The sequence below is a fragment of the Notolepis coatsorum genome (assembly GCF_963971535.1).
Source record: "Notolepis coatsorum genome assembly, chromosome: 19".
Classification (NCBI taxonomy): Eukaryota; Metazoa; Chordata; class Actinopteri; order Aulopiformes; family Paralepididae; genus Notolepis; species Notolepis coatsorum.
Genome location: NC_140183.1, coordinates 63,618,766 through 63,754,946, shown reverse-complemented (window position 1 = coordinate 63,754,946; position 136,181 = coordinate 63,618,766). Strand labels below are relative to the sequence as shown.

The 136,181-nt window shown below is 44.7% G+C and overlaps 4 protein-coding genes across 4 annotated transcripts in view; 2 read left to right on the top strand and 2 right to left on the bottom strand.

Annotated features, from left to right (window-relative positions):
• Window positions 1-14,587: 14,587 nt before the first annotated feature.
• On the bottom strand, window positions 14,588-18,194 carry rbm12ba (RNA binding motif protein 12Ba). Its single transcript, XM_084337055.1, has 2 exons — window positions 18,070-18,194; window positions 14,588-17,880 (listed from the first exon to the last, which is right to left on the bottom strand). The coding sequence occupies exon 2, from the start codon at window positions 17,855-17,857 to the stop codon at window positions 15,809-15,811; it is 2,049 nt and encodes a 682-aa protein (XP_084193181.1). The 5' UTR covers window positions 17,858-17,880; window positions 18,070-18,194; the 3' UTR covers window positions 14,588-15,808.
• A 215-nt stretch (window positions 18,195-18,409) lies between these two features.
• On the top strand, window positions 18,410-77,277 carry tmem67 (transmembrane protein 67; the record flags this gene model as incomplete). The annotated part of the gene is made up of 28 exons (XM_084336678.1): window positions 18,410-18,602; window positions 19,144-19,232; window positions 19,346-19,439; window positions 21,913-22,006; window positions 26,413-26,482; window positions 34,818-34,892; window positions 35,066-35,122; window positions 37,712-37,866; window positions 38,449-38,557; window positions 39,739-39,828; window positions 43,028-43,093; window positions 45,599-45,755; window positions 49,510-49,630; window positions 50,847-50,952; window positions 52,419-52,475; window positions 52,578-52,676; window positions 52,774-52,872; window positions 53,345-53,431; window positions 53,796-53,895; window positions 54,569-54,708; window positions 56,164-56,304; window positions 60,120-60,200; window positions 74,169-74,285; window positions 75,631-75,747; window positions 75,870-75,977; window positions 76,540-76,642; window positions 76,723-76,865; window positions 76,987-77,277. The coding sequence occupies 28 exons, from the start codon at window positions 18,410-18,412 to the stop codon at window positions 77,065-77,067; spliced, it is 2,949 nt and encodes a 982-aa protein (XP_084192804.1). The 3' UTR covers window positions 77,068-77,277.
• A 3,755-nt stretch (window positions 77,278-81,032) lies between these two features.
• Window positions 81,033-94,974, top strand: pdp1 (pyruvate dehydrogenase phosphatase catalytic subunit 1). Its single transcript, XM_084335653.1, has 9 exons — window positions 81,033-81,111; window positions 82,436-82,741; window positions 83,040-83,207; window positions 85,641-85,852; window positions 86,228-86,309; window positions 90,543-90,637; window positions 91,091-91,259; window positions 92,694-92,912; window positions 93,282-94,974. Exons 2-9 carry the CDS (start codon window positions 82,490-82,492, stop codon window positions 93,660-93,662), a joined length of 1,578 nt encoding a protein of 525 aa, XP_084191779.1. The 5' UTR covers window positions 81,033-81,111; window positions 82,436-82,489; the 3' UTR covers window positions 93,663-94,974.
• Window positions 94,975-131,334: 36,360 nt separating this feature from the next.
• Window positions 131,335-136,181, bottom strand: part of cdh17 (cadherin 17, LI cadherin (liver-intestine)) — a gene marked incomplete at its 5' end in the record, with an annotated part of 23,741 nt that continues 18,894 nt past the window's right edge. The window contains 1 exon segment of the mRNA XM_084336676.1: window positions 131,335-131,447. Coding sequence (XP_084192802.1) covers window positions 131,356-131,447 — 92 coding nt within the window. The 3' untranslated portion in view covers window positions 131,335-131,355.

Sequence of the window (136,181 nt, the reverse complement as noted above, 5' to 3'; positions counted from 1 at the left end):
GGACCGAATTTGGATGAGCACCAGTTTCCATTTCCGGTTTGCTGTTTGGGCGATCCGCCGATCGGCCACCAGATGGCGCTCTTGAACCGTTGGAGAGTTGAGAGGAGATCAACAGGAGATCTCAAGTCTCCACGGGTGAAATATGATTGCCATCACAGATTTTTGAAATATTGATCTCAATGACATGTTACGGCGTCATTGGCAGATTACGCATGGCGGAGAATGACGTGTTAACTCGTCCTTGGCGATTAAAGGGTTTTTAATTGAATTAACTTAAACTAGAAAAGTAAATACAAACTAAATTAACAATGTAACTTACAGTTTACAGTTTCCTTCTGAAGCACAACGAAATGTCTCATACTTCCAGTCGGGACCATTGGTTCCACAGCTCAAGCAAACCCCCACCAATTGGTACAGGGCTTGTATTTTGGTTTTGCACTCCTCTGTCTTTGTTATGCTATTGGTGTCCTATTATTATGCAAAGCTTGGTGATAGATAAGTGCCGGGTACTTGGCGCACGGCGCGACGAGTCGAGTGAAAGTTGTGAACGCATTTTTGTGTGCGCGCGCATGCACATCCGTGCGCGTACTTCTGCTCAGAAAACTGCTGGGTCGGCGTGGGACCACCACTGCACCACTGTGCACAACACCTCTTACACACACACACACACACACACACACACACACACACACACACACACACACACACACACACACACACACACACACACACACACATACACACACACACACACACACCTCTCTCACACACAACACCACTGTAATTTATATTTTTGCAACAGGATTTTAAGTAATTTAAGTAATGCAACAGGAGGAGAATAATTAGAATACACTTTTTGCAGTGTAATATTTAGTTTGACAAGGTGTGGATGATTAGGATAAACCCCCATTACCACAACTTCCTTATAGGCCTTATCTCGTCCTTTATTCAGACGTTATTTTGCAGTCGGCAATCAAATAGAAGGATCCAGCAGCGCCCTCTGGCGGCCTACTTGCTCTCTGACGGTCCACGATCAAGGAATGTTAAAGGGAATTTCACCCATTTTAATCATTCACAACATGCCTGTGCCCCGGGATGGCAAACATATACAGTACGTACACCACTGTCACCTAAAGTTAGAAATATGAAAAAGAGAACTCTTGAACTGTGAAGAGTTGCTCCATAATTGACCATATTCAACAATATTGATAATATTGTTATATTGGCTTGGAGTTGGTCATTGTGCTGGTCAGGTCAGGCTAGCTCTGCCTTCCCTTCCAAATTAGACTGTTCACCAGTGAGGCGGCCTACAGAACTTTGAGTGAAGTTCAAGTTTCAAGTTCTGTTTTATTTGTCATGTATAAAGTACATGTACATTACAGTGAAATGCTTGGTTCTGTATGAGCCCCCTGAGAATGTGTTTCATACAGTAAAAAAAATAAGTAAAAGAGGAATAAGTCCCAACACTATACAATATACAACATACAAACTAAAGTACAACCGAAGTACAACCTAAGTACAATGAAGTAAAAATGCAGACAATGAGGTACAAAATGCAGACAATGAGGTACAAAAACGTTGAGGTATGGATGTAGTGCAAATCTTTTTAATAAATAGATACATATGATGTAGTGTTCTATAGTGTCTCTAAAGTGAGTGTTAAGGTGAGTGTTTGTTTAAAGTGAGTGTGTGCAATGAGTTTGAAGTGTAAACACTGGGACAGGTAAAGGAAGTTTGCTATGAATATATTAAGTTTTGCTCTGGTGGAGAGTGTAAGTCTGTCCACTGCATTGCTCTGTGCAAAGCTATCTCACCTCTTATCAAGTTTTCCAATTGAATCTTTCCTGACAACCTATTGAATGCTTGTTGTGTAAACTATGGTCCAGCTGACTCACCAGTACTGTATAGTGTTACTCTGTTGCACACACTGGTGTTACATGTTACTGACATCACACTGGTGTTACATGTTACTGACATCACACACTGGTGTTGCATGTTACTGACATCACACTGGTGTTACATGTTACTGACATCACACTGGTGTTACATGTTACTGACATCACACACTGGTGTTACATGTTACTGACATCACACACTGGTGTTACATGTTACTGACATCACACACTGGTGTTACATGTTACTGACATCACACTGGTGTTGCATTTTATTGACATCACACACTGGTGTTACATGTTACTGACATCACACACTGGTGTTACATGTTACTGACATCACACACTGGTGTTACATGTTACTGACATCACACTGGTGTTGCATTTTATTGACATCACACACTGGTGTTACATGTTACTGACATCACACACTGGTGTTACATGTTACTGACATCACACTGGTGTTACATGTTACTGACATCACACACTGGTGTTACATGTTACTGACATCACACACTGGTGTTACATGTTACTGATGACATCACACACTGGTGTTACATGTTACTGACATCACACACTGGTGTTGCATGTTACTGACATCACACTGGTGTTACATGTTACTGACATCATACTGGTGTTACATGTTACTGACATCACACACTGGTGTTACATGTTACTGACATCACACACTGGTGTTACATGTTACTGACATCACACACTGGTGTTACATGTTACTGACATCACACTGGTGTTTACTGACATCACACACTGGTGTTGCATGTTACTGACATCACACACTGGTGTTACATGTTACTGACATCACACACTGGTGTTACATGTTACTGACATCACACACTGGTCCCTTCAAATTACCCTTCAAATTACAGGGTAGCAAACTTGTCCCCATTATAAAGCCTGATAATATTCCCACAAAGGATAAACGCTCAATGAAGAAACCCAATCCCCTTGCCACACATCTATTCTACTCATCATCTTCGTTTTATGTCCCTATTTTCCCACTACAGTGAGGTTGGACGGGGCAATGACTCCACGCCACTGGGGCGCGGTTTTGTGCCATGTCTTCATGTATCTCCAGATCCCTCATCATATCATTCTCCACACATCCCCTCCACGTCTGCTTTGGTCTCCCTCTCGGCCTCCGCCCATCGACAATCATCTCCTCCACCCCTCAACATCCCCCCCTCCTCCGATCCAAACCACCCGAGACGTCCATATCTCACCTTGAAATCAATTTCCCTGACACCACAGATCTCATCCACCTCGGCACTGGTCCTCCCGTCCTGCCATCTGACTCCCGCCACATACCTCAACATCTTCCGATCACAGCTTCTTAACACCACCATCACCCTTTTTGTCATTGCCCACGTTTCTGAACCATACAGGAGAACTGATCTCACACATGCTTCATATATCCCTCCTCTGATCTTTACATCTATGTTTCGATTCAACAGTAGCCTACTAATTTCACGCCACATCCTCCACACCGCCGCCCTTTCCACTCCCGCCTCACAGTCCATCACATCTCCCAGATAGCGAAACTGCTTCACCTCCTCCAGCACCTCCCCTCCCATCACTAGACCACCATCTCAAACCACCTCCTCCTCTTCCCTCACACGTGGGGCATCTAAAATCCCTCACTCGCCTCAGATTGACCAAACCTGAACATCTTTGGTGACACCATTTGTCACATTCTCTACACAGCAGTTTACTCCCACTCCTCTTCCACAGACTCCACATGGGTATCTTCCTGACTGACCTCCTTCACTCCGTTATCATTACCTACTCATAGTGGTTGTAGCTGAGGGGTACAATTCCCTGACTGTATTGTTAGATATGATATTTAATACCACTACCTCATGTACTTTAACTTCTGGCCACCCAGTACAAGATATAAGTATGATGAACACTTTCCCACCTGATGAAACGAACCAACACAAATGTACCAAATCGAATATTTAATACAGCAAAGGGTGTATACAACATTCACTTAATTACATTTATGATTTGAAATATTGAATATGCACTTTTATGGCAAATGAGTATTCGTAGGTAAATCAACATTGAATGTCCAATCTCTGGTTGCGCAGGGAGTAAGTATACAACCTGGAATATTTAGGAAACGATAGCGATGGTACTTAAATGATTATAGCTGGATACACTAAGGGGGGGGGGGTCCCACTGGTTGTAAGACAGTAGGAGGGGGGGGTTAGAGAAGCCGCTGGCGGTATCCCATCTGGCCGACGGTGTCTTGGGAGAATCCAAAGTCTTAGACACGGTCCACAACAGAGAGACGTGGTGCGACCTCACGTGTAGAGCGCCGCCTCACCTGGAGTCCTCTCCGGGGGGTAATTCCAACACTCGACAGTGTTGGCCTTTATCCATGGAATAATCAAAGCACACAAAGCATAATCCAAGAGCCGTGGAAGGCTCGCCGTCGTCGGGTAGAGTAATCCAATATACAGGTCCAGTCGCTCTTGACCCGGAGCTCCTCGGATGCAATCACCACTAGGGGTCTGACCAGCCTGGATAAGCGTCCAGATAACGTCAGGAACGATGGGGGTACTGATAACTGTAGAACTCGAACCGAACGATGCACCATACATAAATAGACTATTATTAGCTTAATAGAATACGTCCAACTCGACGGTATGGTGCCAAACTATGACCATTCAACTATTAATCTACACGATATCTCAATGCCTATTCTGGGCCAAGTAGGCCCTACTACACCGCACGTGCATCGTGGGGAGGCTTTTGCGTCTGTCACTCTGTTGGAGGGTAAAGAACTGGACTAAAAGAAAGTTCTACTTTACGAGCGCCATATATATATGCGCTATGAACAAATAGTACCACACGTATTTCGCCCGACATATTACTGCGCGGAACCGGGGGTTTGCCTCGACATGTTAGGCGGCACGATTGAACTTGGACCTAGGGGTATGGCAACCTGGCGCCAGGTTCTCGTCCAATGGTAGAATGAAACTATTATGGGCTGTTTAGTAGAAACGGGGATATTCAATGCATATTGTACAAGGAATATACAGGGGATATCAAACGATATACAAATACAATTAAATATATATATATAAATAAATATACATATTCGGTTTAATCTGATCCTTCACAACAGCCGCCCCCTAATTAGTCCCACCTAATTAGCTAAGCAGAGACAGATTAACCGCACTGTCTTCCACTCAAGGTCCGCTGTAAGGTCAGTCAACTCACAAAGTCATAGGGTCATGGTCATCATCGATAGTATCTGGGAGTCGGGGCAGTTCTATGAGCCTCGCCACGGGCCGTGTGTAGGTGCGCCCTTGGACGAGTACTTCAGCTGCTCGGACCTTGCCATCGGCACCGGTGATCACTTTGCTTACGCGGCCAGCCGGCCACATAGCTCTGGGGAGTGACTGGTCAACTATCATGACGACTGTTCCTTCTGTCAAGTTGTCTCTCTCTTTTACCCACTTCTGGCGGGTCTGTAGAGACGGTAGGTAGTGAAGTAGGAAGCTGCTCCAAAACTTGTCAGCTAGTACTTGGCTGTACCTCCACAGTCTTCGGCCGTTCGCTTCTTCGGGCCTGTACATTGTCTGGGGTAGCGCGGGGTCCAGCCGCACCATTAGGAGTGTGTTGGGGGTGACTGGGTCGACATCTGCTACATCACTGGAGACGTAACCGAGGGGCTTTGAGTTCAATACTCCCTCGATCTCCGTGAGGACTGTCATTAGGACTTCCTCTGCCACAGTCTGGGCTCCGAGTACGGCATACAGGGCTGTCTTTATAGAACGTACTTCTCGTTCCCAGGTTCCACCGAAGTGGGGTGCGTTCGGGGGATTAAACTGGAAGTCAATCTGGGCTGGAGCGAGGTGGGTCTTAAGTTCTGGGCCCATAGCTTGGAAGCTCTCTCTCAGCTCTCTTTCTCCGCCTTTGAAGTTGGTCCCGTGATCAGACAACAATGTAGACGGTTGTCCTTTCCGTGATATGAATCTCCGGAAGGCCATAAGGAATGAGTCTGTGCTCATGGTCGGAAGGAGCTCGATATGTATCGCTCTGGTGGTCATGCATTTGAATACAATACCCCACCGCTTCTCGGTGCCTCTTCCTCTCTTTATATACAACGGGCCAAAGCAGTCCATGCCTGTGGAGTGGAATGGCTTGTCGCCGATTCGGAGGCGACAGGGGGGTAAGTCAGCAATCCGTGGTATGCTGGGCTGCGCGCGCCACTTACGGCAGTCTAGACAGGTTCGCTGGAAGCGCCGTACTGCTTCTCTCCCTTGCAATATCCAATAACCACGTCTGATCTCCGCGAAGACTCTCTCTGCTCCTGCGTGGTGCACATCCTCGTCGTATTTCTTTATGATCAGCTCTGTGACCTTGTGTCGGCTGTTCAAGACGATCGGGTGCTTAATGTCATCTGGTAGATCGGGGGCTCTCCGCAGGCGACCACCCACTCTGATGAGATTATGTGCGTCACTCTCTGGTGCCAGGTGAATCAGTCTGCTGTCTGATGGGACGGGGTTTCCTCCCTGTAGACAGTCTAGCTCATCGGGGAACGAGTCTCTCTGGGCTCGTTGTAGTAGAAGAAGTTCTGCTTCTTCGTAGTCAGCTGCTGACATGTCAGTGGTGGACTGAATCTCTGGGTGGTGCCGCAGGAATGTTCTTTGTTGCGCACTCTCTAGGGTAATGCAGTCATCTATGTTCGGGTCTGTGGAGGCGACCGTGCTCAGTCCACAGAACATAGGCTTCTTGTTCTCAGCCTCCTCGCTACTTGCTTCCCTCGGGGTGGGCGTAGGCCAATCTCCTTCCGGGAGCTGGAGGAATGCTGGTCCGTCACTGTAGATGTTGCGACGGGTTAGGTCATCCAGGGACATTCCCCGGGTGATGACGTCAGCTGGGTTGTGTTTGGTATCCACATACCTCCAGCTTGCTTCTTCTGTTAATTCCTGAATCTCGGTGACTCTGACTCCCACGAAGACTTTGTATCTGCATGAATCAGACTTAATCCATGTGAGTACTGTCGTGGAATCTGACCACAAGATTGTTCTATGCACCGGAATGGTGAGTTCACGTTGGATTAACGTGGCTAGATGCGCTCCTGCGAGGGCTGCGCAGAGCTCTAGACGTGGGATAGATTGTTGCTTACGTGGGGCTATCCTTGAGCGGGCCAGTATGAAAGCAGTGTGTATCTCTCCTCCCATCTCTTGGGCACGCAAATAAGCAACCGATCCGTAGGCTACTTCGGAGGCATCGCTGAAGACGTGTAGCTCAATCTCGCATGTCTCTGGCCTCACTGTGGATGGGAAGTAGCTGCGGCGTATATTGACACCTGGGAGTGAGCGGAGTTCCGTCTCCCACTCTCTCCATGTTGAGGCAAGGTGTGCGGGTATTGGGTCGTCCCAGCCCTGGTCCTTGTCCCATAGTGCTCGTACAATCATCTTTGCCCTGGTGGTGTAGGGTAGAATACATCCCAGCGGGTCATATTGTCTGGCGAGTGTTCTGTACACACTCCGTCTGGTGGTCGGTATCGCCGCCGACCTTCCTTGCTCTGGAGCCAAGGGTTTGTGTCTATAGTGGAGCGAGTCTGTTTTGAAGCGCCAGACTAATCCTAGTGTCATTTCTTGGGCTTCTCCTGGGATTGTCGCCATCCAGGTCTCGCTGCTGGCAGCCTTGTCTGCGGAGGAAAGGCTGCGCAATACGTGCGGGTCACTGCTGGCCCACTGCCTGAGATCAAAGCCTCCTTTGATTAGGGAGGCGCGTAACTTAATTAGGAGAGCCTCGGCTTCTTCTTGAGTCGAGACGCTTTGTAGACAGTTGTCTACGTAGAAACTGTTCTTCACACTGTGTTGGACCTCTTCATCTGCTGCTGGGTCCTCTGTGACGTGTTTCTGTAGTGCAAATGTAGCACAGCACGGGCTGCATGTGGTTCCGAAGGGGAGTACTTCCCACTGGTAGATGGATGGGTTCTCATCTCCGATCTTCTCTCTCCATAGGAACCGTAGCAGAGGCTTGTCCTCCTCTACTAGTCTCACTTGCAAGAACATCCCTTTGATATCCCCGCTTATAGCCACCTTGTCCTGGCGGAAGCGCAGTAGCACGCCTAGTAGGGGTGGGACGATACATCGATCCAGATCGATACATCGATGTAATTATCAACAATCGAATCGGATCGATGCGATGTAATAAGATCGATTCATATCGATACTCTTATTTTGAAAATCCTGTGGCGAGTCTCATATCCGCCCAAGAACAACAGCAGTAGCTCCGTGTGTGTAGATGTTACAGCATAGCATTCTCCCTTTCTGTGTGTGTGTGTGTGCGCGCGTCTTTGGAAAGACCAGAGGAGTTTGATGTTTAAATGTTATTTAAACATAAACAATATAATACATAATAAATGTAGGCCTATACATGATCATGCAACATCAACAAATTGTTGTAGGAACGGTTTGGGAGAGGGAGGTTGTGAGTTTTGAGTTCCAAAAAATTTAGCTTAAAGTTTAAAGCTCAATATATAAAAACGTGGCACTTTACAGTGAACAGGAGGTCTATTTGTATTAAAAACAATAGATTGATTTTCCTTTAAATGTCTGGAAGAGCTCAAAAATACAAATGTCAAATTATATTTTCATTACCTTTTTTTTGTTGATCTAAATGTTACTGATTGTGTTAAATGGGCATATGATATCATCTCATATCGATCGCAGGCACCTGAATCTAATCGTATCGTATTGTATCGTGAGAGACTTTGTGATATCGGCAAATATCGTATCGTTGTCCAAAGAATCGATATCGTATCGTATCATGATGAAACTGGTGATTCCCACCCCTAACGCCTAGTAGGGAGGGGCCGAGTGTGGGGCCGGGCAAGAGCTCTTTATTCAGATTTTGGGATCCGATCTGGTAGCTGCAGTTAAACACAATGCGATCCTTGCCATTGTGATGGACCTTGTGATGCGGCACGTACCATGATTCGGTCGTCTGATCGGCCTCTTTAATGTCAATCTTTGTTACGTGTCCCGCTGTGATTAGCTTCTCAATCTCAGCTCGGTACACACTCTGTTGAGCGGGGTCTTTGGCTAGGCGCCGCTCTGTGTTCAGTAGATAGCGCTCCGTGGCGTCTTTCTTTGCGTGAAAGGGGGGCATTCCCTCTCGCCTCAGGAGTGGAGTTGCGTATCTCATCACTCCGCCGACTGTGACTCTCTTTGTCCCCTGCTCGAGTAGGTGGATGGCGTAAATGTCTTCTTTAGAGCGAATGTCTTTCTTTTCGTTCTTAAAGGGCATTGTCTCTAGGGTCCATAGCCTCTCGACATGCTGCAGGAGAGTGGTGTCTTCTTCTGTCGTTCTGGAGTGGAAGCAGCTAGTTGCTGCGGTTCGGTTGAGAGATTTAGCGAGGGGGCCTTGTAATGTCCATCCTAGGCGGGTCTCGACTGCTGCAGGACAGCCTCGGGGACCTGTATGGACCCGGTCAATCGGGACTATGAGTTCTGCATGGTCGGAGCCTATCAACAGGGTCGGGGTAGCGCCGTCTATGAGCGGGATAGGTAATTGGCGCAGGTGCACATATTTATCCATCAACTTGGTGACAGGGTAGGTGTACTGCGAGAGTCCTATTTCTTGGCTGGTGAAAGCATTTGTGATCTTGTACCGTCGCTCTGGCTGCCCGTTGGCTGCGATAGTGAAGGAGACATTCTCGCCCTTTATCGTCTTTAAATCTCTTCTTATTGTCCGAATCGTCATTTCGTTCTTGCTCCCCCGCAGTCCCAGCTGAGTCGCAGCGGAGGCGAGCAGAAGGGTCTTCTCTGACCCGTCATCAAGGACGGCGTAAGTGTCCATGACTTTATCCTGGTAGCTCAATGTCACACGGACTACCTTTAAGAGCACTTGAGCTCCGTTGCTGCTGGCGGGGTCAATGTACATGACACTTGCCTTGGTGCCGCTCCGTGGTGCGGGTATAGGGCGTCTTCCGTTACTATCGTGTAGTATATCTAGATGGGCTCCATCGCACCGGCTGCACCTTTTCTTTAGGCGGCATTCGGCTGCCATGTGGGGCCGCGCACATCGATAACAGCGCCGGTTGGACTTTATCCATTGGCTCACTTCTTCTGCATTCATCTTTGTGAATGAGTCACATTGTGACAGCCAGTGTTCTTTCTCACAGTAGGGACACGCTATCTTCCACTTCTCCTTTCTCGAGGGGGTGCTGTGACTCTTACTGCTCGGTACTGACTCTGATTGGTGCATGACAGTCACCGATCTTCTTCCATCACTTATTCTCCTGGGTCCCTCTCTGGAGCTTGGCGTGCTCCGCCCGAAGGTGTCCAGTCGTAAGCTGCTGACCTCTCTCGCCAGGAAGTCGGCCAGATCAAGGAGGGATGGCTCGGGGCCGTCGGGATCTCGGTAGTCCCTCTGCCGCCGAAAGCGCTCCTGTCTTGCGGGTGGCAGCTTCTCCAAAATCCTCTCAACGTTAGAGTTGGCGTACAGCTCATGCCTGCCCTTCTCCCGTTGAGCTCCCAGCATCCCCACCAGGGACTGCACTTTGATTGACAGGTCGTCTAGTGAGCGATTGTCTGTGGCTGGGGGTAGGCGGTCAATATGCCTTATCTCCTGGATTACGTAATCCCATATACGTCCATATCTTTGATCCAGCGCTGCAAGGGCCGCTGTGTATGGGGTCGAGGAGGTAGCATAGGCTAGCGCTATATTGTGCGCTCGCGGTACTTTCAGGTGCTTCAATAATATTGTATACTTGTGGCGTTCATCAGCGACATCCACCATCATTGTCTCTAAGCACATCCGGAGCTCCGTGTACTGTGCTCGACTCTCATAGGCGAAGTCTGGGAATGACGGCGTGGCGTTGTATGACGCCGTGGATGGCGGATACATCGGCGAGCGTTGGGGGAGAGACCTCCTGGGCGAGTCCCCTCTTGCGCCTCGCTGTGGGCTGGTACTGGCAGGGTACCATGGCCCGCTGGTCCAGGTACTGTTCCTCGGGGCTGGTCGTGCGTCGTGCTCACCCGTAAATAGAGTCGGGGGTCTGTAGCGCAGCGCCGCGGGGGTATAGCCTGGACTGTATGGGACCTCCTGGTCCGGTGGAGTACTGTGCTGTCGTCGGGCTTGGTTCTCCTCTTCTCCCTCTTCTTCTTCTATCAAATCTTCCAGATCTTGTAATCGTTTATTTAGCTTCTCCGCAGTGTAGGCCGCTCCTTCCTTGTAGCTGGGTCTCGCTTGGACCGGTATGGGAAGGGGGTCTGCGGGGGGTCTAGACTCGGTCTGTTGGTCAAGTTCAGGGTCGCTTGCTCGTTGCGGTGACGCTGCTCTTGACTGCTGTCTCGACGAGTTCCTTGAGCCCCTGGCGGAGGGAGAGGGAGTTGTCCTTTTGATCAGCTGCTCTATTAGTTGCGCTTGTAGTCTGTCGCGCTCTGCGTCTCTTTGGGCACCGGCAGCGGTGCGCTGGGCATCGGCCCGGTCTCTTGCCATATTCTCTTCCATCTGGAAGCGTCTCATCTCCAGACTTGTGCGCTGTTCTTCGCTCCGTTGCTGTGCTTGGAGGTGTTCGCGCTCGCTGGTCGCCTGGGCTTGGAGACGTTCGCGCTCGCTAAGCGTCTGTGCTTGGAGCCGATCGCGTTCGGTAGAGGCCGTCAGGCTGACGAGGAACGCCTGTTGTAGTATCCTCTCCGCTTCGCTGGGGGAAGGCGGTAGTGGAGGTGAGCCGCTCCTGCGTGAACCGCTCCTGGGGGTACTCGTTGGGGAGTCCTGGAGCTCTAGTTCCTCTGCGCTCTCCTCTTCTTCCTCCGTGCAGAGTTCTCTCTCTGTAGGGTTGTCTTCCTCCCGGGGCGTGTCGGGGACTACTTCTTTAGTAGTGACGGGGGGTAAAGGCATGTCAATTCCCTCCTGGTCCCCACCGTGGGCTTGGTCAGTTACATTAGGACCTACTAGGGCCTCTGTGGTCGGGGAAACCTGGTCGTTAAGGTCAGACATAATTTTACTTTCTACTTTTACCACGTTTACCGTTTGTCGAAGGCTAGGTAGTTGACTGACAGTGTAAGCCTCTAAGTACTGAGGTGTCTGTCGTCTGCGCCGCGGGCGTTCTAGGTTAGGAGGATCGTTTCGTGGAGTGTTCATCATAGGCCATTTCGATATTAATAACACTATATTAATATTACACTAGTTACCATCCGGCTCGAAGGACCAATTGTAGCTGAGGGGTACAATTCCCTGACTGTATTGTTAGATATGATATTTAATACCACTACCTCATGTACTTTAACTTCTGGCCACCCAGTACAAGATATAAGTATGATGAACACTTTCCCACCTGATGAAACGAACCAACACAAATGTACCAAATCGAATATTTAATACAGCAAAGGGTGTATACAACATTCACTTAATTACATTTATGATTTGAAATATTGAATATGCACTTTTATGGCAAATGAGTATTCGTAGGTAAATCAACATTGAATGTCCAATCTCTGGTTGCGCAGGGAGTAAGTATACAACCTGGAATATTTAGGAAACGATAGCGATGGTACTTAAATGATTATAGCTGGATACACTAAGGGGGGGGGGGGGTCCCGCTGGTTGTAAGACAGTAGGAGGGGGGGGTTAGAGAAGCCGCTGGCGGTATCCCATCTGGCCGACGGTGTCTTGGGAGAATCCAAAGTCTTAGACACAGTGCCCACAGAACCTCGGGCCGCAGACGAATACAGCTGGACCCTCTGTGGAACGGTATCTGCCGGTCCACAACGGAGAGACGTGGTGCGACCTCACGTGTAGAGCGCCGCCTCACCTGGAGTCCTCTCCGGGGGGTAATTCCAACACTCGACAGTGTTGGCCTTTATCCATGGAATAATCAAAGCACACAAAGCATAATCCAAGAGCCGTGGAAGGCTCGCCGTCGTCGGGTAGAGTAATCCAATATACAGGTCCAGTCGCTCTTGACCCGGAGCTCCTCGGATGCAATCACCACTAGGGGTCTGACCAGCCTGGATAAGCGTCCAGATAACGTCAGGAACGATGGGGGTACTGATAACTGTAGAACTCGAACCGAACGATGCACCATACATAAATAGACTATTATTAGCTTAATAGAATACGTCCAACTCGACGGTATGGTGCCAAACTATGACCATTCAACTATTAATCTACACGATATCTCAATGCCTATTCTGGGCCAAGTAGGCCCTACTACACCGCACGTGCATCGTGGGGAGGCTTTTGCGTCTGTCACTCTGTTGGAGGGTAAAGAACTGGACTAAAAGAAAGTTCTACTTTACGAGCGCCATATATATATGCGCTATGAACAAATAGTACCACACGTATTTCGCCCGACATATTACTGCGCGGAACCGGGGGTTTGCCTCGACATGTTAGGCGGCACGATTGAACTTGGACCTAGGGGTATGGCAACCTGGCGCCAGGTTCTCGTCCAATGGTAGAATGAAACTATTATGGGCTGTTTAGTAGAAACGGGGATATTCAATGCATATTGTACAAGGAATATACAGGGGATATCAAACGATATACAAATACAATTAAATATATATATATAAATAAATATACATATTCGGTTTAATCTGATCCTTCACAACAGTGGTCAAATAATATATATGTGTGGGTGTAGGAAGAAATGGTTAAAATGTGAGCTCCAGGTATTGACAATGCTAATGCTACAGTACATAACTTACCACATGGCCACCACGTCAAGTTAGGCCCACGAACACTCGGGAAGGCTCAGCGGTTAGTTCCAGCGTCCCAGAACCACCCCCCTCCAATGCCCTCCATGCTAGCTTCCAGCCTTCCACCTTTCCATGATATCCACAAGCTGAACCTCCCTATGTTATCCTATGTCAACAATATAACAATTCCTGATACCAATATCACACATGAAACAGCAACAATGGGCAACAAACTTAATAAAGCACGTTCTGAATCCAGGGGGAAAATTATAGAATTTCTGAGACTTACGGTTCAAATGGTACAGGCCAAAATATAAAAGTGTGTTGTTATAGTGTCACCATCTGGCCAAACGGCACCGTATTCAAAGTGGGTCCTTAGCAAGACACCCATTGATCAGATGGATGATTCTCGAGATACCCTTCCGCTGAAAGAAGGTGTGGGTTTTTTGGCACACATCCCAAGTTTTTCCTTGGGGTCATATTAGCCTATAACAGTTGAGTTATCCTCTTCTAAATGGTATATGGTGAATTTATATAGCACTTTACAATTTTTGTTCCTCACATTTTACCCATTCACACACCATGCAGGGTGCCAACCTGCTCATCGGGAGCAGTTAGGGGTTAAGTGTCTTGCTCAAGGACACTTCGACACGTGCGGTGCAGTAGGTGTGTCTGTGTGTGTTTGCGAATGGGGTGAAATATGGTGGGAGGGAGTAGGAAATGGTCTGAATTTCACACTTCTGACTGTTGATATAAACATAAATGGGGGGATCGCAAATACATGAAATTAACCATTTTCATTTAAAATGTTTATTGCAATAATAAAGGCCAACATATACCCCGAATATAACAGGAGCAAGGCAATCATTACACATAAAAGTAAAAACAATCAAATAGAAATTAATCATTATTATTCAAATAATTGAATACAAACAAATAATAAAAAAATATATATATATTTTTGTACATCTATTTTATTTCTATAATTTAGATGGCAAATTTGGTGTTTCTACCTCTTTTTCCTACGCAGAGTTGGACGATGTTCCATTGTGTTTAGCAGGCTGTGACGTACAGGTATATATATAGACAGCCACAGGCCAACTCTCTGCATATATATATATATATATTTCTTTTTATTTATTTTTTATATAATAATGTGGCTAATCATAATGTATCATTCATGAACATTGATTTTTGGAGAAAGAAATTAACAAAAATAATTGTTTTAAATACTAAATATCAGAAATATAACATTTATAAACATAAAACTTTTAAACTAAAGATAAACTTTAGTTCCTCATTTGGAAATATTTCTGTGTCCCAGACAGCAAAGCAGCCAAAGTCTGTGTCAGAATATGTCAGCAAAGCAGCCACAGTGTCTCAACAGGAAGCTTAGCAAATAGATTCCCTTTCTTATTCAGCACCTCATTGACCTGAGGTACTGTATATTGAATGTAGATGAACGAATGGCTCCTCTTAATACTGGAATATGATGTAGAGGGTAACTTGCCTCCTCCGCCGCCATCATCGTGTAGCAGCCTACCTGGCAGCACACATACAATGGCTGAAAGTCTCAGGAGACAAGGATCGATATCGACCATCAATCCACAGAGCCCAAATCAGGTCTCCGACATCAAGGCCACCTAATTATTCCTCCCCCATTAATTGGCTGACATCAATCCCCGTCTCCTGAGCCGTTCAGCCATTGTGTAGTGTGATGTGTGCCTGGTGCCAGTGTATGGCAGCCATTGAGCTTGCATAGTCCAAGGTTGGATGCTACCAGTGGTGGTGAAGGAGGCAATTTCCACCCTACATTGAAAAGCGCTATATAAATGCAATCATTCCTTCATAAGCTCCAGTTGTACGATATCAGATTGTTCCCAAAGACTTCTACCAAAGTGCACAACGTAGAGTTATTGTCATACAAATCCACCGGACCTCCTTTTCGGAGCAATGAATGCACTTTGTCTCTAATGGGTAGTGTACAAAACAAGCTTTTTCATTTTTTTATGTTTACTATAAATTGACAAAATGAAAACGACTGCTGAACATGATCAGCTCATACAGAATGAAAATAAAGATGGTAAAAAAGAACACATTCTCAATTAACACATTCTCTTAAGAAAAGTCAGTGTCTTTCAATATGAATCTTATATCCAAACACTACACTACACTACTACCATGACACAAGCTGGTCATGGTAAAGAAGATACTCTGAATTCATATTTTTTTTTTATGGCTCCGTTGAAGGCATCTGAATCCAGAGCTGTCTTTTCTAACATCCTCATGGTTTTCCTTCAAGAGGTCTCTCATCTGCTGCACATTTATGCAGCCGAGAATCATTTCTATCCCCAGGAAGGTGTGACCGCGTAGTTTTTCCCAAATGAGTTTAGCCCCCCTCTCGGAATCAAACTGAACCACAGCCTCGCCAATACCATTGCCATATTCGTCACGCAATACAAATATCTCACCTTCCTCTGGTTTAGACAGAAAGTTGAAAGTTGAAACTTGAGACATGCAGATAAGGCGTTTTATTTGATTCATCCGCACGTCTCCGGGCAAGTTTCTAATGTATAGGCATGTCTGAGCTGTTGGTCCCGCGTCTGGCTCGTCTCTCCTCCGCTTGTTCATTCCGCGTTGAACGTGGTCGTCATACGAAGTGGTCAAGATGGCCTCCATCCTCTCCTCAGTGACGGCCGACACGTTAATGGCACGGGAAGCTACATGGCAGCCGTTGAGATTTATAGCATAAACATAATCCTCCGCTTTGTCAAATTTCACAAATGCTGTGTCCGTCCTTTGGCAATTTTCATTAAATAGATGTAGTATGTTTTTGTTCGAAACAATTGGACAGCCAAACAATTCTTTTATCTCCATCTTCGTGATCGTTGTTGGTAGATTTTGGACCATGATGCAGTACTCCACGGTGGGTGATGAGCCGAATGTTGTGGTGCGGTCAGGTCTAAGCTTCTTTTGGGGATGTGAATGCAAGTGGTCCTTAGGGCGCGTCGCGACCCATGGCTGAAATCTCTGTTTGAGTGTTGTTTGACGTCTCAGGGGTCCATGATAGGGGATCTGCTGGGGTTCATAATGTGGTTCTGGGGACACCGGCGTGTCGTCGATTTCTTTGTGCGCATCGTATGCATAGCTTGCACACTCCTCGACCGCGGCGGTCCACATCGTCTCTGTTGCTCTGCAGACATCGACAAAGACGGAGCCCAGTCGCCGTTGGTTGAAGGGGAGAGCGAGGCATCCATCCCGGATGTTTGCAAACTTCACAAGGCAGCAACGAAATGATCCCAACTTCACGTTCACTATTACCTCGTGAACTTGCAGCCCCTTGAAGAAATGGCAGATATCCTCTTTAGTGACGGACGCTGGCAGACCAAACAGTTTGACGTAGCTCTCGTCTGCTGCCCTGCACTCTTCAACCACCGCAGCTGCACTTTCTTCATTATCTTGCCTTTGCTGGTTCGACTGCAATTTCTCAATTAGAGACTCAAGTAAAGACAAAACACAGACAAAAGACGTATCATGTGATGGTGCAATTGGTGGCAGCGGATTTGCAGTTGGAGGTGGCAGAGGCCTTTCATCTGGAATCAGTGGTGATCTTGGATCTGTAGTTGGATGTGGCAGAGGCCTTTCATCTGGAATCAGTGGTGATCTTGGATCTGTAGCTCGAGGTAGAAGAGGCCTTTCATCTGGAATCAGTGGTGATCTTGGATCTGTAGCTCGAGGTAGAAGAGGCCTTTCATCTGGAATCAGTGGTGATCTTGGATCTGTAGTTCGAGGTGGCAGAGGCCTTTCATCTGGAATCAGTGGTGATCTTGGATCTGTAGCTCGAGGTAGAAGAGGCCTTTCATCTGGAATCAGTGGTGATCTTGGATCTGTAGTTCGAGGTGGCAGAGGCCTTTCATCTGGAATCAGTCGTGATCTTGGATCTGTAGCTCGAGGTAGAAGAGGCCTTTCATCTGGAATCGGCCGTGATGGTTTTTTCTTCTTCTGTTGTAACCTTGACTTTGTTTTTTTGTACAGCTCGACCATGCTGCTTATGTAGAGAGTAACTTTGGATCCCTTGAGAAAATGTCCTGACCGCCGCATGGCAAGCCAGCCATCTCTTTCATTGGTTAACACAATGAATGCTTCTCTCAGATGTCCTCCTACTATTAACACTCGACCATCTGGAATGTGAAGGTCGTCAAAAAATATTCGTATGTCTTCAGATTTTGCCTTCTCGTCTAGACCCTCTAACCGCAGTACAATGGACATTTTAACTCTGGCCCAGAACAGATCTGAAAATAAAATAAGAACATGATATGTGACTAAAAACATCCATACGACAATCTTTTACACACCACCAGCTAAACCAAACATGGTGTGCAGGATGTGCAAAATGCAGAAGAATGTGTGGGTGAAGAAATGTTGGCATAAGTACATGAGAAGAAGACAGATATTGACAAATGCATGTTCAAATTACTCACCAAATCATGAACTTAAACCACGTGTTTTGTTAATGTTGTTGTAGCTGTGGAAACATATCCAAACTTTGTACTTCAATACTGCGACGGCAGAGAGGGAAAGAACAATCGCATCTTTCTGGTTTGGAAGGGCGGGGGAGAGAGAAGTGTCTGTACATAATTTATCTGATTACTGACGCAGCACGCAGCCAGTAGGATTATGGGTACGTAACTGGTACCGTACGTAACAGGAAGTCTGCTGTTGTTTAGAGAAGCATGCAGCTGCAGAGCAGAGTGAAGCACTTTCAGACCGTCACCCAGACTGCTCTGCGGCTCTGCAGCTGCATACTATTGGTTGTTTACCATGGCGACGGCACTTGTTAAAATCTTCAGACTGGCATTAACGTTACTTATTTTATCAAATTCCAATCCACTTCACGCTCAACAATTTATTATTTCGTTTCAGCGTCCTTCAGACTGCGGCGTGGAACAGTTCTTTGACATCTCAAGTCTATCGTGTGTAAAGTGCGGTCCAAATCAACGGACGAGTATCACAGGTGGGTCAACATTAAATCGCTGGCTAACGTAGCTAACTACCCATGCATGAGGCAGCGATGTTGTGCATAGCGCCAACACGTTTGATTGTTAACGGATTTAAGTTGCAGCTAGCCAAAAGTGCAATATCTTCTAGTTGGCTAACGTTGGAAGCTGATCCATGATGGCAGTGTGGTGAATGAATGAATGAAAACGTTATTTAACAGATTGCAGAATGGGTACAATACAGTACAGCTCAATACACACAATTGTTAAGGTGATGCAGACCAGAGAAAGACGGTTGTCTTGTTTACATCAGGGTCCCCCATTTCCAATTCAGAGTGTACATTGGAGGTGGTTCGGTGGGTGGGTGGGGATGGGGAACGAACACTGTACAACTGTACAAGCAAAACTGTACATTGGAATATTGCCAACATAGTGGTGACTGTCATTAGCTCTATAATGAAAACATAAATAAAGCTAGTAACTAAATATTACACTCAACTTCATTACGTGTTTTGTGTGGCTATTCACCTTGCTCTGTGGCTTTCACTCGTTCTCCAGGACTGAGCTGTGATTGCCAAACTGGATTTCGTCTTCTCACCAACAATGGGGCATCCATCACTTGTCAGCAGTGCCCCTCTGATAAGCCCGTATGTACATGTTAGCCTTCAGACAATGGCTTTTGTACGAGCTATCTACACAATTCCTCAGTAATATAATATCTACCACAGTTTTGTTGATACGTTTACTGTCCCCTATGCAGGCAGTAACAGAAGATGGGTTTGGGTGTATTCTCTGCCCACCAGGCAGTCTGAATGACGGGGGAGCGTGTCAGTGCCCGCCAGGGAGTATTCTAGGTGAGTCACTAATTGGAAGTCTGATGCATTGCAGACAGAGCTGGCCGGCCCGTGACCTATTTGGTGCCCCTTGCATTGCAACCAATTCCACCACCAATCATATATATTAACCCTCTATCTGCCACAGATTATTCTGATCTTAATCCACTCTCTGCCACCACTATAAGTCTATGGAGATGTTCCCCTTCTTTGCAGGGCTATAACTTTTTTAATTGTATTGCTAAATTGACATGACTATGGCCCATTCAACGTCAAGTATCTATAGTTTAGGATGTAGCAACGTTCTACTTTTTCATTCACATATTCATACTAAAATACGGTCTAAAGTATAAATATGTTTTTATCGTTTTCCGCAGCATTCTGCAGAATGCAAGTTATAGCTCTAAATACATATATATTAGATCATCAAATGTAGTTTGATACCGATTGACGTCAGATAAAAAATTTCAATTGTACAAGGTCCTACACGTCATGCCTCACCATCTGCTGGTGACCGGAGGGGGGGGGGGGGGGGGTTTATAAGTCCATGGCCGACGTTAAATCATTTATTTAGTATGGGCGATATATATATCAGAGCAGATTATACGTTTAATAATAATCAAACACGCTGAAACTCACCGAAGCTTCCTCGTAGCGTTGGGCGATCAGCGTCGAGCAGAAAGTTCGCTATTATGGGATGTTGATGATGATGATGCGATCCATGTCCAGGTTGTATAATGCTATATACGTCCAAATCATGTTGTTTATCGAGTTATTGGCAACGGATCGCTATCCAGTGTCGAGCTGGAGTCCCGCTAGCGATAGCGTCATTGGCAGATTACGCATGGCGAGCAATGACGTGGTAACACGTTCTTGGCGAGAAAAGGGTTATACATATATCATGAATATCATCATCCATGAATTATATCAGGATATTTTATTACGAGTGCATGCGGTCTCTTCTTCCTACCTAAACCAGAGTCGAAGTATGAACAAGAGCCCAGAATACAGTTTTCTCATCAGTTATACAGAAAATCAAAGCATAGACGAAAACCAGGCCTCCCCCTTATCCTAGAGATCAGAGGCAAAGCGGCAAACCCCCTGCCATCGTTATTGGTTTACACTACAGTTAATGGTCTACCATTTCAGTTAAGGGATGTCCTGTGCGCACTCGGAGTACATGCAGCGTTACGGAGGTAAAATCTAATTCTGTTACAGTAGAACTGGGGATGGGGAAATTTTTTTGTTCATTAGGAGGGCAACATGACATAGCTAAGTTCATTAGGAGGACAACCTGACACAGTATATCTCTGTTAAAAGGAAAACATATACATAGGTAAGTTAATAAAGGAGAACTACAGAAAACAACCATTAGGGTTATGACCATCTCCCGAACATTGAAAATACATTATGGCCTCTATCAGAACATTCATTATATTTCCTATACATGGTACATGCTGTTTGCTATAGGCCTTGTTGTGGATTATTTTAAATGAGCCAAGACAGTGAGCTGTAGAAATTCGGATGAGTCAAGTTGTAAAAAAGAACATCACAGAAAAGTCCTTGGTTTACAATCAGAGACAAGTGTACGCAAGCGTCTGCCAAGAAAAGTGAGAAAGAGCTCTGGTCAGACTTGCAATTAATATACCTGCTGGGAATGACATTAAAACAAAGATGAGAAAATTAAAACAAAAGATGGGTTTAGGGATTTTGTCGTGTCGGACACAAGACTGGAGACAAGACTAACAAGAAAAGAACAATATGTGATTCTTTTTGGACGTGTCATATCTAAGTCAAGCTGCCCTGGGCCTTGGCCGTTGTTTTAAGAACACTGTTAAGACTATCACCCTAGTGTCTGAGCTGTATACTAGTTAACTATATTAACTAGTCAAGGATATACAGAGAATAAGTATTTAAACAGCTATGAACATGCCCAGTAAGCTGTACAAATTATGTAATGGGATGAAACATATATATTTTCTACCACAGCCTACATATAAGACTTAACCAATAATGAAAATGCAAAGGCTTACAACTAAACTATTAAAGGGGAACAACACTCAAATTACAGTTATTTCCATTGCCTAAGAAAGTTCAATCTATACTTGTGAACATGAGCTATTCTCTTCCAAAGCCAGACACCAGCGAAGTAAGAATCAACTTGTGATGTCATCGAATATAAAGATTCAAGATTAGTTATTGTCGTGTGCACAGTTAAACAGACAGTTTGCCATACAATGAAAATCTTAGTTTGCTAGTCCGCCCTTCACACACAATCACACGGATCACACAATACTTAACAAAAAATGAACAACTTCAATACATGCGAAAGGCCTGGAGCTGCTCCATTGACCCACAGAACATTAACATAGTTATCTTTATTATATCCAAATTAGCTTTATTCTATGGCAGTGGTCTCGGTTCTGAAACAGAAACGTGACTTCCTGTTTGATGTTCTACGTTTCCTGTCTGAATATGAGCCGTCTGTTTGCAGTGGAGAGGGACATCCGGGGGAACCTTCTAGACGAGGCCCAGTGTGCGGTGTGCAACGGAGCTGACCCCACCCTCTCGGTAGCCAACGGAGACAGGTAACAACGATATCCTAGCAACCTATACTAGAAACACGCTGACAACCTCGGCCACTGGATTCAGATTTATGACCTGTCTGAGTGTGTAACTATTCAGTCTAGTGAAAAGGATGTTTCTTTCAGCGAGTTGATATCTGTGATTTTGGAGCACTGGTGAGTGGCTGCCCCAACTCCCATTGACCATATTCACACAGAAAACAGTGTGGAAAGGAATCCCAACCTGAGCATGACGTAGTATATATCCACACCTGTCTGTATTTACCTGCACACAGTCCTTTTACATATCTGTAGATACTATATCTATATCTGTACATATCCTACTCTTACTAGTTACTCTGCTGGCCAATATTACTACTACCATACTGTTTTTATACCTGTATTACTGTACATATTATACTACAACTGTGTACATACATCTGCTTAGCACTACACTCTGTCTATTGCTGTTGCACTTGGATGAGTTTGGATGCCAAACGTATTTTCGTTGTACTGCACTTGTGCTGTATAATGACAATACAGAATGTAATCTAAACATAAGCAAAATGGCCGCTGTGTGAATATGGCGATACCCCCACCAACCCCTCTTTGCTGCCACCCTAATTCTGTCCTTGCACCTTCCCTGTCCTCTGTCCCTCATAGACCCCTTTTGTTGTTTGTAGGCAAAAACTCTGCTTCTGAAACCAAACCGCACGCGCATCTTTTGGGGAGAGACTCTGCGACCCGTGCAAGTGCTCATCCAGAATGTCCCTGGAGTCTCAAGCCCAAAAGATGCACGAGTGGTTTGGTTTCGGAAGTAGAGTTTTGCCTACAGGATGTGGTTGACGGGGGGAAAAGGGGTCTTACATGAGCCAGTATTAACCTGCAAGACCACTGTTGGGGATTCCGACCGTGCTCAGATCCTCTTTGAAAGAGGGGGATCCGGGGCGGCTAAGTGGCGCAGTGGGCAAGGCGCTCGCCACTAACGCAGGAGATGCTGGGTTCGAGCCCAGCTCTCGGCGTTGCTACCAGCTTGGCTGGTCGTTCATACTAACACAATTGGCAGTGTTAGGGGTGGGAAAGCTGGTGGGTGGGGATTGGACGTTGTGGACAGCGACTCCTACAGGTCGGTTGGTGCGCCTGTGCAGCAGAATCGGGAAGCATCGGGGGCAGCGTGAGCCTACCACGCGCTACTCCTTGCCACTGAGAGATCGCGCTGTACAGGTGAAAAGATGCGACAGCTGCCTCCTCGTGTACCGGAGGGGACACGTGATGCAAGGCTTGGTCCTCACTGCAGCCGACCAGTGGGAGGCATAGTCTAGCAACGTTCGAGACGGGAGGGGAGAATTGAAGGGAGAATTGGCGAGGCGTAATTGGGATGGGAGAAAAATAGAAAAATAAGGAGAAAGTGGATCCAAAAAAAAGAAAGAGGGGGATCCGTCGCAACAAAGTATTTAGTTCTATTCAGATGTGGATTTCTTTTATAGTTTAATGATACATAATGAATATGAATAACAGAGCAGTTGATGCATAAAAAACAAAAGACAACAGAATATATTCTCGAGCCAGTGAGTCCCTAAGACGAAATTCCACACAGTTGCTTGTTGGGTCCAGCAGTTCGCCTCAAGAAGCTCCCGTCTATGGCGGCCGGGTAGCGCAGCGGACTAAGCATCTGTCTACCACCGCATAGACACTGGTAGCGAATCCAGCTGTCAGCGGTGCCTCCAGCTTGGCCGGCCGTCATACTGACACAATTGGCAGTGTCAGCGTAAGGGAAGCCGGTGGGTGGTAATCTGGTGACGGTCGTTGTAAACAGCGACTCCTACAGGTCGGTTGGGGCGCCTGCACAGCGAGGAAGGGATCTGGGTGAGGTAGTGTGCCCTCCCACGCGTTACACTCACCCAATGAGAGTCCTCGCTGCCAGGTGAAAAGAGGCTGCTGGCTGTCTCCTATGTATCGGAGGAAGCATGTGATAGACTTCAGGGCTCCCTAGACCGGCAAGTAGGGGGCAAATGCGCGCAATGACCAGGAAGGGGAGGGGGGAATTGGCATAACGACTAAATTGGGATGGGAGGAAAATACAAGAAAAATAGGAGGAGAAAAAAGTGGATTAAAAAAAATATATAAGCTCCCGTCTGTCCAGAGAGTCTGTCATATATAGCTAATTATACAACGGCATGCAAATTTCTCGATTCTGATTGGCTGAAACAGTCCATTTACACGTATTTATTGGGAACAATCCACGGTCCTGGGCTCACTCCGCCGGCTCACTCCGGGAGAAAACAAGATGGCGGACAATAATCTTTAATAAATGGATATGTTGATAGCATCATAACGACTAAATATGAAGCGATTCTGTCAAGGCGAATGTCTTAGTCCTTTAAACAATGTTGGATGATGTAATTGATGGGTCATGAGTCATTTTAGAACAAAAGAAAAATCGTGGATTGATTGATTGATTATTTGCAATTTTATTTTAAATTTCTACTTCCTTCCCACTGACTGCAGCGTTCACTCTCACACTGTCCGACGCTGGCGTACCCACAAACACACACACACACACACACACACACACACACACACACTCCTGTCTGCAACAGCGGGGGAGTCAGACTGAGAGAGAAGCAGCGCTGTTTTAAGTGAGCATGGTCTATTGAATTGATTGATTGGTTGATTGCTAATTTTATTACTGTACGCCTGGTTTCCAACTGGTTAAGTTTAGGCTAAAAAAAATAGGGCGAAGAGAACTTTTTTTTCTTATAGGGCAAAGAAAACGTTTTAATTTGTTTTACCTACTTTCTATAGAAGCATCTAAGAATGAAGTTCTATAGAAAGTAGGTCTGCATCCCCTTAACAATTGTGTGTATTGAGCCGTACTGTATTGTACCCATTCTGCATCTGGTAATACAATTTTCAATCAATCAATCAATCATTCCAATAACCACTAACTTCATAATTAAAAACTAAAGAAAAGTTGGATGTGTTAGTTGGTTGGATGTCTTAGTTGTAGTTACTCAGCTGATAGAGTTATACCCTTCTTGCTGTCTTGTCGCACAGAACTTGTAAGTCGCTTTGGATAAAAGCGTCAGCTAAATGACTAAATGTAAATGTAAAGGCAGTTGGATGTGTTAGTTGGTTCGATGTCTTAGTTGAAAGGCAGTTGGATGTGTTAGTTGGTTGGATGCCTTAGTTGAAAGGCAGTTGGATGTGTTAGTTTGCCAATAACACACAGTTGGATGTGTTAGTTGGTTGGATGCACTTCAAGCTGCTTCCACATGGAGGCAACTTCTCTCAATCATTCCAATAATACACAGTTGGATGTGTTAGTTGGTTGGATGCACTTCAAGCTGCTTCCACATGGAGGCAACTTGTCTTTTTTGTAGTTGTGGGAACTACTTTTTCTGGCGGATGGTTTTTTCAATAAATCTTCGATTAATGTGTGTTTATTGTATAGCAATAAGGTTGGATGAATGTGGCAGTTGTATAAAAGCATTACACCACTTGCAGTCGTGATTTGTGAACAATAAACCATGCCTAGGGGGGTCTAACGACCACCCCTAGGCATGGTTTATTGTTCACAAACCACTCCTGCGCGTGATGTAATGCTTAAACGTAGGAGTTCCTGGCCCTCCCTCGACAGAGAGAGAGAGATAACTCTCAAGGTCGGCCTACAAATGGAATGCCGGTTACCATGGAACCTCAACAGTTGATATGGCCTATTGTAGACACTGTTTCATAGTTCAGTTTAGTGCAGTAATTTTTTATTTCGGGTTTTGGACACATAACAATGGTCATTCCATAAATCGGCAACGTTTTACCAGCTGCTATTGCAGCATTGTCCGAAAAGGGTTAGGGAGAAGCACTAGGCTTGTCGGGACCTACTTATGTTTATTTTTTTTTATTTATTTTTTTTACATTTACATACATACATAGTACATACATTTAGATAGAATACAATAGATAGAATTATAGACAGCTAGATAGATAGATATATAGATATTTTACGGTCTTCAGCAGGTTTTTGAACTGGGACAACAGAATTTGCATTGCGGATGTCCACGGGGAGGGAGTTCCAGAGGGTGGGCGCAGCCACCCAAAAGCCCTGTCCCCGAAGGTCCGCAACTTGTGGGATGGTAAGCAAGCCTGTGTCAGACGAGCGGAGATTCCGGGAGGGGGTGTAGGTGTGGAGAAGGTCGGATAGGTATTGAGGGGGCGGTGGTGTGTAGGGATTTATGTCAGCAGGAGGATTTTGAAGGTGACATGAGATTTTACAGGAAGCCAGTGGAGGTGAATGAGGGTGGGGGTGATGTGCTGCCAGGGTTTGTCATTAGTCAACCTCTTTTGCATGAAGTTGAATGACTAGGTTCCTTGACTCCATGTTTCCTTTGTGTATGCAAGGGCGTTAAATAGTTGTTACATTTGTCTTTCAGGTGTGAGAGATGTCAGGCTTCCTTCATTAACACCTCCTCCTCCTGTGTGTGTGGCCCTAGCAACATCCAGGTGAGTTCATCCTACGTACGGTTCTACACTAAGGCCCAGTCCACACGATCACAGGTATTTTTGACACAGAGGTTAAAAAAAAATAAACCTCTGTATACACGGGTGGTTTAAAAAAATTTAAATACCTGCGTACTGACGCAACTACAAAATCTGCATGTAGTACAATGCCAAAGCAATAGGTGGCGATGTAAGTTCAAACATGAAGGCCATTTCAACCAATCAGAAGGGTTTAGCGTTCATACCGGAAACTGAACTGAAGCCTGGAACACCCTCCTTGCTCACAGCCGAACATTCTACAATTTGCAGCAAAAACAAAGTGCAATAAACAAAAAAGGATACATTCACTGTGTGTTCTGCCTCATTTGTTGATTAAACAAAACCAACATCAACACAATTTACCACCAAGAGCGGAGAGTTTAGTCTCGCAAAAAGATCGCTGATTTTGTTAGCTTACATGCTAATGTGATTGCGATTTGCCATTATAATAGTTAGCATTGCGGCTAGCGTACATTAGCGTAGTAACGTTACACATGGGAGACTATCTTGCTGGACACAAACATTGTTGATATAGCAGTCTGGTTAATGTTGTTATATCGCTCGCTATTGGTTGTACTAGTAACGTTAACGCTAGTAGAATGAATGGATGAAAACTTTATTTAACAGATTGCAGAATGGGTACAATACAGTACAGCTCAATACACACAATTTTAACACTTTGAGTGCCAACGACGAGAAATCGCGTTGTTTGCCGCCATGCGTTGAGTGCCAACAACGAGAAATCTCGTTATTTAATCGTTATTGCTTTTATTAGCCATATCCATAAATTTTTCATCAATCCAGCCTCACGTTATCATTGGGACTGTATGAGCTCGAACAGGGCAAATACCGCCCCCTATCGTCTCCCGGATGGTAATGCACCCATTGGAATGGACTCAATGGAAATGCATGGGGGGAAAAAAACCCGGAATCCACATTTTACTTCTCAGGCAGGTATCCCGAGACGATTGCATTCATTGTGGACCCTCAGAGCAGCGTGGAATATGTGTTTCAAGGTTGGATCGTTGGATCAATAAACGCAATCGATATTTGGAATGGCGATCAGGAATTGGAATAATCTTTTTGCAGAACATCTGATGTGAGGTAAGGAATCTATTTTACCAGTCTTGGGGTAATCGGATGTTTTTTTCACATATTCCACAACGTGTCCCCTATGTGTGTATGTGTGTATATGACGTTAGCGCTGACCAGGTCATAGATAATCGATTTTTCAGCCCGCTTCTCTAGCATTGTTACTCAGCTGATAAGAGTTGTGCCCTTCCTGATGACTTGTCGTACAGAACTTGTAAGTCTCTTTTGATAAAAGCGTCAGCTAAATGACTAAATGTAAATGTAATGTAAATGTAGCGTGCATAAGTACACATATACTATCGATAATCTAGCGTTTATTTGAAAACGATTCATAAATCAGCAGAAAAATGACAACGTGTTGTGTGTATTCCAGTAAATGGCGATTTCCACAGAATCTTTTTTTTTTCTAGTAATTTCCAAAAACGTCCGTTTTTCAAAATGGTATAAAACGGAAATGTACTGATGAAAAAACAATCCGTTTCATACATGTTGACTGCAAGCAAGTCATTGATAAGCGACGGGTGTATTAGACACATAGCCATAATATAGAATATAGAAATAGCTCCGCGAAAATCATGAAATATCGGAAAATCAGTCCAAAAAGGCTGGCATTCAAGCGATAAATCGTGCGCCCCCTGCTGGCACTCAATGTGTTAACCCTTTCAGTGCCACGGACGACATATCTCGTTTTATCAGCCCCCCCGTTGAGTGCCCACGACGACAAATATCGTTTTATTGTTTTATTAGCGATCTGAATTCATATTTCATCAACCGAGTCTCCCGTTGGTACACCAGCCCCTACAGGAGCTCAGAATGGAAAAAAGCGCCCCCTATCGTCTATCCCTGTGTAACTGCAGGTCAGTCGCTTAGACTGACCTGGGATCTGTAGATATGTAGAGGCGGAGCCAGCTGGCTCCTTGAGCTGGCAATCTGTCTGATCAACATGGAAGTCATCGCGGGACGGGAATCAGCCTGGAATATATATTCACAGCAGCCAATAATCAATCAATCAATAAGCGTGATCGATATTTGGAATGGCGATCAGGAATTGGAATAATATTTTTGGAGAACATCTTATCTGAGGTAAGGAATCTATTTTACCAGTCTTGGGATAATCAGAGTTGTATTCGCTGAGATCTCATAAGAGAATAGTACACATATACTATCGATAATCTAGCGTTTATTTGAAAACGATTGATAAATAGGCTGAAAAATGACCGTTTTGTGTATTCTAGAATATTCCAGTAAATGTTTTTTTTTTTCCTTCGTCCCAATTGCCTGAATACTTTCTACAACGGAGTTCGGCGATTTGCGAATCTGATTGGCCAGTGTCATTTCTGGTCATGTGACATGTACGCCCAATCGTGGGACCGCAAGTTTCTACACAGGTTAGGCTTAGGCGCTCGTTCGAAGTCGGTTAAGGTTAGAGTTTGTCTTAGAGCATGGCGATAGAACGCCTGCCCTGATTCCGACGGTTAAGCTTAGGCACTCTTTCGAAGTTGGTTAAGGTTAGAGTTTGTCTTAGAGCATGGCGATATAACGCCAGGTGCTTTGCAGGCTGTTCGACGCGGAAATGGGTAAAGACGCAGCTCGTCACGCTATTGGGCGCACATGTCACATGACCAGAAACGTCGGTGGCCAATCAGATTCGCAAATCGCCGAACTCCGTTGTAGAAAATATAGACTCGTCCCAATTAGTCGTTGTGCCAATTCCCCCCCCTCCCGTACCTGACTGCTGTATGCATGTTCTCCTACGAGTCGGTACAAGGGCGTCCCGAGTCGATCGCACGCTTCCTCCGAGACGTGCGCTGACAGCCAGTGACGTCTTTTCACTTGGCAGTGAGGACTCTCATTGGTGAAGTGTAACGCGTGGGAGGGCACGCTATCTCCACCAAGTCCTGCCCCGCTTAGCAAGCACCGAGACCTGACCTGTAGGTGTCGCTGTCCACAACGCCAGATTCCCACCCGCCAGCTTCCCCACCCCCTAATACTGCCAATTGTATTAGTGTGAACGGCCAGCCAAGCTGGTGGCAACGCCGAGAGCTGGGCTCGAACCCAGCATCTCCTGCGTTGGTGACGAGCGCAATCTCCGCTACGCCACCTGACCGCCCCAGTAAATGTCTTTTATCATGGAATCTTTATATTTTCCTTGAAAACGAGGGCTTTTCAAAATGCTATAAAACGAAAATGAACCGATAAAAAAACAATCCGTGGGGCGCCCTTGTGGCGCGTACCATAGTGCCACGTGCACCTACGCGGCCGACCCGGGTTCGATCCCAGCACCCGACGTTATTTGTCGCATGTCCTCCCCACCTCTCCTCCCGTTCGCCCTCTCCTCTGTCGGTCCTGCATGACCATGAAAAAGCTGTAAAAATGCTAAAATATAATAATAAAAAAAAAAAATCCGCTTCGACAATGTTGACTGCAAACGAGTCATTGATAAGCGACGGGCAGATTAGACACATAGCCATAATTTAAAACATAGATTAGGAGTTTTTAACGCTAACATTGAAGTGGATGGTGGCATTCAACGGGTAAATCAAGGTTAATCAAGGGCTCTGAAAGTGTTAAGGGGATGCAGGCCAGAAAAAGACAGCTCTGCCGTAAACACTGGAAATAATCTCGGTTACTATGTCCACACGCAACCACTGCAACCGGGATGCGCCCAAAACCACCCTGGACTCCGGTTGTAAAAGAACACTGTTGCAGTGTTCCAAAAACCCAGATGCGTGTGGACGAACAGTGCAACTGCACACATTAAATCACAGTTACATAAAACCCTGCGTTCGTGTGGACAGGGCCTCAGTGTACCCCCCCAAATATACACCTCACATGATTCATATGTAAATTAATCCATAACTGATAACACTACGCTGAAAATCACGGAAAACCTGTAGAAGAAGGTGTTAAAGGTGCTAGAGATAACATTTTAACGTAATTCTTTTTAAATAATACATCCACAGAGCTTTTTAGAAAGGTGCAGAATAAAAGTATAACTTTTCCTCTAAAGAAATGATTGATTAATGAATTTATTATAAAAAAAAAAATGCTGGCGTGTCCAAAATGAATGTTGTTGTTTACATGTTGCGTGCATGTATCCCCTCCCTACTTCCCATTTACCCACGTGGAATGCACCCGATTGGATAAATGACATGCCGGTGGTCGAGTGCGGCATCTAGTGGCTGAATGCTCTCTATACGCAGTGGTTCTCAACTGGTGTAGCCTCGGGACCCAACATTTTCCTTAGTCATTATGTCGCGACCCAATTCTTTTTTAACCACTCTGATTTATTTCAATTTATTTTGTTGCAGTAATACACAATCTTTCATGCACTGTTAAAAACATGCAACTAGGGCTAAAAACCCAATGAAATAAAATAATAATAAATAATGTATGCTACTTCTCTTACCAGGCTTCTTAGCTTAACATAACAGACCTACGTTTTGGGGAACTAATGGGATAACTGGGGTAAGGGGTTGCAACTAAAGTGCAACTAGGGCTAAAAACACAATGAAATAAAATAATAATAAATAATATATGCTTCTTAGCAGACTTCTTAGCTTAACATAACAGACCTAAGTTTGGGGAACTAATGGGATAACTGGGGATGCAACTAGGGCTAAAAACCCAATGAAATAAAATTCTAATAATAATAAATAATATATGCTTCTTAGCAGACTTCTTCCCAGGGAATTAATGGGGTAACTGGGGATGTTGTTTGCTCCTGACAAGAGTCTCAAAGTCTGGGGTGATGGTAGACAAAGCAACTCTGAGGTTGTGCTCAATGTCCAATCTGTTCCTCTGCTTTGTCTTCAGCTGGACCAGAGCTGAGAAGCCACTTTCACAAAGATAGGTAGTGCTAAAAAAGAAAATTGCAAAACATTTGTATTTATTTAAAAAAAAAATATATATACACACACATCCACGACCCACTCAAAATGGCCCCGCGACCCACCAGTTGAGAAACACTGATCTATAGGACCTTTTTGAATTTGTGTTCGTTAGTGCACACAAGTCAGTGGCGCAGTTCAGATTTTCCCTTTTGATCGTGACTTATTCAGGTTAAAGGAAAACTCCAACATTTTGGGAAATTAGCTTATTTAACATCTTCCCTGGAGTTAGACAAGAAGATGCATACCTTTTTTTGTCTCTCTGCATGCATTAGGCTTAGGGAACGCCCGCACCGTTAGCGTAGCTTAGCTTCATCACTGGAAGTGGGTCAGACCTTTACCCTGAAGTTCCCTACAGTCACGAAATACACTCCAAATACAACTCCAAAACGTTCCTGTAAACATGTTGTGACCTGTGTATTTACCACGTGGAGAAATAAAAAATAATTTAATTCGACATTTACGTTTTCTAAGCAAATATACTCTGAACTATTTTTTGCCAAACCACTCCTCTCTGGGCTCAGTGATTTCACGTCACTAGTGCTACTTTCTAACGTGAGGCCAGTGTTTGTTTACATTTTCATTTCATTCAAAGGATCTGAACCGATTGAAGTTATTATGGATACCATGACTGTGGTAAGTTTTAAGGGGCTAGTGTTACACAATAAATGAGTTATAATAATACCACAAGTGTGGATTCACTCGCCCAAACCCTGTAGCCGTGCATCGCAGTCACGAAAGGGGCTAACTAGGTTGATATTCCAGCAACATTCTATTGTCCTATTCATCAATCTCACAATATTCGCTAACGTTAGACAGATGGAATACAGCCTTCCATCTAAAAACATAAATGAAAACTTACCACAGTCATGGTATCCATAATAACTTCAATCGGTTTGGATCCTTTGAATGAAATGAAAATGTAAACAAACACTGGCCTCACGTTAGAAAGTAGCACTGGTGACGTGAAATCACTGAGCCCAGAGACAGGAGTGGTTCGGCAAAAAATAGTTCCGAGTATATCTGCTTAGAAAACGTAAATGTCGAATTCAATAATTTTTTATTTCTCCACGTGGTAAATACACAGGTCACAACATGTTTACAGGAACGTTTTGGAGTTGTATTTGGAGTGTATTTTGTGACTGTAGGGGACTAGGGAACTTCAGGGTAAAGGTCTGACCCACTTCCAGTGATGAAGCTAAGCTACGCTAACGGTGCGTGCGTTCCTTAAGCCTAATGCATGCAGAGAGACAAAAAAGGTATGTATCTTCTTGTCTAACTCCAGGGAAGATGTTAAATAAGCTAATTTCCCAAAATGTTGGAGTTTTCCTTTAAATGGACTTTGTTCTTGGACACGATATCGTCCCTGACTACAGGGTGCTTCTGATCACCGTCTTTGTAACTGAGGGGTACAATTCCCTGACTGTATTGATAAGTATGGTATCATTAAACCACTACCGTTTTATGTACTTTAATTACTGGCCATACAGTACACGATATATGAATATGATGAACACTTCCCACAATGAAATCGGTTCCAGTCAAAGGTAATAATCAAGTATTTAATGGAGCAAAAGGTACATAGGATACTTTACATTATTCTTTGAATGCACTTGTAAGGCAAAGGAGTATGCGTAGGCAAATCAATAACGAATGTCCATTCTCTGGTTACGCAGGAGGTAATTATACAACCTGAATCTTAGGGAATTATATCTATGGTACACTAGTAATAGCGGGAGATACTGGAAGGGGTTCCCACTGGTTGTAAGCCAGCAAGGGGGTAGAAGATCTGTCTGTAGTAGGACGTCTGGTCAACGATGACTAGGGAGACTTCAGGTACAGAAGCCGGTGCAGTAGTCTCTTGATCCACAGACGAATACAGCTTGGTTCTCTTGTAGACTGTAGCTCTACAGTGAAGAAAGCTAGGCGGCCTCAGGCTCTCTGAGCGCCGACTCGACTTGACTCCTCTCGGGGTAAATCCAACACGTGCAGGCGTCGGCGATTATCCGCTCCATAAATCATAGGACCAAAGCAAATATATTCCAGCCGCAAAGGCTATGTAGTCGTCGGGTAGATTAATCCAGTGTACATGTCCATACGGTTCTCGCCTAGGTCTCCTCGGGTGAAAGCGCCATGCGGTCGGCCCAGCCTGGATAAGAACTCTAGCTAATACGAGAAAGCGTTGGAGATGCTGGTCACTATAGAATTCTAACCGCACGATACACTATACACAAATAGACTATTAAAGACTCAATAGAAATATGTCGCACTCGACGGTATAGCGCCAAACTCTGACAATTCAGTTACTAATTCGCACGCGGTCTCGATGCTCTATTCTGAGGCCAAACAGGCCATACTTCACCGCACGTTGTATCGTGGGTGAGGCTTCAACTTATCGGTAACATACTAAAAGGACGAAGGGTACGGAGGTAAGAGGCTAAGGGGCTTCTACATTCACCTGCGCCGTATTTATACGCACGGTGCACAAATAGTGCCACTCTCATTTCTGTCGCCGTATCCCTGGGCAGGGCCGGGGCAAGTACAGACATGTCGTGTCGGTGACTTTGAACTTGGCTCCGGGGGCCGGTCCCTGGCGCCGGTGGACCACTGTCCAATAGGAGAATGAAATATTATGGGCTGGACTAAAGGGATATTCCGTGTATATGTACAAGGAATATACAAGGGATATCAAACGATATACAAATACTATGCAATATATATCAATAAATAAATATATATATTCGGTTTAATCTGATCCTTTGTAACAGTCTTCGTCTTGCATTCTAAATTCTGCTGCTAAGCAATATTCTTGGCTCATATCCCATATTCCCCTCCCTTAGAATATACTAATAACAATAGATATAATAATAATAAGTGGATGAGTCAGTGTCGTCATAGAAACCCAATCCATTTCCACTAGCGTGCTCAGTACCATGCTATACATTGCTGATTTTTTTTAAAATTATTCCTGAATCTCAAAAACCCAAACACTGGTGCGAGTGCTTTATTGACCATATTATTCACAAGGCTGCCATCCCTGGGTTCCTTTCCACCCTGTTCCCACCTTGGGTGGGAGAGATGTCGGGCTTCCTACCCCAAGGTGGGAACTGGTTGACGGCCTGACATAAGCGCAAAATGGCCCCCGTGTGAATATGGTCAATGGATGAGTCATTATAGTTAGGCCTCTTGAAAATGTGGACTATCCCTTTTTTAAGAGAAGGGATATTTGACTCTAGATAGACAGTGGCACACGTTGGTCATGGAGATGTGCATTGTGGGATAGTAATGGAGTCTGAGGCTGCGGTCTGTCTTCTCAGGCTGGAGGGCTGTGCTTCCCCACCAACAACTACCTCCCCGCTATTGTCAACCCCAGTGTCAACTTTGCTGAGTTGGTGAGTGTCTCTCTCTCTCTCTGTATCCCTCTCTCTCTGTACCTCTCTGTATCTCTCTCGCTCTCTGTATCGCTCTCTCTCTGTACCTCTCTGTATCTCTATCTGTATCCCTCTCTCTCTCTCTCTTTGTATCTCTCTCTCTTAAGACTTGTTTTTCTCTCTCTACCCTGTAGGCTCTCCAGTCAGCATGGTTCCTCAAGAATCTGTACTCCTCAGCAGCAGCCTGTCTGGTAAATGCTCTCTCTCTCTCTCTCTCTCGCTCGCTCGCTGGCTAGCTGGCCTCTGTGTTCACCACTATATTCAATCTATCCCTGGCCGAGTCTGTGGTCCCTGCCTGCTTCAAGGTGTCCACTATAATCCTTGTACCAAAAAACTCCTCCCCAGCAGGCCTAAATTACTACAGACCGGTGGCACTCACCTCTGTGGTCATGAAATGCTTTGAGAGGCTGGTCAAGGATTACATCTGTGCCTCCCAGTCCCTAGTACCATGGACCCATTGCAGTTTGCATACAGGACAAACGGGTCCACTGATGACGCGGTCTCCCAGGTACTGCACAACACCCTTTCTCACCTTGACAGTCAGCAGGGGGGCTATGTGAGATTGCTGTTCATTGACTATAGTTCAGCTTTCAATACCATAGTCCCCACCAGACTGGTTGACAAGGTGATCGATCTGGGTCTGAGCTCCGCCCTGAGCGCCTGGATCCTGGACTTTCTGAGTGACGGGCCCCAGGCGGTCAGGGTGGGGGGTCATACCTCCAACTCAATCACCCTAAGCATCGGGTCCCCCCAGGGCTGTGTTCTCAGCCCCCTGCTGTATTCACTGTACACACATGACTGTGTGGCCAGGTTCAGCTCCAACTTCATAGTGCTGACGACACGGTGGTGGTGGGGCTGATCTCTAACAACAACGAGAAGGCCTACCGGGAGGAGGTTGATGAACTGGCACGCTGGTGCCGGGATAACTGCCTACTCCTGAACATTGGTAAAACCAAGGAGCTGATTGTGGATTTTAGGAGAATACAGCAGGGGACACACACACCACTGTGGATAAATGGGGCTATCGTGGACAGGGTGAGCAGTTTTAAGTACCTGGGACTGGGAGTCCACATCACAGAGGACCTGACATGGACAACACACATAGACTCTGTGGTAAAAAAGGTGAAACAGCGCCTCTATCACCTGAGACAATTAAGGAAGTTCAGAGTATTGGGGAAGATACTCCACTCCTTCTATTCCGGGGCTGTAGAGAGCATTCTGACGGGAAACATCACTGCCTGGTTTGGAAACAGCACGGCCCAGGACAGGAAGGCCCTACAGAGAGTGGTGCGCTCAGCAGAGCGTACTACAGGTATTGCACTACCACTCCTGCAGGACTTATACAATAGGAGGTGCAAATCCAAAGCCTGCAGAATAATGAAGGACCCTCAACACCCCAACAATAGCCTGTTCAAGCTGCTGCGGTCAGGCAAGTGCCTCCGCATACACGCAGCAAGAACAGAGAGTCTAAGGCTCAGCTTCTTCCCCCAGGCCATCAGAACATTGAACACTGAACTCTCCACACACAAGCACACATGAGCACACATATACATACACACAACACACATTCTGCATTCGCTCACACACAAGCCGTCACTTTAAACTAAATGGAAAGGACACTTTAAAGGAACGAGGAAAATAAAGGTCACTTTAAGGAAAGAACTGATGTGGTTCTTGTACACTATAGTATAGTTTAGAAATAGCAAGTATAGCATAAGGATATAGAGTAAAAACTGTATATTGTATAGTAGTGTACATAGGACCCAGTGCCTTAAATCCGTAGCTAACATTGTATTGCATTATCTCAGGACTTTAGCATGTCTATTTTATCATGCCTATTTTATGTCTATTTTATTACCTGTTTTACTGTTTATTATGTCTATTTTATTATTTAGTATTATTGCACAATCAAAGCGTGCATGGCCACCCGCATTTCACTGTATGCCCTGTTATGTATGTGACAAATAAACCTCTCTCTCTCTCTCTCTCTCTCTCTCTCTCTCTCTAAACCAGTGTTGTGTGTGTTGTTTGCAGGTGTTCTGACAGTGTTGTTTCCAGGTGTTCTCTAACCTGACAGTGTGTTGTTTCCAGGTGTTTTCTAACCTGACAGTGTGTTGTTTCCAGGTGTTCTGACAGTGTGTTGTTTCCAGGTGTTCTGACAGTGTGTTGTTTGCAGGTGTTCTCCAACCTAACGGCGTGTTGTTTCCAGGTGTTCTGACAGTGTGTTGTTTGCAGGTGTTCTGACAGTGTGTTGTTTGCAGGTGTTCTGACAGTGTGTTGTTTCCAGGTGTTCTCCAACCTAACGGCGTGTTGTTTCCAGGTGTTCTGACAGTGTGTTGTTTGCAGGTGTTCTGACAGTGTGTTGTTTCCAGGTGTTCTGACAGTGTGTTGTTTCCAGGTGTTCTCTAACCTGACAGTGTGTTGTTTCCAGGTGTTCTCTAACCTGACAGTGTGTTGTTTCCAGGTGTTCTCTAACCTGACAGTGTGTTGTTTCCAGGTGTTCTCTAACCTGACGGTGTGTTGTTTCCAGGTGTTCTCTAACCTGACAGTGTGTTGTTTCCAGGTGTTCTCTAACCTGACAGTGTGTTGTTTCCAGGTGTTCTGACAGTGTGTTGTTTCCAGGTGTTCTGACAGTGTGTTGTTTCCAGGTGTTCTCTAACCTGACAGTGTGTTGTTTCCAGGTGTTCTCTAACCTGACAGTGTGTTGTTTCCAGGTGTTCTCTAACCTGACGGTGTGTTGTTTCCAGGTGTTCTCTAACCTGACGGTGTGTTGTTTGCAGGTGTTCTCCAACCTAACGGCGTGCCAGGCTCTGGGCAACATGTGTGTGATGAACATGCACTCGTTCAGCAGCGCGGCCAGCGATGCTTGCGGTCTCTTCAACACCATCTTCAGATCCACAGCAGCGCTGGGCTCCACACAAGACATCTCTTACTGGTAACTAGACGCCTCGACATACTGTCAGAAGAGGTGTGTGTGTGTTGGTGTCGGTGGCACAGTGGGATGAGGCATAAAAACCACTTACTCGTGGGTTTCTAGTTCGTCTCATGACCCTCGTATGTCATTCTGTCCCACTTCTCTGTCATCCCTGTCACTCTTAATATTGCAGGGGGGGGGGATGCAGGCGATGCATTTATATAATCCAAAGCGCGTTACAATCTTTGTTCCTCACATTCACTCACACATTCACACACCGACAGCGGAGGTGACCATGCAAGGAGCCAACCTGCACATCGGGAGCAATTGGGGGTTAAGGACACTTTGACACACGCAGGAGCGGGAATCAAACCGGGAACCTTCCGATGACCAGACGACCGCTCTATACCCCCTGAGCCACTGTCGCCCAGAGAAAAAGAAAAGGGAGAATATAGCAGAAAATCAATAAATAGATAAAAGTGTAGATTAGATTGTGTGTTGTCCTTTTCCTGGCCATTTGAAACGTAACAGTGTGTCATTCATCACCTGGTCAGTTCACCCAGAGTGAAGCTGTGATGGATGTTGTTGTCTTGTGTCCCTCAGGAGGGCCAACCTGCCCTGGCTCTACTACGGGGACCAGCCGGGCCTGGCCGGCCGCGTGCTCCAGACCGACCCGCTGCCCAGAGGATTCAGCTTCAAAGGGAATAACAAGGTTAGCGTCGTGGACCTCAATCTCACATGCGCGCACACACACACACACGTGTGTAGCTTCACCTATGACCTCATCTTAACGAGAGGGATAATCCTCTTCCACAAACACGTCAGCGCACCTCGTTCTGTAAACAAAGCATTTCAACTAAGCACACGGTACCATTCTGACAACAGATGGGAATGATTTTTATTTATTTATTATCTTGCAAGAAGTGAAGCCTGCTACTAGAACCTGCCAATGTGCACTGGGGTGTAAAAGTACACGTACGGAACCGTTTCAGTACCGGACCTCAGGTTCAGTACGGCTGTGTACCGAACTAATACAACGGTATGTTAACCACTAACGGCCGCCCATGGCAATGCTTATTTTTCATACAGTCCTTTGAAACAAAGTCTATCAGCAGGTTGTCAGTCACCTGAAAACTAAGCTGTGTATTGGATCTAAAAATCGTTCTACCCCTAGTGTGAATGGTTAAAACAGCTGTTGTTTTCCTGGCATTTTCACAATCTAATATAATTCTTTTTTTTCTTAATTTTTTAACAAGTCGATTATTAATTTCAATATAGAATATTCGTTGACAGCCCTACAAGTACAATTAGTTACTGCACACTACATCACCCCTGAGTGGAACATGGAAAGCCAAACTTTCCCCCACTGTACCGAAAACCCGTCCCGAACTGTGGTTTTTGTGTACCGTTACACCCCTACATGCAAAGTGTTATATTTACTGCATATATATATATATAGTATAAACCCATATTTGTCTGAATATACCTTCATATAACCCCTCTATATACTTGCTTGTACACCTGCACATAACCCATAGCTCTGTATGATAGCATGTACAATAATGCTGTATATGCTATATATATATTTTATTTATTTTTTTATTCTCACCACATCTATATCTATCCACACCTGTAATTACCTGCAGTAGTAGTCGTACTGTCTTTATTTAATATACTACAACTCTGTACATACATCTGATTAGAACTACACTCATATATTTGTATATTTTGTACCAAGTTTAACCACCTGTACATTGTATATTACAATTGCACTTTACTGCTACATTTGCACTCTGGTTGGATGCCAAACTTCTTTTCGTTGTACTGTACTTGTGCTGTATAATGACAATACATTTGAATCTAATCTAATAATGTCTTTTTTCTGTCTTTCAGAATACTAATATCAAGCTGCTGGCTGCGGTCTACTCTGCCAGAGGAGAGTTCCTTAGATGGGAGAAAATAGTAGGAGGAGGAAACCTGCAGGTGAGATGGAAATTAATGATGATAAACCACCATGTTTCTTCTCATTACACAACACGGTGAAGCGATTACGCCCGGTAATACCAGCGGTGGCCACAAGGTGGCATCAGTGCTGATTTCCACAAGCCCAGTGAATTTTGGCTGTGACCAGCACTCACAAAAGTGTCCCCACCTGGCAACCCCAGGTTTCACCCTAGGAGGCTGGAATTTGGCATGGAGGTGTGTGTGGTCACGCCAGTTGACTAAAAGGGGGGCTGGCAATGGGAGTGGCCTTTTTCTTTTATTATTCAAGATTCAAATTTTGTTTTTTGTCACATTATAAGGTGCATGTACATTATAGTGAAATGCTTGGTTCTGTATGACCCTCCTGACATTGTGCTTCATACAGTAAAAGACCAAACAATATACAAAATGCAAAAACGAGGTAGAGGAGGCAGTGCAAATGTGTACGAATAAATAGATAAAATACGGTGTAATGTTTAAAAACATGTTTAAAGTGAATGTTTAAAGTTGAGTTAGTTAACCCATTCTTCGCCAGGCATTGTACCCTTCTTATACCATCCTCTGCCAGCTCTATTTGTCTATGGAGATGTTCACCTTCTTTGCAGGGCTATAACTTTTTAAATTGTATTGCTAAATTGTCATTACTATGGCCCATTCAACATCAATTATCTATCGTTCAGGGTGTAGGAACGTTTTACTTTTTCATTCATACTAAAATACTGTCTAGATAGAGTATAAATATGTTTTTATCGTTTTCTGCTGTATTTCATAGAATGTGAGATATAGCCATTTATGCATATTAGATCATCAAATGCAGTTTGATAGCGATTGACGCCAGATAAAAAATGTCAACTGTACATGATCCTAGACGTTATGACTTATCATCTGATGTTGACCGGGGGGGGGGGGGGGTCGTTTATAATTCCGTGGCCCACGTTACATCATTTATGTAGTATGGGTGATATATATATATCAGAGCAGTTTGTATGGTTAATAATAATCAAAAATGCTGAAACTCACCGCAGCTTCCTCTTACCGTTGGGTGATCAGCGTGGAGCAAAAAGATCGCTATTATGGGATGTTGATCTAGATTAACCATTTCCGGGTTGTATAATACTATATACGTCCCAGGGCTGTACGCTAAGCTTTTTCACTAGGGGCACACTTGCCCCTAAATGAGAAATTTAGGGGCAAAAAAAATGTTTTAGGGGCAAATTTTTAAATAACAATTTTACCATTATTTATATCGATTGTTTTTGATATAAAAAAAAAGAATTTTATATAATTATTTTTTAATAAAATATATATATTATATAATCATACTTGTAGTTGTATTATCTGCGAGACATCGCCACCACGCAACAAGTCAAAATGCTCGCTATATGCAACCAGCTCCACTGTCTGTGTGTACTCGAGTAGCCTCCAGCTACGGCCAGGATTCTCCGGAGCTGCAGCTGGACCCTATACTGTAGCCTCCAGCTACGGCCAGGATTCTCCGGCGCTGCAGCTGGACCCTATTGACTATATTCAGCGTGCCCTCAGCTCGAATACGCATCGACTCAGTGTTATAAGACATTGATATCAGGAGCTATCTGAACTATTTAGTTTAATGGGACGTTTCGTTTTGAACAGTTAGGGTTGGGTACCGTTCACATTTGAACCAGTACCTGGGGATCGATAATGGTATACGACGCGGACGACAGGGCTTGAGACTAACACCGTCCCGTCGTCCCGGGGGAAATAAAATATGTATTTGGGATGAAGAAAAATCCTCCACGGGGCCGGGACACAGTCGGGACGAAGAGGATTTATTTTCCCCCACTTGGAAAATGTCAACTGCGCCGACTGTCAGTGCGCATATCACTGTCAAACGGTGCATGTCTTCCGAGTGCTCGCTTTAGTTGACAGTGGCACGAGACCACTGCACGAGACCCGCGGAAATATCAGAATGTTTAATAGAATGTTTAATAAAAGTTCTCGTGGTTCCGGCCATCCTCTAGCCATCCTCTCAGTCAAGGGAGCACTCTCAAACATGCTGCACTATTTGAAGTGTATAACGTTAAACGGAGCAGAAGAAGATGGAATAACAGACACAGACTGACCAACAGGGAACTGCATCCAACCCTAGTACAAAGGCAGGTCTGCGGTGGTGGCTACTGCCACTGCTGGCTCAATGTTCTCGACGGTCACATTTTCATTCGACGGCTCACTAGGAGGTGGAACGCGTCGAAAATATGAAGCAATACTAACTTTACTTTTCTTCATAGGCATAGCTAAATCAGACAGTCAGCCAGTCTATCAGAGTGCTCAATCGATTTCCCCCACTCTCATACCCGAGTGCTCAGCTCGCATGAGTGGCGTCATCACACGGCTTGGATAATTTAGGAGTGAAATGCGAATGCAAGGCTTGAAATCCCTACTCGCAAGCCCGCCCCCAAATATTATTTACCAATCGCAACGGCCAATTAAAGGGGCAATTTGCGACGAGCTCGTCGCACTGTACAGCCCTGCATCCAAATAACGTTGTTTATTGAGTTATGGCAACGGATCGATTATCCAGTGTGTCGAGATGGAGTCCCGGGAGCGATAGCGAGTGGCGGACGGAATAGGGGGGACACCAAGCACTTCCGGCCCCACTTCCGGTTTGGCAACTCGCCGATCGGCCACCAGGTGGCGGTATTGAAGCGCTGGAGAGTTGAGTGGAGATCTACAGCACCAGTCATGGCTCCGTGGGTGAAATGTGAATACCATGACGAAAATTTTAAATATTGATCTCGATGACGTCGTAATCCGTCATTGGCAGATTACGCATGGCGAGGAATGACGTCTTAATCCGTCAATGGCGGAGAATGGGTTAAGATACAAGGTCTGAGATACGATGGGACACAGTCATGAGTTAGTTAAGATACAAGGTCTGAGATATGACAGGACAGCCATGAGTTAGTTAAGGTAAGATACAAGGTCTGAGCTATGACAGGACACAGCCATGAGTTAGTTAAGATAAGATACAAGGTCTGAGATATGACAGGACACAGCCATGAGTTAGTTAAGATAAGATACAAGGTCTGAGCTATGACAGGACACAGCCATGAGTTAGTTAAGATAAGATACAAGGTCTGAGCTATGACAGGACACAGCCATGAGTTAGGAATTGCTTCTGTAATATAAAATGACTCTGAAACACTGTCTCTCCTCTCAGCTCTGCCCAGACACAGACACCAGACAGAGGTCCGCCTACACCTTTGGAACCGCTTACCAAGAGAGAGTGAGTGTCTTTTATTTTTTTTGTGTGTTTTTGATTTACAGTATATAGGTCTTATATACAGTAGATGTGTATGTGAGTCCTGATATCACTTTTGTCAATGAAGATCAGAAAGAAGAACTTTAAAGCCTCATGGTGATGAACTGATGAACCTACCTTAACTTGATTGCCGTTACTTGATTGTACCGAAAAGCAATTGCATTTACGCCTTGCATTGGAGCAGAGAGGCACTACGGAAAGTGGTGAGTTTGTGACTGTAGGCCAGGGCTATTCAACTGGCGGCCCGCGGGCCAGATCCGGCCCGCGGGATGATTCTGACCGGCCCGCCAAAGATTACATGATGATTTTTTTTTTTTTACTTTTTTTTTTTCATGTCAACGTTAACACGCACAATTGAGCCAAAAGTCACTCAATTAATGACAGATTTCATTGATAAATTGAGGGAAAACTTGAAATAATTGACATGCAAGCATCATCTGCTCTGAAGCAGGCACTTGAGAATGAATCCACCACAACATTTTGGATAAAGTGTATTCATGTCAAGACATTCCCCAAAATAAAAACGCTGGCAATATCTGTGCTAACAATGTTTGGCTCAACATACACCTGTGCATCCAGTTTCTCTCACATGAATGCCATTAAAACAAGCAATGTGCCTCCTTGACAAATGAGCATTTGCATCACTGTTTGCGGGTAGCCTCACTTCCTATGAACCCTCTTTCTCTGCCATTGCCCAGTCAAAGAAGTGCAATCGCTCTCATTAGATGTGTGTATGTAGGCTAGGCCTGTCTGCCCCCCACCCCCCTGATGTTTGAGTTAAGAGTGGACAATAAGTGCTAATAAGATGCTGTGATTTGCTGTTGTTGCACAGACATGAAGCACTTTTTCATAAGCTCAGCTGCACTATAAATGTGTTTTTTTGTTCAAGTGTTGATGTTAGAATGTTTTTTATTTTATTTTTATATTGAAATGTTGAAGAGGAGATGTTGCAGTTGTTGCACAGTCATAAATGAAGCACTTTCTGGGCGGCTAGGTGGTGTAGTGGGCAAGGCACTCGCCACCAGTGTGGAGACGCTAGGATTCGCGTGTTCGAATCCAGCTCTCCACATTGTTTTTCAGTTTGGCTGGTCGTCCGCAGTAATACACATTGGCCGTATTACGGGGAGGGAAAACTGAAGGGTGGGGATCGAACGTTGTGAACAAGCGACTCCTACAAGTCGGTTGGTGCGCCTGCGCAGTAGAATCAGGAAGTGTCGGGGGCAGCGTGAGCCTCCCACGCGTTACTCCTCGACACAGAGATCGAGCTGCGCAGGTGAAAAGATGCGACTGCTGTTACCTCAAGTACCGGAGGGGACTTGTGCTATGTATGACTTAGTCCACATTGCAGCCGGCTTGTGGGAGGCAAGAAACAGCGTTCGTGACAGGGGAGGGTTGAATTGGATGATACGAAATTGGGATGGGAGAAAATATGGAAAAATGGGAGAAAAAGTGGATCAAAAAAAAATGAAGCACTTTCTGCAGGAGATGTTGCAGATGTGGCACATAAATGAAGCACTTTTTTTTTTTTAAAGTATACTAGTACTTTTGCAATGTAGTTAAATAAAAGTTGTGAAAATGTGGTTGCGTGTTGTGTCAAGTGTACATATATTCATAGCACGGGGAGGCGCCGTGGCAGTCCGGCCCCTGGCCCCTTGGGTTTCTGACAATGTGGCCCCCTGAACAATTTAGTTGAATAGCCCTGCTGTAGGCTAACTGTAGGCTAATGGTTTTGATACTTGGCAGCCTCTGACATATATATAAAAAAATGCCGTTGGTCGCTTGAGGATTGCAGGCCTATTAGAGGAAACGGTTTGAGGATTGCAGGCCTATAGAGGAAAAGGCTTGAGGATTGCAGGCATATAGAGGAAAAGGCTTGAGGATTGCAGGCCTATTAGAGGAAATTGTTTGAGGATTGCAGGCCTATTAGAGGAAATTGTTTGAGGATTGCAGGCCTATAGAGATAAGGCTTGAGGATTGCAGGCATATTAGAGGAAATTGTTTGAGGATTGCAGGCCTATAGAGATAAGGCTTGAGGATTGCAGGCCTATAGAGGAAAAGGCTTGAGGATTGCAGGCCTATAGAGGAAAAGGCTTGAGGATTGCAGGCCTATTAGAGGAAACGGTTTGAGGATTGCAGGCCTATAGAGGAAAAGGCTTGAGGATTGCAGGCATATAGAGGAAAAGGCTTGAGGATTGCAGGCCTATTAGAGGAAATTGTTTGAGGATTGCAGGCCTATTAGAGGAAATTGTTTGAGGATTGCAGGCCTATAGAGATAAGGCTTGAGGATTGCAGGCCTATAGAGGAAAAGGCTAGAGGATTACAGGCCTATAGAGGAAAAGGCTAGAGGATTACAGGCCTATAGGGGGAAAGGCTTGAGGATTATTATTTAAACTCTAATATTTGAATCCTATGTTTGATTTATTGAGTTAATTTAAAGCATCTAAACTGTGTGTGTGTGTGTGTGTACAGTGTGTCCTCTCTGTAGCAGAGTTGTTGCGTGCGCATCCTGAGCCCGTATTCTATGATGTGTTTGTGGACCTCAGTGGAGGAGAGGATGACAGCAGACTTCTACCCCTTCCTACACTCATCCTCAACCAGCAATACAATGGAAGGTTCATCAACCAAGGTGGGGGGGTTGTTATTCCTGTGTAAATTAGGGCTAGATGGTCAACCAATAACGTGATTTATTCATTTATGAATTATTATGAGCCTTTTAGCAATATATAAGTGGCTGGTATACTCTTGCCTATTCTAGCACATTGAGGTTAACATAAGCAAACCACCAACCGTACTTGAAGTTAAATATATAACATTTACTTAAATACTAATTTAAGTTTAGGTCAATATTTACGTGTTTTTTAATGGCAATGCTTATTTGTCATACAGTCCTTTGAAAAAGCTACTGCGCGCTCACACAGACACACACAACAGAGCAGGAAGCGGACAGATCCGACCAGCATCGCTGGCTCCTCACAATGCCAACGCGAAAATGTACATTACAGATTAACTGCAGAGAAAATTCCCAATTTATCGTCCCGGTCGAGACTAATTGGAAGCAGAGTGCAACGCGTGCAAAGCTTGACCATATGTTTCTGTGTCTAATAAAAGTGGTGGCGATCTCAAAGCTCACATGGACACAGAAAAACATTACAAACAAAGCAGTGCGAGGCGAGAGTTTGATGGCAAAGTTGACCGAATTGATTGAAGTATGCAGCTATACAGAGAGAGAAAGAAAATAAACTATTTTGATGCCTCAAAATGATGTTTTGGTTTGATAAGATGCTTGTTATGATACAATCATTCTAAGGATTATGTGTGTAATAAATTAGTTTAGTACACTAATTGCGACAAATCTGAAACTGCATAGTGCACTTTTAAATTAGTATCTTTGTGAGGTTACTGTTTTATAATTTACATTACATTGAAAAGATACAAAGATATATTTTTTAAAGGGGAACTATCTTATAAATGGCCTTTTTCAGTGTTTAGCATTGTTTCCTAGCTATGTGGACTTATATTAATATGATCTATGTCTCTAATTCTCATATTGGTGCATTCTTCCAATTCTCCTCTCACAATATTCACCCTCACTGAACTGAGTCATCTGAAAATGTGCTGATTTGTGATGTCAGAAAGACACCGCTGCATGTTAATGTTCAGGCGGCGGCGGCACGGCGCAGTGGTTTAGGAGCCCAGGCTCAAAACGGCTCGAGATCTTGAGGTAGAAAAATGCTGTTTTTGAGGACTTGATTAGAAATACAAAACAATGATTAAAAAAATTTATATAATTACAGAGGTGTTCCATAAACTCACAGGAATTGTGTAAAAGTGCCCAAATAGTGAAAGAAATAGTAAAATAGTTCCCCTTTAAGCTGGATTTTCTAATACAGAAGAGGTATTATTTAGAACATTACTTCATATTTTTCTTGTTATTTATTTTGTCCAGTAAGACTTGAAAATATATATTATTTTGTCATAGGTTGATTTAGTTATGTTCTTGAGATTTGTCAGATAGATTACTTTAGGCATAATACAGCATGTTGAGTAACTTTGGTTATAGAGAGATATTATTTTGTTATATAAAATAATATAAACAATAATTTTATATCCATACAGAGGAGGCATACCTTAAATATATTATAATGATGAGGCATCTTTGAGTAAACTTTGAGTATCATTAAGTATCTTGAGGCTGAAGGCAGTGTCCTCTTTAAAAAAAATCACAATATGGTCACCCTTGAAGTCGCATTATAATTCACTTAATAAAATAATGACGAGTCAGCCTCCTAAAAAGACAAAAGTTAGTGACACGACTCACACCGCCACTGCCAAAGTAAGGACTTTGCTCTGTATCGTCAATCAATGGTCAAATAAATATTTGATTAAGGAATATAATATGCCTTTTTGTATTATTTCTCTGTATCAGCTAAATGTATATATTTTTATGTTAGACATTGAGGGAAATTAAGATTCTCAGATTTTTTACAAACCGCCGCTTATCAACTAACCGGTTAATTGGCAGGTGACGTATGTTGCTCAGTAGTTGCTGATGTCTGCTCAGGAGGTTTGAGTGTTTGCTCAGACCGAAAAAAAATTAGAGGTAACATTGCTTTCCACGGCTTTATACGTGATTCTGTCCACAACGCATGGATTCGAAACCCGTATTAACTCGTGGTCGGGCGGCAAAGTGTTAATATAGAGAGATGAAAACAATACGTTATTTATATTGATGTGATGTCGATTGATATGAATAGCGCGTTACGTTAATATAGAGAGATGAAAACAATATGTTATGTATATTGAAGTGATGCCGATTGATATGAATAACGCGTTACGTTAATATAGAGAGATGAAAACAATACGTTATTTATATTGATGTGATGTCGATTGATATGAATAGCGCGTTACGTTAATATAGAGAGATGAAAACAATACGAGGAAATGGGCTACGTTAATATAGAGCGATGAAAACAATACGAGGAAATGGGCTGTGGAACTGAAGGACTTGGGCTGTGGAACTGAAAGCTAGGCGCAACGCGATTGGGCGCTGAGAGAAGCATCAGTGGCCAATCAGGCCGCGCAAACCGAACGCGGAAGGACAACCACCTTGGGGAAAGTATTCACGCGTCCGGTCCCGGCGGTCCGTCCTCTTATATCTTCCGGGGGGAAACAAGTAACCACACCCCCAGCTAGACAGAGCGACGGTCGCCTCTGGTGTGGGGGGCCAATCGATTGTCGTTGAGCGACAGGCGATCGCATCGCCAGGCGACGTCGGTCGCCCGCCGTGTGCAGACCACTTAGGCACACCCTGAAACCAGTACAAATATGAAGCGGGTAATTACCCATTAAAACTAATAAACCTTTCATGGGGTTATTTACAATAATAATAATTCATTTAATTTATAAAGCACTTTTCATTGTGAAACAAAGGTATGCAGAGTTTCTTGTCCTCCTGATTAATGCAATGGTGTGTGTGTGTTGTGGTGATCTCATTCAAGGAGCACTACCGCGCGCGCGCACACACACACAGTTTGTTGTTTTTGTTCTATTAGTGATTTACACACTTTCTCAGTTGGTTCATTATAAAATATACAAACCTGAAAACAAACGCACTTAAATGTTAAATAAAAGGACCACAGTAATGAGGCAGGAGGAACATATTATTTTGCACTATAATGGTCAAATTGTTATTAAAAAATTTGCCCCAAAAAAATATTCTGTGCCCCTAGATTTCTCATTTAGGGGCAAGTGTGCCCCTAGTGAAAAAGCTTACCGTACAGCCCTGCTAATGTACAGTCTCCTCCCCATATGTATATAATCTCTGTTAGGATCTATGGGTAACAGTACTGTATATTTTCTCCCACCCACCCACCCCCTCCTAATGTACAGTCTCCTCCCCATCATATGTATAATCTCTGTTAGGATCTATGGGTAACAGTACTGTATATTTGCATATCGTATGTCACAAATGTAATTACTATATACCTGTAGTATGTCATGTATGTCACTATGAATTGAAAATGGGGGACCCTGATGTAAACAAGACGAACGTCTTTCTCTGGTCTGCATCCCCTTAACAATTGTGTGTATTGAGCTGTACTGTATTGTACCCATTCTGCAGTCTGTTAAATATTGATTGATTGATTGTTATTAACAGATTGCAGAATGGGTACAATACAGTACAGCTGTTAAGGGGATGCAGACCAGAGAATAACTGTACATTGGATTATCGACGAAACCGAAACAAGTAGGCTCCCTTAAAACGCTAACGCTATTAAAAAAATATATATATACAGTGGAGGTTAAAATAAGAATATGACTTGGCCTGAAAAAAAGTTCAGTCAGGAGATATTTTTTTTGCTTTAATCCCTGTCCTACAGAGAACATGAAGAACTGGTACCTGTCTCGCCGTGTGTTCCTGGTGGACACGCTGAGCGGCAGGGAGAAGAGTCTGAGCGCTCTGCCTAAAGTCATCCGCGTCGCCAGCAGCATCAACATACAGTGGGTTACACACTAACTATTCACAAAGATGAAATCAAATGTCAACCGTTATGCTGCTCTGTGACTGTTTTGCAGTGGTGGACGAAGTACACTGTTCCTTTACTTAAGTAAAAGTAGAAATACCCATATAAACGAGTACTCTGGTAGAAGTCCTCCATTCTAATTCTACTTAAGTATTTGCTATTGAATGTACTTAAATATCTAAAGTATGCATTCTACATGATGTTTGTGTATTCCAGTGCTTGGGAGCATTTAACCATAGATCCATTGACCTCTGATTAAAGTGGTGTGTGGTCCAGTTATGCTGCTATGATTATGGGTTATGTTTTTTTTTTTATCCACTTTTTCTCCTATTTTTCTCCCATTCCAATTTTCGTGATTCCAATTCTTCCCTCCCCTGTCTTGAACGTTGCTAGACTATGCCTCCCACTGGTCGGCTGTAGTGAGGATAGAAGCCTTGCATCACGTGTCCCCTCCGGTACACGAGGAGGCAGCCTGTCTCATCACCAGACAGCTCGAACTCTCAGTGGCGAGGAGTAACGCGTGGGAGGCTCACGCTGCCCCCGATACTTCCTGTTTCTGCTGTACAGGCGTCACCCAACCGACCTGTAGGAGTCGCTGTCCACAACGTCCAATCCCCAGCCACCAGCTTCCCCACCCTCTAACACTGCCAATTCTGTTAGTACGACGGCCGGCCAAGCCGGTTGTAAGAGCCAAAGCTATATATTTAGGTTATTGTATTATATGAATGTTTAATATTGATTGGATTTAGATAAGGTCATTGAACCGGTAGCAACGCAGAGAGCTGGGCTCGATACCAGCATATCCTGCGTTAGTTGCGAGCGCCTTGCCCACTGCGCCACTCAGCTGCCATAATTAAAGGTTATGTTAAAGTGGTGTGTGGTCCAGTTATGCTGCTCTGATTATGTCCTCTTGAAGTTGTCAGGCTTCAAATGTGAAAGTATCTTCATACATTTTGGGCCATGTTTTCTAAGCAAAATCTTTTTCTTCAAAGTAACTAGTAACTGATGGGTTCAGGTAAATGTAGTGGAGTAAAAAGTACAATATCTCCTTTGAAATGTAGTGGAGTAGAAGTATAAAGTTCCCTAAAATGGAAATACTAACGTGAAGTACAAGTAGCTCGAAAATGTACTTAAGTTACTTTCCACCGTTGCTCTTTTGTAAAGAAGTATTGTTAATTTGTGTGTGTGTGTAGGTTCCAGCTGGTACCGGGGACACAGAGGGGACAGGTGTTCCCTCCTTTGATGTCTGTCTCATACAAGGACGTTCTCATCACTGATCCCGACAAGCAAACTGTGTCTGTAAGTTAGCTTCCTTCTGGTTTTGCCTCTTTCTTTATCTCACCGTCTCTCTCTCTCTCTCTCTCTCTCTCTCTCTCTCTCTCTCTCTCTCTCACCCAAACACGTACACACAGAACTTACTTGTTCTAAGAATTTATAGCATTGACTATGACAACACAGGGCATTTGTTGTCGATCGCCAACATTTTATTATTTTCAAAATGTATCCTAGACTTCAGTGTTTTGTTGCTGCTTCACCTGAGCAACAGGGAGGCTTTACCGAAGTAACTGAACCTTTAGCACCTGTTGCTATAGGGATGGTTTGGGTCTTGGGTGCTGACAATAGGAACTTGAGTTAATGAATACACACCAGAAAGAAAACGACATCGCCCATGGGAATACAAACGAAAAGCAGGAAGCAGAATGCAGTGCTATCTGGCCCTAAGAGGCGGTATTCTTTTCCGTAGCCGCATTTTGCGGAGACACTCTCTGATTGGCCACTTCATGTGACATGTGCGCCCAATCGTGTGACGCCTGTTTCTACACCGGTTAAGCTTAGGCACTCTTTTGAAGTTGGTTAAGGTTAGAGTTTGTCTTAGAGCAGGGCGATAGAACACCAGCCCTGATTCCAAACTCTAACCTTAACCAACTTCGAAAGAGTCGCCTAAGCTTAACCAGTGATAAACTAGGCGTTAGGTCGTTTGCAGGCTGTTAGACCCGGAAATGGGCAAAGACACAGCTTGTCATGCGATTGGGCGCACATGTCAGTGGCCAATCGGAGCGCGTCAGTCAGTGGCCAATCAGAGAGCGTCTCTGCAAAATGCGGCTACGGAAAAAAATAACTCCCCTAAGAGACCACAGTGACTGACCCTAAACACAGAGCTACCATGACAAAGTACAGACTCTGTGAGCACAGCCTGGCCATGGAGACGGCTCCATGCAACACGTCACGGCTCGACAAAGAGGAGCGGCTCTGCTGGGAGGAAGACAGTCTGGAGACAACAGAAAGCACAAACCTCCAGCCAGTCCCAACAACAGGGTTCAAACGCAAGCATCCTCACTTCCACATCATGATAATGGTCAAATGGTAAAATAGAGTAGTAGTAGAGTATAGTCTGTAGAGCTTCAGTCCAGCAGTAGAGTCTGTAGAGCTGCAGTCCAGCAGTAGTATGTAGAGCTGCAGTAGAGTATGTCTTTACCCCACCCCCACACACATTCACACAATCACTCTGTTTCTCTCTCTCACACTTATTTTTTATTTTATTAGTACTATTATTATTTTTTCTCTCTTTTTTTTCCCCCTCCATATTGTCACTGACCATTTCTTTGTCAGTACAACCCTGTGTGCTTTGGCCATACTGTATTTCATTGTGGTCATTGAATTTGAATACTCCTTACTACTTGGTAAATTACATTACACTCAAGACTAGACTAGTCTAGACTCATCATCATACATTCTATTAGACTGTTCTCATTTCCTGTGTTCAGGTGTCCTTTGCTGTGGAGTATGAGATGGATCAGAATGAGGCTCGTATGAAGACTGATGTGAGTAGTGCGCTCTCTTTTAAACAGCTGGCGTACTGTAATATGAGAGAGAACTAGTGAGGAGGACTCATAACGTGTGTGTGTGTGTGTGTGTGTGTGTAGACTGCTCTAGGGGTGATGGGTGGTATAGCAGTACTCTACTCCTTGTTGAAGACAGTCAGCTGGAAGAGGAGGGTCGCCTCGCCTATCATTGACATGGAGGTAACCGTCCTGGGCTCTCAAACTTCTCTGTGTGTGTGTTCAGCCTTACAGCTTTCTGAGTCTCTCTCTCTCTCTCTCTCTCTCCCCCCTCCCTCAGACCGTGCGGAAGTTCCTGTTGTTCTATGCCGGCGATCTGGCCAATGTGTTCTTCGTCATCACCGTGGGAACAGGGCTGTACTGGCTGATCTTCTACAAGGTTGGCATGGGATTCACCTCTCTGCCCTCATCCATGCCTCCATATGAGCCCATGTTCTCACCTTTTTTTTTAACATCATTGACTATATTCACACGGTGGCCATTTTGTTCTTATGTCATGGAAAGAAATCCCAACCTGAGCAGGACATAAGAGCAAAATGGCCGCTGTGTGAATATGGTCCATGGTCTCTGGCCTCTGTTCCACTTCCTTCCCTCTCTGTGCTATGCCTCATTTATTTTTGACAACAATGTTGTTTGTTTGTTTGTTTTTTAACACTCTACTTTCTCTCTCTTGTCTGCTCTCTCTCTCTCAGACGTTCGAGGCAAGTCTCTCCTCTCTTTTAACTTTTTCCCGCCTTTCCCTCTCTGTACTCCAGCAGTGTTTTTTATGAAAGTGTAGATCTATATATACAATACTTGGCATAACTGTCAGCCACACGTATTTCTAAGCTCGTCTCATTTGCGTGTTTCAGGCCCAGCACTTTGTGTCCGTGCTGCTGCCGCTGCCCGGCCAGGAGGAGCGCTTCGTGACGTACATCGGCTGTGCCTTCGCGCTCAAGGTGAGACATGTCCGTGTTATTTACATGAAGGTACCTGCGGCTGAAGCCGCCTCCTCCTCTTTATTATTTTCCGCGTATCGGACCGACGACAACGGCGGCTTTGCCTCCTGCCCGTGTGGCAGAGAGGAGCCGGGCAGCGGTCTCCCCCCGCGGGGCTCTGCGCACAGTCCTGCCATCTGCCACTGAAGTCGAGCAGCTCCATTGCTTTGCCTCTTCACTAACTCTGGTGGAACCAAACTCATCAATTATGTTGTAGGCAGATCGTCATGATCAATATAGGTTCGGGGAGCTCATTTTGGTGTGTGCGTCTGTCTGTATATGTAGTATTTTCTATATAAAATAAGGTTTATATGCTTTTGTCCAGACGATACAGTTCCTCCACAAGCTCGTCCTGCAGTTGTCAGTTGATATATTCCTCATCGACTGGGAGAGACCGAGAAGCAAAGGCAGCAGAACTGTCCAGGGTAAACACATTCACCCCTCTCTCTCTCACACTCAGGACTGTCCAGGGTAAACTCATTCACCCCTCTCTCTCTCACACTCAGGACTGTCCAGGGTAAACTCATTCACCCCTCTCTCTCTCACACTCAGAACTGTCCATGGTAAACTCATTCACCCCTCTCTCTCTCACACTCAGAACTGTCCAGGGTAAACTCATTCACCCCTCTCTCTCACACTCAGAACTGTCCAGGGTAAACTCATTCACCCCTCTCTCTCTCACACTCAGAACTGTCCAGGGTAAACTCATTCACCCCTCTCTCTCACACTCAGAACTGTCCAGGGTAAACTCATTCACCCCTCTCTCTCTCACACTCAGAACTGTCCAGGGTAAACTCATTCACCCCTCTCTCTCTCACACTCAGAACTGTCCAGGGTAAACTCATTCACCCCTCTCTCTCACACTCAGAACTGTCCAGGGTAAACACATTCACCACTCTCTCTCTCACCCAGCCTTTTAGGAGGAATCCATTATGTTATACTTGTACAAAGCTCCATTATCTCATTTTTGGGAAGACAATGTGACTAGAAATAAGTGGTTTTTGACTTTCCATAAGTTCACATTTCTAACCTGAAATGTGACAGTTCGGCTGTCTAGTATTGAATGAGACATGAGCTGTTGTTGTTGTTGTTTATCAGCCAACGGGGAGGTGAAACGTGAGCAGTCTCCTGTCAGCATCTGGAGGACCTACTTTGTGGCCAACGAGTGGAACGAGATCCAGACCATCAGGAAGATCAGCCCCACCTTCCAGATCATGGCTGTCCTTTTCCTCCTGGAGGTGCCCAGTCTACAGACACACATACACACACAGACCGACACACAGACACACACAGACATGCACACACGCACAGAGACACACACAGACACGCACACACGCAGACACACACACACACAGACACACACACACGCACACACACACACACCAGATGTAGGGGTTACAGAATAAAACAACAGACAGCCGAGTTGTGTTTCCCAAAATAATAATTTATTTTTATTTTCAAATCAAACAAAACATTTCACTGTTCTCCTTTACTCTCACTGACTTCAACGTATACTCTGACTGTCTGTCGGGCGGCTTCTCCGCTCACCGGTCTGTCTCCTCGCCCCCGATATGAGAGCGTGAGCGTGTGTCCTTGGCTCCTATTTGGTCACTCGCCTCAACACGCGCATCGCATCGTGATTGGCTAGCTGGTCTTGATGGCCTTCTAGCTGCAGGTGTGCCTGGAAGTGGACACTCAAATATGGGCAGAGCCTAGCCATTGGGCCGTTACTTAGCGGCCTTCAATCACCAAGCCCAGTGCTGGCTTGGGGTTGCCACAACAGACACACACGCACACATCAAACAGAAATATTTTTGTCTACTGACCACAGTGCTGCCTAGCGTGGATTCAATTTAATTTATTAACCCATCCCAAACAAAGAGGTTTCATTCCAAACTTAAGAAGTACACAATCAGACAAACAAAATGTGTCCGAGGGAAGCAACAGTTGCGATGGTCTCTCTAACTACACACCCTCAAGACCCCTACGCTCTGCCGCCTCAGACCCACTCCTATCCGAGCTCCGGGGGTGTCGTCAAAGAGAAGCCGGCTATTCTCGGTCCTCGCTCCACAATGGTGGAACGAACTGCCCACCACGGTCAGGACAGACGGAAATCACCCAATTATCTGTTGTCGACTAAAAACACACTTCTTCAATCAATATCTGAAATGAAGAATATGGAATAAATAAATAAATTTATTAAATTAAATTAAAATAATAAAAAACGACTAACCTTCATACTGTCTTTTACTATTATGCACTCTGCAACTAAGGAATCTACCTTGCCTATATTACTACGTACTATGCTAACATGTCTATACTACTATGCACTCAAGTTCGACACGGTTTGACGAACAATGTTACTGACCCTTAGCTGCCAGAGTTGTACCCTTCCTGCTGACTTGTTGTACAGAACTTGTAAGTCGCTTTGGATAAAAGCGTCAGCTAAATCACTAAATGTAAAATGTAAATGTAAGAAAAGAGGTCGGGATTTGAGATTTACAGATTTTGACAAGCTCCAGCCAAAACGTCAGAGCATGCACTTGGCCGTTGCCTAGCAGCACTGAATCTCAAGTCCTGACTGTGCCGCTTCTCCGTCTTTCGTCCTAACCTCTTGTCTCTTGTTACTGTGTCTTTTCTTCCGTTCCCCTTCATGTCACTGACTTGTCTCCACTCTCCACCATATGGTCCAGGTGGTGGGCTTCTCCAGCCTGGCCCTGAGGGACCCCTGGTCTGAACTAGAGCGCCCCCCTCAGGCGTACATCCCTCCCTACAGCCTGATCCTGCGCTACGGCCTGGCAGCCACACTCTGGCTCTGCATCGGACTTCTGCAGGTACAACTACCGTAAGGTTGTAGTAGTCGTTACTCTGCCTGTTGAAGCTGCCAGATTGTTTCGGGAATATAAGTGTATATATACGTGTGGAGTATATTCATCCTGAAAGAGTTTGATTTGTAGATGGAAAATAAGATTTAAAAAATATATATTATTAAGATAATAATAATAATAATAATAATAATAATAATAATAATAATAATAATAATAATAATAATAATAATAATAATAATAATAATAATAATAATAATAATAATAATAATAATAATAATAGATTCTATTTGTAATGCGCTTTACAGTTGCGGGGCAAATCTCAAAGTGCTACAGTTAAAAGAACTAGCAAGAATAAAGGAAAGAGAATATAAAAATAGGCAAGACTAAACATAGAATAACATAGAGAAACATAGAATAAATAAAACTGATAAAAGAAATTGGTAAAAGAACATAAAATGTGTGGAGCTAAAAATTTGATAGAAAGTCAACAGAAGGCTCTACTAAAAAGGTGAGTTTTGAGGCCTTTCTTGAAAGCATCCACAGTCTGTGGTGCTCTCAGGTAGTCAGGGAGAGCATTCCACAGACTGGGAGTGGAAGAGCAAAAAGCCTGATCTCCCATAGTGCAGAGATTGGTCCTTGGGCGCTGGAGGAGGTTTGCCTGGCCAGAGCGGAGATGTCGAGAGGAGGAGTGAGGGGTGATGAGTTCTTTGAGGTATAGGTGGGGGGGGGGGGGCGTTTTCGTAGAAGCATGGTGGGTGAGCAGGAAGACTTTGAACTCAATCCTGAGTGAGACAGGGAGCCAGTGAAGGGACTTGAGGATGGGAGTGTTGTGGTGGTATTTCCGCACTCATCAGGATCCTAGCAGCGCTGTTTTGGATACATTGTAGCCTTTGGATGTTCTTGCTAGGGATCCCGATTAGGAGTGCGTTGCAGTAATCCAGCCTGGAGGAAACAAAGGCGTGGATGAGCTTTTCGGCATCGGACAGTGAGTGAGGGGCGAAGTTTGGCGATGTTCCTAAGGTGGTAGAAAGAGTTTTTGTATAATTGATTTATGTGCGCCTCAAAGGTCAGGTGAGGGTCCATTTTTACCCCTAGGTTGGTGATTGTTGGTGACAGGGTGATGTTTTGGCCGGAAAAGGTGATGGTGGTGATGGTGGATGAGCGAACCTGGTGTGGGGTGCCAATAATAATGGCTTCAGTTTTAGAACTGTTTAACTGTAAGAAGTTGTGCTTCATCCACGCCTTGGTCTCCTCAAGGCAGGTGGTCAGAGTGGAAGATGGCAGAACTGTGGATGGGGTAGGGTTTATCTTTAGGTAGAGTTGGGTGTCATCAGCGTAGCAGTGGAATGATATTCCATGCCGGCTGATGACAGAGCCAAGGGGGAGCATGTAGAGGGTGAATAGGGTGGGGCTGAGGACTGATCCTTGTGGGACACCACAGGTGACATGATGGGTGTCAGACCTTGCCTCTCCCAAGGAGACATACTCCGTTCTTCCGGTGAGGTAAGATCTGAACCAATCAAGGACAGAGTCTGAAAGTCTGATGGTGGATTGAAGCCGGTGAAGGAGGATGTCATGATCGACGGTGTCGAAAGCTGCTGTGAGGTCAAGGAGGATGAGGAGGGAAGGAGAGCCAGCGTCAGCCGTCAGCAGCAGGTCGTTGGTGACCCTGACCAGGGCAGTTTCGGTGCTGTGGCCGGAGCGGAAACCTGACTGGAACTTCTCGAGAAGTTGGTTCGAGTTTAGGTGGTCCTGAAGCTGAGCGGCAACTACCTTCTCCAGCACCTTGGACAGGAATGGGAGGTTGGATATAGGTCTGTAGTTGGCCAAGATTTCCGGGTCTAGGGAGGGTTTTTTAATTTGTGGTTTTATGACCGCAGTTTTAAGGGCAGAGGGGACATGGCCGGCCTGGAGAGAGTGGTTTATGACCTTGGTGATGAGAGGGCTCATAGCGACAATATTGTATTTCACCAGGGCTGAGGGAAAGGGGTCCAGGATACAAGTGGAAGGCTTCATTTTCCTGACTATTTTTTCAACTTCTCGCTGTGTGATGATTGAAAAGCAGCAGAGAGGTTGAGTAGTCGCCGGCTGTGGTTCAACTGTTTGGACTGGAGGGGCTAGAGAGGAGGGAGCGGATGGTGTCAACTTTGGTCCTGAAGAAGGTGGCAAAGTTGCTACACTGTTCCTCAGAAGAGTCAGAGTGAGGTGATATTTGGGGTTTGAGGAGGTGGTTGATGGTGGAGAATAGTTGCTTGGAGTTTCCAGGACTGTCATTTATGATGGAGGAGTAGTACTGGGACCGTGCCAGATGTAGTACTGGGACTGTGCCACCTAGTGCTTGCAATGTTCATAGAGCTACAAGGTTGCAGAGAGGGAGCGCTCTGATGACGTCGTAGCACTGCGACAGTGGGGATCGACTGACCAAGCCGTGGGACTCCATGCTGCTGTTGCTGCGTGTAAACAACTTTCCTCTGGGAACTCCTGTGGATGTACCGGGGCCGGAGAAGGAGTTTCAGTTGTTTGATGGTTGGAAGGCAGGTTGGAATATTTGTGCAGTTGAGTCTCAGCAGCTGCAAGATGGAATACTGCCGCATGCCGACGGAGGAAGATCCGATCATGATGCTAGCTTCTAGCCATGAAGCACTCATACGGGGGTGGAAAGCTGTGGCAGCCTGGCAGGTGATTGATGATGCTGCTTGAATTCGGCGAGAACACCAGGACGATGGTCTGTGTAGAAAAAAGAAGCACACCGGCAGGTAGGCAAACCACTCTGTGACCAGACAAACAAATAGTTTAACAGGTTCCAGAGGGGGGCTAAAAAGCTAAAAGCTAAAAATAGCTGGCTCCACAGGCTAAGCAGTAGGAGTTAAAAAAGTGGCCAAGATAGGTTTAAAAACGACAATAAACAATTAATATTAAAACTCGACCGACAGGGAGAAGCGGCAACAAGCAGCGCCAGCATCCTCTCCCTCCTTCTGTGTATTCCATGCAAGGCCTCTATTGTTAGTGTCTATATTGGTCTAGTACATGTTGATACATTCTGAAGAAATGGTTCAAGGAATGAAACATACTATGTTGTCAGAGTCATACAGGTATTATTATTATTATTATTATTATTATTATTATTATAAGATATTCCTTTATTGAGAAATTAGGAAATTCAGGCATCATAGCAGGATGGGGTACAGATATGGGCAGGGTAATAGTAGAAAGACATAAATATAGGCAATACAACTATAGTAAAGATAAAGAATAAGCAGTGTAAACAATATTAACTCTGAATATAAGAATAGGAGCAAGTAAGCAGTCTAATCAAAGGTGCAGATTAGGGTCTGTGTGCCCTATCAGTTATATTGTGCATTACAATAAATATGGGCAATAAACACTTGAATATATACTATAAGTAAAGTATACAGAGGTGCAGTATACACAAAGTACCCTAACTGGCATGATATACGTTATACATTATAGTCCGTGCAATTTAGGTGATCAGAGGCAGACACACTTAGTGATCAGACATTCCTAGTTCTTGAGTATTATTATTATTATTATTTATTTTACTTTCAGATTATACAGTAGGTCTGTTTTACTCCTTTATAGCCATAAAATACAAGAAATGCTATTTTAATTATAATTATTATAACTAAACTATTGTCTAATGATGGTCCTTGTGTGAAAATATTTCTTCATTTGGTGGTGGGGCTAACCATTTGTTTACGTTTTGATCACGGATTGTGTCAGAGACCCCACTGCCCTTTCACCACCTAGTCTGGTTAAAGAGCTGAAGGCCCGTTCAAAACCGCCAGTGTTTATTTTCACAGGTGATATTCTTCACTGTGTTCTATGAGCGCTTCGTGGAGGATAAGATCCGTCAGTTTGTGGACCTCTGCTCCATCAGTAATGTAAGTTGACCTCTGCTGTTTGTGTTGGTATCTGTACATAATGTACGCACATCCCAAAGGGCGTTTCAGAGTTAACTTTAGTTTTAACACTAGATTTTCATCAGGTTTCAAAACGTTATACGGGGGGGGGGGACAGGCGAGCCCCAAGGGGCCTATTTAAATAGGCTCTCATTGAGGATGGACACAGCTAATGGAATAAAGGATTTCCTGTAGCTGTTCTTCCTTGCCATAGGGACTTTCAGTGTGGCAGCAGCTGACATGCTGGGTGGAGAGGGTGGGTGGCATCATTGTAGGTCTGAATCACCTTTTTGTTTGTAGATTGAAAAAACAAGTCCTGGAGTTGGAGTTGTGTGTCTCCTATGGTCTTGCTGGTCTGGTTGACAACCTGTGTCAGTTTGTTCTTGTGTTTTACTGAGAGGTTTCCATACCATGAGACGATGTTAAACGTGCAAACACTGTGGGCTAGATCCACAAAGAATGGATTGCACGGAGCAAGTTGCACCCTTACATAAAATTCATTATGAATTGAAAATGGGGGACCCTGATGTAAACAAGACGAAAGTCTTTCTCTGGTCTGCATCCCCTTAACACTTTGAATGCCACCCACGAGTTTTCTCGTGTTATTACCCCCCGGGTTGAATGCCCACTCACGAGAATATTTGTTTTATTAGTTTTTTTTTTTATTAGCGATCTGAAATCATATTGCATCAAGCGAGCCTACCGTTGGAGATCCAGTCACCCCAGGCACTCAGATGTGAAAAAAGCGCCCCCTATCGTCTCCCAGATGGTAAATCACCCTTTTGGATTGGACTCAATGAAAATTTATGGGAAAAAACACCCCGCACTCCACATTTTATTTCTCACTCATGTAACCGGGGTCTACCAGAGTTCACTCTGGAGCCTCCGAGCCGCGGGGAATATGTGTTTTACTGTATACACGATGGATCAATCAAATGAGCGATTTTTTTGAATGGCGATCGGGAATTGGAATAAACCATTTGGATACCATCTGATCTCGGGTAAGGAATCTATGTTATCAGTATTAGGATAATCAGACCCGTTTTCACGGATATATAAGCTTTTATGTGATTATGGTGATAGGCTGTTTGACTCTGCTCGCGGTCAGGAAATACGAGAATTGATTTTCAACTGGTGGCACGAGCGTGCATGCGTACACATATACTATCGATCATCTAGTGTTTATTTGAAAACGATTCATAAATAGGCCGAAAAATGACAACGTTCTAGAATATTCCAGTAAAAGGCGATTATCATAGAATGTGTTGTTTTTTCCGCGAAAACAAGTGATTTTCAAAATGCTATCAAATGGAAATGAAGCAATAAAAAAACAATCTGCCATGACAATGTTGACTGGAAAATGAGTCTTTGATAAGCGACGGGCAGATTAGACAATTTAAAACATAGATTAGGCGATATTAACGTTAACATTGGAGTGGATGTGGGCATTCAAGGGGGTAAAAGGGAAAACACGGACTGGCTCTCAAAGTGTTAACAATTGTGTGTATTGAGCCGTACTGTATTGTACCCATTCTGCAATCTGTTAATAAAATTTTCATTCAATCAATCACCATGCAGATTGATTGATTGATTGAATGAACATTTTATTAACAGATTGCAGAATGGGTACAATACAGTACGGCTCAATACACACAATTGTTAACACATTGGCGACCACGGTTTGCAGTGTAATATGGTTCTGGACGACCAGGGTTTGTCAACAAACCGATGTACTTTCTAACAGCTATATATATACTTTATAGTATTGCTATCTGTCCATTCTCATTGTCACTTGAGTGCATAAACCGTGCCTTCATAATGGCTTAAAGAAAATAAAAAGAGAAAGAGAATAGACCACATCGTATGTATTGTTAAGACCCTCTACTAACCATATCAAAAGACAAAATGGTTAAAGGTAGAAAGGCGGCAGAGAAAATAACTACGGCAACTTCAACGGCGCAGGACGTAACAAAACGAGGAAGACACGTCCTAACCGTCGTTGGTTCTGAGCCGACAGCGACAAGCTCCGAGGAGGAGAAGGAAGAGGACAATTTACCGGGATCATCGATTACGGTCCCCGAAAGAGAGTCAATAGAGACCAACATAACAGAAGGTACAGAATCAAGCTCCGTGAAAGCGAGAGCAGCCAGATTTATGGATTCCAACGTCACTGCATCTATCTACCATATGCCGCCAACTGAAGAAAGCAGAAATCCACCCGATTTCAACACACTGACTAACCTGATGGTAGAACAGTCTAACCTGATGAAAGAACAGATGGTAGAACAGTCTAACCTGCAGATTACACACATCAAGGCGCTCGAGGCAAACGTCGATGCTAAATTCGATCGCATCGAGGCTAAATTCGATCGCATCGATGAGAAATTAGAAGAAGTCAAGAAAGCGATCGATGCACAGTCAAAGCGAATCAAGACAGTGGAGATTTCGGTGACAGAAAACACAAAAGCAGTCAAGGCGAACGAAGGTGGCATGACACAGATGGGAGAAGAGATGGAAAGAGTGAAAGAGGAATATCGGAGGGAAATACAAGGGCTTAAAAACGAAGCGATGGAGAGGCAACTAGAAACCCAACGTTACCACAGGCGGAATAACATCCGCATTGTGGGGCTTGACGAAGCAGTGAACTGCGAAGACACCAACTTTCCAAAAGAGTTATCAACGATTTTGGATAACACCGATCCAAACAAAGTGCCAGAAGTGGAACAAGTTTACAGAATCGGTTCCCAGGGGCAAAGTATCAACGGGCCGAGAGTCATCATTGTCACTCTGCGGAAAACTACAACAAGGGATGACATCATCAAATATGCTCGCAACCAACGTGGGAAGCTGAAGTATGGTGATAAACCAATATTTATCTACGAAGATTTGAGCAAAGAGGCCATCATCCGACGTCTACCATACAAAGATGTGATGCAAAAGCTGTACAAAGCCGGCTACAAGCCAAGGCTAGCATATCCGGCGCTGTTATCATTCTTGGGCAATAACGGCCGCAGGTCAGGTCCATATACACCTTTTGAAGCTGAGGATTTCCTGAATCAAAATGTAGCAAATAACCCAAAGCATGACGAAAATGCCGGAAACAGTTAAGCCTCTCTCTCAATATATACCAGTGTTGGAATGACTTTATTGTGTTCATCAATGAGGTCATTCCACCAGTGTTGGAATGACATTGTTGTGTTCATCAAAGTAGCAAACGATATGCAAGTCGTCTATAACAAAGTGTACTGTGTATAATACGATTCATAATACATTATAATTTCAGTCTCTGGTCTCTGAGGGGACAAATAAATATCATTGCAAAAAGATCTATCTGGAATATTCTGGGTTTATCGCTCAAATGCCCTGGGTCTCTTAGATCATTCTGGAAAGTAAAATAGTCTAGGCACTAGTATATTCTACAACCTTCTAGAACATAAGGCACCATGACAACGAAGCATACAACTCTAACAATAACATTCGGTGTGTATACACATAGCAGATAATAAATTAAATGAAGTGCAATCAGTCCTTAATAATACATAAAAAATTAACCACACATAAACGTATGAGCACAGCAAGGTTATTCTAACAATTTAAGTAATCACTCCATTAAAGGCACATTGAAGCGCTAAAAGGCGCTGCTTTTCTATCTTATCTAATCAGTTAAATCGGTTCTAGTGGCTTCTCCACGTTGATAATTATTTATCTCTTATTCCTTATCTATATCTTTCCATTGATTTTTATTTTATTTAATTTTTTCTTCTCATTACTCTATATTTTTTAAATATATTTTAACTTACATTGTTCTTTTCCAATGTTTTTCACATTAAGGTGTCAATATTACTCTATATTTTTTAAATATATTTTAACTTGCATTATTCTTTTCCAATGTTCTTCACATTAAGGTGTCAATATTGCTCTACAATCTTTTCCTTTTTTTTCCCCACACGTTAGTGGAGGGTTCAAAGGAATATGTCGATAAAGGTTTATTCTCTTTTTTTATTTTATTTTCTATTTTTATTTTTATGTTATTTATCACAATACTTCATTACAGTAAGGGAAGGTGCAAGACCAAAAGCGACATTCTATTGCAATAGAATGGAAATGTTAGATCCTATGGCAATTAGCATAGGAAAATTAGGATTACAATGCTCAGTTTGGGCAATCCGGTGGACCATGGGAGAAAGTCAATCGCGGAGGATGTGTTCTTGGAACACAGGCATGTTCGACTTTCTGGGTGAGGGGAAAATAGGGGATTTTTATTTGTATATATATATGTTTTTAAGCTCAGCTCTCAACGGGACCTCATTAATTGGATGTGCATCTATTGTAGCTTCATACTCCAGAAACATTACCAAAAACTACACGAAAACATGCATAGACTATGGCTAGTTTGAATATAATGGTATGGAACACCGGTGGGATAAACAAACAACACAAGCGCAAAAGCGTGCTCACACTGATAAAAAAAGAACATGTGGACGTGGCTCTATTAAGCGAAACGCACATTTTAGAGGGAGACATAAATACGTTAGCGGATAACATATACCATAATATTAGTCACTCTTCTTTTGCTACGAGAACTAGAGGGGTAGCCATAGTCGTCAGACGCAAATTAAATATCGAATTGAAAGGGGTATGGTCGGATGCTGAGGGGCGCATAACTATAGCTAGGATTATACACAATAACGGGAAAATTGCATTGGCAGCGGTATATGCCCCGAATTTGTACGAAGTGGGTTTCTTCACTTCACTAACAGGAGAAATGTTAAACCATCCCGAGTACTCATATATAATAGGTGCGGATTTTAATGCCATTTGGAACCCAAGGATGGACAAAACTTACCTTTCCTTCTCCAGCGAACAAAAGAATTCATCTAAAGCATTAAAAGATTGGTCGAAATCAACAGGAGTAACTGATTTATGGCGTTCACTTAACCCCATGACCCGCAAGTACTCCTGTCGTTCGGCGAGACACAACACACTATCCAGAATTGATTACGTCTTTGCATCCCCGAGAATATTTGATAAATATGAAGTGGAAATGACACCCAATGCGCTATCAGATCACTGCTACTTAATCCTGAAAGCAACATTTGGTACACTATCTGCCCGGGCCCCAAGATGGCGTTTTAATTCGATGCTGCTTAACAACAAGGAATTCATTACACAAATTAAAGAAGCTCTCACAATATTCCTACGGGATAATGCTAACTCGGTGCAAGATCCCAGAATATTATGGATGTCGGTAAAGAATATGATCAAGGATTTCTCGGATAGATTTACCTCCATATTGCGCAAAAATCAAAACACAAAACTGTCTGAAATGGAAACGCTTTACTCAACGCTTTTTAATTCTTTAAAATACAACAACTCTACTAGACTAGATAACCAAGTTAACATTCTAAAGACAGAGATCAAAGCAATGTACAGACAAAAATCGGAATTGCAAATACGCAGCACTAGACAACAGCAGTACTTCCAAGGTTCTAAACCTAGTCACCTATTAGCCATGCGACTAAGAATTAATGCAAAATTTGCAGATATAACTGCCATTAGGAAACAACAAGCTCTAGTAACAGAACCCAAAATAATAAACGATACATTCAAAGAATTCTACTCCGATTTATATAACTCAGAAACGACCTTTGATCAAGACAAATTAGACACATATCTTAATCAAATTACTCTCCCTAAACTTACGGAGGAAGACGCTAAACAGTTAGAAGTACCGATCACATTAGAAGAACTCAAGAAGGCCATATCCGGAATGAAAAACGGCAAAGCTCCGGGAATTGACGGTATCCCATCAGAAATGTACATTTCTAGCTGGGACATATTTGGACCCTTATTACTAAATATGATCTTATACTCAGTCAAAGAGGGAAGCTTCATTGAACACCAAAATACCGCACTCATTTCAGTTCTTCACAAAAAAGACAAAGACCCCACTGAGTGCGGTAGTTACCGTCCTTTAAGCCTTCTCGGAACCGATGTCAAACTGTACTCTAAGATATTAGCCATCAGATTGCAAAAGCATATGACGTCTTTAGTTCATCCGGACCAAACAGGCTTCATAAAAGGTCGCCTGATCAATGATAACATAAGGCGAATACTGCACGTACTAGATACAGACAAAGAGGACATCACACCTAAGGCGATACTATCCCTGGATGCTATGAAAGCATTTGACAGGTTGGAATGGTCGTTTCTATGGGCAGTATTGGAAAGGATGGGGTTAGGAAAAGGTTTCATTGATATGATTAAAGTACTATACAAGGACCCATCGGCCAGGATTACAACAGGCACATTCATCTCCGATATCTTTCCGGTATCACGCTCAGCCAGACAAGGTTGCCCTCTTAGTCCCGGACTATTCGATCTATCATTAGAACCTTTAGCACAATTTATAAGACAATCCCAACACATAGAACCAATAGTAATCAAGGGCACACATCATAAAATTAGTTTATATGCGGACGACGTAATATTGTTCATGCAAAACCCCAACAACACATTGCCGCTTATACTCAAGTTGATAGAGAACTTTGGTGATTTATCGGGATTTAAAATAAATTGGCCTAAGTCGGCTTTTCTTCCTCTTAACACCAGTGCAAAAAAAGAGACAACCCTCCCAGGGGCGATACCCATGGTCAAACATTTCAGATGCTTGGGTGTGGAAATATTTCCCACCATAAGACAAACGGTGAAGCACAATTACACAAAAATACAGAACAAAATCAAAGACGACCTGGACAGGTGGGCAAAACTTAAAAACTCAGTACAGGCAAGGGTATCAATAGTTAAGATGGATGTATTACCAAGAATCAATTTCTTCAGCTCAATGCTTCCGTTACCTCCTCCAGAGGGCTACTGGAAAAGATTACAAACCTCCACATACAAATTTATTTGGAATAACAAACCACCTCGCATAAAAAGATCCACCGCACAGAGAAATAAAGCAGACGGTGGCATGGCAGTCCCAGATTTTTGACAATATTTTAATGCCTTCACATTAAGACCATTGAAGAAGATATGGTTTGACCCCGAGGCTTTGGTATCTTGGAGAAAATTAGAAGAAAACATAGTAGCCCCACAGAGATTGAAAGACATAGCATACACTAAACTTTCAATCAAGCATTGTGAGCGAGAATTTGGCCCAATAATTACCCATGCAATCAGGACATGGCGGGAAACACAAAGGAAATTTCCTAACCCTCAAGTATGGCATAATCACACTCCCATATTCAATAACAATGCTCTCTTAATGGGAAAACGACCTATAAGATTCCCTATATGGGAAGAGAGAGGCATACACTCATTAGGGGATATTTTTAATAACAAGGGCCTCTGTAGTTATGTCGAAATATGCATAAAGTTTAACCTCACCGAGTCCACATGGCTTTTTTACATACAGTTACGACTTTGTATGAGATCTCACGGTGTTCCATTACACATACCAATTGAACACCACAGATACCACAAATTTTTCTATGAAAGAGATACATTGGGAGGTTTTGTATCAGGTTTTTATTATCAATTACTAACGTCCTCGTATGAAACCCTTCAACTAGACAATGTCTGGAGGAGGGATATACCAGACCTGGAAAATGACTTTGATTGGCAAGGAGCCTGGGCAAATGTCCGACTTACATCAAGGAACCCGGATCATCAACAAATCAATCTGAACTATATTCACAGGACATATTTGACTCCTATAAGGCTGTGCAAAATGGGGCTTATACAGGACTCCAAATGCTCCCAATGTACAAATGGGGACGAAGGAACATTTATGCACATGTATTGGGACTGCCCACCAGTTAAGGCATTCTGGAAAGATGTGTCCCAACAATTATCAATACTAGTATTTTGGAATATACCTGTACACCCCGCGGTATTGCTATTGAATGATGTTTTTGAGTTTGCAGTGAATCCACAACTAAAAAGATTGGTTTTATCGGGTATCACAGTAGCTAAAAAACTGATCGCATCACGTTGGTTTCAACCGGAAAAAATGTGCCGGAAAGTGTGGTTTCTTACATATCTCGATGTGATATATCAGGAAATATCTACAGCAAGAATTCTGGGGCTCAATGAATCCAAAATGTCAATGTGGTTAGAAGTGGTGGAGAGAATAAAAGCTAGCCTATAATGGTAGTGTCTGGTTAGGAGTGAGGGATAATGGAGGTACTATCCAAGAGGGGGTCCGGGAGGGGGGGGTTTGAGCTGGAGCATATGTGTGTAGGGTTTTAGAAAATAGGTATTAGGGGTATATTATATACTAACATTTATATAATTGTAACTTCGCTGGATATACACTGTATACGGTTAAAATGTTATTATTGACTATTTTTGTTTTATCCTGTTTCTGTACTTGCATATATTTTAACCACCTTTACTGAAAGTTTCATTATACATTGTGTGTTGAGTACTGACCTTTAATAACTTTTGTTTTGCAATAATAAAAAAAAAAAAAAAAATCCATCAGTTGGTTGTCATTTTATAGCGTCGTGAATATAAGCTTTATCGCAGTTTTCGCCTCGTCTTTTTTCTGGGAAGCTAGATATGAGGCTAAAGGCTAGTCACGTTATATCAAACGCCATTTCTGTTGTATATATACGAATGAAATAAAACACTGTTTAGCATCCGGACTATTACAGAGCATCTATGGATGAAATGGGGGCGGCGGGGGACGCCGATCAGTATTATTGATTAGCAATACAGTGTGTGTTCAAGTAGCCATATTCACTGATCGATCGCTTGCGTGTTACAACAATGTCCAATCCGGCTGTAATTTGGGTGAATAGTATCCTACCGTCAGCCCATGTGATCGCCGGCAGCATTTCGTCATTATTCATCGGCATCTGGTAGATCGATATGTCCATTGGCTGATCATAAATCCCATTATTCCAGGCTGAAATCTGCGTTCCGTAACGTGATCAAAGATGGAGGATGTTCGGCTGGGATCCAGGCTCATATGAAACGCCCCAGACAGTAAAAAAATATATTTTCCCATTCGGCCTCAATGATACTGCAGTGGAGCGATGGCGCCCCTAAGAGGATCTTGCCGGTATTGCATGTCGCCGATTTAAATCTGGCGGGTAAATCTGCAGAGTCGATCCGGGATCTTGATCCATTTATTAATATGGAATAAAACAATAACAACTTGTCTGGTCCTCAACGGGTGGAATCGAAACACGAGTTAACTAGTGGCTGGTCCTTAAAGTGTTAAGGGGATGCAGACCAGAGACTTTCGTCTTGTTTACATCAGGGTCCCCCATTTTCAATTCATAATGAATTTTAAGTAAGGGTGCAATCCATTCTTTGTATTTTGTAGACCATGGACAGGGTTATTGAACTCTTTGTCTCTGTGTTTCTGTGTAGATCATAGTCTTGCTGCTGTCTGAGGGTTATTGAACTCTTTGTGTGTCTGTGTAGATCTCAGTCTTTCTGCTGTCTCTGGGTTATGTTGTGTAATATTTGAAAGGAGCCAAGACTGTGAACTGTAGAAATTCAGATAGTAGTTTATTTTCTGTGGCCACAGAAAGTATCCTCAGTTTACAATCGGAGACAAGTGTAACACAAGCGTCTGACCAGAAAAGTGAGTGAGCTCTGGTCAGACTTACAATAAATACAGTTTGACATGACGAAATGGAAAGGTAGATGAGATTAGGGGTTTTGTCGTATCTGACACATGATTGATATGAAGACAACAAGAAAAGAACAAGATGTGATTTTCTTGGACATGTCATATCCAAGTCAAGCTGTCCTGACCCTTAAGTTGTTTTAAGAACACCGTCAGACTGGCGCCTAGTGTCTTGACTAGTTAAAACTAGTTAAAGCTTTGTAAATAACTTTGTATGTATTTAGAACAGAGAAACGTGACATTTATTGAACTCCTTGTGTTTCTGTGTAGATCTCAGTCTTGCTGCTGTCTCAGAGGTTTATTTATCACATACATACACAGGACATACAGTGAAATGCGGGTGGCCATGCCCGCTTCGATTGTGCAAGAATACAATAGGAAATAAAATAAGTAGAATATAATAAAATAGACATGATAAAATAGACATGTTAAAAGTCCTGAGATAAATGCTCCTTGTGTTTTCTGTGTAGATCAGGGGTGGCCAACCCGCGGCTCACGAGCCGCATGTGGCTCTTTGCCCGTCAATGTGTGGCTCTTCCATTTTTTTTTTTATGTCACTCATTCCATAAGGACGTAGAATAAACATTTACAGATTTTTTTTTAATTCGACCATTTGCATGTTCTTGGTATCTGAATCTAGGGACATCTATGGATCTCAGGGAATGTATTCCCAGTGTCAGAAATAGTGTGTCTGTTACTAGGCTTGAGTACATTTTAATGAACCAAAGGAGAATATCAATTCTATTTAAAAAAATTATAATAATTATCTTTGACTGTGAATAACACCATGCAAAAATTTACCAGACCTGAAAAATCTAAGCAAATTAATAAAGGGAAGATGATTAAACAGAAGGTTTTGTAGATACAGTACTGAATTCTGCCATCTTTTTTTATAATGTAAATTTCTCCACCATTTTTCATCATATTGCAACACCGTTTTTTGCTAGACGTTCACAGAACGGTAGAGAAACTAACTGCGTTCTGTTTTATGGCAATAACATTCAGGTTTGTGGGAGATAATCCCAAAAAATAAGAGAAATAAAAAAGTTAATCCAGAAGTCAGATGATTGACAGGGGCTGGCGTGAGCTGGGTAGGGTAGTTTTTTGAAATTCGAAAGAGTCTCTTCCTTCAAAAGACTACACTCACTTTTGGCTGCTCCACTTCCTCCTCTCAATATGCGCCGGTTTCCGACTCAATGCCATGAGATTTCTATAATCTTATATTTCACTATTAACAGTTAAAATCATTGGTAAACAAACGTAATGCTGAAATTATACACTTTTACTGTATATCTCGGGCTTAAGAGCTTAACCCTGTGAGGCCCAAATTAAAAAGACATTAGCAACTTCAGAGGCCAGAGGGTGGGACATATAAACACATTTACTATCAAATAGCATTGTGAGGCTGAACAACAGGACCAGTTGACTATACATGTGCTTAAAATTTTTTAAATAAACATTTACAGACTTTTTTTTAAATGGCTAAATGATTTTGTAATTTTGCAACCGTGGGTCTCACAGGGTACTTTTAACCCCGTGAGGCCCAAATAAAAAAGACATTAGCAACTTCAGAGGCCAGAGGGTAAGACCTATAAACACATTGAAGGATGTCGAGGTTTTTTCAATGTATATAATGTATATATTGGGGGAGATGACAGCATCTAAAGGTGCCAGGTCAGAGAGGTAGATGTGGTGGTGGAGGCGGTCAGAGAGGGTCAGTGTGTTTAGCAGCAGTCAGTGTGTAGCAGCGAGCAGGGTGTGTGCATGCCGAGGTCGCCATCAGCACATAACAACTGATAAGGACTGCGAGCAGGCAGAATGGTCAGAGAGAGAGTTTGACATCAATGAAACGGACGTTTAATGTGTGTGAAGGGTGAACAGCAGTTGCCATGACAGCGCGTCACATGGCAACAAGAAGAGGGGCGGGGCCTGTCATTGATATGCCGAGATGATAATGATGATGATGATGATGAATATTATAAATCTGAGGTTCCTTCCGGGTGTAAGTTAGAACTAGACACGAAGCTGACGCGAGCGGACGTGGATCAGAGACTTTCATCCCTCTCTCACCCTCGCCGGTGGGGGAGGGGAGATGACACATCATCATTAGCTTCGGCTAACGGGAGAAGGGTTTTGGCTAACGACGAGGCCTCAGCCACCATTGGACTAAACAGCAGAAGAGACAATAGAATAATGAATTTAGTGTTCCATCAAAGACTTTTCAAGGACGATACGAAATGGGTAACATCTGAGGCTTTTGTTTATGTAATAAACAACGATTCCAAGAAAGGTACTACGCTGTCCAGTGTCGAATTCTTAGGTTTACGGATGGCATTAAAGGGGAATGACAAAGATTGTACAGCCAGTATGAGAAGACGTCGGAGAAGCTAGTAAAGGGCTACATCTGCTCCTCCCTCCCCATCAACATGGACCCCCTGCAATTTGCATACCGCCCCAACAGGTCCACGGAGGACGCCATATCCCATGTGCTGCACACAGCAGCATCACACCTGGACAAGAGGCAGGGGAACTATGTGAGAATGCTATTCATCGACTACAGCTCGGCATTCAATACCATAGTCCCCTCCATACTCATAGCCAAGCTCAGGGACCTGGGCTTGGGCTATGACCTCTGCCAGTGGGTCTTGGACTTCCTGACTGGCAGACCCCAGGTGGTGAGAGCAGGCAACTGCACCTCCTCATCCATCACCCTCAACATAGGGGCCCCCCAGGGCTGTGTTCTGAGTCCCCTCCTCTACTCCCTGTACACACACGACTGTGTGGCTCAGCGGAGTAGCAATACAATCGTCAAATTTGCTGACGACACAGTGGTGGTGGGCCTGATCTCTGCCAACGACGAGAGGGCCTACCTGGAAGAGGTCAAGGTCCTGGCGGGATGGTGCCAGGAAAACAGCCTCTCCCTGAACGTCAGCAAAACAAAGGAGATGATTGTGGACTTCAGGAGGTCGGGGGTCAAGGACTACAGCCCCCTCAGCATCGACGGGGCACCGGTTGAGAGAGTCAACAGCTTTAAGTACCTCGGAGCCTACATATCCGAGGACTTGACATGGACCACACACATTAACAGTGTTGTGAAGAAGGCACGACAACGCCTCTACTTCCTCAGGCGCCTAAGGAAGTTCCAAGTCAGCCAGAAGATCCTTAAGAACTTCTACTCATGTACAATAGAGAGCATCTTGACCGGCAACATCACCTCCTGGTTTGGGAATAGCACTGCACAAGACCAAAGCAGACTACAAAGAGTGACACGTTCAGCCGAACGCACAATTGGAGGGGGGCTCCCCACCCTCCAGAACATTTACTACAAGCGTTGCAAGGGCAAGGCTAAGAGAATCATTAAAGACTCCAGTCACCCGAACAACTGCCTCTTTGAACTGCTGCGGTCAGGCAAGCGATACAGGAGTCTCAAGGCGAGCACAGAAAGACTCAGAAGAAGCTTCTATCCCCAGGCCATCAGGCTGCTAAACGAACAATGAATGAACACTACACAACAACAACCACCAAACGCACATAGTACACACATCCACACGCACACACTCACTTTAAACAAACACACTGTAGCACCCACTCCACACACTTATAGCACACACCCACTTTAAACAAACACACTGTAGCACCCACTCCCCACACTTTATATTTATGGATGAAGGATTGCACTACAACTCGTACACCTTACTGTAAATTGTACCTAAAATTGTACCTCATCCCATTTCTGCTTTGCACTAGATAGTACTGTACATTAGTACACTGCATAGTATTGTGTATTGTATATTATATGGTAACTCAGAACATTGTACATATGTCTATACCGAACACTGTGACCTCATTTTCTTCTTCTAAATTCATGCTATATTATGTTATTATGTTATTTGATACTATCTTGTCTAGCACAGTCTCTGGAGCGTAACAGTAAGAAGCATTTTGTATGAAAGTATTCTGTACTTCTGTATGACAACTATTAAAGAACTTGAACTTGAAAATAAACACAACGCAGAACTACTACAAGCCAACAGATGAAGAGGTGATACTGGCTGATTGATCGAAATCTAACAACATGAAGGGTGCCGTGACAGAAAAAAAAGGTTGAGAAACGCTGGTATATGGTGTGGCTCTTTGTGGTACCACAGTAATTTTTGTGGCTCTTGTCTCTGACTGGTTGGCCACCCCTGGTGTAGATCATAGTCTTGCTGCTGTCTCAGGGTTATTGAACTCCTTGTGTTTCTGTGTAGATCTCAGTCTTGCTGCTGTCTCCGGGTTATTGAACTCCTTGTGTTTCTCTGTAGATCTCCGTCTTGCTGCTGTCTCACCGCTGTTTCGGCTTCTACATCCACGGGCGCTCTGTGCACGGCCACGCGGACACCAACATGGAGGAGATGAACAACAACCTGAAGAGAGAAGCTGTAAATACAGAGACACACTCTATTACAGTGTTACGCCATTCTATAGTTTCAAGTTTTGTTTTATTTGTCACATGGTACATGTACATTACAGTGAAATGCTTGGTTCTGTATGAGCCTCCTCAGATTGTGCTTTATACGGAAAAAAGAAATGACCAACACTATACAAAATATACAATTTACAAGACTAAAGTAAAAAATGCAAACGCAAAAAAATACAGTGTATGGGAAACATGTATGGGTTATTTTTCTTTTTATAGTATTTATTCAACGGAGCAAGCACCAAATAAATGAATAAATGTAGAACATTATGTTTCAACCGTTTAACATACCCTCTGATAGGTCCCTGGCAAGTCGCAGCCGGGCAAGTCAACATACAGTGAGAGATCTTGATTTTTTTAATTAAACATTAATTAAAATATTTTTTTATTAAATACGAAATGTAACGTTCTAATGGTGCCCAGAAAGCAGACGGACTCTCCATGAGTAATGCTTCTGAGAGGAAAATGAAATGACATGACACTGTAAGCATAGTAATCATAATCTTAACTACCCACCTCATACTATACTCGATACACCTCTCTGTATGATAGCATATACAACAGTGCTTTATATACTGCATATATACATTTATATATTTATATTTACTGCATATATATAACCGTATATATATATATCCATATCTGCCTGAATATACCTGCATATAACTGTATGATAGCATGTACAATAATGCTGTATATACCATATATATATGTATATATATATATATTATATATATTCTTACCATATATATATATATCTATCCATCTGTCTATACATACCTGCACATAATCTTTCTACATATCTGTACATATCCCTTACCTACTCTTACTAGTTACGCTGCTGGCCAGTATGACTTACTACCATAGTGTCTTTATACCTGTACATATTAATACTACAACTCTGTACACATACATCTGATCACCTGTACATTGTATATTACTATTGCACTTTACATTTGCACTCTGGTTGAATGCCAAACTTCTTTTCGTTGTACTGTACTTTTGCTGTATGATGACGAAACATTTTAATCTAATCTAATACCATCGCCTGAGGGATCTTAAGATCATCTCACTCTTATGTTCATCTGCCCGGCTGTGATATGTAGCTAGTGTAGCGTTACACATACAGCCGGGGACCAGCAAGTAAAAAAACATCTATCTTCACTCTAAGGACTTTATACTTTTATGTAGTGTTTTATATCCATCTCTCTCTCTCTCTCTCTCTCTCTCTCTCTCTCTCTCTCTCTCTCTCTCTCTCTCTCTCTCTCTCTCTCTCTCTCTCTCTCGCGCTGTGTGTGGCTGAAAAGGAGTCTCTGTGTGGTCAGCGGGGGCTGCTTCCCAACACGGATACCCAGACCTTCCAAATATCCATCACCAACCGCCTCCGAGTGCAGTTCGACAAGATACGAGATACCCTCGGCAGGGTGTGTGCTCCATTGTCCTATCTCTTCCAACGGGAAACGTTTTTGAACCATTCATCACTTCAAATTACGTGTTTTGAACCATTCATCACTTTGAATGACGTGTTTTGTGTTGTTCTCCCCAGAGGAACGGACCGTCGAGGTTGATGGACACATCCTTAGCCAACCCCTTTGAGCTGAACGCCAAGGCTTACAACACCATGAACCGCTTCCTAGGATCTATCATAGACCATGTTAGTACACACACACACACACACACACACACAGGTGTTTAGATTGTTTATCTTCTGTTTCATACAGACACTAGTATTGTGTTGTATTAATATAGACACTAGTATTGTGTTGTATTACTACACAAAAAAGGGAGTAGGGACCGCACTCGAGGAAAGTCGTTTTTATTTTAATATGCACAATTTGTATAAGCACAAAACGTTTTCAGCCATCCGGCCTTTATCAGCGTGCAATCATTGCAATCAAGTACAATCATTGCACACTGATGAAGGCCGCATGGCTGAAAACGTATTGTGCATATTAAAATAAAAACAACGACTTTCCTCGAGTGCGGTCCCTACTCCCTTTTTTGTGAATTAATTAATGTTGGACTACGCGTCTTGAGTGCAGTGGTTACCCCTTTTTCTACATACAGTTGTATTACTACAGACGCTAGTATTGCGTTGTATTACTATACAGACACTAGTAGTGTGTTGTATTACTACAGACACTAGTATTGTGTTGTATTACTACACACTAATATTGTGTTGTATTACTACACACTAATATTGTGTTGTATTTCAGGCCCACAGGGAGATGGATTACATAGTGAAAGACAAGCTGCTGTTGGAGAGGGTCATAGGGATGGAGTTCCATGAGCCCATTGAGAAAAGCATCTTTTATAACGGTAAAGACCTTTCCCTCGTCATATAGGACTATCTGTCTGTCAGTGTGTGCTTGTTTGTAATCTGTGTTCTCTCACTGCAGACGAGTCTCACTCCTTCAGCGATGTGCTGTTCTACGGGAACGAAGCCACGCTGCTCATCTTTGACACTCTGTTCTTCTGTGTGGTCGACCTTGGATCTCAGAACTTTGTTCTTGCCGCTGTGCTCACATACATACAGCAAACGGTCAGTATTATAAGAGTACTATACGAATTTGTGCTGTGTGTGTGCGCGCGCGTGCAGGACTGTTGCACTCATGTGAATTCTCTCTCTCTCTCTCTCTCTCTCTCTTTCTTTCTCTCTCCAGATATTCCGCTTGATCCGCAATGCTATTGGAAGAAAAAACCTTGCAAACAAGACACTGGTGGATGAGAGATTCCTAATATAAAGACTTCCTGTGGTTTGATTGGTCAGAATCAGAATATGGCAGTTCACTCTTAGCAGTGTGTTTAGGACATGCTTATTGTTTACACCTTTTGTGGCTATCACATTTTGTACACGTACACTGTTTTTATATAAATAATTATGGCCATTGCATTTTTTTGTACAGTATTTAATGTTTGTTTTTTTAATAAAAAACTTTGATATGATGTCTGAACTGAAAGTCTTGTTTCATGCTGGGTGCTTTGGTGGGCAGCTTTATTTATATATATGTGTATTGAGGTTAGGCTATGGTTTTTCAAAATCGGATGGAAAGAGCTGTGCACACGATTGATTAATGCAGAAATCTGTTGGAGATATTTCTTTATAAACTTTCATTGAAGGAGATATTTCTTCATAAACTTTCACAGAGGGAGATATTTCTTCATAAACGTTTCGCCGTTACTACATTTTATAAACTGTAACCGTTCGCACCACACCAACTAGGCTGCAGCAAAAAACTAAAAACCAGATTTACAAACATAAACATAAAGACAGAAAACATGCTCATCACAGACAAACTGGATGTGGCCAAATACCTAAACATATTCTTTACAAACATAGCCACAACACTGGTTAATAAACTACCCTCCCACTCAGGGCATTATGGGGTAGAACACATAGTAGCATACTACAAAAACCTAGGGGTCCGCAAAGATGACTTCAAACTGGAAATGGTAACAACAGATGAGGTACTCAAAAAACTGAGCGCCCTCCAACCTAACAAGGCCACTGGCCATGACAACATCCCCTCCAAATTACTCAGAGACTCAGCAGCCACCATCACCCCAGTCATCACACACATAATAAACCTCTCCATAAAATAGGGACACGTCCCCAAGGACTTCAAAATTGCGAGAGTGACCCGCCCTGCACAAAAAGGGCAGCAAATTAGACCCAGGCAACTACCGCCCTGTTTCTATTCTTACCTCCATCTCGAAAGTCATGGAAAAAATTGTCTACGAACAGGTCGAAAAGTACCTAGCGGGAAAAAATCTAATCTACGAATTCCAATCTGGCTTCAGAACATCCCACTCCACTGACACATAACTCTATTTGAACGACCACATCAAACAAGAGGTGGACGCGGGCAAATACTGCGGCATGATAATGCTGGACCTACAAAAGGCCTTTGACACTGTCAATCACTCCATTCTGATTGACAAGCTAAAAGCAATTGGTTTTGATAGTTTATCAGTGAGCTGGATGCAATCCTACCTTGAGGGGAGAGAACAGATGGTGGAGGTAAACGGTACTATATCCCCCCCCCTCACAGTGAGCTGTGGTGTTCCACAAGGAAGCATACTAGGACCGCTACTGTTCCTAATTTATGCAAATGACATGTCAGCTTGTTACTGCAACTTGTTCTTGTTCATGGACGACAGCCCTGCTGGTCACTGACAAGAACAAGTTACAGGTTGAAAAAACCCTCCGCTCAGAACTCGGCAGAATCTGCACCTGGCTCGCTGATAACAAACTATAATTACACCTGGGTAAAACAGAGTCCATTCTCTTCGGATCAAATAACAAACTCTGCAAGACCGACGGCTTCTCCGTTACAGTTTTGATTGATTGATTGAATTTGATTGATTGATTGATTGAAAAGTTTATTAACAGATTGCAGAATGGGTACAGTACAGCTCAATACATACAATTGTTAAGGGGATGCAGACCAGAGAAAGACTTTCGTCTTGTTTACATCAGGGTCCCCCATTTTCAATTCATCATAACATACATGACATACAGATAGACAGTACTGCTACATCTATACATTTATGACATATCAGATTTGCAAATACAGTACTGGATGAAATTACATACCTAGGTTCCACCCTAGAGGCAAATCTTTCCTGTGACAATGGCATCCAATGTAATAAAAAAAAGTCAACCAACGAACTAGATTCTTGTACCGGATCTCCTCTCTGGTAAACAAGAATATCCTGAAGACTCTGGCAGGAGCACTCATTCAAGGGTACTACGACTATGCTTGCACTTCATGGTACCAAAGCACCTCAAAGGCGCTAAAAACAAGATTACAAACATCACAAAACAATCTGGTCAGACTACTACTTGACCTTACTCCTAGAACCCACCTCACCCCTGCCCACTTTGACTACCTAGGATGGCTTAGAGTAGACGACGGAGTACAGCAGCTTGCAATGGGCCTGGTCTACAAGATACACTATATGACTAAGGTACCCATGTACATGTCAAAATACTTCCCAAAGGTCAGTGAATACCACGACCGACCACAACACCACAAATCATGTTAAACCCAGATTCTGCTCAAACAAGGGACTAAACACGTTTCACAATTGTGCCACATCAATGTGGAACGCCCTACCCAAAGCTGTAAAGGAATGTGAATCCCTACCCACATTCAAAACCGCTCTTAACACTTTGGATGCCACTGGTGAACATGGTCAAAACATGGTTGAATGCCAGCACCCACTTCAATGATCGCGTTGTGAACGCATAATCTATGTCTTAAATTATGGCTATGTGTCTAATCTGGCCGTTGCTTATCAATGACTTGTTTGCAGTCAACATTGTCAAAACGGATTGTTTTTTAATCGGTTCATTTCCGTTTTATACCATTTTGAAAAGCCCTCGTTTTATTGAAAGTTTCAGGAAAATATAAAGATGCCGTGATAAACGGCATTTACTGGAATATTCTGGAATACACAAAAAACGTTGTAATTTTTCGGCCTATTTATGAATCGTTTTCAAATAAATGCTAGATTATCGATAGTATGTGTACTTATGCACGCTAGAAAAGCGAGCTGAAAAATCTATTCTCTCATTTCCTCATCAGCGCGCACACACACACACACACATAGGGCAAACACTGATATCTCTGTGAAAACAGATCCGATTATCCTAAGACTGGTCAAATAGATTCCTTACCTCAGATAAGATGTTCTCCAAAAAGATTATTCCAATTCCTGATCGCCATTCCAAATATCGATCGTGTTTATTGATTCAGCGCTGGGTACTGGAAATATGTATTCCACGCTGTTTTCCGGCTCTGCAATCACTTCGATCTCTTCGGATGGCTTGCCGGATAAGTAAAATGAGGAAACTGGATCCCCCCCCCCCCCCCCCATCAGTCTAATCCAATGGTGTGCAGTTACACAGGGAGAGACGATAGGGGGCGGTATTTTCCCAATGGAGCTCAGAGAGAGGTTGCTGCACTAACGTGAGACTAGATTGATGAAATATGAATTCAAATCGCTAATAAAAACTACAAACAAACGCTATTGTTGGCATTCAACGGTCGGCATGAACTAACGACATATAGCGTTGTTGGCACTCAAAGTGTTAAAGAGCACCTACGGGAGGCTGCAATTCGAAACTGGCCACCATAAATGTCCAAACCCCCCCACCCCCACCCCCTCCTAATAGACCGTCTCCTCCCCACCGTATGTATATATTCTCTCCCCACCGTATGTATATTTCTCTACCACCCACCCACCCCCTCCTATACAGTCTCCTCCCCATCATATACTCTGTCAGGATCTATGGGTAACAGTACTGCATATTTGCATATCGTATATGTCACAAATGTAACAGTACTATATACCTGTATGTCCCTCCCTATGCCATAAATGTCATGATGTCATGTATGTTGTGTATGTCATAAATGTCACTATATGAATTGAAAATGGGGGACCCTGATGTAAACAAGACGAACGTCTTTCTCTGGTCTGCATTCCCTTAACAATTGTGTGTATTGAGCCGTACTGTATTGTACCCATTCTGCAATCTGTTAAATAAAGTGTTCATTCATTCATTCATTCATTCATTCATTCATTCATTCACTCTGTTGAGCAATTGATTAAAAACACATACGGAATACAACCGACTGTCTACGTAGTCGCTCCTGTCAGCGGTGAGCCAATCAGAGTTCATTATGTTCCCCGAGGGGCGGGCTCTTGGAGTGATGCACGGCGGACGGGTCGCGGCTATGAACTTCAGTAACCGCCTCTCATCCTCAAACACACTTGATAAGGTCAGTGTATTGTCTGTGCCTTGCGCTTGATATATAATACAGTATCGCATGCGTACGGGAAAGTATCCAGGTTTGAATCCAGTGTGAGGTTTAGCGGAGGTAGCTAATTTCAGCTAACAGCTAGCTTATTTGTGGCTGCCCTGCTGCTACTAGGTCGGCTCGCTTGACTCATGTCGTAGACACTCTGACAGCCAGCCAGCCAGCAGGCGCTTTGTCGTCTATCGGCGTTTCCTATGTCAACGTTACACACCGCTAATTAATTCGAGCCCATCCGCACCGATACGTTCTAACGTTATAGAATAGAATAGAAGTAGGCTGTGGTATGTCAACAAATAATATGGCAACTTTACTGTGCTGGGATGGGCCGTCCTGTGGTTTCCCTGACTCACAGTTTTGGAAGGGTGACAGAAGTATAATGGTTTGGCCTGCTATACTTCGGTTCCATAGGTTCCACCCTATGCATGGTCTACACTTAATTATGTTCTTATTATTAAGTCTTTTCTTTTAGTCAAGCCGCGTCGTTTTTGTCTCAATAGTCATCATCCCTACTACTGCACAAAGTGCGGCCATGGTTCCCTGCAGTTCCCCCCCCCCCCCGATTTGACTATTAGCTGCAAATAGATTAGGTCGTAACTAATTATGCAACCGAGAACTTAAGACACACGCAGTGTCAGTATTTAGGTCAGTTTGACACAGCCAGAACATGTCATGAGCAGCAAAGGCCAGGCCTAAATTTCATAGCGAAGCTATTAATAGTGGGGGCATTCTTCTCCCCACTGCTTGACCTGTCCTTGCAGAATAGTGCAGAGTTCTGGTTACAGCTAGACAGACGCTATAATTGCAAGTCAATGCACCGAAACGTCTGCAATTTGAATAGTTTGGAACCTGTTGCTGTCACTGTAACTCTGAAATTGGGTAATGAGGCAACTGAGAAGGTGAGAATGGCTCAAATGAGCACAATAGTAATTCATATCCAAAATATATACATATAAAAGGTATATCAATTATAGTACCTTTTTATAGACCATAAGACCAAATTGACAAAGACTAAAACTAGACATTTTCTATATATTTTTAGTTTAGTTTGTTTGTTTGTTTGTTCAGTTTTAGACTAGTTAACTATAGTAATCCTATTATCTATATGAACTATTATGACTGAAGTCGGCACCAGCCTAAATGCGCACATGAAGCATGATGTGTCAGTGTGTATGATAAGTACGCTGCTTGTCACAGGAATAATATTGCCTGCGTTCTTGTTCTTGTGAGTGCTGGTGCTGTGCCTTTTGAACTTTGTGACTGTACCCCCCCCCCCCCCCCCCTGTAGGTGTAAGTAACTCTTCCGTGCACTGAGTGTGCGTGACGTCTCCCAGCACCAGTCATGCCCGTGACCTCACAGCTGCTCCGGGGCTTGCCACGTGCCAAACTATTGGCTTCCGGCCTGTTGCCGTTCCATCACCAGGTACACTGTGGGCCCACTCCTCTCCGACCCACCTCAAGACACTCCTTCCATGTCCGGCAGTCACACCACCTGCCCGTGCGAGGTTACCGCACCACGTCTGGCCTCCACAGTTACAACCTTACCCCGCCACAGGTCAACTCCATCCTGAAAGCCAATGAATACAGCTTTAAGGTATGTAGGGACACAACACAACACGTTTTTCCTCCACACACTCTTGGGGCGGGATCCACAAAGAATGGATTGCAATTTTATTAACAGATTGCAGAATGGGTACAATACAGTACGGCTCAATACACACAATTGTTAAGGGGATGCAGACCAGAAAGACTTTCGTCTTGTTTACATCAGGGTCCCCCATTTTCAATTCATAATGAATTGTAAGTGTGCAATTAGCACCGTGCAATCCATCCCGCCCTTAGTGTTTTTCCATGTAAGAAATGTTAGATGTCAGTCTTATTGTGTGTTCTAGGTGCCGGAGTTTGATGGGAAGAACGTTTCTTCGGTGATGGGTTTCGACAGCAACAAGCTGCCGGCCAACGCGCCCATAGAGGACCGTCGCAGCGCCGCTACCTGCCTGCAGACGCGGGGGATGCTGCTGGGCGTGTTCGACGGCCACGCTGGCTGTGCCTGTGCCCAGGTATCACCGCCGCCTGATTGATAATTAGGGCTTCCTTTTGGCAGGTCAATTCGACAATTCGTTTTATATTAAAGGGGACATGCATTGCTATTCCTTTCACTATTTGGGCAACTTTACACAATGCCTGTGAGTCTATGGAACACATCTGTAAAGTTTTTTTCCAAAAAAGTCATTGTTTTATATTTTTTATCAATTATTCAAAAGTTTTTCGACTTCAACATTCCAAGCTCTTTGTGCTGGGCTCTGCCCATAAGCGCTTTGAGTGACAGTCGCTTTATTAACACTTTCGTTGCCGTCACCTATAGGGTCCAGCTGCAGCGTCGGGGGTGTATATATGAATTATGAATGCCATGGCGAAAAAATGAAATATTGATCTCAATAACGCTGTACAGTGAGGTCTGGCGCTCGACGCATGGCGGCCAATAATGCTGTAAAGCGATTTTGGCGGTCAATGTGTTAACAAACTATTTATTACATGCATATTATACTGTGCGTTCGTGTGCATACTAAGGGTCAACATCTGTGCAATAGCACATATCACCAAAATCACACATTGGCCCATGCCTACTAGACACAAAGGATATCGGTTGTCAAGCTGCTTTTGTATGTTGTAGTGTTGTCACAATACCAACATTTTGACTTTGATACAGATACAGATAGGAAAGGTAATGGAATATATTATTAGATGACAGAACATGGACAATTATTTAATTCATTATAATTTAAACGCTATTGAATAATAGTTAATCAATAGTAATTAATAAAATTATTCTGTTACAACTACTGAGCTATATACTATAGCTACTGTCCATCAATATCTTCCTTTTGAATTAAATAGGTTCAGGAGAGAGATGTAGAGAGAGGGAGAGAGAGCGAGACACGCACACATACATACACACAGAGATAGACGGAGAGAGACAGAGATTCTCAGCCCCCCCTTCCCTCACTATGCCTCTGAGCGTCCCCAGTGATTAGCGTTAGCAGTAGTTAGCGTTAGCAGGTTAGCTTAGTTGGAGTACTCAGTTAGCAGATAACATCACAGTAGTTATTGTTTTTTAGGAACAAGTTAACAACTCACCACTACAGCCCCCAGTAGCCTAGACAGTCTCTTGAAACACCGCTATCTTCAAACTTCCATTCCTCTCGAAACGTTCTTTTGTTAGGTGGTCCCGCACATCCTTTTCGTCTGAGAAAACCGCGGTGGGTTTTCTTTTTAGTGGCCGGCTTACTCCTTCCATTTAACGCTATTAAGCTAACGTTAGCTAATCGGTATAGCAGCTGTGCGTAACGTTACAGTGCAAGCAGGTACATAAGCAGGTGGTGGATGTGACGTTGGTAAACAAGGGGCGATTGACGCGTGAGGCCGCAAAAAAGGCGACTGTCGTAAGACCAAAACACACTGCAGTTTTAATTATTTTACATGACTATTTTGTTACCCGCCATGTGGCGGACAGACCTCTCAGACCTCGCAAATGTCACTCGCCAAACCTAAAACCTGCCCGCCATTGGTTATGTTGTTCCGTCTACAAATCATATTATACCAGGTAGCCAATTGACGGAAAATCCGTCACGACTCCAAATCAAATTAATCCGCTTGAATCCCTGCACACATTTACACACTCCTGCGCGCGGTCCCTCTCTCTCTGTAACACATACACATACACACTCTCTCTCTCTCTCACTCTCTCTCGCTCGCTCGTTCTCTGCCTCTCTGTCAAAACCCGCTTGAGGAAGTGCAGGTATTTCCACTCGCTCTGCTGTTGTTGAGCGAATGGTTGCGCTACAACCATAGAGGGGCTGTTAGTTATGCAGATCAGTGCCTTATTCATGTCAGCAAAACAGTCAAATCAGAATGACCTAATTCAACTGAATTATAGCAATCTGCCAATATGGTAATTATTAGAGACACAGACCCATTGATACTAACCCCCCATTGCTATAAAACAATGCTAAACACTGGAAAAGGCCATTTATAAGACACAGGACCTTTAAAGACTTTTTTTTATTAAGTCTATTCATATTTCAGTGCTAGCATATGTTAACATAGTCAAGTGCAACAGAGTAATATTCATTTTCTGAGTATTTAAAATCAATAAATCCGCTAAGACGACTGCATATGACGCCAGATGGCTGATGTGAATTGCTGACGATGCATTAGCCTGCGTGCGGATTTGTCGGAATACTGAGACGGTACTAGGGTTGTGAAATTTCCCATGACTAAAAAACTCATGACAACACCGGAGATTTTACAAAATGACGCTCGATATCTGAAGAGCGCTTATAGCGCTACATTGATCCACTGTGTCTAGTCTGTTTTTAATTCATCTTCAATTAGTATTCAAATAGTTCCCAGTGACTATCGAGTAGCAGTTTTGTGAGTCTTGCCCATCCCTACTATGCTCTATCCAATTGTCTTGTCTTTCTCTCCACCAGGCGTTGAGCGAGAGGCTGTTCTATTACATAGCCGTGTCACTCTTGCCTCACGACACACTGTGTGACCTGGAGGAAGCGGTGGAGGCCGGCCGGCCCCTCAGCCCCATCCTGCAGTGGCACAAGCACCCCAACGACTACTTCACCAGGGAGGCCCAGAGTCTCTACTTCAACAGCCTCCGGACGTACTGGCAGGAGCTCATAGATCTCAACAGGTGAGGGCTGGCAAACACGGGACCACCGCTGGTTTCAACCCAACAACTGTTTTGGTTTTCAAGCTGACTTGCAGCTGATTTCCGGTCAGCCGTTAGTACAGCGCACAAAGTTCTGTCACAGCTAACTGCTGTTGATGGGAAAAGTTAGTGGAATGTAGTCTGATTCCAGTTGGAAAGGAGTGTTATTTGGCTCAACTGTATAATGACATTTCAGCTTGGCCACATTTTGATATTAGCATAATGACTTGGCTACATCTTCATATTGGAAAACACAACCACAAACCTGGCACTGTAGTCCTAGATGTTTCTAAGCAGCATACCAAGATTCTCTCTCTTTCACTCGCTCACTCTCGATCTCCATCTCTTAATTGTCAGTCCTGGGGAGACTCCAGACACCAGGGAGGCGTTGCTGAGTGCGTTCAAGCGGCTGGATAGCGACCTGTCCTTGGAGGCTCAGGTGGGAAACTCGCTACATATTCAACTGAGCTGGGTCTCATCTTAGGCTTGTGGGGATCCCAGACACGCTTGATATAGGAATATCTTTTACATGCTACTTGCTTTTCTAAAATCAATTCAGACCATGCATGATTGATTTATTATAAAATCTGATTTGTTATCAAATACACATACTGTCTCACCTGAAGACTAATCACATATACCTACAAACTGTTGATTTAAATTACACAAGTACATTTATTTTTATATATGTATTTCTTTATGTACTGTATGTATGTCATGTAGACGTCCCAGTCTCAATGAATGAAAGACTAAAACTAAAGACATTTTCTGTATATTTGTATTTTATTTTAGTAAGCACACAATATCGTTTAAGTTGGTTTTCTTTTTTCTAAAGTCTAGTTCTTATTTTTATTTCAGTTCACTAAAATGGTTTTCACACCTAGTTTTTAGTTTTAGTATAACCATGGCCCATGCACACATACACACACGCACAACACCATACTTTGCCTCACTAAGCTGGAATCAAAGCAGGACACTAGATCTGAATCAAACAGCCAATACTATTCTCACACACACATGCACACACAATTGTACATTCACAGATCATGCATACTGCTGCAGGTCACACCATCATAACACTCAACTAGTCAGTCTGATATTGGGTTGGAACTGTGAGACTCTTCCTAGAAGTGTTTTGTTTTTGGCACGGCGCCCCTACAACATAGTTTGTCATCATAATGTCCCGACCTGACCGTACAACATGAAGGCAACACACACATTCCTCTCCAAATAGATCTGCTACAAATAGAAATGTTGTATTGTTTACCAAACTGTTACAGGAACCGTTGCCCAACTGTCAGTGGGCTGAGGGGGTGTGACCTTCTGTTTGACTAGATACTACAGATGCCTGACTGTTAAAGAGTCAGTGTAGCCTATGCTGCCGCTGAGCACCACGCAGCTAGATGTGACTGATGGGCCAATCAGAGCTGCTAGATGTGACTGATGGGCCAATTAGAGCTGCTAGATGTGACTGATGGGCCAATCAGAGCTGCTAGAGTATTATGTGTGTATTATGCAATATTTCAAAGGAAGTAGATTGGATATCTGAAATACTTTGATTCTGTCCTCCTGAAAAGCTCCAGATCCGTCCTTGTGGCAGAAAGTAACATCAGTAAAAGGCCTCAGAATACATCAGGGAAGGAAGAAGTGCAGGTTGACCGCATTGATCAGTACTTCTTGAGAAGTCAGTCGTTTGAAGTTTGCAGGATATCATCAGTGACCCTCTCACTGAGGAGGAGGAGGGGGGGGGGGGGTGTAGATGGTACTGAGGCCAACATGCCGGTCAGAGAGAAGAGCTGTAGGAGGATGTAGATCAGGGGTCTCAAACTCAATTTACCTGGGGGCCGCTGGAGGTAGAGTCTGGGTGAGGCTGGGCCGCATCAAATATTCCACAAAAAAAGAGTTTCAAGCATTAAAAAAAAAGTACAACTGATCCAATCTTCTCAATCCTTAGCAATAACATTTCAGAACATGAACAGTTCTTCAGAACATGAACAGTTCTTCAGAACATGAATGGTTCTTCAGAACATAGGCTTCTCAGTGGTGTCAGTGGACTCATCCACAGCTATGGAAATGCACTGTGCATTTTTTTTTATTCTATCACAAAGCTGTTTAATCAAATCACCAGCCAGTATTTCAGTTATTCTGGTTGCTGTGCGATCTGAGGGGGCTTTGCTTTTGTTTGCCTTCAAACATGGTCTCCATCACTCAGTCATACATTATTTTCAAATTGCCACCCTTCACAAGAGCTACCGTTTCTTGGCATATAGTCACATTGGTTTGGTGGTGGGACTCAGGACGAATGCATATTTTTCAGTCCATTCACCTTTGAATTGCAGTCGACTTTTCTTTTACTGATCATCTTTGAAAATGGCTAGAAACTAGGCTAGTAGCTACATTTATCTCACAGAGATAAAACTGGGAGCGAGTTTACTGTAGATGCGCTGTCAACTGACTCGGACTGAAAGAGAGAGACGACTTGCATTCCGTGAAGACCCGCCCTACTCCCCTACTCTGCATCTGATTAGCAGACTGTGGGTGAGGGGGGGAACGCTGACTGGATGCTGAATGTGATTGGACCAGACCCGTACGCTTGTATTCTTTCTACAACCGAGTTCGGCGATTCATTTCTGGTCATGTGACGCGTACGCCCAATCGTGGGACCGCAAGTGTCTACACTGGTTAAGCTTAGGCGCTCTTTCGAAGTTGGTTAAGGTTAGAGTTTGTCTTAGAGCATGGCGATAGATTCTTTCGACGGTTAAGCTTAGGCACTCTTTCGAAGTTGGTTAAGGTTAGAGTTTGTCTTAGAGCATGGCGATAGAACGCCAGGTGCTTTGCAGGCTGTTCGACGCGGAAATGGGCAAGTGGCCAATCAGATTAGCAAATTGCCGAACTCCGTTGTAGAAAGCATGGTCACGCGACCCGTACACAGACAGCAGCTTATGCAGAGCACTGCTCGCAGTCAGAGGATATAGCGAGGATGCATTTGCCTTCCACTTTACTTGATATCACTCCGGAATCATGTTTCAACCAAGTCACTAACATAACGTTGCTGTCATGAGCCTGCGCTATGGTAGCCTACAAGTGATAAAATAAATAAAACGTCCAACTCTCGCGCAACGTCTCGGCAAACAGTAGCGCACGGGCCGCATTAACACTACACTTTGATGTCAAGTAGGGGGCCGCAAAATATCATCCCTCGGGGCGCAATTGGCCCGCGGGCCGTGAGTTTGAGACCCCTGATGTAGATGATACTGAGGCCAGCGTGCTGGTCAGAGAGAAGAGCTGTAGGAGGGAATGTAGATGGTACTGAGGCCAGCGTGCTGGTCCGACCGTCCGAGAGAAGCGCTATAGGAGGACGTAGATGGTACTGAGGCCAGAGAGAAGAGCTGTAGGAGGATGTATTGTAGATGGTACTGAGGCCAGCTTGTCAGTCAGAGAGAATTAGATATGTAGTCAGCACCACAGCGCTAGAGATATGTAGTCAGCACCACAGCACTAGAGCCACTAGAGATATGTAGTCAGCACCACAGCGCTAGAGATATGTAGTCAGCACCACAGCACCTGAGATATGTAGTCAGCACCACAGCACCTGAGATATGTAGTCAGCACCACAGCACTAGAGCCACTTGAGATATGTAGTCAGCACCACAGCACCTGAGATATGTAGTCAGCACCACAGCACCTGAGATATGTAGTCAGCACCACAGCACCTGAGATATGTAGTCAGCACCACAGCACCTGAGATATGTAGTCAGCACCACAGCGCTAGAGATATGTAGTCGGCACCACAGCACCTGAGATATGTAGTCAGCACCACAGCATCTGAGATATGTAGTCAGCACCACAGCGCTAGAGATATGTAGTCAGCACCACAGCACCTGAGATATGTAGTCAGCACCACAGCACCTGAGATATGTAGTCAGCACCACAGCACTAGAGCCACTTGAGATATGTATTCAGCACCACAGCGCTAGAGCCACCTGCGATATGTAGTCAGCACCACAGCTCTAGAGCCACCTGCGATATGTAGTCAGCACCACAGCTCTAGTGTGTGTGTATGTGTGAAAGAGAGAGATTAGGGCATAATAAATCGACTATTACCATCAATGGGCGTCAGTTTTCAATACCCAGCCCTAGCCCTGTCTATCCTCCCTGTCTGGCTGGAGGCTGATGTGTGGTGTTTTTTTTTTTTTTTTTATTATCTTTCTTCCCCTCCTTTTTTCCCGATTTTTCTCCCATCCCACCCTTCCTGGTTGTTGCGTACTTTCCCCTACTGTTGGTCCGGGAGACCGGAGACTGTCACATGCTTTCCTCCGACGCATGTGCAGCCTGGGGCAGGCCAACCTGGCCGCGCAGGTTCTCACCGGGGAGAGTGTAGCGTGTGGGAGGCCACACTATCTCTCCCTAGTTCCAACCCTTGCTGAGCAGGCGCCCCGACCAAACTGTGGGGGTCGCTGTCCACAACGCCCAGGACCCACCCTTCAGCTTTCCCACCCCCTGATACAGCCAATTGTATCAGTGTGAGAGGCCAGCCAAGCTGATAGCAACGCCGGGAGCTGGATTCGAACAGGCGAATCCAGTGTCTCCCGGTGTTGGTGACGAACGTAGTCTCCGTGCGCCACCTGCCCCCCCCCCCCCCCCCCCCTGATGTGTGGTGTTGACCCTCCAGGTTGGAGACGACAACGCTTACCTCCACTACTGGGTGCTGAGGGTGGCCTTCTCCGGAGCCACCGCCTGCGTGGCCCACATCGATGGATCAGACCTGTACGTTTTAATATCCACATGCATTTCTCTCTGTCCTATAATTCACTTTATTATACTTGAGAACTTTACATTTCACATGCAATGTGTACGATTTTCCAATTATTTAGAATGAGGACCGCGCAGACTCAGCCATGTACAATTATGTGAAATATGCACGTAATTTAGTGGTTGATCCTACACGGTTCTCATGCGATCGGGCCTAGCAATGAGTACTTTGTAGATTTATCCACTTAATTACTTATATCATTAATTCACCCACGTATTAAGTCTGCACGGCCTTAATTCCAAATAGTCAGTAACCATAAATCATACACAGTGCTTTTAAGTGTTTTCAGGCTTGAGAGGGAAAAAAATTGGAATCCAAAAACTCCATTTGGATTGCGAGAAGTGATGATATTCCTCGTTCCCCGTGTCTTGTGTTCAAACCCTCCCCTCCCCTTCCTGTCCCTGAAGATATCTAGCGAACGCCGGGGACGGCCGGGCAGTGCTGGGGGTCCAGGAGGAGGACGGCTCGTTCAGCGCCCACACGCTCTCCCACGACCACAACGCCCAGAACGAGGACGAGGTGGCCCGGATACGGGGCGATCACCCTCCGTCCGAGAGGAAGACTGTCATCCGGCAGGTGCCGCTCCGCTCATCCCCTGTTAAAGGAACACACCAACATTTTGGGGAATTGGCTTACAGTCTTCTCCAGAGAGAGACGAGATGGATACCAGTTTCTTCTCTGTGCGTTCAGTAGAAAGCTATCTGGCTGCATGTTAGCCTAGCTTGGCACAATGAATGGAAGCGAACATGACTGGTTAGCCTAGGCATTGTCCAACTAACACCTCTCCCGAAGGCTAACCGGTCATGTTCTTTTAAGAGTCGGGAACACTGCCATTTATTATTATTATGCCACTGTCAAATACAGTCTGTATACAAGGATTTGTCTAGAAGGCAACAACTATACAAATATCAATGATTGACAAGAGTTCTACAGTACCGAAATAATTACAATATAATAAATGTTATTTGTACAGCACCTTTCATATAAGAATTGCAGCCCAAATTGCTTCACAGCAGTGATGTAGACACAAAATAGATATAGGCATACAATTTGCATAAAATTGGTATAATTATAGATGGGCATACAATTAGCAGAGAATTGATAAACTCTCAGACATTTTGTAATAGATTTCAGTCATTAAAATCTATTTGAAATTAAAACTATTAGCAGGTTTCTGACTAAATAAAAGCAATGCATAAAGTGCAGACATATGAGTATAAAAATAGACAGAATAAGAGCAGTGCAATAAAATAGACATACATTATTGCAAGATAGACAGAGTAAAATAGTGCATTGCAATGAAATAGTTCTCATCTCCATACAACAATCAGTCTTCTCTAAAGGTTAGAGAAGCTTGTTTGTGACCGGGAAGGTCGCTGGTTCGATCCCCTGGACCAGCAGGAAAGAATCTGGGGTACGGGGAAGTGAATGAATAACTACCAACCGCTGAAGTGACATTGAGCAAGGCACTTGACCTCCAACTGCTCCAATGGAGTTCCTCAGTGGCCAACAGTGTCAGACTGTGGTTGTACTGGGCAGCTCCTAGTGGCCAACAGTGTCAGACTGTGGTTGTACTGGGCAGCTCCTAGTGGCCAACAGTGTCAGACTGTGATTGCACTGGGCAGCTGCTAGTGGTCAGCGGTTGGTATTGAGGGAATCCAACCGGCGACCTTCCGGTCACAAACCCGCTTCTCTAACCTTTAGGCCACCAAGGCGTTCAGTGCAGTGTTCCTTGTACCCTCCTTGGTAGCTGTCGCCGTTGGAAGATATCATTGAAACCTCTTTTTTTCTTTCTCTCTCCCTCTCTGTATTTCTGTCTCTCTCTGTCTTTCTGTGTGTCTCTCGCTCTCTGCCTGTCTTTCTGTCTCTGTCTCTATCTGTATTTCTGTGTCTCTGTCTGCTCTCTGTCTGTCTCTCTGCTCTCTATCTCTTTCTGTCTCTTTCTCTCCCTCTCTCTCCCCCCTCTCTCCTCCCCCCCCCCCTCTCCCTCTCCCTGCCTCCCTCCCTCAGGACCGTCTGCTCGGCCTGCTCATGCCGTTCCGTGCCTTCGGAGACGTGAAGTTCAAGTGGAGCATCGACCTGCAGAAGAGTGTGTTGGAGTCGGGCCCCGACCAGCTTCACGACAACGAGCACACCAAGTTCATCCCCCCCAACTACCACACGCCCCCCTACCTCACCGCCGAGCCGGAGATCACCCACCACAAGCTGCGACCGCAGGACCGCTTCCTGGTGAGAGACGAGGCAGAGGAGTCACGGTCTCCGCAGCTCAGATTCAGATTATTTTATTATCACCGTTTCTAAATGTACATACATTCAGATGCTTGTTTTTCCCGGCCCCTCAACCGTAGTAGATTTGTAAACATAATACACAATGTATATTCTATCTCTACAAACTAAAACTATAACTATAAACTAAACTATAAAACTAAACATAATGCACAACGTATATTCTATCAATACAAACTATGCAAATTGTATAAATAAACTATAGACTATGAACTAAAACTAAACATAATACACAACATTTATTCTATCTATACAAACGTATGCAATACGAGGTATATAGCGCTATATAAATTTACCCGTCTTGTCCTCCAGGTGATCGGCTCCGACGGCCTCTGGGACACCCTGCACAGACAGGAAGTGGTCCGCATCGTGGGGGAGTATCTAACCGGAGTGCACCAGCGCCAGCCCCTCACCGTGAGTGGCTACAGGTTCACGCTGGGACAGATGCAGGGGCTGCTGGAGGAGAGGAAGGCCCGCATGTCCTCCGCCTACGAGGACCAGAACTCGGCGACCCACCTGATGCGGCACGCGGTGGGGAACAACGAGTTTGGCACGGTGGACCACGAGAGGCTCTCCAAGATGCTGTCTCTGCCCGAGGAGCTGGCGCGCATGTACCGTGACGACATCACCATCATCATCGCCCAGTTCAACCCCCACGTGATCGGAACACAGAACCAGGGGGAGCAGTCCTGAAGCTCGGCCGCGAGACGAGCCGCACGAAAAGGACGTTAACCGTGTCCCAGTGAGGACACTAACACACATGTACACACTCTCACACACTCCGTAATAATCACGCACATACTGCCCATAAGCACAGGTTCTGTACACAAGGCGGTCCGTGATGAAGAAGCGTATATATACACAGACAGATTGAGTGGCTTTATTGTTTTATCGGACTATTAATGCAAAAGGAAGTGGCGTGCTTATCTATTAAGACCTGTTAGATTCAGTTCCTTTACAAGGGACAGAGCGCTAGCCTCAGGTGGAAGTCAAAAGACCGGATGAGCTGCCTCTCTGTGTTTCGGCCTTTGGATTTCCACGTTTACTTTTATTTACGTTGCCAATATCCCTGTGTGACCGTTTCCATACGGTGGACCCTCTCTGCACTGAGTCATCGCTGACAGAAAACTGTCCTTTGTTGCCAAGAGATTCTACTACCTAGCCCTCTAGTAGGGCCGACTGGAGCTCTCAAGTTATGGCTTGTTCTGGGGCTAAAAAGTTTTAGTTTAGTTGGATCCCCGTTAGTTGTGACGCAAAGAGCGCCGACTAGTCTACTTGGGACTTCACAAAGAAAGAGGGAAACAGGGTTGTTTGTTTGTTTTGTTTGTTGTTTTTAATCGTAGTGCACCCTGGCAATACCACTGTGTCATTTGATCACGTTGTTGGGCTCCTCCAGGGGGCCGGCGGCACCTGTTCCCTCTCCGCCTCTAGACTGCTTCTGCTTCTGAGAAGCTCGCTGGCATTTGAGGAGGTTGGTTTGTGTTCACTTTCTTTTTGTGCGTCAGCGCGAGAGCCTGCAAGTCCTCAGGCACACTCCCTTTGATCTCTGACCATGCGTTCAGCGCCAGAAACGAGTTAACTCGTTTTTGGGATCGTTATTTCGTTTATTCGCTATATCTATTCATAATTCATAGCTGCAGCCTCTGTATACCCTTCAGGTCCGCCCTCTACTGCCTTGCAGAGCTATTGCATCCCATTGGAAATGGGCTGGTGTGTTTTAACAGCCGATCTGAGCCGTGGGGGCGGTGTTTAAATACTTGGGCGAGCCAGGGGCATACAACGACGGCATGGAATACTAACCCCGCCCGCCCGTCCGTGTGTAACGCTTGGTAATGTCGGGGACATGATCGCTGTGGATAACTGGAATGGCGATCAGATAATTGGATTCTTTTTTTTGCATTACATCAGATACCAGGTAAGGACTCTATATATGAAACCTTGCGTTGATCTGATATTTCTTTCTACCGCGATCAAAGCTATCTGTGTGTAGGTGTATGTGCTTATTACCGTTGACTGCGGTGGGGGGAGGGGGGGGGAGGGGGGGGGAGGGGGGGGGGGGGGGCGAGCGCCCCGCTACGAGGGCCATTTCATGTATGCACAACGAGATATAATAATGATAATCTAGCGTTGATTTCAGGATGATTAGATAATCAGCCGAAAAATTACAACCTGATGACTGGATTACACTAAAATGCCTTTTTCTCGTCTTTTTCCTGGAATTACTCAAAAGCACCCAAACCATACTCTATTCAAAACGGTATAAAACGGAAATGTACGGATGAAAGAACTATCTGTTTTGGGCATGTTGACTGGAAGCAACTCACTGACAGTCGACAGCGTTATTAGATCCATAGATATAATATAAGATATATTTTAAGCACTTGCAAATGTCGCAGTCTAAAACTATATCCATTGAATAAAGACCTGGCGCTGAAGGGGGATCAGCGCCCCCTGCTGCTGGCGGTCAATGTGTTAAGGTCTTAAAGGTGCTGTAAGTGGTTTTTTATTTTATTTTTTATAAATTGTCTAAATTGTCTCAAATAATAGCTTCTACATTCTGACAGCCATCACTGATACAGAATGTCTGGTCAGTAACATGGGTCTCCCATTCCCTCCACTCTGCAGTAAACACGATACATTTTCTGGAATTCAGCTCCCACTTTATCCAATCAGGAGAGAGAACTCTCACTGCAAAACGTTTCTGAAATATATATATATATTTTTTTAAATAATAACTACCGGTAGTTTTAAGCTAATATCTAGGGTTCCCTCTCCTGATTGGATAAAGTGGGATGGGATACTGTAAAATGTGTGTACTGCAGAGTGGAAGGACTGGGAGACCCATGTTACTGACCAAACACTCTACCAGTGTCTAACACTTATTTTAACAAAATAATTCCACTTACAGCAGCTTTAAGGGGTTTCATGGGTTGATGACCATGTCAACTTTTAAATTCAGATATATAATATAAATTAAAAAAAAAATTGTTCATTGGAGTTACAAGGTTTTGGTCCGACAACAGCAACATGTTTTTCAGCAGCCAATGAGAGGACTTGTACAGCAGTGTCTGTATAGTGTACAGAGCACCAGCACAGGTGGAATGTCGGCTATCTTGTTGTATTACTTTGTTAAGAGATATAATCAAAAATATCTTCCTCGCAGAGCGCACAACCTTATGGGTAGACGTGGTGAGAACATGACTTCTGACCATCTTGACTCATGGTTGATATGTCATAACAGAACAGCAGAAGGAAGACAGACTATGCTTCTGTGGTCTGAGCTGAGCCATTGATAAAGACTGCCATAGAAATTCTAAAGTAAAGAAAAAATACTATTTGAATGGTCCATTGTAGACTCTCTACATCTCATTAACCCTTTCACCGCCGCACTACCAAAACGGTTAACCCTTTCACCGCGACAATACACAGAAGGTTAACCCTTTCACTGCCACACGACAGCCGTCGGTTGTGTGATGGTAAAGGGTTAACCTTTGTTGTGTGGCAGTGAAAGGGTTAATAGTGTCAGTAACTTGTCAACAGGGGATCATCACTTGGCCAAGCTGCAAAGCCCTCGTCGTTTTCATAAAAAGCTGTTTACCAGGGCGGCTGGGTGGCGCAATGGACATTGCGCTCGTCACCAACGCAAGAGACACCGGGTTCGACTCCGGCTGTCGGCGTTGCCTCCAGCTTGGGCCAGCCGTCATACTAACTCAATTGGCAGAGTTAGCGGGTGGAAGTCGATGGGTGGTAATCTGGACGTTGTGGACAGCGACTCCTACAGGTCGGTTGGGGACGCCTGCACAGCAGAGACAGGAAATGGCGGGGGTAGTGTGAGCCTCCCACACGTTACACCTCGCCAATGAGAGTCCGCGCTGGCAGGTGAAAAGATGTGACAGGCTGCCTCCTCGTGTATCGGAGGGGACACGTGATGCAAGGCTTCTATCCTCCCTACAACCGGCCAGTGGGGGGCATATGCGAGCAACCTTCAAGACGGGAGGGAAGAATTGGCACATTGGGATGCTTAATCATTTTAGGTAACCAACTTGCGTCTAGCCACGCCCCCGCGGCGACGCGGCAGCGGAGCTTTGCTGCGGCATTATGCAGCCGTAATTCCCCCTCTTTTAACATCGACGGTTAGCTCAACTGGTTCGCCGCCTTGCTGTGGATCCTTGGTGACAAGTTCGAATCCCTTCAATTTTTATTTTTATTTTTTTAACGTGCATTCTTTCGCCGGTTAAGTTTAGGCATTGTTTCGGAGTTGGTTAGTGTTAAGTTTAGGCATTGTTTTCGGAGTTGGTTAGGGTTAAGTTTAGGCATTGTTTCGGAGTTGGTTAAGGTTAGAGTTTGTCGCAGAGCATGGCAATAGAATGCAGCCTATTTCCGCACTGCCGCTCTCTCGCGCTGCCGCGGTCACATGGGCGTCGTGGCCAATCAGAGAAACGCTGAACACAAGTTGGTTACCTAAAATGTTGACGCCATTGGGATGGGAGAGAAATGGAAAAAGAGGAGAAAAAGTGGATAAAAAAAAAAGCTGTTTACCCTTACCTGAACACTAAACTTTATTTTATATATATACACATTGTTGAAAGTCTGAAACTACCCTGTTGTCTACTGAGTTGAACGTCTAGAGATACTACCCACAGTCAACAGACATACTACTGATGAGATGTAGTCTGTCTACAATAGACTGTAAGGGTGTCACCAAAATAATTTATAAACCATATCTAATGCCCCGGGGTAAATAATAAATAATGAGGAACTAGTATTTTGGAGCAGTTGGATAATAACGGGAGTTTATTTATCGGATATTTATTCTTCAAGGACTTGGCAGAGGTAAAAAAGGGATGAGAGGTTAAACCTGTCGAGTGTCTCGCCGTCTGTGGTGCATTTTGCACTTGCTTCCTCGTGTACAGTTGTCAAAGATGTACAAAATAATAATCTTGCTGTTACATTACACTGTATGGATATCTGCATTTATATATATATATGCACTGTAAAGGTTGTGTGGGTATGTATAAGCTGTCTATTTTATTTTTGTCAAAATATAAATGTATATTGCCTTATATTCTTGTTTATGAGAGTGGGTCATTGGTCGCCTGGTTGGCTGTTTGTTACTGGTGAGGCTACAGTATGTCGTCATGGATATTATGTGTAAAACGAGGCTGGCTAACGTGACATCAGAAGTAAGCTACCTGTGGTCTCCCGGTTAAATCACTGCTACAACACTAATCGCAGGAGTTGTACTCCTGGCCACACATACATATTTAGCAGAAAAAAGGGAGATTGTAAATCTCAAAGAGGCTTTCTGAATACTTGAAAGGTTCTTCATACAGCTTGTGCAATGTTACACGTCTTTATCCACAGCTGTATCCCGTATGTAGACTATTGTGTATGTTAACGTTTTAGTGGTTTAGTAAAAACACTGAATACACTCATGGTACCGTTGTTCCATTCTTTACTGTACATACTGTACATTCTGGAGAGAGATTGACTACCTGATCAGCTGCCACTCCTCTGGAATGCTGCTGGGCTGAACCACAACAACCAACACACCTGCAGGCCCTGGAAAGGTCAGGTTACATGTGTGTGCTTGTGTGAAGGTCAAAGCGTGTTTAGTACACACAACTTGCTCCACCTTTACGTGAGACACTGTGGCAATGCATATTCTATTCTTCGCTTAGTTCCTACTCAGTTTTGGTGGTAGTAGATTAGAATGATACCACTGACAATGGTGGAATTAAGTAACTTTATTACTGCACTTACCATGAGTACAATTCTGATGCGTTTGTACTTTTACTCCCATTACATTTGAAAGGAAATTGTACTTTTTAATACACTAGATTTATTTGAACTCTACAGTTACTGGTTACTAGGTTTAGCATACAAACGGCATAAATTGATGAAGATGATGTACGTTTAAAATAGTTTTTAGCATATTGTATTATGTTTTATCATTGTAACCTCGCCATCATTGAAAGTGAGGGCCCACCCTCAATTGTATCCAAGAATTGAATAAAGGTTGATGATGAAAAAGCACAGCTAATTGATTAATGTATGGCTTGTGTCCACCTTGTGACATCACAACGAGCAATAATTCTGCACTGGCTTGTTTAGGCTTGTCTGAGGACTTAAAACCCTGACGAGGAGTACCTACAGTATGTCACTTCATTTCCCCCCAGTGCCACTTCAGCCAAATCCATACAAAGACTAGGCCCTTTTTCCATAATATGTCCCTTTCATTCAATATCAAATACTCTTTTACTTGAGTAGAAATTTTAATGGAGGACTTTTACCTTTACCAGAGTACTATTATATCTGGGCTTTTCTACTGTTATCTAAGTAGAGAAACTGTGCGGCCTATTTCTTCCACCGTCGGCCACTGAACCAAAAGGACATCGACGGCCACTAGATGGTGCTGCAGTAAAAGTCAAATGATCACATGGTACGCAGCCATCAGGTCGTCCTGATATAACACTAGATTGCTTACCCGCGCTGCTGGCCAACGGAGACCGACGTTGCCACATGGTGGCCATCTTGCGAGGGTGCAGCACACCCACTCATAACTTGCATGTCTATGGTGCATGTACTATTGAAATAACCATAGCTTGCTAAATTTTCAACCATTTGGTTTGTTAAAAACGTCAGATGTAGTTATCATACTGCATACGTATAATAATTAAAAAAAAAATATATATATATATTATTATTAACACTTTGATCGCCATGGGTTAAATTCATAATTTACCATCCCTCGCCAGCTCTATTTGTCTATGGAGAAGTTCCCCTTCTTTGCAGGGCTATAACTTTTTAAATTCTATTGCTACATTGCCATTATTATGGCCCATTCAATGTCCTATATGTATTGTTCAGGGTGTAGCAACGTTAAACTTTTTCATTCACATATTCATACTAAAATATGGTCTAAAGTATAAGTATGTTTTTATCGTTTTCTGCAGCTTTCTTCAGAGCGTGATTTATAGCCCTAAATGCATTATATTGATGATGAAATACAGTTTGGTAGCGATCGGCGCGAGATGAAAAATTTCAACTGGACGTACTTCTAGAATGATCTACGTATGATCTGATGATGACCGGATGGGCGGGGGATCGTTTATAATTCCGTGGGCAACGTTAGATGATTCATCCAGAGTGGGTCATATGTTCATCATAGCAGTTTATATTGAACATGTTAGAATATAACGCTGAATCTTACCGTATGTTCCTCGCGCCGTTGGACGATCAGCGTGGAGTAGACCGATTATGGGATGTAAATGTCAAGTTAGACCGCGCTCTCAAGATACGACACTGGGTGCTGAAATCCCATTAAGTATTATATAAAAGAAGCAGTGAAGCCAGACCAGCACTCTCAGGTTAAAAATGTAATGGCAGCCTGAAACAAACATGTTTCGGAATGACATATTCCTTTGTCAGTGTTATAGCTTGCCCAAGAGTGCTGGTCTGGCTTCACTGCTTCGATTATGGGATGTAGAAATGCCCGATCCATTTCCAGGTTGTATAATAGTATATACGTCCAAATAACGTTGTTTATTGAGTTAGGGCGAGCGATCTATTATCCAGTGTTTCAAGATGGAGTCGCGGGAGCTATAGAGAGTGGCCGGACCACATTTGCATGAGTACTACTGGTTCAAAGGTTAATATCCGGTTGGCGATCTGCCGATCGGCCACCAGATGGCGCTCTTGAACCGCTAGAGAGTTGAGAGGAGATCACACTTGTGTCTCAGGGCCCCGGAAAGGAAATATGATTTCGATGACAGATTTTTTAAATATTGACATCAAAGACGAGTTAAGGCGTCCTCGGCGGAATGAGCATGGCGGGGAATGACGAGTTCCGGCGTTTTCGGCGGTTAAAGTGTTAAAAAAAATCTTCCAAACAAGAATTATAGCCACGTTAATAACGTTTGTAATAAACCAAACTGTTTGTAAATCCGTCAAGATTTCAGCGAGTTAAGAGTATTTTTGTTTGTGCAGATCATCCCCTCTGCTCTGAAGAAAGAACATGTGTTGGACAAACATTTTTTATATTGGTAACTAGGTTGGGGGCTGGGGGGCTTGCATACAAAAACAACACTACAAAAAGCTGAGACGGCACCATTGTATTCCTTGCAGTGCAGACAAGTAGTCAGTAGTTCAATTACTAGTTTAACTACATTGTGCAGTTGTTGGGTGGTAGAGGTAGTTTAACTACATTCAAATCTCTGTAGCGTTTTCAGTATATATGAGATTCCAGACTCAGGTTGTGATAATCTTCTGCAATGTAGTTTGAATGTAATTTAATTTAATAACTACTTTTTTTTATAGAAATTCTTGTTTGACAAATACATTGAGTAGTTCGAATTTAGTTTAAAGGGGCACTTCACCAAAAAAAAACAATGCTGATTTATTTTGCACATAATCCCATCACACTAGAAATCCTAACTGTAGAAACTGAACAGTTTTGCACACGTTACTTTAGTTTGACAGTTATTGAGAGTAAATGAGTTTGAATATGGCCACTGGTGATGTCATTGGGGCCATTGAATCCTTGTGTTAATTACAGCTCAATGAAATGATAAGGTAGCAGTCCCTATACGACAAGGTATTGCTATTTTTTCATTTACATAATTTCATGGTGCTGTAATAACACAAGGTTTGTTTTTTGGTGAAGTGCCCCTTTAACTACTTTTCATTGTGAAGTAACTAGTATTTGGTTAGAGTAGTTTCAACATGTTCTATGGTACTGTAATTATTGGTGGTATTATTATAATTTTTTATTATTATTGCTAGAATATTATCTGTGTGACTCATTGGTGGTCTGTGTAGTGCACAGGGCTCAGTCTCATGTCGTTGGGGTCTGTGTGTTGGGGCGACAGTGGCTCGGGAGGTAGAGCAGTCGTCTGGTTATCCAGAGGTTCCTGGTTCGATTCCCCCTCCTCCCGGGCAGCATGTCGAAGTGTCCTTGAGCAAGACACTTAGCCCCTAATTGCTCCCGGTGAGCAGGTTGGCACCTTGCATGGTCGCCTCTGCCGTGAATGTGTGAGTGAATCGCAAAGCGATTTGGATAAAAGCGCTATATAAATGCAGCCATTTACCATTTAGTGCACAGGGTCTCATATCGTTGGTGGTCTGTTTACTTTAGAGCACTGGGTTCAGTTCCAACTGGCATTTCATGAACCTTTGACTTAAAACTGTCACCTTCTATTTTTTTTATTTTAAGTATTTCCTTGGATACGTCTGACCACACATGGAAGCACAAACTGATAACACAACCTCAGCTTACTGTCCAGCCATGATAAACAGAGGATATTAGTGCTGTATTTATTATCATACTCTGCATATCCTCAGGCATATTGAGGTCATTGTGACCTACTGAAGATCCTGTTTTGGAACAAGAGGAACTTCCAGGGAGACCGTGTTTGTTCTTCAGTATGTGTGGTCGGGAGTGACTCTGTCACAGTGACGCACAGAGACGAGGGTCCTGCTTCTAGTTCTATCCAATGTCAGAATCTTAAATACTGTAAGTAGAATAATGCTGAATTTTAAAAAGAAAGGTGCACCATGATAGGATGTGTACCGTGTAATCACAACATCCTGGGTTCGAATCCGGCCCAGGACATTTGTTGCATGTCCTCCCCCTTCTCTCTACCTCGTTTCCTGTCTCTCACTGTCCTGTCTCCAATAAAAAGCACAAATGCCCTAAATACATTTTTTTTTTTTATTTCTGTGCCCCAAGAGAGTAGCATTATGAAACATTCATTATTTCTTCCATAACCATACAGCTCCATCACAAATACATTTGAATGGATTGGGACAGATTATTTTGACAGTGCCCAGGGTGTCTTCAGGGTATAAGAGGTATTTGCTGGTTCAGAACTGATCAGCACTATACTATACCACTCATATGATGCGAGAGTAAAAGTTATTGTATTGAGTGTGTTTACAGAGCTCTCATTCACGGTCAGTGGACCAACTCCAGATTCAACTCTATTCTCTGATATATATTTTACAAATACCGATTGGGCTTCCCATATGGGAGCAACATATGTGTGAATTCTTTAATTCGTTGGCATTCCCCTTTAACATAGATGTGGTAAAGAAAATGGTAAATGGTGCATTTATATCTAGCGCTTTTTTTTTTCAATTTGTTCCTCACATTTCCAGTTTCAAGTTTCTTTAATAGTTGTCATAGTAAAATACAGAATACTTTTCCATGAAATGGTTTTTTCTGTATGAGCTCCTGAGAGTGTGCTAGATAAAATAGATAAAAAGTATAAAATAGAAAAAGTCAAGAGTGTAAACAAAAAGTGTTCAGTCATTTTACCCATTCACACACAGACGGCAGAAGCGACCATGCAAGGTGCCAATCTGCTCATCGGGAGCAATTAGGGGTTAAGTGTCTTGCTCAAGCACACTTCGACATGCTGCCCGGGAGGAGCGGGAATCGAACCAGGAACAGACGACTGCTCTACCTCCCGAGCCACTGTTGCCCCCGCAATGTGCCCTGAACAACTCGACATAACATAATAAAAAGGTATCTGGAGGCCAGGACAAGCGCGTTGGATCGGTTATGCCTCATTTCCGGCGTGGCCCGCGTGGGTGTTGCTCCAGGCAGAGCAGGGTAAGCTAAACAAACAAGCTCGCTGTCCGACCGAGTGTCTGACGTTGGAATCATGTGGACGTTGCCGGTCTGAGATATCACAGCTCTGTTACTCAGGCAGTAGACTCGCATCACTCCCTGCGTGCATCATTACATAAGATATTCCTTTATCGACCCCCTTGTTTCAAGTTCAAGTTTCAAGTTTGTTTATTAATTATCACAATAAAATACACATACTTTACGGTGAAATGCTTGGTTCTGTATGAGCCCCTGAGAGTGTGCTTCATACAGTACAAAAAAAAGTAAGTAAAAAAAAAAGTAAAGAGGAATATACAATATACAGTACAATATACAATCTAAAGTACAACCTAGGTACAGTGAGTAAAATTAGTAACAGTGAGGTACAATGCAGAAAATGAGATACAAAACCTTGAGACAAGGTGCAATTGCAAATGAGGCATGAATGCAGTGCAAATCCCCCCAATAACAGACAAACATAATGTAATGTTAAAGTGAGTGTCAAGGTGAGTGTTCGTTAAAAAGTGAGTGTGCATGTGGATGTGTGTGCAATGAGTGTAGATGATGGGTTGTTACATGGGTTGAGTCATTGAGCATCCTGATGGCCTGATGGCGTGTAGCCTTTTTGCAACGCGTCCGCGTTTCCGGGTTCCCGCTTTGCGCTCTGATTGGCCGCTGACCTACGCTAGTACGCCCCCCTCGCTATTTATTGTTTTATTGTTTTATTGTGGATCCCCATTAGTCTACACCAAAGTGAGACTACTCGTCCTGGGGTCCAAACATTAAAAATACAAACACACACACAAAAAAAATAAAAAATAAATAAATAAAAAATAAAAGCAAAAACAAAAATACAAAACCACAAACATTGAAATACTCACAAGAAAACATCACAACGAACAAAACAGTGAATAAAAGCTCACTCAAGTTAGATATCACAATTCTCAACCATAAAATACAAATGACATTCAGTCCATAAGAACAAAACAGATCAAAATCATATATATGATTTGAACTCATATTATAGCATAACTTTTCTCAAGTCACCGATCACCTTTATATTTCCATACTAATTTCAAAAGTCAATGGCCAAAATGTAACTCATTATTCATGAGCGCAATTTAAAACTTTTTTTTAAACATAAATTTGTTCCTTATCATAGTTATATTTCTGGGTATTTTATTCCAATAAGCAACTGCTCTATACATTACCGTCTTTTTCAGAGCATTTGTTTTTGGTAGAGGTCAAATAAAGCATGAATCTAATGCCTGCCTTGTGCTATATCCATGTCTCATATTAGTTGGGTACAGTTGTGAGTGCAAACCCTCCGGTTTCCCAGTATTACAGATATTAAACAAAAAGGTTACCAGGCTACATGCCATCCTCTGTTCCACTGTCATCCAGGTCAGTGTGGCATGCATCACTCCAACCATGGCCGCCTAGTTATAGTTGAAAGTGGGCGTGAAAGATAATTACGTGACAGGCAAGTGGTGGTTTGGAGGGTGTGGACCCCCTCCACGGCAGATTTGTTTAAATTTAATGAACACCTACCTGTATGTGCAATTTCCTGCAATATAGAGCCTTCAATCTTGACCAATAAAGCTGCTCTTTTCACTATAAAACTCAGTTTATATTGCAGTATGATAGCCAATTACTATAATAATAATATATTAATATATATACACTGTATATATACTGTATATTGATTTTTCGCTCTTTTATTTTTATTAAATCAATCTCCTTTCAAATAGGCCAAGTTTTTAATAAGAAAGAGAAAAAAGATTATTTCCATTACCTGTAACTCTTGTGTCTCTTTCTCTCCTTCTCTGCCTCCTCCCTGAGTGTGCACAGTCACCATATCATTCTACATTAAGGACAGCAATACACTTATGAATACACTGAACTGGTTTGAATACACAATCTTTATGCTACTCTGTAAAGAAAGGGAGAGAGGGGGGAGATATATGATCCAAGTATTTGTGTCTTAATTTGTTATGTTATCCTACACTTTAAGCTGACTGTCTGATATTTCCATTACCTGTAACTCTTGTGTCTCTTTCTCTCCTTCCTGAGTCTGCACAGTCACCATATCATTCTACATTAATGAGAGCAATACACTTATGAATACACTGAACATCATTATGAAACATTTCTATTAGCATTTCACCTCTTTCTTATGAAATTTTTTCAACTAGTCTAAGGGCGGGATCCACAAAGAATGGATTGCACGGTGCATCCCCTTAACAATCATGTGTATTGAGCCGTACTGTACTGTACGCTGTACCCATTCTGCAATCTGTTATTGATTGATTAAAATTTGTATTAACATATTGCAGAATGGGTACAATACAGTATGGCTCAATACACACAATTGTTAAGGGGATGCAGACCAGAGAAAGACTTTCGTCTTGTTTACATCAGGGTCCCCCATTTTCAATTCATAATGAATTGAAGGCTGGCATCTGTAAATGCAGATATAAGTACTTTATTCTTATTTTATTATCATTATTATTATTATCATTATTTTCTTTCCAATGAAATGAAAAGCAGAAAATAAGTGGTATTTGACGGAAAATAGGAAAGTCAATGCTTGAAGGAAAATAGACTTCGGAAATCAGTTTTTTATCTACTGTTCTGTAAAAGTCTTGTCGAATGTAATGTTTTATGTTTTGTGTGGACCCCAGGGAGACTGGTTGTTCTGTTTCATTAGGGGCTCTGCTTGGCATCACTACTGCACTATCTCGCGTACGTGCACGCGTACTGAATAAACCACAAATGTACCTCTAATACCAGTATTAGTCTGACCACACCCCTCATCAGCTTACCTTCATAAGCAGGTGTGTGGTCACCTGCTCTCCTCCTTCTCGCTTTCACCACAAGGAAGAAGTGCCTCGGTAGATCCCCACACTTGACACCATGATGGAAGAAAGGTTTAGGAGCAGCTTTGGGAAACAAGGATACGTTGACATCATATCTTTATTTTCTCTCTCACTATTTTCGAGAAAATACGGCGATATTGTCTTCGTACTGGAGTGTCTGGAAGATGATGATCATTCTAAAAACCCTCCACCGGTTTTCATATTGGGAGCACGCCGCTGCATGCTTCTCAACTGCAGTTCCTTGCTGTGTTTGTTGGGGTGAAACCTGTCAGGCCACAGCTGAACTGTCGGACATGCCGCTGTTGTGAGAAGCGGTGCGTTCCAGGTTGGGTGAGTAGTGTTTGCTGGCGGGCTCCACTTGTCTGTTAGTGCTATGGGGGCTACTTGACAAAGTTTATGGAAACCGGCCCCAGACTAGGGTCCTTTGTTCAGCCACCTAGGCGACAGAAGGCCTTGGTCTGGAGACCATTATAGTTTTAACTAGTGGGCCGCGACCATTGACACTGGTGATCCCTGTGTGTTCTGGACGAGTGGATTCTCTCTGTCACCGTGTTAAGGCCCCATCTTTCATATCCAAATGAGAGTATTCCTTCACGAGGGGATATGTGCATGTAATGTGCGATAGCGGCAGATTCATGTTCAAAGTCAGCTGCACAGGCCAGTTGGTACTGTGCTGATTCCGTCGGATGTGGTAATGTCACCGTTGTGAAGCGGTGTTGACATCTTGTTTTCTCTTTTCTCTTAAAAAGTGAGGAGAGGTTCAGAACGGCGGCCTGTCTGGGTGAGTGTTATGTCATTGTTTACATGTTCATAGCTTACGGTTAGCCGGTCAGCTGTTAACTGCTGCGTTAGCCTGCTGGATCGCTGCATGGCCTGCTTAAGGCCTACTATTAGCCAGTCAGCTGTTAGCTGCGGGGCTAGCATGTCGTGGTCGCTAGGTAACGTTAGCTTGCTGCTATGGCCATGGCCTGGCGCGGGGTAGCTTAGCTTCTCGCGCGCCGCCGTGAGCTCGCTTCTGATCGCGTGCGTCGTTAGATCGGCGTCTCGCGAGCAGAAGCAATAGCACCCGAACGGTTGGAGCAGCCGTTAGCTTGATGCTATTCTGTTGAACGTGCTTTGATTTTAACATGTTTTACACTCTTGACCACGACGTCATCCTTGACAGGGGATGTTCGTCGACCCTGCCCTGAGCCTGGACGGGGATTGCGTCAACAAAGAGGACTGTAGCGACTGGTTGGAGCGGCGACGCTGCCCGGATCGAACAACACAGGACGGCTGTGTTCTACGGTGTCTTGTGACTGCACTTCGCTGATCTGCGTTCCGGGTAGGAACGGGGTTGACCAGACCTCATAACACGTCTTCTGGTTTTACTTTGCTAAATGTATTGTGAATAACGGTGTTTTTCCCAAAACGTGTGTTGCTACAATGCATTTAGGATACGTTGCGGGTTATGTGTGAGCTGTTTTTGTCACTGGCAGTTAGCTTCTCCGTGCAAACGGGATGTAATGATCTGGTTGTTGTGTGAGTAACACGGCCGTGTACTCACAACTAAGGTAACTAACCTATGAAGCTATGCTTGGTGACAAGTGAGTAAAAGAATGTTCTTTCTCAGACTGTAATGACAATGAACAGTGTGTTCACACATTAACAGGTTTTCCTGTTTTAACTGGCCGTATTGAGGGTAAAATAGGAGGATTGTGTTTTCCCCCCCGGTTCCCTGGGGACTTTATCACCTCCTATCAGACATGTTGTGCATTAATTGTGTCTTTTGTGTGGTAGGGATACGATGTAACTCTTAGCTTGATTGCTGAGGTTGTGCTAAATCTGCTGGAGAAACTTTTTTCCTAAAGGGAAATTGGTTTGGTTGCTGTCATGTGTGCTTAGCAAGGCCTGTGGTCGATACTAATCAAGAATGATGTATTCTCTCATTGTGAAAAAAACGGCGTTCCTCTGTTGAGTGTTTTTGCCATTTTTTGTAGGTGATGATGGGTTGTGTGTGTCATGTGACCTACAACTGGGTTGTACTGGCCACAGAAGCACATGTGTATGTTGGACCGGGGTTCTTAGAGCCCTCTCTATTCTGTGTTTTTCCTTAGTAAAAATCAGATAGCAGGTTAGCTCATGCGCTGTGTGGAGCTGTGAAACGCTTCATAGAGCTGACTATGACTGTGTCATATTCTCTTTTTGTCGTTGCGTCGTATCATGGGTGTGGGGTCGTAAAGGGGTGAACTGGTAACCTTTCCTCTCCCCATTGTTCTGTCGGTCAGGGGTACACCCCCTGTCCTTCAAGGTTCCCGTCACGTGGCGGTTCGGCACGTTACGGGGGGGGGGGGGGGGGGGGGGAGTAGGGAGTTCCTGGTCCCACGGCCTGGTATATTGGGCGTGTGCACCGCAGGAATTCCCCCGCCATAGAGTACGTCACCGTGCGCGTCTCTGTTGGTAGGACTTCCGTGTGCTGTTCAGGTCCATGTGATGGATCTGTTTTCAGGGGGGGTGGTCAGGGCTCCTCCTCACCAAGCGCCTATTCAGGCCTTCTGTGAGTTCGGACTCCTTCTTCCATGTGAGGAAGCCTCCATCAGAGTACAGAGCCTTCCTCCTCAGATTGTCAAAGTGAGTGGACCCTCTAGAAGGGTCCTTTTCTATTGTATGTATATTCGATTCAATTCGTTTATTGAGTGTGTATGGGTTCAGTGCCTCTTCCCCGGAGGCCCTAAAACCAGTTTTTTACATGGCTCAAGGTGCAATATATTCTTTTCAATCTGTACAGCTCGCGTGGGAAGTCTCTCTGGGGATCCCCGTCTCTTTCCTATGGGAGGGTGGTGGGATGTAAAAATGTGAACATTTTTTACCCCGGCTGTGTAGACTGGGATACATACTGTTGATGCTTCCTTCTTTCTATTCCAGAAGTGTTGGAGTTAGGGAGTGTCACACCCCTCTTGTCGTTCCCCTGGGCGCCTTGGGGATTCAATGACAGGTCTAAATAGCCTGTTCATTGATGGGGGTGTGTCCCGACGCACGTATAGTGCTAGCTCGCTGTAAACAGGCGATTGACTGGCACGCCTTGGTTGCTTGTGGTTGAAACAGCGTTTTTATAAAGCAACTGAGATGGGGGTTTTTCCTCTTCCGACGACCACATCCCATGACCTGGGTGGGTTGTCGACGGATTCTCGTTCATGTCTGGGGGATGATGACGGGATGGATCTGAACATATGTAGTGGGGTCTCACGCCCTTGGGGTGGGCCACCAGGCGCGGTTCGTCCGAACGTCTGGGTGGCGCCTTCTTTTCATGTTAAGATCAACACGCATATCTGCCCTTCTCCTGGAGTAGGCATGTCGGCGTGGTTAGGGCACGGGACTGGTTCTGGTCACGCTGGTCCAGATCAGTTGAACCCGTTGTCCGCCGGGGATGCAGATCTGCTGTTCTGGTACCCTGAGGGACTTGGGCTTTTTTCAGGGGGAAAAATGCCAGGTCGGTCTGGGTGTCACAGGGTTACAGCCATGCCATTCTGTACGCGCTCGATCTCGTCGGATCTCGGCCGCTACACAGGTTGGTCCTGGTTAGTACTTGGTTGGGAGACCGCCGGGGAATACCAGGTACGGTGTGCTTAGGGGCTGGTTCTCCATTATTTTTCGCTCCTCTCTCACGCATGGCGAAGAGGGGCCTGTGGGGGTGGTTTTTTGACCTTCTCTGGTGACCCTGTGCTTCCCGTACCGCCAGGCCCGGTCCGAAGTGATGTTTGCGACCCGTAGGCCTGGGTTAACCCTTTTTGGAAACTGAAACACTTGTACTGCGGTATAGCCGGTGTATACCCGCAGGTGTGTTTTGGAGTTTTTTCTTGAGGGGTTATAGGAACAACCACCGCATTGGGTAACACCGAGGTGGTTGATTCCCTGGTGTGTTGGAGCAGTGTCAACTCCCGGGTTCACCGTTTGAGGGTGCCCCTGCACGTTCATGACGTCTGCCAATCGTGTCAGCCTTCTCTGCCTCGACCCCTCTGGGTGGGGGTTTTTAAATGGAGGCTTGGTCATGCAACACCGCCAGCTTACGCTCCTTCCGCCGGGGCGGCTGTGTTCAGCTGTCCCCTCTGGCGCCTGTCTCGTCCGCAGTCTCCAGGCTAGGGTTAACAGCCTGTTGCCTGGTTTTTCCCCGGTGCGCTGCCTGCTTCCGTTGGTTAACCTTTTTTGTGTGCTTACGGCCATGCTGACTGTCTGTTCTGCAGGGTTAGTGTGCCAGGCGGTGTACTGTTGGGGGGACGGGGCCCGCTCGGTTTACGGCCATACCGACCTGAACACGCCCGATCTCGTCCGATCTCGGAAGCTAAGCAGGTTCTGGCCTGGTTAGTACTTGGGATACCGCCTGGGATTACCAGGTGCAGTAACTGGGGGGCCTTTGTCCGAATACGCTGGCGATGTGGGGGGCGGGGCACTACGTGCCCACCTGGTGGGGTCTTGATGCTGGCATCATGGACTTCTCCGGGCCCCCATTCCAGGGAGTCCAGTCCTTTTGGTGGGTCTGGGTCTTCCTTCGCGCTCCGCTGCTACGGCCTTGCCACGGGGTTGGGTTTGCCCTTGACCCCGTGATTCTGGGGGCAGTAACGAGGTTGTTCCTCCGTTCGTTCCCGGGTGGCATGCGGGTTGTGCGTGTGTGTAGTCGTGGGGTCAAGCCACGGTCTGCTCACCCTGTGCGTTAAGTTGCTTGAGTGCCTCTTCGCACAGTCGGGTCCGTCGCCTTCCCGTGAAGCCTCTAATAGGGGGGATACCCTCCATTAGGGGGGGTCGGGGGGGCTCGGCCCTCCCTGTTCTGATGGTTTTGGGGGGCTGTCAGCGGGGTGTATTTGTCAGCCAGCGGCTCCGCTTGGCCTCCCTTTGTGCAGTAGTGATGCCAAGCAGAGCCCCTAATGAAACAGAACGTTAGGTTATGACTATAACCAAGTTCTGTTAATTAGGGGTGACGCTTGGCATCAGACGGCCGCTGCAGCCCTTGACCTCACCTTGTGGTGAAAGCTTGGGAAGGAGGAGAGCAGGTGACCACACACCTGCTTATGAAGGTAAGCTGATGAGGGGTGTGGTCAGACTAATACTGGTATTAGAGGTACATTTGTGGTTTATTCAGTACGCGTGCACGTACGCGAGATAGTGCAGTAGTGATGCCAAGCGTCACCCCTAATTAACAGAACTTGGTTATAGTCATAACCTAACGTTGTCATGCAACAGCTAATGGGGATCCTAATCAACTCAAACTCTCATGGGCTTCGATCTACCAGGTAGCTAGCCCCTTCCGTGACTGTGATGCACCGAGTGAATCCACAGTCACTTGCTCCTCAATAGCAAGTAGCTAACGTAGCTTAGCTTAGTGCGATAGCCGCCGTTCTCGAAACCTAACAATGCCCGATCTAAAATGGTTCTCTCCTCTTTGTATACCTTTGTCCTCACAAGTATTCTGCCAGGGAACTTATGGACACGACAATAGTAGTAGTTATAAGGTGTTTGAGCAGGACGGACGCTGATGTTGATACGATAGCCCCTTTAGCTGCACTAACGCTGTTGTTAACTTGCATGCTAACGTGAATGGGAGCGACCATAGCATTGCGGCTAGGCTAGCTACCTAGTACCGCTAGTTGAATGGATAAACGTTATTTAACATTGCAGAATGTTATTACCTATTACTATTGTCGTGTCCATAAGTTCCCTGGCAGAATACTTGTGAGGACAAAGGTGTTTAGATCTGGCATTGTTAGGTTTCGAGAACAGCGGCTATCGCGCTAACAGCTGTTCGATTTCAGCATCCGTACTCCTGCTACGCTCATAGCGAGGGGGGCGTACTAGCGTAGGTCAGCGGCCAATCAGGGAACCGGAAACGCGGACGCGTTGCAAAAAGGCTACACGCGGCCTGGCGGCATGGGGGGTACAGGTATGGGCAGGGTAATAGGAAGACAATAAATGTATGTAATCATTTTGTCCATGGAATGGCTATTTATGATTTTTTAATGAAGAAACTATGATTGTATTATTCCATGTGGCAAAAAAAAAATCTGAACTGAACTGAACTGAACTGAAATGTAATTAATAATAATAATAATTTATTAAATGTATATAGTGCCTTTCAAAGAACCCAAGGTGGTGGAACAGAAGAGGGGGACAAACTAAGGGGAAGGAAATCAGAGGGACAATTGGGTAAAGGAGGGAAGTCAGGCAGAGTCATTAATACATTTGGTAAAGAGGTGAGATTTGAGTAGTGATTTGAAGGAGTCCAAACCAATAATAGTAATTTAACATGAATATTTTACATTTACATGTAGTCATTTAGCTGACGCTTTTGTCCAAAGCGACTTACATGTTTTGTACAACAAGTCAGCAGGAAAGGCACAACTCTATCAGCTGAGTAACAATGTTCATCAAAGTGTTGAGTGCTACAGTGTAGGTTAGTATATTAGGACAAGTGCATGATAGTAAGGTTATTTAGGGTTAGATATTTAAAAAATAAAAATAAATAAAATTATGAATAAAAAAGGTGCAGATGAGGGTAGGCTACAGTATGTATACCCTATTGGTCATAGTACACACTGAGCTAAAGTCTGTGCAGGATTTAGTGGTTACGAGTCAGACATTTTTAAGAGTTCTCAAGTTCTGCCATGTTAGTTCTCCAGCTGCTGACAGCAATCCATGCCCCCGGTTGTGGAGCCTGATGGCCACTGGTACAAAGGACTGGTCAAGGTGGTTCGCAGTCTATTTGTGAGGATTCGCCTGTTCCCTGGACCTTTATTCCCTGTCTCCTCACCTCACCAGCCCCCACCTTTGGACTTTCCCTGTCTACTCTCCTCAACAGCCCCCACCCTTGCGATGTTTTACTCTCCTCTACTCTTCACCAGCCCCCACCCTTGGACTACCTTTCGCAGCTGTCATAGTTTATGATTAGCGCCCCAGAGGGCTTTAAATACCTGGACCTCCCTCCAGTCCTGGTCGGGTCGTTCTTGTTACTACAATCTACTGCCGCGTCTCCGGCGTGAGACGTCGTGCCACCCCTGTACTTCACCACCTGTCGCCGTTTGCCTGGAGTGGGACGCCGTCTACGCTCTCTAATTCTTTACGGGAGGTTTTCCAGTGTTCCCACTCCATACGTCAAGCCGGCGCGCATCGCTTCCTATTTCCACGGGAGGATGCGCCTCTTCGCCCCGGTCCCCTGGGACCCCTGTGTTCTGCGCTGCCCGTCTGCAGCATCCGAGGGGGATCTCCGTGCCAGGCCTGGAGTGGTGTTCCCACTCCAGACGTCAAGCCGGCGCGCATCGCTTCCTAATTCCACGGGAGGATGCGTCTCTTCGCCCCGGTCCCCTGGGACCCCTGTGTTCTGCGCTGCCCGTCTGCAGCATCCGAGGGGGATCTCCGTGCCAGGCCTGGAGTGGTGTTCCCACTCCAGACGTCAAGCCGGCGCGCTCCCACTCCAGACGTCAAGCCGGCGCGCTCCCACTCCAGACGTCATGCCGGCGCGCATCGCTTCCTAGTTCCACGGGAGGATGCGTCTCTTCGCCCCGGTCCCCTGGGACCCCTGTGTTCTGCGCTGCCCGTCTGCAGCATCCGAGGAAGATCTCCGTGCCAGGCCTCCGCCGTCGGGCCCCTGGTCCCCGTGCCAGGCCTCCGCCGTCGGGCCCCTGTTCCCGTGCCAGGCCTCCGCCGTCTTCATCCCTGTAAGCAGCTCTGGCCCTCGCCCTGTCCAAGGCCTTAACCCTGTTCTCTGTCCCTGTCTCCAGCCCGCCTCTCCGGGCCTCTGTCCCTGTCCCCCTCTCCTGTGCCCCTGGTCCTGGTCCTTGACATTTTGCCCTGGCCCTGTCCCTTAGCCTTAGTCCCTTAGCCTGTTCGCCTCTTAAAGGGACTGTGCCGCTTTTTGTTATTTAAGAAATAAATGCCCTGTTTTGGCTTACTCTCATACCTGTCTTGTGTTGTGCGATTGGGGTCGGTTACAAACCATAACACTATTGCACACATTGAAGGACCTGAGTCTTCAGGAAGAACAACCTACTCTGACCCTTCCTGTAGAGGGCCTCTGTGTTGTCCGACCAGTCCAGTTCATTGTTCAAGTTTACTCCCAGGAACTTGTAGGTCTCCACCATCTCCACCTCCTCCCCTCGGATGGTGATGGGAGTTGTGGCATCTCATCTTGCGCATGCAGTATACTTTAATGCACTCGCAGTTCCTTCAAGGACATCTTGCGCACACAATGTACTTAGATGCTCGTACTGTTACTTCATCAGAGCATCTTGCAGTATACTTTAATACGAATAGTTCCTTCATTAGAACATCTTGCAGTGTACTTTAATACTCATAGTTCCTTCACCAGAACATCTTGCAGTGTACTTTAATACTCATAGTTCCTTCATCAGAGCATCTTGCAGTGTACTTTAATACTCATAGTTCCTTCACCAGAACATCTTGCAGTGTACTTTAATACTCATAGTTCCTTCACCAGAACATCTTGCAGTGTACTTTAATACTCATAGTTCCTTCACCAGAACATCTTGCAGTGTACTTTAATACTCATAGTTCCTTCACCAGAACATCTTGCAGTGTACTTTAATACTCATAGTTCCTTCATCAGAACATCTTGCAGTGTACTTTAATACTCATAGTTCCTTCACCAGAACATCTTGCAGTGTACTTTAATACTCATAGTTCCTTCATCAGAACATCTTGCAGTGTACTTTAATACTCATAGTTCCTTCATCAGAACATCTTGCAGTGTACTTTAATACTCATAGTTCCTTCATCAGAACATCTTGCAATATACTTTAATACTCATAGTTCCTTCATCAGAACATCTTGCAATATACTTTAATACTCATAGTTCCTTCATCAGAACATCTTGCAGTGTACTTTAATACTCATAGTTCCTTCACCAGAACATCTTGCAATATACTTTAATACTCATAGTTCCTTCATCAGAACATCTTGCAGTGTACTTTAATACTCATAGTTCCTTCATCAGAACATCTTGCAGTGTACTTTAATACTCATAGTTTCTTCATCATCAGAACATCTTGTACATGTGATCTACTTAAAGAGCCACTTAGCTGATTTCAACTTTAATCCTATGGTTCTGTTGTGAGGACATGTGATATAAAACACGTGTTCTGTGTCCTGAGAGCTCAGCCGCATCTGCCCCCAGGGACGTACATGGTGGAGAGCAGACCTCTACTGAACCACAGACACCATTCCCTCAACTAACTGCAGCAGGGCCGACTCGAGGAGAGTTGAAGAAATATTATTCAATTCAATTCAATTAAAAAAACGTTATGAGTCCCGCAAGGGGCAATTTAAGGCATGAATACGGCAAACAGCTGCACTTATACACATCCCAGACAAAACAGGGGACAGGAGACATACATGACACTATTAAAGCACAAGAGACATGACACTGTTAGAACAGGATCCTTATATTGTTGATCTGTCTAGTCGAATAAATAAATTCAGTCAGTACAAAAAAAACGTTTGTCAAAAATGTTAAAATCAAGGGGTCAAAAGGTGCATATTAGTGAACTGCCCATTCCTTGTACTGTGGCCATTCACCAGTCGAATGGCCTCTGGAACAAAACCAAACCTTTTTTTTACAGGCTGTCTAAAGCGCTTTCCTGATGGCAACAAGTCAAAACACACATGAAGGACATGTGTGGAGTCAATAATTATCTTATGTGCTTTCTTGAGCACTTGAGCACTGTTAAACTGTACTAGGGATCTTTGTGTTTTGCTGATAATTGTCTAGCTAAGGTTGACAACACCTTGCAGTCTGTTCTTGTTTCTTTGACAGAGGGATGTGAACCAACATACAAATGAAAACATCTTTTATCACCTGCGCTGGAGGTCTGCTCTCCACCAGGTCATCTGGCCGAGTTTCTTGGTGGGCCGAACGTGGCAGAGCTCTAGAGACGCAGAGCGTGTCGGTGAGGTTTGTGTCCGATCATCACGCCTTCACAACGGAACCATAGGATTCAGGTTGAGAATCGGCGGGATGCTCGTGCAGTTGCTTCATAAGTGGAAAACATCTTACATAATGAGCTGTTTACCTCTATGCTCAAACAGGGTAACCCTGATGTAAACAAGACGAAAGTCTTTCTCTGGTCTGCATCCCCTTAACGATTGTGTGTATTGAGCTGTATTGTATTGTACCCATTCTGCAATCTGTTAATAAAATGATCAATCAATCAATTTAATCAATCAATAAAAACAGCTCCTTCAGGGTCACATACAGGATGTTGTATAGAAGTCTAAGTGACCACGCGTGCACAAGAGGACGCAGGTCAGTGCCACATCAATATTGGGATTTTGCTCTGTTCGGAGACAGGATATCCAAATATGGGCAGATCATCTGAACCCCCCTCCCCCTGTCTCTCAGACTTCTCCCACCAGTTTTCCATGTCTGTGTGTGTGTGTTGTTTTGGAATATGTTGCCATGATACCATGGTTTAGAAAAGGTACAGACGTAAACAATGAAGAGGTTCAGTGTAGTGTTGGCCGTAACTCAACCCACTCTCACGGCCTCACCCCCCGTCCCCCCGCACACACATCTGACACCTCACTCCACCGGGCTGGAGCAGGGTGTTTAGTTAGTCCTCTCCTCTCACTCAATCACTCAATCTCTCTCTCTCTCTCTCTCTCTCTCTCTCTCTCTCTCTCTCTCTCTCTCTCTCTCTCTCTCTCTCTCACACACACACACACAGACAGGTATAACACATATAGCGCGCTCCCACACTCCACTCCTCACATATATAGCGCACCCCCACACTCCACTCCTCACATGTAGCGCGCCCCCACACTCCTCACATATAGCGCGCCCCCACACTCCTCACATATAGCGCGCCCCCACACTCCTCACATATAGCGCGCCCCCACACTCCTCACATATAGCGCGCCCCCACACTCCTCACATATAGCGCGCCCCCACACTCCTCACATATAGCGCGCCCCCACACTCCTCACATATAGCGCGCCCCCACACTCCTCACATATAGCGCGCCCCCACACTCCTCACATATAGCGCGCCCCCACACTCCTCACATGTAGCGCACCCCCACACTCCTCACATATAACGCGCCCCCACACTCCTCACATGTAGCGCGCCCCCACACTCCTCACATGTAGCGCGCCCCCACACTCCTCACATATAACGCGCCCCCACACTCCTCACATATAGCGCACCCCCACACTCCTCGCATATAACGCGCCCCCACACTCCTCACATGCAGCGCGCCCCCACACTCCTCACATGCAGCGCGCCCCCACACTCCTCACATATAACGCGCCCCCACACTCCTCACATGTAGCGCGCCCCCACACTCCTCACATGTAGCGCGCCCCCACACTCCTCACATGTAGCGCTCCCCCACACTCCTCACATATAGCGCGCCCCCACACTCCTCACATGTAGCGCGCCCCCACACTCCTCACATGTAGCGCGCCCCCACACTCCTCACATGTAGCGCTCCCCCACACTCCTCACATATAGCGCGCCCCCACACTCCTCACATGTAGCGCGCCCCCACACTCCTCACATGTAGCGCGCCCCCACACTCCTCACATGTAGCGCGCCCCCACACTCCTCACATGTAGCGCGCCCCCACACTCCTCACATGTAGCGCGCCCCCACACTCCTCACATGTAGCGCGCCCCCACACTCCTCACATGTAGCGCGCCCCCACACTCCTCACATGTAGCGCGCCCCCACACTCCACTCCTCACATGCAGCGCTCCCCACACTCCACTCCTCACATGTAGCGCGCCCCCACACTCCACTCCTCACATATTGTGCGCCCCCACACTCCTCACATGCAGCGCGCCCCCACACTCCTCACATATAGCGCGCCCCCACACTCCTCACATATAGCGCGCCCCCACACTCCTCACATGCAGCGCGCCCCCACACTCCTCACATATAGCGCTCCCCCACACTCCACTCCTCACATATAACGCGCCCCCACACTCCTCACATATAGCGCGCCCCCACACTCCTCACATGCAGCGCGCCCCCACACTCCTCACATATAGCGCGCCCCCACACTCCTCACATGCAGCGCGCCCCCACACTCCTCACATGTAGAGCGCCCCCACACTCCTCACATGTAGAGCGCCCCCACACTCCTCACATGCAGCGCGCCCCCACACTCCTCACATATAACGCTCCCCCACACTCCTCACATATAGCGCGCCCCCACACTCCTCACATATAACGCACCCCCACACTCCACTCCTCACATGTAGCGCGCCCCCACACTCCTCACATGTAGAGCGCCCCCACACTCCTCACATATAACGCTCCCCCACACTCCTCACATATAGCGCGCCCCCACACTCCTCACATATAGCGCGCCCCCACACTCCTCACATGTAGCGCGCCCCCACACTCCTCACATGCAGCGCGCCCCCACACTCCTCACATATAGCGCGCCCCCACACTCCTCACATGTAGCGCGCCCCCACACTCCTCACATATAGCGCGCCCCCACACTCCTCACATATAGCGCGCCCCCACACTCCTCACATATAACGCGCCCCCACACTCCTCACATATAGCGCGCCCCCACACTCCACTTCTCACATATATAGCGCACCCCCACACTCCACTCCTCACATGTAGCGCGCCCCCACACTCCTCACATGTAGCGCGCCCCCACACTCCTCACATATAGCGCGCCCCCACACTCCTCACATATAGCGCGCCCCCACACTCCTCACATATAGCGCACCCCCACACTCCTCACATACAGCGCGCCCCCACACTCCTCACATGTAGCACGCCCCCACACTCCTCACATATAGCGCGCCCCCACACTCCTCACATGTAGCGCGCCCCCACACTCCTCACATGTAGCGCGCCCCCACACTCCTCACATGTAGCGTGCCCCCACACTCCTCATATGTAGCGCGCCCCCACACTCCTCACATATAGCGCGCCCCCACACTCCTCACATGCAGCGCGCCCCCACACTCCACTCCTCTGTGTGTCTGTCCCTCACTGTTGTTATGTGTGATTGTGACAATCTCTCTGCATCGGATAAAAGACGGGGACAATCACTTCTCCGGTGGGCCACCTGCCCCCCCCCCCCCCCTTAGCTCCAGAATTTCATTGGCTACAAAAACGGTCAATCATACCGTGGTCACTTGTCCGAAAACCGACGCTCATTGGTTGTTCGCTGTTCGGCCTTGTAACCCGAGACTGGAAGCACGTAATAGGTTGAGTAGGGTGTCAATCGAACTGCAGCCATTTTAGCTTTCCAACGATGTGTCAAAAATACAGCGTTAGGCCGCCAGACGAGGGCGAAGTGATGGACGGACCATATAAGGGCTTTCGAACGTTAACAGGATATTCTACAGTAATATCAACATGTCGAAAAGACTAAAACAGTCCGGTGCTCAGGGAAGAAAAGAGATACAAGATACAAGAGAGAGATACAAGAGTTTTTATTTATCACGGCATACAGGTATACAGTGAAATGCGGGGGGTCTCGCCCGCAACGATGTGCAAATACAAGTAATAATATAAGAGTCAGTGCGACAGTGCAATAAACAAGTAAACAAAGTAGGCATATCGGTATCTGTACATGAGCTATTTACAGAGCTCTTTACGATCTCAAGCTATACTATTCTTAAATTGATCTTTCCTTCTGTAAAGTGTCCATAGTGTGGACGTGTGCGGCATGAGTGTGTGTGTGCTCATGTTAAAGTGGCTGCTAGTGTGTGAGCGTGTACAGTGTGTGTGTTGTGTGTGTGCTCATGTGTGCTTGTGTGTGGAGAGTTCAGTGTTCAAGGCTCTGATGGCCTGGGGGAAGAAGCTGAGCCGAAGTCTCTCTGTCCTAGTAGCTGGTGCTCGCAAGCGTTTGCCTGACCGCAGCAGCATGAACAGGCTGTTGTTGGGGTGGTGAGGGTCTTTCATTATCCTGCAGGCTCTGGATTTGCACCTCTTGTTGTATAGGACCTGCAGGGTTGGTAGTGCAATACCCGTGGTACGCTCGGCTGAGAGCACCACTCTCTGTAGGGCCTTCTTGTCCTGTGCCGTGCTGTTGCCATACCAGGCAGTGATGTTTCCAGTCAAGATGCTCTCTACAGCTCCGGAGTTGGAGCTGAACTTGGCCACACAGTCGTGTGTGTAGAGTGAGTACAGCAGGGGGCTCAGAACACAGCCCTGGGGGGACCCGATGCTCAGGGTGATGGTATTGGAGGTCTGACCCCCCACCCTGACCGCCTGGGGTCTTTCACTCAGAAAGTCCAGTATCCAGGCGCTCAGTGCGGAACTCAGACCCAGCTCGATCAGCTTGTCCACCAGTCTGGTGGGGACTATGGTGTTGAATGCTGAGCTGTAGTCAATGAACAACAGTCTCACATAGCCCCCCTTCTGGCGGTCCAGGTGAGAGAGGGTGCTGTGCAGTACTTGGGAGACCGCATCATCAGTGGACCTGTTTGGCCTGTATGCAAATTGCATAGGGTCCATATCACTGGGGAGGGAGGCACAAATGTGATCCTTGACCAGCCTCTCGAAACATTTCATGGCCACAGAGGTGAGTGCCACCGGTCTGTAGTCATTGAGAAGCGGAGGAACAACGTGAAAAGGGCAGAGGTACAGTAACGTTAATGTGATGAAATTAATTGTTGACTAGTGGAACAGTGGAACAGAGTGTAATGTTAACTTTCTAGCTTACTTTTGGATGACAGTAACGTTAGCTAAAAATACAGACTAGTGGCTACTGTGTGCATAACAGTAGCCTACATAAAATAAAAGTAGGCTACATAACAACTAATAAAAATAAGAAAACCAGTCATTATCAGGGAAATTAGGTATATTCAGCAGGTGTTACAGTCCTGTTTCATACCGTAGGCTACATTTTACATCTGTTTACCCTGTAATAAAAAAAATGCTATTCCTTTTCATCTCCTTTATAATTAATTGTTGTAGTAAGCCTTTGGTTTGTTGTTTGTTGTGTTACCGTTCATAGTCTCTAAAGTGAGTTTATATAGTTAGTTACATCAGTGTTTTAAAGTGCATATCATTAATGTTAATGCCAAATAAATTTCCCATTATGCTATATTAGTATTGCACTGCAATTTACTGCTTTATTGGACTCTGTAAATGTAAATCTACATTTCATTGTAATGACAATGTTTAATAAAATGTCCATTAATGGAACTCTTGACCTTTCTGCATGAGAAGAAGCTGACAGAAATTTACCCCAACATGTGGGTTGCTCTGATCATCTCTGTGGCTCTTCCTGTTACAGTGGCTGCTGCTGAAAGAAGCTTCTCTAAGCTCAAGCTCACCAAAACTTACCTGAGATCTACTATGGTGCAAGAATGTCTCCGTGGACTTTCCATCATAAGCATAAATCATGTGGTCTGAAAACAGTTGTCTTATGATGACGTCATCGATGACTTTGCTGCAAGAAAGGTTAGGAAAGTAAGACTGTAAAGTGTAAAGTGAGCTGGATGCCCTCATTGCAGTAAAGTCATCTATGACGTCATAAGTCTGTTACAAGTCGAAGCCTTGCGCTTGTGTGCCTTTTGTGTTTGTGTGCAGTTTACCAATAGGTTAAAGTGTTATTAGTGAGATTTTAGTTTTTGAAATGTGATAATATTTTCATGGAGGTTGGCCATTTTGAGGTTAAAGATAATATATTGTAAATATTTATTAAATGTTCACTGTTTTGATGTTAACTGTTTGATTGTGTGGGTTATTTTAAATAAAAGAAAAATGTGAAAACAAAAGTGAGTGCATATTATTGGCAGTGAATAAACTGTGATGCAAGGGGGCACCAGATAAAATCCTGCCTAGGGCAGCCAATTGATCAGAACCGGCCCCGCCCCCAGGGAGACTTAAAGGAACAAATGTTTGCGGGAAATTTGCTTATTTGCCATCTACCCTGGAGTTAGACAAGCAGATACATACCCTTTTGGTCTCTGTGCATGCATTAGGCTTAGGGAACAGCCGCGCCATTAGCCTAGCTTAGCGTCATTCACTGGAAGTAGGTGTGCCAGTGTAGCCTAACAGTCACGAAATACACTCTGACATGTTGTGACCTGTGTATTTACCACATGGAGAAATATAAAATAGAATGATTTATTTATTTATTTTATGGTATTTTCTGCTTTATTGCGGATAGGACAGTTTTTTGGAAATTGGGAGAGAGAGAGATGGGGAGGACATGCAGCTGGGCCTGATTCCAACCCAAGACGCTGCGGTTACACTGAGCATATGTATGTGTTGCGCCCGGCATTTTCGTTTTCTAAGCAGATATATACTTTTATGCCGAACCACTGCTGCCTGGGCGCAGTAATATCATCACCTCAAAAGCCCCGTTGTAACTTCCCTCAATAAAACCAATGTGACTAAGTTAGTAGCTAGCGACTAAAGATCCGGACCGGTTGAAGCTATGGCTACTTGCTCTGAACATAGATTCCAACACACCAATAGAAATAATTAAGAACCATCGTGTTTGCTCAGAGCATTTTGATGACTATTATGAGAAAATGCTACACAGTAACTGAACCATGAGACGTTTTCTGCAGGATATGGCCATCCCATCCATCGGCATCGCACAGAGAGGAGAAAGTGAAACAGCAAGCATGACTGTGGTAAGTTTTCAGTTAGGTTTTTAGATGGAAGGCTGTATTCCATCTGTCTAACGTTAGCGAATATTGTGAGATTGATGAATAGGACGTAACTTTGCTGGACTATCCTAGTATAATCCTCAGCCGTCCCTGCATCCCATTTGATTGCTACATTCGCTTACTGACTGGCGTTACATAATGTAACACCAACATTTTTACTAACATTAGGCTACTCTTAAATTGGGTAACATATTTTGTTTACTCAGGAGTTCAGGTTATATGAACAGGTCTATGACCAAAGAAAAGAGCATAAAAGTGTCTTCATTGTTTAGCCACAGTTTCTATAGTTACAACAGGGCTTTTGAAGTGATGCGTGAAATCACTGCGCCCAGGCAGCAGTGGTTCGGCAAAAAATTGTTCAGAGTATATATCTGCTTAGAAAACGAAAATGTCTAATTACTAGGGGTGTAACGGTACACAGAAGCCACGGTTCAGTACGTACCTCGGTTTTGGGGTCACGGTTCGGTACGAGTTCGGTACAACAGGAGAACAAATATTTAGAATGATTATTATATATTTATAATTATTATTATTAAATATAATCTTTTTTTATTAAGTTATACTTAGTTCCACCTAGGCTTGCCGCGGTAGTCAGTCAGTGATAAGGGTGTCATTCTTGTGTTCAGGAATCCACTTGAGTAAATTAATTGCCTAGTGCCCCCTCCCCCCACCGGTCTATACTTTCACTTTCACTTCTAGAGTAGATTTTACTTCACACTCTTACACAACAATGGCAGTGGATTTATCAATATTTTGGATTTAAACACCGCAGCTCGACTGGAGAGGAGCTCAGAGGACCAGTCAAGATCAGAAAAAGCATGTTTGCGTTTTTTTTCTCTCTAATCAGCTGTGAAAGGAAAGTAGGTGAGGAAGAGACTGACATGAAGGAGGAGCTAGATACACGGGACGCTCTCTTCTTCCATTTCCAGCGAAGCAAGTGGACGTGTGGACTAAGAGCTCCTGATAATAAAGACACGCAAACTACGACTTCTGCCACGGGGTGGGATAGTAACGTCGTATGCGAAAGGTTAGCTTCCCAGTATAGTGCTTAGGGTACGTTTGAACCAAGAAGAAGACGTTCAACTGTGCTGTGGATATTCCACGTGCTGCGTTTAGGAATGTATAGGCGAAAGACTAGGGGGTCGCACTGACCAAAGCTTAGCTTCAAGTATAGGCCTGTTAGCCCAGTTAGCTCACGCGTCGCTCCACCGTCTCCCAGCCCCGCAGCGGACACCGCAGCAGATGTCACTGGACCGCACCCGCCTCTAGCATTCTCCTAGCCGACCGCCAGTCCAACTATTCGCCTGCCTAACGTCAGCCGAGCCAGCCCCCTTGCTATCACAGGTGACAACCACCTACCATGTTCTACGGCCATCTCGCGTCACAGACATTCGTTGTGGGAGCAGGCCAGCACTCGGTTGGTACACTCAAACCAGGTACTGTTAGCACTCCAAGTGCTCTGGAACATTATCGGCGAACATTCTCCTTTTCGAGAGCATGCCCTCTAAGGGCGAAGAGAATAAATACTTTGAGCTGGCACGTGCACCAGTGATTAGGGGCGCCCCACCGTTTGTTGTTTTGGGTAATGCCGGCTTAGATAGGTTTTTTGTTTCAACTGTGGGCCCACTTAATTTTCTGGTTACATGTGTTGTGTGATTAAGTTGTATAGACAGCACTAAGGTATATGTGACCCAGTCTGGTGATGTAGCCTACAAGTCGCCAGGGTGAAATGACAGATAGACACAATAAATTTTTTTTTCTTTTTTTTTTTTTTTTATATATAACTACAGTTCGAGAGTTGAAGAACATATTTAGTACAACAGCGAACAGATCATTTTTCCCATTGAATAGCTCGCGGAGCTCGCCATTACCCTCTCTCTCCCTACGGGTGAATGAAAAGAATATTAACCATCTAAACCATCTAAACCATCATCTAAATGTGGCAATACAAGCTTGATATTCAACGTTAAATGAATGACCTTCTGTGTTAAGACTGTTAGTAAGCCAGTGTAAAGTAAAGTAAAGATATTGAGCATACATTTGTCAAAACATCGTTCTTCCATCTCAGAAATATAGCAAAAGTACGACCATTTATTAATCAGAACGATGCTGAGAAGTTAATTCATGCGTTCATATCTAGCCGGTTAGACTACTGTAATGCACTTTTCACAGGTCTCCCTAAGAAAACCACAGAGAGGCTTCAGCTAATCCAAAACTCTGCAGCCCGACTGCTAACTAGAACCAAAAGGAGAGAGCACATTAGTCCAGTCTTAGCTGCTTTACACTGGCTTCCTGTAACATTTAGAATTTACTTTAAGGTCCTTCTCCTTACATACAAAGCTCTAAATGGACAGGGACCTAGCTACATCGCCAACACTCTAATAAATTACACACCAGCAAGAACACTGCGATCATCAGCTGCTGGACTACTAGAGGCTCCCAGAAACAGTCAAAAGAGGATCGGTAATGCAGCCTTTATCAACTATGCCCCAAAACTGTGGAACAAACTACCCCAAAACATCAGAGAAGCCAACTCGCTAGACATCTTTAAAAGACAGCTTTTGCTCAGGCATTTCACTGTGGGGTAATGCAGGCACATATTTGAAGATAGATATCTGCTACCACCTAGTGGCAAGGGGAAATATTATTATAGAAACATCAGGGATATCCTGACACAAATTGTACTTACCTGCACTATTCTTACCCTGATACTTTTATACACTGCCTATCAAATTCATGTGTCGGTTATCACACTTTTTACTTCTTACTGATGACTATTTTTAAACTGACTATTTTTATTATTTGTATTACTGAATCAAACTGTAAACAGAGAGCCTATTGGGATGCTAGATCCTAATGTGAAACACTGTGCTGTTGTATGTTAAATACCATGTTGTATGTCCGTTCTATTTTATAATTCTTAGACTATTTTTATTACTGAATCAAACTGTAAACAGAGAGCCTATTGGGATGCTAGATCCTAATGTGAAACACTGTGATTTACCATACCTTGCTATATTCTTACCCTACCTACTTTCATACACTTCCAATGAAATTCATATGTCGGTTCTATGATGTTAGAGTGATGCTCTGTTGTGAGGAGAAGATGACTTTTGACCTAAATCTTTTCCTCTGCTAGCAAAGTTGTTTAACATTCCAGTTAGGTACATCGTGAACATCACCGCCTAGCCAAGGTTGATTCTCCTAACTGGGCCATTTTCATCTGATTGAACAATCTTATCACACTTTTTACTGTAACCTTGCTACATAAAATCTCTTTGTATTTACATTTTTAATTTTTATGCTTGCTTATGCCTGTATTTTTTTACTGTTGTTGTATGTCCGTTCTATTTTATAATTTTTAGACTATTTTTAAACTTAATCATTTTAAACTATTTTATTATTTGTATTACTGAATGAAACTGTAAATAGAGAGCCTATTAGGATGCTAGATCCTAATGTGAAACACTGTGATTTACCATACCTTGCTATGCTCGCTCATGCCTGTATGTTTTACTGTTGTGAAACACTTTGAACTGCAACCTCTGTATGAAAAGTGCTATACAAATAAAGTTATTATTATTATTATTAAATGTGCAACCCTAGTTTCACCTAGTGGTATGAGACGTATTCTTCGTATGACTGGATGTACCGCACCGTGACGCTTGTACCGTAAATTCGTGGGACAAATGCACGTACCATTACACCCCTACTAATTAAATGTTTGTACTTCTCCACGTGGTAAATACACAGGTCACAACATGTTTACAGGAACGTTTTGGGGTTGTATTTGGAGTGTATTTCGTGACTGTTGGGAACTAGGCTACACTGGCACACCTACTTCCAGTGAATGACGCTAAGCTAGGCTAACGGTTGATTGATTGATTGATTGAAAAGTTTATTAACAGATTGCAGAATGGGTACAGTACAGTACATCTCAATACATACAATTGTTAAGGGGATGCAGACCAGAGAAAGACTTTCGTCTTGTTTCCACCAGGGTCCCCCATTTTCAATTCATCATAACATATATGACATACATGACATACAGATAGACAGTACTGCTACATCTATACATTTATGACATATCAGATTTGCAAATACAGTACTGTTTGTGATACAAAAGTGTCCAGAAAAGGAGTGTATATACATTTGGCGTAGAAACTGTACATTGGAGGAGGTTGGTGGGGTGGGGTTGGGTGAGGGCTGTACATTGGAGGTGGGGGGGGGGGGGGGGGGGGGTTGGGTAGGGGACACACACACATTTTACACTGTACATTGGAATGTTGACAAAGCCTTACTTGGTCATTTACTGTACAACTAGGTTAGGACATTTGTAGGGGCCAGTTTCGAATTGCAGTCTCACGTAGGTGTTTTTTGAGAGTGTTTTTGAAGGTGGGTAGTGATTCACATTCCTTTACAGCTTTAGGCAGGGCGTTCCACATTGATGTGGCATAATTGCGAAACGTGTTTAGTCCCTTGTTTGAGCCGAATCTGGGTTTTACATGATTTGTGGAGCTCCCTCTGGTGTTGTGATCGTGGTATTCACTGACCTTTGGGAAGTATTTTGACATGTACATGGGTACCTTGGTCGCGTAGTGTATCTTGTAGACCAGGCCCATTGCAAGTTGCTGTACTCTGTCGTCTACTCTAAGCCATCCTAGGTTGTCAAAGTGGGCAGGGGTGAGGTGCGGCTGTTCCCTAAGCCTAATGCATGCACAGAGAAGAAAATGGTATGTATCTGCTTGTCTAACTCCAGGGTAGATAGCAAATGAGCTAATTTCCCCAAAAGTTGGCGTGTTACTGACGCTAAGGGGAGACTTAAGGAGGGTGCCTGCAGAGATACTGCCCCCCCGGGGAGACTTAAGGAGGGGGCCTGCAGAGACAACGTGACTGACAGAAAGGGGAGGAGCCGCTGCTGACAGCTGTCCACTGATGTCACTGGTCACTTGCAGCCCTGTGCTCTCTGTTGGTCCACAGGGAGGTAAGTGTTGTGACACATAGATGGAAACACAGCGTCCTCTTCAGTTTTTCTCCTCTTGGTCGGAGGGGGGGGGGGGGGGGGGGGGTGAAGGAGAAGCATTTCACTGCCGTACTTGTACATGTGATGGATAAACCTTGACCTAAGATTCACACAGGGAGGCACAGACAGACAGAGGGGTGACAGTGGTTCGGGACTCGGAGCAGTCATCTGGTAGTCCAGAGGTTCCTGGTTTGATTCCCGCTCCTCCCGGGCAGCGTGTTGAAGTGTCCTTGAGCAAGACACTTAACCCCTAATTGCTCCTGATGAGCAGGTTGGCACCTTGCATGGTCTCATCTGCCGTCGGTGTGTGAATGTGTGAGTGAACGGGTAAAATGTGAGGAACAAATTGTAAAGCGCTTTGGATAAAAGCACTATATAAATTTACCATTACATTTACCATTTACCATTTACATACAGACAGACACACACACAAACACATGTCTGATCACTAAGTGTGTCTGACTCTTACCACCTAACCTGCACGGACTACAACGTATAACGTATGGCGTATATCATGCCAGTTAGGGTACCTTGTGTATACTGCACCTGTGCACTGTTTACTTTACTTTACTCATAGTAGATATTCAGATAAAAAAATTGTATTGCTCATATTTGTTGTAACATAATTACAGTATAACTGATGTAGGCATATAGACCCTCATCTGCATTATTATTAATACTTTCTCATATTATTGTATTCAGAGTTAATTATATTGTTTACACTATTTATTTTTATTATAATTGTATTGCCTATATTTATGTCTCTACTATTACCCTGGCCATACCTGTAATTGATTTGGTCAACCATTATCTCCTATTAGACAAACTGTACGCTATTGGCCTCTCACGCAATGCCCTACTTTGGTTTAATTCATATCTGCACAACAGAAAACAATGTGTTGCTATACAGGATGGTAGATCTGAATTGGCAGTACAGGAATGTGGGGTGCCACAAGGCTCAACATTAGCCTGCTCTTGTTCTCAATATTTATTAATGATCTCCCCTCAATTTTCACAGGTTGTAATACTCAACTCTATGCCGACGACACAGTGATATATACATCTCAAATGATCTCCCCTCAATTTTCACAGGTTGTAATACTCAACTCTATGCCGACGACACAGTGATATATACATCTCAAATTACCTTACCTCAAATTCAGTCAACACTGCAATCAAATTTCAATAAACTCCAATCATGGCTCTCGGCTAATAAACTTTTAATCAACAAAACTAAAACTAATACTATGCTCTTTGGGACCACCCGTAATCTTGCATCCAAAACCATTAATCAACCATTTAATATCACTTGTCTGGACGGTACACAACTGCATAGATCACATTAAATACCTTGGTCTATGGCTTGATTCAGAACTCTCATATAAATATCACATTCATAATATTGTTAGAAAAGTCAACTTTAGTGCTGGTGTTCTCTACCGCAACAGAAAATGTTTCACACTCCCTGTCAGAAAGAAACTGGTTCAGCAACTAATTTTACCCATCATGGATTACGCTGACGTAGTTTACCAAACTGCATCTAAAACCAACCTTCTTCCACTAAACACACTATTCAACCGTCTATGCAGATTTGCTCTTGGCTGCCCATATTTGACACACCACTGCACCATGTATGAAAATCTTAATTTGCCAGCTCCCACAGTAAGACGACAGCAGCACTGGTTACAGTTCATTTTTAAATGTATTCACTTCAATTATCCGCAATATCTCAAACAGTATATGGACCCTTTCACCTCTAGACATCAACTGAGACACTGTGCACAGCTATTTTTTAAAGTTCCAACAAATGTTACTACCTCATTTGGCAAAAAAGCATTCATGTTCAAAGGTCCATCTGACTGGAATAATCTCCCAGTTCATATTCAAGCTATAACAGCCTCACAACTGTTTAAAACTGTGCTGTCCTCTCACCTTGAGATGACTTGTTCATGTTTCCACCAATAATAGTATAACAGATCTTTGAAGCAATCACTTGAATATGTGCTCTGTGTTTTGTTGTTTGGTTGTCTTATGTTCTTATGTTCCTCTTGTTTGATGTTGTTTGAACCTGTTTATTATTAATTTTATCTTGTTTTGTGTTTGGTTTTTGTTTGCTTCTTTTGTTTTGTTATGTTTAATACATAATAATTTATGTATTCTGTAAGCTGTGGACCCCCTTGAAAACGAGATGGTTCATCTCAAGGGGTAATTCCAAATAAAGAATTTCAATATACTATAATGCCCAAATTCAATAAAGGAATATATCTTATCTTATCTTACACACACACACACACACACACACACACACACACACACACACACACACACACACACACACACACACACACACACACACACACACACACACACACACACACACACACACACACACACACACACACACACACACACACACACACACACACACACACATGATGTGAAAACGAATGTTGTTCCCACTGGCTCCTTTATTAAGAAATACAATAAGGAAGTACATACTTAGCACAGAGCGGACTGACAGCATCTGCCATTCATTCACCTTGTCATTATTTCACAGGTACAACACAGGCACAAAGTGGTATTCTGTTCTGGGTGGAGGAAATAGTTAACATTCACGATAGTAGCAGCTATACCCCCATACTTAGATCTTACTAGTATCTAATCTAACCACTCACCTCCCAGCTAAGAATGACAAACAGAACAGATTTCACTCAGAGCAGGACACCAAACAAACAAATCTATCATAGACTCTGATATCATAGAACAACGGAAAGCAGAGCGGGACGAGAGCAAAGCAAGGAGGAGAAGCTGCTGCTTCCAGCGGAGGTCCAGGCGGCGACAGTGGGTCTCAGATCAGTTTGCCTCGGGTCAGTGGTACTCAAAAACGGGGCCGAAGCGCTCAGATTTTAATAAATTATGTCATTAAAGCTGTATAGATGCATGATTAGGATGAGACCAGGCTGTAAAATAAAGGTACACATACTGTACAACCAAGTAATATCAGAAAATAACTCCTTCGCAAATACAATAAAACATTCTATCTAGAATAAGTGTGTGCGTGTGCGTGTGTGTGTGTGCGTGTGTGTGTGTGTGTGTGTGTGTGTGTGTGTGTGTGTGTGTGTGTGTGTGTGTGTGTGTGTGTGTGTGTGTGTGTGTGTGTGTGTGTGTGTGTGTGTGTGTGTGTGTGTGTGTGTGTGTGTGTGTGTGTGTGCGTGCGTGCGCGCATGGTCTCTACATGATGTTTTCTTTCTCCTCGTCTACTTCCTTGGCTTTCTTCTCGTTCGCCTTCTTTATGCGATGGATGTAAATAAAGAACATAAGCACTGGGGAGAGAAAGAGAGAAGGCAGCTGTTAACTGCAGTAAACCTACAATAAACAGCTGTTAACTACAGTAAACCTACAATAAACAGCTGTTAACTACAGTAAACCTACAATAAACAGCTGTTAACAGCTGTTAACTACAGTAAACCTACAATAAACAGCTGTTAACTACAGTAAACCTACAATAAACAGCTGTTAACTACAGTAAACCTACAATAAACCTACAATATACAGCTGTTAACTACAGTAAACCTACAATAGAGAGCTGTTAACTACACTAAACCTACAATAAACAGCTGTTAACTACAGTAAACCTACAATAGATAGCTGTTAACTACAGTAAACCTACAATAGACAGCTATTAACTACAGTAAACCTACAATAGACAGCAGTTAACTACACTAAACCTACAATAGACAGCTGTTAACTACAGTAAACCTACAATAGACAGCTATTAACTACAGTAAACCTACAATGAACACTGTGTACAATCTACAGTGAGGACCGTGTGGGGTTATCCTATAACCTAGTTATATGAATACTGGCTGAGCGTCTCGCTCTTCGCCATATTGAGATATATCTTTATCTCCAGCACCTACTGTGCTTCATTAACGAAAACAATGCACCCATGCACTTGACCAGGCCCTGCCCCAGTGTCCCCCTATAAGACACCGGACATGGTCACACTCCCCCTTCCTCGGGAAAAAGTTTCCATCATAGAAAACCCAACCAAGGACCTCAGGGCGCGCTAAGAGCGAGACGCTCAGCCAGTATTCATATAACTAGGTTATAAGATAACCTTTCGTTATATAGCATTACTGGCATCGCGTCTCGCTCTTCGCCATATTGAGATATGGGGCAGAGCAGACACGTGGCCCGACAAATGTACCCTCTGAGGACTCGCAAGCCCTACCACCAGGGGGGAGGGGAGTCCCGTCCACCCGCCCTTCCTAGTGAAGAGGGGGCGGCAGTCAACTCCACCAAAGTGTGAAAAAAGAGGGAACCAGAGACCCCTAAAAACGCACAGCACAGGCGGGACCACGTGTGACACATCACCCCGTGGCACACACCCCAGCTAACCCACCGAAAGGCGGGACGCAGGGGAGGTCCCAGACCTCAGAACCGCCTGGGAGACAGAACCCCCAGTCATGTCCATGAGGTAAAACCTAACGAAGGGACCCGGGGAGGACCAGGAGGCCGCAGCACAGATGTCCTCCACCGAGGCCCCCCCTAACAAGGCGGCAGAGGCCGCCACTCCACGAGCAGAGTGCGCCCTGACACCCCCCAGGGGGGACCAGCCCAGCCAACGTGTAGCAAAGGGCAATGCCCTCGCACAACCAATGTGACAGGCGCTGCTTGGACAGTGCCTTACGAGCGCGAGGGCCACGGTAACAAACAAAGAGCTGATCGGTAGCCCTGAGGTCCCGAGTCCGACTGAGGTAAACCCCCAAAGCCCGGACGGGACATGACAGGTGAAGGCTCGCCTCTAACTCACCAGCGTGAGGAGGCGGATGAAACGCCTGAATCACAATATCCCTGGAGCGAAAAGAGCCCCGGACATTCTTTGGCACGAAGACTGGATTAGGCCTCAGAGTCACACCGCTATTGGCACGAATAGACAAGCACTCAGGCCGCACCGAGAGAGCACACAGCTCACCCACGCGCTTAGCGGAGGTGATGGCCAGTAGGAACGCAGTCTTGAAGACAGCTGCTCCAACGACGCCTGCTCAAGAGGCTCAAACAGGGCCTCAGACAACCGGCCGAGGACCAGTTGGAGGTCCCACTCGGAGACAGAGAATGTTCCACCGGCTTGAGATGCCGAGCGCCAAGCAGGAACGTCCCACGAGAGGGTGGCTGAACAACGTTCCGCCCCCACACTCGACCATACGCCACTCCCCAGCGTAAGCCACGGTAGAGGACGGAGCGCGTGCGTACCGGATAGTGTCAACCACAGAATAGTCAAGATGCATCCCCACCAGATTCACACTGTCAGCAGCCAAGCCCAGAGGCTGCCCCAGAACAGGAAGGCAGAACAGAGTTCCACGTGCCTGAGAGAGGGCCCGCGGTGACCACGGAACAGGCCATGGCGGGGTCACACAGAGCTGAATCAGGGCCGGGGACCACACAGCTGAGCCCCGGCCCGGCACGACCAGGACCAAGTCCCGCGCTCCCGACGTACCCGCCCCAACAGCTGAGCTATCAGGTGTAAGGGGGGGGAAAGCGTACAGAAACCCGGACGGCCATGGAATCGGTCCCAGACCTGCCCGACTATGTCTGGACGTAATCCCCACTCGTCAGGGTGAGGACCGCCCCGCGACATCACACCTGCACCCACATTCACCCTGCCGGGGATGTGGAGAGCCCTCAGGCTGCGCAGATGGAGAAACGCCCATAGCCAGAGCTCGACCGCCGCCCGGTGCAGACGGGGGGAGCGTACTCCTCCCTGTCTGTCGATATACGACGCTGACGTCGTGTTGTCCGTCCTGATCAAAACACCGTTTGAGGACCAGAAGGACTGCCTTCAATTCCAACACATTGAATGTAGCGCAGACCGGGCAGCATGGTCTTGCCAGCTGCCCCCTACTGCGTTGGCCCGACATGTCCCTCCCCCATCCTGTGAGGGAGGCGTCGGTGAAGACCGTGACGTGTGACAGCCTGCTGCCCCGATGGCTTGCTTCGCCCACAGAGATTGGATCTCGTTGGCCAGAGCTGTCACTGCTGGTGACCCTGACAATAGGGTCTGTACCAAACCTGAAAACGGGTGGGGTTGTGTAAACACAAGTCCCCGCCTCAGCGTTCTCTCCATCCACCTCGACATATGGCACTGCTGTAGCCATATGTGATGATAATCCCAAGCGCACCCGCCGCCACTTGGCGCTGGGCCGCCATAAACCGTAGATAGGCGGCCCGGTCCCACCCGCTGTGCGTTGCCAACCCTGGACTCGCCAAACGCGCGAGCAGGGCGTCTCGTGGAGCTGGGATACCGCACCCCGACACTACCTACGAGGCAATCGCACCCAAGGGGGGACCCCGACAGAAAGGGCCAGTTTGATACGGGGGAAGCTGACATCACACTGGGTGACAAAAACTCCCCCACTGAACACCTCGCCAGCATGGATTGCTGAGGAACTGTTCTACAGCTGGACATGCAAGGTGTGAGGCCCCCACACTGCCCGATAGGGTGGGTTCCTACACACCGTAGCCCTGCAGTGATATTACTACCACCCAAATCACGCGCGCCTGCCAGACCACTGCCGGTCTTCCGGGAGTGGGAGGCACTAACGTGATACCCAGCCTGGCGAAGGCGAGGTCGGGGGAACCTGCGCTGTTTGCCTCAAGAGGTCTCGAGCCCCCCTGCTGACAACCTTTGTAGTTGACAGACGTAACACCAGGCTCACCTAACACAGACGCAGAACGTGTGGCGTGGGAGCCGCTTGACAGCACAACATTCTCACAGACAGACCCAGTTTCAGCCATCAACTGGGTGTCAGCCCCTGTCCCCATGAGAAGCGAAACATGGGGCCGCTTGCGCTTCATTGAAGGCACGTGACCCGCAACCAAAGGAAACAAATCAGAGCCCTTATCCCGCTGATGTTGGGGGGGGGGGGGACCGGAGAGCGAGCTGGACACAGCTAGACGGCGACGGTTTTTTAGGGCGTGCTCATCTAATGTAGCCGATCCCTCGGCCGCCAAGGCTGTCGGCCTTGCGGTCACCTGTTGTCGTTGTGCCCAGGGTACCTCAGGCGGGGGAAACATGGCCGCTGGTTGAGGGCCTCGCCACAGCCGTTGACGAGGCCGTACTCTCACCTCTGGCTGCATGGTGTGAGGCGGTGTGGGGCCTAGGTCAAATACCGCCCGTGCTCCTGCGGAAAGACCAAAGTCCCTCTGTGGAGAGGGGAGCCCTGAGGAGGGAAAAAACATCTCACCCCCGCAAGGGGAGACTTATCCAACCAAGATGTCTGTAAACAAGCGTTGACAGCATCCTAGCCCTCCCTGCGGTTATAGCTTGCGGCTAGGCCAAAGCTAATAACGCCAAAACCTCGCGCGATGTTTCGACGTCGGCTGGCCTTCAAGGCCCCGCCACCCGACACCATTTTTGACAGAAAAACAGCAATTCGAACAATGTTACTAGTCGCTGCTAATTCTATACCGTGGCGGGCCACCAGCCACCTGCCGGGCCGACTCACCTCATGGCGTTGGCCGGGCGGGACACCGTTCCAACATGCCAGAGGCAAAGGACTGATGCCACCTGCTTCACAAGCACGGAGCACCAGTGGTGGTTGCAACAAAAAACTACTAGTGAAGCACTACCTCACTAGTAGGAATGCAGCAACCTCCACTGTGGTGTGCACCAATGAAGGGGTAAATGAATAAATGACAGATGATGGGGCCCAAACAGAAATTAAACCGACAATGTGTATAATCATTTATCACAGATTTTCCTGTCTACAGTGATTGAGTTGTATTGACCAGTGTAGCAGCGCTGTCAAAGACATTCCATTCACTGTGAGGCTCGACCTTCTAACCTATCAGAGAAGCTCGAAGGGAATTTCGTTGGAATAAACACGGTCCTCATTCAACACAGTCTAGTGACAAGGACCTTGTAGACTAACAACCAAATAACCACTAAATTCTGCGCTTATTCCAATGAAATTCCCTTTGAGCGTCTTTGATTGGTTAGAAGGTCAAGCCTCACAGTGAATGGAATGTCTTTGACAGCGCTGCTACACTGGTCA

Excerpts from the sequence above, each read along its gene's own strand:
- rbm12ba (XM_084337055.1), bottom strand. The coding sequence starts at position 17,857 with ATGTCCATTGTACTGCGGTTAGAGGGTCTAGACGAGAAGGCAAAATCT.
- pdp1 (XM_084335653.1), top strand. The coding sequence starts at position 82,490 with ATGCCCGTGACCTCACAGCTGCTCCGGGGCTTGCCACGTGCCAAACTA. Across the intron at positions 86,310-90,542 it reads ACCTGTCCTTGGAGGCTCAG|GTTGGAGACGACAACGCTTA; the intron begins GTGGGAAACTCG and ends TTGACCCTCCAG. Across the intron at positions 90,638-91,090 it reads CACATCGATGGATCAGACCT|ATATCTAGCGAACGCCGGGG; the intron begins GTACGTTTTAAT and ends CTGTCCCTGAAG.